We start from the raw sequence: 144,179 nt of genomic DNA, 5'->3' as shown, positions 1-144,179 counted from the left end.
ATCTTTTCTTTAAGGCTAAGTAAGCTTGATCATTTTAATTTCACCTCATTCCGTTTTGATTGATTTCTTGTTATTTATATGTTGTATTCATATACACTATTTTTAGTTCAACTTATTTGACTTTATAACAGTTCATATAAGTTCCCATGCTTCCTGGTATTCATCATATTCATTGTTTCTTATGGAAGATTAATATTCTGTAATATGCATGTACTGTAGTTTTTCTCATCCATTAGCAGTCATCTATATTTTCAATTCTTTGCTATTTTAAAAATATTATCATAAATATTTTAGCCTATTTTTTGTTTATTCTTCCAAACCATTGAAAATATCTATATGGCTCACAGGTAGATCTCTAGGTCAAAGGGTATGGATACTTTACTACTTTTCAGTGTAGTTCCAAGTTGCTTTCCAGAATGAATAGTTCAATTCACAGCTTTACTAACTATATTATTGTGTTGCCTTTCACATATCAAAAACATTTAAAATATCTTTTTTTTAAATTACCTAGATCCTCTTTCTTGTTTCTAAATTTTGGGCAATTGTATTAGTAGTAAGCTCATGGAAGAAGTTTGACTCTGGAGAGCAGAAGTATATTTGTGCTACTCCATTTTTTTGGTGACAGTATTCAAAATACTTTACTTTTTCCCTGAAATAGACTTGAGAATGTGTTTTTCTAGGCTATTTCTGAATATATTTTAAACTTCTGCTTTCTTGTGCACAGTTCAAATATAATAGATATGCATATTCAAATATTGTTTGGTTGTTATTGTTGGTCACAAATATGTACCTAAATGTATTCTTCTACATGATATTTTTTGGTGGCCCCATTTTGGCCCTGTGAACTCAAGGTTCCCCTTGTATTTCTGACTTTGGTCACTCAAACTTTCAGCTATAAAAGAAGATAAAAATTGAAATACATAAAATGGATAACAAAGATGTCAGGAACAAATGTTGTTTTGTATTTCTTTAGGACTCTATATCCACCGAATTACATTTGTACTAGTTGACTTTTGCTTGCATTATCTACCACTGAAGGCTTCTTATAATTTTTGGGAATTTGAGGAGTCACATAATTCTGTATGCATGAGTACTGTGTGAAAAACAAGTTATCCTGTATGAAAGGGTGACATTTAACTGTTTACAGGAAATGATCCATGTGGATAATTTATACTGTGCTATATTCACCTTCCTTCACAAAATCAATCTCCAGCTACATAATTTTTCCTAACATAAGCATATGTTGTTTAAATTTATATACTTAACACCCCATTCCTCATTCTTATTCTCCCCTTATCCTAACATTCTTTTTCCTATTCTAAATATACATACAAATCATGTAAAACATTTCCTATCTTCATAAAAATAGATAATCATGCTCATTCATACACTTGTCATACTTGGTAGATCCATCAATATACCTATTTTCCCTAAAGAGAAAGCAAGATGAAGGTCAGGTTTCATATCTAATACTGAACTTCTCGCTTTCAATTACTGATAAAATATTGGATAATGTTTACTTAATTCGAATCTATTTTCACAAAATTGTTCTTTGAAATGTGTTTCGCTTTTAGGCATGAGCTTTGTAATGAGGGCATGAATGCTGGCAGAAGTCACAACCTTTTGCCGTTTATCTTTCTTTCAACTTTTCTAATGCCTTCCTGACACATCAGAAAAGACATAGCAAAAGAGTTTCTGGGCTATTCCTGAGGAGCTAAGAGATGCAAGAGCCACGAAACCACAAGGCTGCCAGGTGCTAGATCCAAGAGGACATAAGTAAGAGAAATCTAATCACTGAAGCTCAAACCCTGTCTTGCCTCAAAGCATGAGTTTTCAAAGGCTTTACCCTAGGAAGAGGTCACAAACCCATAGGTATGAGTCTATGGGCAATTGTACTCATTTGTGTATTATAAATACACAAATATATAAAAAATAATTTTATTGCTTGACTTTCCCCTCTTGTTTACTTTACTCTTCTGTCCCAATTCATTACTTTCCTCGTTGATTTATGATGCCCACCAAATAATGTGATGTCTATTTAATAATAGAGTAGATATTGGATGAGGGCTTGAACCATCATCCTTCAGTGAACTCAGTAATATGAGAGAATTCCAGAAAAAAAATGAGGACAATACAAAGTCAATCAACAAAAAAAAATCTTCCTCTGTGCTGAGTTTCTGATAACCAATGAGTTCTCAAGAAGTTTCTTATGCTAGGCAAAAAATTGTACTCCATGATCTTACATAAGACAAATAGCCTGAACAAGGGGAATTCAAACTGTGAAAAGGAACTACTTGAGATTTTCCCTTCTCCATCTCCCTCTGTACCAAAGGTACTTAACATGAGGTCCATAGATACCAATAGACTATATAAATAAATCTGTGAAGTTGGATGGGAAAAATAGATCTTTATTTCAGCATAATTGTTTTCTTTTGTTATCTTATATATTTTATTTGAATCCATCTCTCTGAGAATGCCAGACCATTCATTTGCCAGACTGTAAAGTCATCCATCATAACACGAAAAAGTTAACAACCCTCTTCAATTGTCAGCATCATCATGATCATCATTGTTATCATCATAGCTAACTTTATATAATATTTTAAGGTTTGCAAAGTGCTTTTGCAAATATCTCATTTTATCTTCACAACAACTCGGGGAAGTAAGTGCTATTAGTATTTCCATCTTCTGGATGAGGAAACTGAAGCAGAGTAAGGTTAATCAATTTTTGTTCAGAGTCATACAACTAATAAATGTCTTAAGCAATATGTGAACTCAGGTGTTTTTTTAATATTAATACTCCCTTTCTTTGGGGGTGATTCTAGCTGTTAACTCTCACAAAATCTCACAAAAAACACAATAAGAAAGTAGAGTTTCTACAACGTTTGGGAGCCCAGCAAACTGGTAAAGGAAACAGAGAAGCAACAACCAACTTAGAGACTGGCTGGCACAAATCCAAGGTTCTGACCAGAAGGGACATGGTGTGGGAGAGAAATACTGGCCACAGGGTCAAGGAACCTGGATTCAATCACCAGCTCTTTGACTTCATAATTGTGAGGTCCTAGACAAATCATTTTGTCTCTGTGGGATTCACATGTAAAATGAGGAAATCGGAGTAGATAATTTTGAAAGTTATTTACAGATCTAAAGTCTAGGATGCCTGGCTTGAATGAAGAAACACTTAACTAATGATTCTATCTTTTCCTTAAACATAGGTTTATTTAGGAAATTCATCTTATTACAATCCCATTTTTAATGATATGCATTGTTTCAAATAAGTTTTATTTTTAAAAGACTACAATAAACAGGGCCAGCTATAGTTCAGTAAATAGAGTATGGACCTTGAAGTCAGGAAGATCTGAGTTCAAATTCAGCCTCAGACACTTAATACTTACTAGCTGTGTGACCCTGGGTAAATTACTTAACCACAGTTCCTTTGCAAAAAATAGCAACAACAAAAGACAAAAAGACAACAAAAATAAATGTACATTATCTTACTAACAAATTAGTCCTCATGGAACTTCAATCAGAAGTTCCAAATAGAGACTTGAAAATGTTTTAATTCTTTTAATGAAGAAGGAATAATGAGACCAAGGTCTTTAGTTTTGGTGTTCAGGAGGTATTGGTCATCACAGTGATCAATAGATTTTAATATGAATAATAAAGAAAAGATAGTATATGGACTAGTAAGATGCTGGATTTACTCTTCCAACTTGTATATGCACTAGCAGATTGGATTCCCAGAGCTCATCTCTTCATCAGGCTTCTAGGAGTATCTTTGAAAGATTGTAAGACTGTTCCTTATGCTGTTGGCATATTCTATTTCCCAAAATGTCTATAGTCCAGAGTTATCAATCAATATCATCAGTACCAATAATTAGTACCTTCCTATCATCTAATATCAATTAGCTTTTGCAAAGGGGCATTTACTGAAAAATATAGCAAGAGTAAAAGTATAAAAATATTTTCCCCAAAACAAAAGGCACTCTCTGCCCTATACAAGACTGAATTCAAACTTTAAAATTTAAAATCACTCCTGAACAAGGAATCACTGATGGACACAGCCCCTCCTTTGCTCAAAGGACACAGTATCTCAGATTAATCAGTATATTTGCTGCTAGGCTGTATACACAGTTTGTTCCTTGGGGTAAACTGAGCTTTAATCTGAGTTGACTGTGGTGGCTCTGCCATGGTCTCTGCTATGAACTTCTGTCACAGGATTTCTAGTGGCTCCCTTGATCTTTTAAATCTCACAAGTTCTTTCCATCCCCAATATCCCTTTATGTAAGAGCAAAAAAAAAGATAGATATATGAGGAAGAGTAATCCCTGTAACAGTAATAGTTATATCAGTACTATGACTTAAACAAAGTACAGGATCATATAAGCATAATCTAATCAGATTATGAATGCTTAGAAGAAGTTGAGGGTAGTTTTGAGATCCCTTTGGAAGTGATCTAGATCAGATCAAATGCTCAGTATGACTTATGGTCTACTCATTTGAGAATATCCTGCACACTCACTAAAATAATTAGACTGTGTGTATCCAGATCTATCTGTATGTGTAATGCATTTATCATTATAAATAATGCCATGATAAGGAATAAGAAGGCTATTTTTTCCCTTGAAGCACAATATACTTTCTTGATTTACATATCCCTCTGAATTCTGTATAAAATTATAAGTGGTTATCATTTCCCAGTGAGGAAAGGAACAGGTCTCTTATTCTTTATCTCAACTTTTTTTGCATCCGTTCAGCTGATGCTACTTATAGATGGTTGTTCCCTTACTTGTAGCTGGCCATGCAGGAAAACTGTAATTCAAAGGGGGCAAGTTGAGGCTATAATTATCCTTTCCTGGTTTTCTTTTAAAAATCAATTAAAATTTCAGATATATTCACATGACTTAATTGGTTATTATTCTAGTATGTAAACTTGGTTAAAGTTGATAATGTGTCTTCATCTGCTCATGATGGAGTCATGAAAAAAGTTTTAACTGGTAGATAACCAGTTTCCTAATTAACAAGTTGCTCCAGCAATAGAAGCAATCCTTGATAGCTCAGGAACCTACTTTTCCATATGACCTTGTACTTTGGGAAGCTGTGTTGAACTCAGCTATAAAGTTAAGTAAGGATGTTCTACCATGTGGACTTACCACATGATACTGGAAAAACATCAACAGAATCTTATTCTTCATTTATCACCTTCCCACTAAATATACCATGCAGCTCATTCTACTGCTTGAGGTTTGGAGTTTTTTGGTCATTATATCCCCACTTTCATTACAGTACACTTTTACTTTCAAAGCATGACACAATCTCTAAATTCACTGATTATCTTTCAGTGATTGCATTTCAGCTGCCTGTTTCCTGCTTACTAAGATGGGAATAGAGAGAAAGTGGAAAGAACATTTATCTCATCAGCCAACTTATATCCAAATCCACAGTGTAGAATAGGTTATTTCTAGGAGGAATAATATAGTTATTTCCACTATAACATGCTATCTCTCAGTCATAAAGTGATTGGATCTCTTGGTTTTCATCCACTCTTCCAAAACTTAATGATGTCCAGACTTCCCCACCAAGATCACTCCTCTTTTTTCTTATTAAAAGACACCTTGTTTTCCAGAACTAAGACCTAAACAAGCAATTTGTGCCCTAAGATTGGCTACAACAATTCCTTTGTGCTCACCCTCTGGATGAACTCTGCTGCACCCAAAGTACAGAATTGGCTCAAACCAGCCCCAGGTGGATCCTGAGCTTGGAGGAGCACCTGCGGAAAACCACATTCCAGTCAAGAAGCCCCTCTATGAATAGACTTTTTGTCCCTAGGCAAACTTGCCACATTGTTGCCATTACAACTTACACTTTGATTCTTTGCCTTGCCACCCTCTATATGAATCCAGGCTTAGCCTGAACTGGATTTCCTCAGTCCGGGACCAAGCTCCAGTTCATGTATCCCCAATGGAATAAAACTTTTGCCTATAACCTCTGTGATCTCTTTGTTGTTTCATTTTATTTTTTCAGAGTTGACAATTGTTGTAATGCTTTTTGCTGCTCTCTGTGGGTTCTTTGGTAATTTACTTTTCAGAGCTAACAATGAACACTTACAATGCAAGCCACTGTTGATAAGCAAATATTTATTAAACCTTTACTATGTACCAGACACAATGCTAAGTGCTGAGGATACAAAGAAAGATAAAAACAGTATCCTTAAGGGAATACAACATGCTTGTATATAAACAAGATATACAAGTATAACTTGGAGGTAATCTTGGAGAGAAGTACCAGAATTAAGAAAGACTTAAAAGCTAAGAGTAGAAATTTAGCTAAGTTGGTAGTTACCAAATTTTCAAAGCACTATATCACTTTTTTTCAGAATCGACATCCATATACAGATTGATTCTCCCTTTTATCCTAGTGACTCTACTATCATTGATTTATAGTTAAATTTTTAAATTATCTTTATATCTCAAGAACACATCATTCATATTAAGAAATATTAAAATTATTTAAATGTTAAAAAGTTACAGATAAAAAATATTATACATAGCAATGCTTTCACATATTTATATTTTTACTTTTTAATATTGATGTAGTAGAAACACTAATAGTGGTAGAGATCCCAATATTTTTCAAGAAACCTGAAATCACCTGGCCTTAGGAATGATGTAGTCCAGTCCTCAGACTATCTCACCTTAACAATATAGCTATTGGGAATATGATACAATCTTGGAGAATGTATGTAAAAGAAAGAGAGTTGGGTCTGATATCTTTATTCCATCAAATTATCTTTCAAGGATATCTGAGATGCTTTCTCACACCTGGACTCAAACAAGGAGCACTTATTAATTTCATGAGAGAATAAAAGGAGGTTATTATTAGTCCCCATTATAAACTTCCAATCAGTCATATTGACCCAATCCCATGATGGCATTTACCCTGTTGTGTTTTTTGTTCTGTACTCCTCTACAAATGTATCTCCTTACTCTGTGCTTTTTGCTATTTCTTTCTTCCTTTTTTTTTTTTTTAAATTTAGCATGCTTTAATTTTAAGCATTACAATTATAATAAAACTCTGTTTCTTGACTTGGAGATTATCTAAGCCTTCAAATTATTTTGAAATAACTGCAACATCAGTTTAGAATTCTAATATTTTGGGGTCCCTCAAATCTCAACTCACTAAAGTCCAACTGACTAAGTCTGAATGCTAGTTTAATTTGGGCTGCTTTGTTCATACTAAAGTGCTAACATTTGGGATTTATTAACTTTATTTTCTAAGTATATAACTACATACCAAGTGAAAAATCCTGAAGTTAAACAATATTTCCTATTTCTTGAATGTATAAATGAGATGCTAATAAAAGCAATAGCTTCTTATCTTCTTTGGTATTGGACTCGAAATACATACCTATCTTTTATGGCATAGGGAGTAGCAAAACTTTTCAAATAATTTTTCTAGCACTTTCGAAACAAATGGATTTAAACCAAGGACTAAAGATAGAACCAGATAGACCAGATAGACCAACTCTGGCCCCATGAATCTTTCAGTCTCCAGATGCTGTGTTTAAGATAAATTTGTCTGTCCCAGGAAACAAAGTTTCAGCAGAATCCAAGAGATTGCTGAATGTAGAATTTTATAAAATGATTTTGGCCAACCATAGACCTAGCAAATTGAATAAGAACTACATAACATTGGCCATAAAAAGTACAGGCAGATTATTTTTGCCTGTTTCTGGTTGACCATGTGGGATCATTGGAGACTTACTTCCAGCCATACATGATGCAGTAACTTAGAGTGGGAGATGATGAAGAATCCCATAACTGTCTGGTATTCTGGAAGAGCTGATTATTCAGTGTTTGTACAAAAGTACCTATTTGAACTTCTGCCTTCCTTTTCTATTTCTACATAGGAGAATTGTTTTGAGCTCTGTGGAGAGAGATGTGGAGAAGGAACAATTACCATGAGCACATGGCCATCTTTGACTCTTTTATTTTACCTAATCTTAGAAAAATGAGTATCCCATGATAAATACTTTGTGAGTTTTTGTATGCTGAATGCCCTAGATTCCAGTGAGGAGCTGGCTGGTGTCCAACTTCTGCAACAGAGATGATAGTTGCTACTGACAAGATGATCAGCCCAACCCTGTCAAAATGTCTAATTAACAGTCTTGCAAACTGTTTTATTTCATGGTGGAGTTAAAATAGTGTCCTTTAAAAATATGTTTAGATAAATTGTACATGTTTAACCTATATTGGATTTCTTGCTGTTTCGGAGAGGAGGTAGGTGAGAAGGGAGAGAAAAAAAAATTTGAAACACAGTTTTGCAGGGGTGTTGAAAACTATCTTTGTATATATTTTGAAAAATAAAAAGTTATTATTATAAAACAATTAAAATGAGAAATATATAAAATAAAAATATAATCTTCCAGCTGATGGCAGTTGTAATTTAAGTTATTGAATTCTGCTTCAATCATTCTGTTATAATACATGTTACAATAAAGTTATGTTTACTACTTCTCCTCCTCTTCCTCTTTCCTCTTCTTCCCCCTCCTTCTCTTTCCTTTTTTCCTCCCCCATCTTCTTCCTCTCCACCTTTTCCCCCCTTCTTCTCCTCCTGTTCCTCCTCCTTCTTCTTCCTCTTCTTCTTCTTCTTCTTCCCTCATTCTTCTTCCTGTAAGTAGATATAAATTGCCTATCTTCTATCTGATTTATATTGTCATTAAGTATTTCTTGTACTCTTCTATTTTAGAGAAGAAAGTAGATATAATGCATAAGTAAAATCATCCCTGTGTGTTTTTCTCTTTTTGTTTTTAATGAGCCAAGAGTGTGAGGAGCTTAATTTCCCTAATTTCCCAGCATAGCACCGTGCCCACAAATTGCAATGGTTGCTAGTAGAACAGGGAAAACTTGAGGACTAAAGCATCTATGAGGTTAGCTGAGTGTTTTCTCTACACTAGAATTGTACTGTTATATTTAAATATCGTGAAAAGTGTCCAGATTCATGACATTTTGCCCACAATATACTATCAGTCTTAGGCATATTTAAAATGCATGTATATTTAGTGAATTATTTCAGTTTTCTTGTGAGACGATTCCTACCATGGTCTAAAAATACTTAAGCTTAGCACTTCTGTAACACCTTTTTTTTTCCTAAGGCCCTCAAAGAATTTGGGCAAGGATTTCATTTTAAAGCCTTTAAACATCTCTGAGAATAAATAGGTTTTTTGTCACTACCACTTGTTTTATATGTGGATAATTTTTTTTTTACTTCAAAAATGTAGTATTATATAAAATCAAGAAGTCAGATGTCCTGAACTAAACTCAAAAACAATTTCTGTATGCAGACAGTTATTTATCAAGATTGTAATCTATGCTTGGCCTTGCCAATGAGGTGATCACTTTTCAAAATTAAGCATATTTTATATTGTAGAGCCTTCCATTAAAACTCTGATGCTTCATTAGAAATTGTAATTGGCTCTGGATTCCTGGAGGTTATTCCAATAAGGAACAAGTTCTGGAAATAAATGAAAATTGGTGTCATGGATTTAGTGTTTAGAAGAATATGAGAAATCATGTAGTCTAAACCTCCACACCTTACAGATAAGGAAACAGGCCTGTTGATTTCCTCAAGATTGCACAAATAGTAAGTGATGGAAGGAGGATTTGAACCCAGACTCAGCCTACTTTCCAAAATCCATGCTGGTTCTATCAAAGGCTTCAAGGGCATGACTAGTGAATCTGTCTCACGAGGATCTCTGGATTGCCTGGGGATGATGCACTTTTTGAGAATAATCACTCACACAAAAGGTTTCATCTAATTAAATGTAGAGAAGTTATTACCTATTGATATAACTTAAATCTCTTACTCATATTGACAAAATCACAGAACAGTAAAGTACAAGCCATAGCTTTCTGCAGCTCTTTTCCTCCAGTCTTTTCTCTTTCAATTATAGACCCTGCTCTTGTTACTGGAAAAGTTTAAAAAAATCTTCTCATCTCCCAAAATGACTTCTTATTGCCAACTTCATTCAATACAAACAATATAACAAAAATAACTTGGGAGAGATGAAAATATAGAAATATAAACATTTACAAAATAAACAGCGAGGTACATTTTGAAGGGATGCACTAGTATTTAGGGGTATCAAGAAAGAGATTACATAAGAGATGGAGAATTAGCAGAGGCTTTGAAGTCTAATGGGGTGCTAGACACTGAGCCCAATCCCTTGTGATGATTCACAGGATATTTGCTGAGGCAATATGGGGAAGAGTCTTCTGAGCCTAGTACTGAAGAATCACAATTTTGGATAATGGGAATGCCTTGAAGAGACTTTGGAATGTACACAGACATTCTGAAATTCATTCTAGTTTGCTTACAAATGATGAATGGGGGTCTTTTTATTGGCTTTGTAGCTAAAACAGAATACATTTCAAAGGCATTAGGCTACCAAAGCTTTAGCCTTTCACTTAAGCTGACTTTTTCCAGCTGTCAGAGTGCCAGTGAAAGAATAAAGAGCACATCATGAGAGACAGTGACATTGAGTTTTCCCTCTACTAGAATATATGGCCCATGATTACAAACCTTCATTATTTACTTCAATGTTATGGCCCTCTCTCCTGTTAGTTCATCAGATTTTTACCTAATATGGGCTGTTTTAAAACACAGAGATGTAGAGAAAGATGAAATTCCTCTTTCTATTTTAGAGAGGTTTGAGGGGATCTAACAATCTGAGAATATGTTTTAATCTTTCAACTCATTGGCCATATGACCTGGAAATCTGTCCTATTATTTTTAAGTGAAAGAGATTGAAAGCAATGACCTTGTGAGTTTCCAATGGATAGGAGAACAAGATCATCCTGCTTCCTGCTCCATCCCTTTTAGTCCATTCTTGGGGGTGAATCTGTTTTGGGTTTTGCAGACAGCTACAATCTTTAGGACCCAGCTCAGTGCTAGCTAAGAGGAGACTCATCTGTTAGTGATGTCAAATTTGACCGTGAACTTGGTGAGACCAATGCTATGAAGTTAGAGAATGTGCTTGGGGCTCACATTCCCTGAAATAGCTTTTGCTATATCCACAAAGCAAATGCCTCTTAGTTAGGTGGACTGGGGTTCCAAAAGACTGGTGTATAACAGGTATACATCAGAATAGGGCTCAAGTCAATGGCAACCCTTGACATCCTTAGAAAATGATGTAGCCAGCTTGATTTTGGGATAGTGAGCCAAGAAAGTACTTACTGCAGAAGAAAACTAGGCATAGTAAGAGACAAAGCTGAGGATGGAGTGAACTCTAGATGTGCCGAATTTAGTTGGTACAAAGTCACACATAAAGGAGATGGAATGCTATTATGTGAGGAACAACAAGAAGATGAGTTTAACTGATCAAAGGATATATAAAGGAGATTAATGTATAAAATTGGAAAGGTAAAATGGGGCCATGGATTATTATATATGTTAATCTAATTTAATAAACACTTATCAAATACTTATTAATAACTAGCATTTATATAGTGCTTTACAGTTTGTAAAGAAATATACATATTTTACCTCATTTGATCCTTATAATTACATAATGAAGTATGTGCTATTATTATCCCTATTTTCCAAATGAGAGAACTGAGGCTGAATGAATTTAAGTGACTTGCTTAGGATCATAGCTTGATAGAATTTGAGAAGGTTTTGAATTCAGATCTTTCAGTTTTATCCACTGTACTACCTACTTGCTTGACTTATTAAGGTAAAACATTGCCTTTGTCATAAGAAGAGGTGACAACATAACTATGTTGGACAGAGCCATCCACATCCAGAGAGAGAATTCTGGAAACTGAATGTAGATCAAAGCATAGTATTATCATCTTTGTTGTTGTTTGTTTGCTTGTTTTTTTCCTTTCCTGTGTTTTTTTCCCTTTTGATTTGATTTTTCTTGTGTAGCATACTACACAAAAATATGGAAATATGTTTAGAAGAACTGCACATGTTTAATCTATATTAGATTGCTTGCTGTCAAGGGGAAGGGGAAGAGGAGAAAGAAAAGTTTGGAAAAATTTGAAGATTTTACAAAGGTGAATATTGAAAATTACCTTTGCATATATTTGGAAAAATAAAAAGCTATTAAAATCTTTTTTTAAAAAAAGAAGTGGAAAAAAGAAATCAGTCACTAACTTTAGGAGTTTGCATTCTACTAGTGATGAAGCTGGGTTGCAATTTCTGGATCAAAATAAACATGTGACAAATTCACAGTGGCTATTCTCTGGCAAAAGGTAGGTTTATTTTAGGGAAAGAGGTTTCACACAACATAAGTGGTAAAATAGGCACCAGGAATCACAAATATCAAATGGATATGGGAGAGCAATAGGATTATCATTATCAAGGAAAGAAGTCTAGAAGAATCCATTAAAGGAATATGCTATGAGGTTTAGGCATGCCATTGTCTGGCAAGTTAGATCCATAGAGGAGTTTAGCAGACTAACTTGAGTTAGCTAGAGTAAGGGAAAAGGCGCTGTTAAAGGTAAGGTACTAGAGGGAGGCAGAGTACCTCAGAGAGGGCTTAGTCTTGAAAAGAACTTAGCAAAGATCTTCATCATAAGCACATCTCTTATAGGGGAAATACAGCCTTGGGGAGGGAAGGGAGTAGGGGTCAGGGAAATCAGGAAAAAAAAAAAAAACAGGAACTAAGAAGGGAGGGATTAAGAAGGAGGGGAAGCTCCAGGTTGCTCACAAGGGGAATTCAAAGAGGAGTCAGATGGAATACCTGGCAGACCTAGTCTCAGACCTGTCTAAAAATATGCTAATCAATATCTCAAAAGGTTATTTAAAGTTGCACAGAGTTTAGGGGATAGACAATGGAGGCTGGTAAAGAGTTCCTTCTTCACAATCACTGTATACAAACAGAATTGCCTGGAAATGATTATATTTGATAATAGCTGGTTGGGCTTCTTCCTGGCAGGGGAAGAGAGTAAGTCCACATCACTAGGATATATTAGTCCTATAGCTCTTGAACTCAGAATAGTCCCAGAACAACAGATTGTTCATATGTGAAGCTCATCCCAACTCAGAAAAATGAACCCTCTCTAATCACTGTAAGGTGAGCCTTCAGTGTTCTCTCCCTATGGTGCAATTGTTTGTCTTTCATTTTCAAAGAGAACCAATGATATCACAGGGGGATGGCTTGACTTACTCATGAATTGGATTTAAGTGAGACAGAATTGCTCAAACTGGTCAGCTTCACCCTCTCTTGTAGAGTTATCAAAGCCTAGGAACATGACAAAAGTTAAAGCAACTGGTGATGGCCCAGGAGGAAGAGGATGACTGTGACATCTTGGATATCTGACCAAGTTCTGAGCACTTCCAAGCTTCAGCAATTGGAACACATTGTTTTCATCCACTCATTCTGTGATGGGGGGTGGGTGGGGTGAGAGGAGTCTTCATGTGCTTGGAGTAGATATCACACAGAATGCAATAGCAGTTTTAGAATTATGCTTGAAACTATTTCATCCATCTCCTTTTTCAGATATGCAAATAAGAAAGAAGATCCACTTTCATCATATTTAAAAGCTGCTGCTTTTAAGAGGTAGAGGGATCACGTTAGAACAATTCACTTGCACATTTTTAGATCATTTAATTCATCCTTTTCAATAGGTAATCCTCCCAACTTTTAAGGTTTTTCCAAATTCATCCAAAATGTAGCAAATTGTTAGGTTTTTGCACAACTTTGGGAGATTTTTATTTGTAACAAACTGTATTTCTAAGTTTTACTGTAATGCTGCCCTTGAGATTTCTTGTTCATTGTACAAAGCAATACTTGGCCCAGAATTTGCTTCAGTTACATGCAGATTCAAAAGCTGCCTTTGGGGACAGTAGTCGACTACATCAGAAGACAAGGCTCTGATCTAAAAATACGCTTACTACTGAGACCACAAAAATATTCTTACTACTGTGGGTCACCAGACCACAGTAAAAACTCCATCAGAAAAGAGAATGAACAAGTAGTCAAAGCAATCTGCTAATAAGGAAGCTGTGGTGAATTCCATTTTTTATTCTGCCAATTCTGTTTTCTTCTCCTTAAAAGTAAGGAATACTAATGCAAGGTACTGAACATGTTGGCATTTTTAAGGAGCAATTATATACTAAAATTTACAAGTACAAGTGTGAAATCTCTAAATAATAACTAACAGATGATACATAGCTAAGAATAAAAGCCTTTCCCTCTGCCTTGAAATCCCACATCTTGTTCTTTATTCTCACTCTGACCCTCCAAACCCTCCAGCCTGCAGTTCTTCACCAGCCATGAAATGACTACACCTTCCTTCCACCTTAACCCCTTGATGAACTAACTCAATTCTATAGTGTATTTTTCTTTTGGTTCCTTGATCCCTTATCTTTTTGTTTATCTGGCTGTCCATGACTCAGCCTTGGATTTCACCCACCATTCTCTGCCTTTGCTCCTACGCATGTGCTTTTAAAAAAATTGGAGGAAAAATTGAAATTGTATTGACTGGGTCGACTACAAATTTATATTACATGATCTCAACTTGTCTCTCAATGTGACATGGTGATTAATCCTTTCAATTCCCCCTAATTGTCTCACTATCCACTCACTACAATGCCTTTTCCAAACCTTTTTAAACCTCTTTAGTCCTCCTCTGACTCTACACACACACACACACACACACACACACACACTCTCCCAACTCTTTTAGCTAATCGTTGTAATGGAGAAACTGAGGCAAGATAGAGATTAGAGAGTTTTTAATAATCGTGATGATTAGGAGGGAGGGGTGATGTTGCAGGATTGAGCAGAACAATTAGGAACTGAGGCAGAACAATTCAGGGAAACTGAAGCGGGACATTTTAAGGAAACTGAGTCAGGATAATTAGGGAAACTAAGTCAGGACAATTAAAGGGAACTGGGGCACAACAATCATTACCTCCTATTTTGCTGGAAAAAAATTGAGGCCATTTGCCAAGAGCTCCAACTTCTCCTCTTCTCCTCTCTTATTACTAAAAAAACCTTCTGCCTCTCTCTCCTCTCACCATTACATCATATGAAGGAGTGACTTTTCTTGCCAAGGTCAACCCATCTTCATAAATCAAGTCATTTCATGCCATCTTGTCTTCTCTAGCAGTATGATCTCCCTTCTTTCTCTTGTCTTCCATTTTCCCCTAAGTTGCTTCCCTACTGCCTATATGTCCCCTTCTCTCCTCTGATAGATGGTCTCATCATCTCATGCTTTGGCTCTGGCAACAGCCTGGTGGTTGGTTTCTCTGCACTGTATCTTCCCACTCTGGTCCATCTTCCACTCAGCTGTCAAGTTGGTTTTCCTAAAACATAGGTCTGATTATGTTACTTCCACCTCCTCATTCAATAAACTTCAATGACTTCCTATCGCTTCCATAAGCAGATTTTTAAATCTTCTATTTGATATTCAAAGCTGTTTATAATCTGGTCCCCTTCTATCTCTTTAGTCTTAATGCAGTTTATTCCTCTCTATTTAACCCCCAGAATATATGTATTCTATGATGAAGTTACACTGACCTCCTTGCTGTTTCTCATACAATATACTCCATCTGACTACAGGCATTTTTACTGACTGTCGTCCATGACCAGAGTTCTCTCCCTCCTGGATTCCCTGACTTCCTTCGTGTCCCAGCTAAAACTCCACCTTGTACAAGAACCCTTCCCAAACTCCTTAATGCTAGTGCCTTCTTTATACTAATTATCTCCAATTTTTTCTGTATCTATCTTGTTTGTACATATTTATCCACATGTTGTCTCCCCCATTGAAATGTGAGTTTTTTGAGACCAAAAATATCTTTTGCTTTTCTTTGTATCTTCACTGCTTAGTACAATTCCTGACATATAATGGAAATTTAATAAATGCTTCTTGACTTACTTTTGACTGATAACACAACTGCTCCTTGGTGCAGAAAAGCTGAGGCACTTGGCCCCTTTTCTCTCTTAATGGCTCTAGATCTAGGCACTTATGAATTACATTCAGTCTTGGGGTTACTTGGCCCCTAATCAAGGGGTAAGACTTTTTTTCACACCCCACCTTATTATCCCCCTTGAGGCAGGAAAATTAACCACTAGGGAAATTATTTAAAACATGGGTTTTGGCTCAATGTCTAAGTCTCCTGAGAAGTTCTATCTACAATATAAATCAAGTGTGAAACAGTTATTTATTTCCTCTACACAAGACTCATAGGCACACATTGATAAATACTTTAGAAAGCAGCAGTAATAACTAATAACTATGGTTATACTTTCCCAGGAGAATGAAAGGTAAAATATTAAAATATAAAGCAGACCGTGGAACTGGTTTGCTTCATCATCTCAAAGTTTAAATAATCCAATACTGACATATGTCCCAGAAGTCACCGGATGAACTTAGTACATGTTCCATGAGATGCAAATCCCCCTTCAGAGATAAAGGTATAATTCTATGAGAAATAGTAGTTGGAATTTAGAGAAAGGGGAAATTAGTCTTTAAAGAATGAATAAAGAATAGTATAATTATTCATTTGAAAACAGATACTTCTTAAGATTTTTTCTTGCTTTTATTTAGTAAGAATTATACTTCTGCCAAGTTTTAAAGGCACAATTTAAGGACATGGAATGGTGGCTTTGTTCTCTCTCCTTTTCTCCAAATGTGATAGTTACTTTGGGGGCTTTTCAGGGAAAAGGGAAAGGAGCAACTTCTTGATGGTTCTTATGGATTTCAGCACTAAAGATTGAATGTTAGCATTAGATAAAGTATCATTTCCATTGATGGCTAGAAGAGGGTGTCAGTGCTCCAGAAGGAATGCTAGCACCCAGCATAACCCTTTTTTTAAAACCCAGAATATGTCCCATTTTTGATGGAGATAAGTGGTATTTCATTTTTCTAGTTCTTAGAAATTCTAGGTAAATTATTGATTAAATGGGATTGTTTGCATAGAATCAAAGATTTTTTCTATCTTAAGCTTACTATGGAGAAATCTCTTTTTTATACAGACTAGTATGCTATATGAAACTACCCTATGAATTGAAGGACCACTAGTTTTATTACCTTGGAGAAGTCATTTTACCTACATGGGCCTCAGTTTCCTTATCTGTAAAACAAGAGGGGTGATTTAATGACCTGAGTTCTCTGATTCTGTGATCCATTTGAGCTGAGATGAGCATTATTGTAATGTGCAGAAAGCTGGGAGAAATCTTCTTCATTTTAGAAATGTAAGACAAATTACTAAGAGATAATAAAGTAAGCAAGTTAGAAGATAATCAAAGTACCCTAAGAAGTTTTCTTTGTCTTATAAATAGCTTTTCCATTGCCAGGGGAAATATCCTTGATGAATGATCCTTGGTGGAACACAATAAAGCCTTGATTCTAAATAGAAATGCTGACCATCATGAGGAGAGGAGAATTTCAGGATCTCCATATTAGAGGAAAAGGCCTCTATTTACTAATATAACTACATATAGATGTCTTTACATAATTTTATTTTTCTAGTAAATAATGTTAATTTGCTTACATTCACAGTGGGACAATGGAACTTGAAGTTGCAAAAATCCTAATATATCCTTACATAAATTATGAAAAGAAGTATATGGAGATCAGATATTTTAGAGTATATTGTAAATTTCAGTTTAGTTGACCCTACCACAAATTGAGAGGTAGGCAGTTCAGAAGGAACTCTTAAAATGTAAAAGCATTAGGTTTTCTTCAAAGTTTAGGGAATCCAGAAGCTGACTGGATCTTTTGAAGCTACTGATAAAGAAAAAACTCCATTCTAGATAAATTTCCTTCAACTACATTTGTATCTATTACACGCTTAAAGATCCACAAGAAAAGGAATTCTAAATTATCTTTATTTCTATAATGTGAACAATTATAAGTTCTCTGCAATTAAAAAAAATACTCTTTGGAAGGAATAAAACTTTCTTACACAAGGAAATTTTGGAATATCATGTACTAGAAATAACCAGAGTTTCTATGATATGCTTTGGCACTGAAACATGCATGGAACTGAGCTATGTTTACCTGGACACTTCCAGGCACATACACGTAGGGAAGGATTTGTTCTTTGGGATCCTGAAACAATTTCCTTATTGGTCTCTTTACCTTGTGACAGTAGCAAGGAATCCTTGTATCAAAAGGAATTGACCACTGAGCCAGAAAGATTCACCCACTCAGTAGACTTTCAAGGAAGAAACAACTTATGATCTTGCTCTCCTCTTTCTTTCTTTGGATTGTGTAGCAGTTGCCAAGACTTGGAGAATAAAATAAAACCTGAAAGAAGACTTTGTGCTGATCTCAGACAAGAGTTTTTTCCATTCTCTAAAATATCTAGGAAAAACCATAAAGCTCTCAATAAATCCACAAGATACATAGTATATAAATATTTGCCAACAGTTTTTGTTTTTGAGGAAGAGATATCCAAGGACTGCTACTAGAACCAAACAAAGTTTGAGACCAGAGAGCACCTAACTGAGCAATCATCATTGGAGACTATATTTCCATCAGAGCAAAATCTGGCAGAAAGTACACATCCATCTGATTAATGTTTGATAGAGTCTTCATTTATGGGCAAGCAGCATCCTACAGATGGCAGTTTTTGTTTAGCATGGTCTCCATCAAATTCATGTCCAAATGTGGCATTGCTGCCAGATGAATCCTGTCTCGGCTACCACTGAGCTGGGTCCTAAAGATCACTCCATGGTGCATCAAAACTAGACTGGCGGCAAAATCTTGTATGAATATTTCCCAGACTCCTAGACCTCAGATGGCTGCTTTCCTCTTCTTTTGAATCTCTTAGCATTGTAGCCTCCAGATTAATCTCCTTCTTCAAGTACAATAACAAAATGCTGAGCCCATAAATAGAGCTTTGTCTTAAGAGCCACATGTTAGCCTTGGAAAGAGATGGCCCAAAGCCTGTCCTCTTCCAGCATTGTTCCTCCAAGGCACTTTATATTTCCTGTAAGGAAGATCCCCAGCCTGTTTTATATGGGATTGTATCAGTGGTTTTCTAAGCATGCTTCTAAGAGTTGGGTTCAGTGGATAATAATAATTATACATATATATTCCAATTTTATATGCATGTATACAATAAATATTTATATGTGTAAATATAAATATTTATATACATGCATGCATATTTCTCTAATATTCCATATATACATATGCATAAATGTGTATGTGTATAGCTATGGATATATGGATATATTTAATTTCCTTATGGCAGGTCCTATAAAATATAGGAATTGGTTTTTAATAGTGTCTATGAATTCTTCCAGAAGACTTCTGCTATATATCTCTCTAGATATAGATATAGATTATGATAACAGGTTTCGTTAGTTCTTTTGCTACAATTGCCACAAAGAACATCAGAGCTCTGCCTTCCTTGGAAGAATAGTCTATATCCACATTTCTCTGATAACATAGATTTATGTACATTCATATATATGCATATATATGTATGTACATTCATATATGTATATATATATGGGGGTATGTATACATACACAATACATATACACATCATAAGCAGTCTTCTGAGAGTATCTTAATTGGTCTACCACCTTTCACCCTCCGTCCTTCCATTCAGAAGAGAAACTATACTGTCTTCAAGGGTTTCCAGACAAATAGAATTTTTGATTCCCTTAAAAACTAATTCTTGTGTTTAATAAGTCCTACCATCAGGAAATTAAATTTAAGTCTTTCCTAAATCTCACAAGTAATAGCTTAATCCTATTTCCTCAGTGGGGATGATGATAGTCAATCCTCATTCTCTATATAACAACCCCTGCTGTACTTGTTGTCAGGGTTACCATTCCTTTGGCATTTACTTGACTTAGATTATTTTTCAGAAGGTTCATGTGTGTATGTCTCATATTCTTGATAATATTTTTAAGCTGCTTAAGGTCAAAGGCTCCTTTAATTTCCAAATGCAGCCTGTCTCAATGCTTTATATATGTACAAATTCTACATTTATTAAAACTCTTACTTATATTATCTCATTTGATTCTCACCACAACTCCGTGAGGTATGGACCAGTTTTACTTTTTCTAGAAAAAGAAACATGAACCTCAGAGAGATAAAGTATAATAAATCTCAAAGATGAGATTTGATTACAGGTCTTTCTGCTCTCCAGTCAGATAGTTGGTGCATTTTAACATGTTTGCTCTTTCATTTTGCTTCTCAATAAGTACTTATTAAATTAATTAATTTATATGCTTAACAATTCACAGAAGATAATTTATTGGGAAAAAATAAATAGACATATTGAGCGTCACTTTCATAACTAAACAAGAAATCAGACCATAAGCAGTGATATCAGAGAAGGGGAAGGTGAAGAAGAAAGCAGAAAGAAGTGAAATGAAAACTAAAATTGAGCCTTTTTTTTCTTTTGACTTATTTTATCTCTGTGTATAAACTTCCTGGTGTTGATGATTTTTTTTTTTTGAATTTGCAATTTTTAGATGTTTTGAGAACATCTCTGAATTCAAGTAAGCCTACTTTCTCAGTCCTCTCTCTGCTGATTTGTTGGATTGGGTTTCCTAAACCTCTGTGCAGTGGTAACATGTTCATTTCATCTCCTGATCAGACATTTAATTACCCAGACTGCATGAGGATTGGATGATTCTATCTCCTTTCATTACTCTTTTTTGGAGTCTGGTTGCTTGGTAACCCTGATCCCTGTCATTCTCTCCTACTAATTTTACCTACTCTTTGTATTTTTAATAAAGATGTTTCCTGCCTTGCATTTAAATTTTTAAAAATTTATATTTTATCACGTATATACATTTCCTCCCAGAAACCCATTTAGAAATGGTTTCTTTTCTTTCTTCCCTACATAACATGCTTATATAAGAAGATGAATATTAGACTTTAGAGAAAATAAAAGGTCTAGCACACCTCTTACTTTCATAAAACTTACATGTGTTGGGGAGGTTTTTGTTTGTTTTTCTTTTCCAAATTACTAGTTCCATCTTTTCAAGTGAAGAACCTGTTTGAATTAAGCTCTGCATAGTGTGAGTAAATGCCTCCCCTAGATTACTGCTGTAATCACTTTGCTTTACAAATAATACAAAAGGGCCCAGATAGGTTACAGGATTTATTCAAGATCAAACAAATTTATAACAGAATGAGGGTTCAAATTTAATTCTTCTTTATGCCTTTTCTTAAGCTGCCAATCTACATAGCTTTCTATGTGTAAGTTATACAATGTATCATTTTAAAGTAGAGAGTATAATAAATGTTCAATATAGAACCATATCATATGTGCACAGTAAGGTTCAGGTACTGTGGTCAGTGGAGTAGAAGAATCCAGGTTAACTCACCCCTGTATAGTTCTGTCCCTATGTCTCCTTTCTGTCTGTGGCTTTTGGTTTTCCCAAGGTGAATAGATGGAGAGACAAACAGATATTCAGTCAGTCTGGTGTAAAACTTCTTAAATAGTATGTTGTGATCCTATATATGATTCTGTAACAAGATGGAGGTCAGGAAAATTTTAACAATAGTAGAAAGTATCAAATATTTGGCCAAGATTTAATTTTTTTATGTAAAAATACACAAGCATAAACAAGCATATCCGGCTCATTATTATATAAATTTATTTAATCTCTAATAAATGGTAAAATTGTATGCATATCAAAGAATTGTTTTAAATTGATAAATTTGAAAATTATTAAATTTAAATTACTAAATATAATTATGATGATCGTGTATTTTAAAATCAGCCAGAGTCAGGAATTCAGGTTAAGGGAAAATCTTCAATCTTTATTCTCAGTAGAGGTGAAGAAGGATCAGAGGTGAAGGGGAATAGGAGGTGAAGGGGGATTGCGATAGCAATGTGAGCAGCTGCTACAAGAAGCCAGCCAGCAGTCTCTCTTTTCACTTCCTTCTCCACCCCCCCTCCGCCTCCACCCACCAAAATCGTCATTTCCTATACAACACATCAGGACTTGCACAAAGAGTGGGCGGGGCCATTATTTCTCCAAGCTTATATATTAATAGAGTATGGTCCAATTACTATTTAGCCTCACGTGCTTGGGACCTCAGTGCATCAACTCAAGCCTCAGCCCATTACATATAACAAAAATAAATCTAACAAAATTCATCTGAAATGAAACTGAAAAGATTGCAAAGGAAATAATTTTTAAATGGAGGAAAGGGAGCTTGGCAGAACCAGATCTCAAACTTATACTACAAAGTAGTTATCATCAAAACAATTTTGGTTCTTGTTAAAAAAAAATAGAAGAAGTTTTTTTTTTTTTCTCTAGTCATTTTTGAAATAAAAATAAACATTTTCAGTAGTTGACAATAAGACTATAAAAAGATATTTCATTGATCATTCTGAACACATCTCTTACTACATTAAAAAAAGATATATTAATAGTGTTACCCAACAGGGTACTGGGCATAGTCAATCTCATTCCTCTTCTTAACTTCACCCTGTCCTCCCCAACTCCACATACACACAAATACAAACACATTGAAAACCTAATCTATCAATGTGGGTTAAAGAGTAGATTCACAAAAAAACAATACATTTTGAGGGGATATTTGTAATATATTGGGATATTACACATTTTAAGTACCTCCCTCTCAAGAAGAGTCTCAGACAGCACTCTTGAATGCACCTTGTATTGCAAAGATCCACCAGAGAAAAATGAGAATTTTTGTTTTATTTTAACACAATGGTTTAACAGTTAGATTTTCTAATATGTTTTCATTAAAAACCAGACCAGTTTCTTTGAGATAATTTTTGTATAGTTAAATGTACTGATTTATGCTGAATTACTCTATAAGTCGTATGTGAATATTGTCTTACTAGAATAATGTTTACCTAGGAGAATTATGGAAGCTCACATTAGAATTTTTTTAAATTTACTTTTGAGTAGATCTAGATTGCTTGTATTATTGTGGAATGAATTCAGACATCTTTTTGAATCTTTAGAAAGTGTAGGTCCATTGGATAAGATTTGCTTGGTGGCCACCAATGTGGGCTACGCATGATGTGGTACCATTACTGGCTAGGCTTGACCAGTGGGTCAAGTTTGTGACTGGAATGAAATGAGACTCTCATAGACCTAACAGTTAAGAAAAGGAAGTTCACTTATCCATATCATGGAAAAGATAAGAATTAGGCAGGTTTTAAATTTATTTAATGCTTCCTCAACAAACAATCCTGAAGATATAAGAAAGTAAGAAACTAGATTGGAATTCTGTCTGATTTTCCTACAATGGCAGTTGCTTGTTTGCTTTGATCTACTCTTCATATTATGCCTTTTCTGCTTGTTCCATGTTCATGGAATCACAAAGTAATTTCAGTTCTTTTCCTACTTTTCCCTACTTGTGGCTCCTGGAGTAGCATGGCTTGTCCAACATGGTATGAAGAAACAGCTTTCCTTTCCAAGCTCCAAATTTCCCAAAATTTTGGGTGAAAGTCTCTTTAGGACAAAAGATATGGAAGCTTATGGTTTTAAGGGAATATATTCCTGCACATATTTCCTAATTTACAAAAATCTCTATAAACTTTTTTTTAACCCTGCTCCTCCTGGGAGTCTTGGAATACAGAGTTGCGTTCAAATAGTGCTACAGCTTATTTATAATTATTTTCCTTTGGTTCATCTACAGTTTTTTTTTCCTTGTGATATCTCAGTGTTCCTTGATTTCCAGATATATGATTTTACCAGGAAAATATTGATTTTAAGCACAGTGCTTTATATTGTGTACTCATAATACAGGAGTCCATTGTATAATGTAAATAATTCTTAAACATATTTGCTGAATTTAATTGAAGTGATTGAACTTTGCCTTAATGGGTTTGAAATCATTGAAAGTATTTTCTGGTTTTCCAAATAAAAATGTCCTTTTGCTAGTCAATTCTGTATTCATCTACCTCACTTTTCTAAGATCTATCTCTTCTATAGATTTACTTATTTGTCTTCTATCTATGTGGTTATCATATATTTTTCTGTCATCTATCTTTCTATCTATCAATACGTCTGTCTTCTATGTAGCTAGTTAACCATCTATCTGACCATTTATCTATCCTCTGCCTTCTATCTATATTTATATTTATCTATCATCATGAGATTCCACAATCTCTGAAGAATTAAACTTGCAGGCCACCCAAGGGACAATGAAGAGGAACACTGACAAATTCTCAAGTGAACAGGCAAGAGTTGGCTGCAACACATAAAGTACTGGATAAAAATAATAATCAGTGGAACATATGATTGGAAAAGGGAAGTAGACCACTCATGCCTCAATTGAGTCAACATCAAAATATTTAAAGGAAAGCCTCCAGCATACTAGATAGATGCTCCTGCCCTCCCAGCAAAGGGATTTAGGAGAATATGTAGACAAATCTAAATGAGGAGGTATAAATATATTATTCACTATTGTGAAGAAAACTCATTTCAGGGAAATCACAGGTTCATTAAAGTATAGAAAACATAAAGTATACAGTAAAGTAAAATATAATATAGAGACATATGGATCAATTTAAGGGGCTACCCTATTGATAGAAGGCAGCTGTTGTTTGTCCTTGGTTCTCAAAGACCACCATGACATCAGAGAAGTGATTCTAAGATATGCAAGTGAATTGGATTAGAATAAAGATGTTCTGTGCAATATCGCCAGCCTCACTTTTTCCTCTAGAACCATCTGAATCAGATGTAGGTCAAGAAGACTGGAGATGGCTGGAACAACTGAACATCAATCCATTGACAGAAGTGCATAAACTCCCATTATCCTGACCCTAAGACTTTACCTTACTTGATCCCTAATGGTAGGTCTACAAGAGTATTCTTCATGGAATATAATTAATTGGTGACTGTGAGGAAATACAGCTCGCTGGACTTCCATTACTCCTGTATGTGCCATGTGTCATGAAGCTGGCTGTAGTGGGAGACGTCAGCATTTTTAAGGCAAGGTCTTTAATAGGTCTCAGTATAACTGGGGCAGCTGTCCAGTCAGTGATTAAGGCTGAGTAAGAAAGAACTGAGGGAAAACTGGGTGGTGCAGTGCATAGAATGTTAGACTTGGGGTCTGCAATTCTGGCCTCAGACATTTATTGAGTGTGTGATCCTGGCCAAGTCACTTAACCCTGTTTGCCTCAGTTTTCTATCTGTAAAATAATCTGGAGAAGGAAATGGCAAATCACTCCTGTACCTTTCCCAAGAAAATCTCGAATGAGGTCACAAATTCTCAAGTGAACAACAACAATCCATTGATAGAGGTGCATAAACTCTTATACTGGCATTAAGATTTTGACTTACTGTCCTTCAAGTATAGCTCATCCCTAATAGTAGGCCTACAAGGGTAATCTTCATGGAATATAATTATTTGGGGAAGTGAGAAAGTGCAACTAGCTGGGCTTCTGTTACTCCTGAATGTGCCTTGTGTCACTGAAGCTCTAGTCCACAGGTTCTTCTTTGCCAGCACAGATGGGGAATCATCCTTTAGTATTCTTCAGCCAGAATTTCAGAGTGGGTAAGAAAGTATGGAATTAAATAAGCTTCTTGTGCAGAACAGTATGTCTTCCAAGAAAATTACTAAAATTCTCTTCTGCCCAGAACCTCATTTGTATAATCTAAAGCTGCGCAGTGACTCTTTGTCTGGTACCTTGTATTTCAATCATTCTGTATATAACCATGGCACAATCATACTGCAACCAGCCAAAATTAGTCACATTATTCAGTAGACAAAGCAGAGGAAAAAGTAAGGGAGAGTTTTGGGGGCTTACTTGACAATCTAAAACACTCTGGTGTGCATCTGGATTTTTCTTTTTCCTTTTTTTTTCAGTTAAAAATGTTGATTTTTGTTAGACTGAATCGACAAATCAGAATAACAATAGGACACATTTGCATAAAAGCCTTCATCTCTGGAGCTTCATCTTTTATACAGGGTAGTCAGCGATGAGTATGATTATTCCTGTTTTAGAGATAAATTGCTAAAGATGTAGAGAATCAGATGACCTGACCCCAATCAGATAACAGGTTGTAGGGAAACCAACAATAAGACTTGAATTTGGAGTACCTAAGGACAACTAAGTGGATAGAGTGCTGAGCATGGCGTCAAGAAAACTCATCTTCCTGAGTTCAGATCTGGCCTCAGATATTTATTGTGTGATCCTAGGCAAGTCACCTAACCCTGTTTGTCTTAGTTTCCTTATCTTAAAATGAATTGTTGAAGGAAATGACAACCACTCTAATAACTTTGCCAAGAAAACCCCAAATTGGGTCATGAAGGGTCAAACGTGACTGAACAACAATAACAACTATCAGTGATTAAGGAAAGGCTTCATGCAAAAGATGATACTTGAGCTGAACTTTGAAGATATAAAAGAGTTGTTAAGAAATTTTCTTACAACCATGCAATAAAGTATAAAAAAGGAATATAAAGGACACACTAATAAGTTTTTCTTTAATAAAGTACCAAAAAAAAGCACTCAACCCAACAGTTGGAGAGTCATTTTAAAAGATTTTGAGACTGAATTGAGCAAAGAAATTGACTTTAGATATACACAGATGCAGAGAGTTTGTTGTTTAAGAGAGGAAGTGTCTCACTGAGTATTACTCCTGGCATCAGAGAAAATGGAAAAAGAAAAGAAAAGAAAAGAAAACTTCAGGTCTTATAGTTAGGTAGTTGTGAGTTTATATATATATATATATTTTTTTTTCACAGATAGTTTGTTCATTTCTGGCAAAGTGCATCCCATGTTTATGGTAAAATATGTTTGTAATTATTGGTTTTACTATGCCACTTTGTTAATGATTAGTTTGCCAACTTGTTGATTATTAGTGGGAACCATATTGATGGGGATTTGTGAGTTATTCTTTTAAGAATATATCCCCACAGGATTAGCTCTAAATGTTTTAGCCATCTTCAAGGAGCTCAAGAATGTTAATACAAGTTGAAGGAGTAGTATAGGAGGAAAATCGGCATTAATAAGAAATGGAGGTAAAAAGAAGTATTTTCCAGGCATGAAGGAGCAAGTACAAGGGCATAGTGATGAGAGATAAAACAGAAAAAAAAACACAACATTTAGAGGTGCATTGAAGAATACATGAAGAAGAGTAATGTCTAAAAAGGCAAGACAGGAGTGGGGCTACAATGGTAGAATTAGGAAAGAAGTTATCTTAATTCTTCCAATTTCCCTTCCAAACAAAACTATTAAATAATGTCAGAGACAATTCTGGGCAGCATAACTAACAAAATGATGGGGTGAAACAATTTTCCAGCCTATCACAACTTGAAAGGTCAGCAGAAAAGGTCTGTGTCACTCAGGTAAAAGGGAAATATGGATCAGTGCAGGTGGCATCTGGGCAGGCCATCAGCAGGTCATGCCCCAGCAAGCCCAGAGGAGCCCCTGACTTAGCCCCACCATGCCCCTGACACAGCAGACCACCAGCAGCAAAGCAGGTCAACAGTCAGAGCTCAAGTCTCAAGTAAAGCAAGTCAGTTGTTAGGCACCTAGTCCCTAAAACAAGATTATCACAGTGAACTCTGTACCATAGGAGCAGAGCCCAACTTTAAAAATCACTGAAGAGACTGGGAAAATGAGCAAAAACAAAATTCTAAAATAAATAAATAAATAAATGACCTAATCCATAGCAGGTTACTATAATGACAGGGAAGATAAAAACACAAACTCAGAAAAGGACAACAATATCAAAATGCTTATATATGAATTTCAAAGAAAATGTGAATTGGTCTCAGGTCCAAAAAGAACTCCCAGAAGATTCCAGAATGAATTTTAAAAATCAAAGGAGATAGATAGATGAAAAACTGAAGAGATGAGAGTGATAGAAGAGAATCATGAAAAAAAGTCAACAGACTCTTAAATAATCCCCCTCAAAATGGGAAAAGATGAAAAAAATTCACTAAAGAAATCAACTACTTAAAAAGTAAAATTGGGTAAACTTAAAAGGCGGTATAAAAACTAACTGAAGAAAATAATTGCTTAAAAATTAAATTTGGACAAGTAGAAGCTAATGACTCCACAAGACATCAAGAAACAACAAAACAAAGTTGAAAGGATGACAAAAAGACAGAAGACATAAAATATCTCACTAGAAAAACAACTGATTTGGAAAATAGACCTGGGGAAATAATTTAAGAATTACTGGCTAATTGTACACTATTTTAGAGTCCGATTCTTTTTGTACAGCAAAGTAACTGGTCATGCATACTTATTTTGTATTTAATTTATACTTTAACATATTTAACATGTATTGGTCAACCTGCCATCTAGGGGAAGGGTTAGGGGGAAGGAGGGAAAAAATTGGAACAAAAAGTTTGGCAATGGTCAATGCTGTAAAATTACCATGCATATAACTTATAAATAAAAAGCTATTAAGAATTACTGGGCTATCTGAAATCCATGATTAAAAAAGAATCTGGGTATCATATTTCAAGAAATTATCATGGAAAGATGACAGTTAAAAAGAAATTGATCTATCAAACACCTCCTGAAAAAGAGATCCCAAAATTAAAACTCCCAGAAAGATTATAGACAAATTCCAGATTTGGCTAGTCAAGGAGAAAATGCTACAAGCATCCAGAACAAAACAATTCAAATATTATGGAGCCATTATCAGGATATCAGAATTTAGCAGCTTTTATATTAAAGGATCAGAGAGCTTTGAATATGATACTCTAGAAGGCAAAGAAGGTAGGATTACAAGTATGGCTCACCTCTTATAACTGAACATAATTCTTCAGGAGGGAAAATGCTTATTCAACAAAAAAAATGATTTTCAAGCATTCCTGAGGAAAGGAACAAAGCTGAATAGAAAATTTAATTTTCAAATACAAGACTCAAACAAAAAAAAAAGCATAATCAAGAAAGGAAAACATAAGGGATTCAATAAGATTAAATTGTTAACATCCCTATAAAGGAAGAAAATACTTGTAACTCATAGGCAGAGGATGAAGATATAAATCAACTTTTATGGGATGATATAAAAAAATTAAGGTAATAGAAGATTTCATAGGAAGAAGAGGAAAGGGATAGTAGGATAAATAATCTCACATAAAGAAGTATGAAAGATATATTGCAGATTAACAGGAGATGAAATAGAATACTTAAATAGAAAAATAAATTGAATAAGCCATCAATGAACTTAAGAAACAAATTCCCATGACCAGATGAATTCACAAGTGAATTCCACCAAACATTTAAATAACAATTAATTCCAATACTATATGTGTGTATGGGTATGTGTATAGACACACCCATACACACACACACACACACATACACACACACACACACACACACACACACACCATTTGGAAAATTAAGCAAAAAAGGAGTCCTACCAAATTCCTTTTATATCACAAAAAACAGAGAAAGAAAATTATAGGCTGATACACTGATGAATGCTGATACAAAAAATTTAACTAAAACACTATTAAGGAGATTAAAGCAACATAGCACAAGAATCATACACTATAACCAAGTGGAATTTATACCAGGAATGTAGGACTGGTTCAATATTAGGGAAAGTCAGTATAATTGACCATGTCAATAACAAAACTAACAGAAATTATATGATTATCTCAATAAATGCAGAAAAGGTTTTTTGACAAAATACAATACCTATTCTTATTTAAAAAAAAAACAAAACACTAGAGAGAATGGGACAAGGGAGAGTTTTACCTAAAATGATAAGTGTGTGTGTGTGTGTGTGTGTGTGTGTATGTGTGTAATCTACAAGCATTGTCTATAATTAAAATAAGCTAGAAGCATTCTCAATAAGATCAGGCATAAAGTAAGGATGCTCATTATTACCATTACTATTCAACATTGTACTAGGAATGTTAACTAATGAAATAAGAGAAGAAAAAGAAATTGAAGGAATTAGAATAGACAATGAAGAAACAAAACTCTTTTCAGATCATATACTTGCATGCTTAGAGAATCCTAGAGAATCAACTAAAAACTAGTTGCCATACCAATCAAACCACCCAAAATTTTTTAGAAAGATGGAAAAATAAAAATTTTTTAAAAATTGAAAAATTTATTTGGAAAAACAAAAAATCAAGAATAGCAAGGAATTAATGGGGAAAATGTGAAGGAAGATAGGTTAGCTATATAAGAGCTTAAACTGTATTATAAAGTGATAATCATCAAAACTATTTGGTACTGGCAAAAATAAAGTGGTGGATCAGTGAGGTAGATTAAACACAAAAGACATAGTAGTAAATGATCATACTAATATAGGGTCTGATAAACCCAAAGACCCACACTATTGAAACAAGAACTCAGTATTTGATTAAAAATTGCAAGGAAAACTGAATGGCAAAAATTAGGTAAGATCGATGTCTTATAGTAGTTGCTAAGATAATGTTAAAATGGGCACATGATTTAGAAATAAAAGTTGACAGCATAAGTAAATTGGGGGAGTGTAAAATAGTTTATCTGTCAGATCCATGAATAAAGGAAAAATTGGTGACTAAGCAGGAAATAGAGAGAATTACTAGATGTAAAATGGATAATTTTGATTTTATTATACTTAACAGTTTTTGCATGAACAACATCAATGCAATTAAAATTAGATTAAAAGCAGAAAGCTGGGAAAGTTTTTATAGCAAGTTTCTGATAAAGACCTCATTTCTAAAAAATAGAGAACTTAATCAAATTTATAAGACTATGAGTCATTCTCCAATTGATAAATGATATAAAGAACATTAACAAGCAGTTTTCAGACAAGAAATAAAAACTAATTATAGTCATATGGAAAAGATGCTCTATTCATTATTGATTAGAGAAATGCAAATTAAAATAACTCTGGGTATTACTTCAGGTATGAGGTATCATTGGCAATTCACAAAATTATACATTTTACCTAGCACTGGTTCACTTTGCTTCATGTTATATTTGTTAAGAGAGCTCTGTATTCTCTTTGAGGATTCATTCCTTCTGGTTTGGGGATCCTTTAATAATTTATTTTCTTGTTCTCTGGACTTATAGTGAGGGTTTTCTTGAAGTACTTGTTGTTTCAGCCTTTTTAAAAATCTATCAGGGAAGCTAGATGGCTCAGTGGATAGAGCCTCAGCCCTGAAGACAGGAGGACCTGAGTTCAAATATATATATATATATATTCACTCTTTGTTTATGGGTACACCCCTAAAGTGATATGCTGTACCCCCGCTCTAGTTCCTTTTTGAGGATAAGACTGACTCTACAGACCCCTTTTCATTCATGTTTGGTGCCACTATATATGCTTAATATTTAGCCCAGTAACACCTTTGATTATACTTTTCTTCTACTGTTTGTGAGGAATCTTTTTCGCAGAGAGAAGGAGAATTTGCAGAGGAGTAGAATAATTATTAAGGACCCCTAAATATTCAGGCTTTGAATCTTTAAAGGTCCTTAACCTAGGGATGGGCTTCAGTTGGAAGGCAGTATGTTTAAGCTCTCCTCGTGCCCACTTACTGAGCAGAATTTGTGTCTGGCACTTATATGAGGGGGTGCTCTAGCAGACACTCTTCAGTGGGGAGTGAAGTGGAGGGAATTCCTCAAATGGCCCCAGATATGAGCATATGAGTTAATTTGTGTCCCTGTTGAAAGCCTAGTAGAAAAGGGGTAGTAAGTGACTAAGTATTAGTGTTCTTTGTGTGAATACATAAGTGAAACCCATATAACCTGAGAGAAGCACAATCCCAATTTCCATTCTCACAGACAAGTTGGGTTCCTAGAACTAGGTTACATCTCTTTTTTCAGATTCTGAGGATAGCCTTGAGAGGTCAGTGGTGATTTTCTAATACTTTCAGCTTAAATTCCTATTAGTGTGCTTCCCCCCCAAATTATCTGTTGAAATTCAATTTAGTCAGTTAGTCTTAAGTAGTTTTTAGGAAGAGATATTTATGATGGTGAAATGACAGTTGGTACCAAGCATATCCTCAGAAGTCTGTGACACACTTTCCCATCAGTACATACAGAATCCAGGCAAAAATGCGTTTAAATTAAGAGTGCATGCAACAAAGCAGTAATTCACAGCTACTGGTTGCTGAAAGTTATTTTCTCTCATTCATAGTATACTCAGGAAGTTCCCCATAAACATAATCAATCTTTACCCATCTTTCTTTGGCTGCAAATGTAGACACTATCTGAGAACTTCATTGGGTCATCAGCAGAAAGATGGGAACTAATGCTGGCCCCTGGGGATACAATATGATATTGTCTTTTTGCTGGGCTCACTCTAGAGCTGTGAGTACAGTTTGTCCTTGTCAGCTAAGGATATAGATACATCTTTGTCTTATCTGTGAATGTTATTTTGGTCTCTGATGGGAACAAAGGAAATTCAACATCCTCTGAAGTCTTTGAAACTCAAAGGTCTTCCTCCAGTCAAAATCTAAACTCATTATTTTTTCCTCTGCGTTCACCCACCATTGCTCGTGAGGATAAAACCACCCTTCCAGTTCCCCAGGTTCAAAACATAGTCACAATCTTTCACTACCCATATCCAATCTGTTGCCAAAGCCTGTCAGTGTTACCTTTTCAGCATTTCTGCCCCCCTTCTCTGAGACTGCTGTTACCCTCATCACCTTACACTTGTTCTATTGCAATATACTTATCACAAGGTGATAAGTCTCAAGTCTCTCCCCAATCTAGTCCATCCTTCATTTAACCACTAAAGTGATTTTCCTAAAGCACAGGTCTGACTACATTATCCTCCTAAAACAAATTCCAGCAGCTGAAATACAAAAACTCAAATACAATATCTCCTGTTTGGCATCTAAAGTCCTTCACAACCCAGCACCAATACACATACCCCTTACATTTTCAGTCTTCTGATATCTTACTTCCCTGCATGTATTCTTCAATCCAACAACATTGGCTTCCTTATTATTCCTCAAATGAGACACTACATCTCTTAACTCTGGACATTTTTTCTGGTTATCCTCCGTATCTGGCTTCCCTTCAAGTCCCAATTAAAATCCTGTCTTCTACAAAAAGCCTTTCTCAATGTCTCTGAATTTTAATGCCTTTCATCTTATTTTTTTTTGTATATAGCTTGTTTGTACATATTTGTTAGCTTATTGTTTTCTCTATTGTGAGCTCTTCAAGGGGAGGGATTGTCTTTTGCCTCTTTTTATATCCTCATCACTTAGAATCATGCCTGGTACATTATAGGTGATTGATGAATGTTTTTTGACTAACTGATTTAAAGGGAGTCAGGAAAAACCCCAGCTGAAGCTGAAATCAAGACCTCAGAATAAGTAATTCCTCCTTAGCAGTATGCTGGAAAGCAACATGTTCCAATTTCTGGAAAAGTTTCTTTCTTCTCAACTTACATAGTAATATTTATAAGCAATTCCTGGAGGCATGAACTATTAGAACAAAATTTCCTGCCTGGCATCATTTCACTTTACCTAATGGCTTTAAAAGGCTTTCATACTTAATCCAAGGCCTATGAATGAGGAATTGATTGATTGAAATATGTATACTTCTATTTAGGGTCTCAAGGCTATAAAATGGGGTGGAATGGTTTCATCCCCAACTTCACATATGGATTTTAATGTTGTTGAGTTGTAAGGGTTATATATCTGCTACACAATTTCTTTTTTTTTTCAATGTTAGAATTAGATAAAGGGATCTAGAAAAATAACTAATCTTTCATCTTTTAGTCATGGAAATTAAAATTTATCGTAACTTAGATAGGCTAGAAATTTCAGTCTTTCACTCAAAAAACATTTATTGTCTGTCCCTATACTATTAGAAACTGCCTTATTTGACCAAAATCTAACATTGATACAAAATTATAATAAAGAATAAAATGGGATGTAACAAGCAATTAAAACTCCAACGTGATCTCTTTAAACAAGCTGATGATACTGAAGGATGGAAAATGAGCAGCTGTCAAAAGATTCTAAACATCTAGCTGCCAAGGAAAAGGGGGAAGGTGTTGATATTGATAGGAAAATTGGGAAGGGGCAGATCCTGATATAATCTGGGACAGGTGGGCAAAGGGCAATAAGGAATTTCTTTTGTTGTATCTTTAGGTTCCCAATAGGATTTAGGGGGTGGAGAGAATGATTCCTCAGCTAGCCTTCTTGGGTTTCTGTAATACTTGGAAGTACAAAGGTATGTGGTTGTGCACATGTGCTTTATGTGTCCACATGGGACTGTCTAGATATGACTCTCAGGGAGGCATTAAAAACATATATCTAGAGTCTCTTTCACTCGCCTTCTCCAAGGAAAATCAATACCAATCAGGAGGGAAAACAGGAAATTTCCACTAAAAGCTGGTCACTTTTCTCAGACAAGGAGATACTGAACTAGAATTATATCTCTCTGTCCCACTAAATATTGTTAATACAGGGGAAACAATTTTTAGACTGAAACTGAGTTCTTGATCACTTTCCCTTAATGGGGAAAGCATGCCCCAATCTCTAAGAAAACTTGACCCTCTTCTTGCTAAATGCCAATTTCATAATGAAAAAACCATAGCAAATCCCAAATTAATCAAGAACAGAAATAAGAGAAAGTCCATTGATACAATTTACAGAGAAGTACAGAGTACAAAATATTACACTGGGTTTATTTTTTGTCAACTATTTTACAAAGCATTTAAGTAGGGGAAATATCACCTTAAAGGCTCTCCTCCTGCTTGGTGTTCATTGAGTATATGTTGAAACCATCTACATTTCCTTGAAAATCTCCAAAATAGACAACGTTGTTTGATCACCCTCTTAATTATAAATATAAATTGAGGTGCAAAAAAGGAAGCCTATATTTGTCAGATGTATTTAACAGTCTTAGGGAGGATGTCTAGAACAGACTAGAACAGACAAAAGAAATTGTGGTTCTCTACAGTTAAAATTCTATAGATAAGCATGTTATCTATGAATAATACTGTCCTTCCTTAGGTCTTTAGGTGCAAAGTCACCTATTGAGATCCTGGATTACTCAAAAGATTCATCTATTCAGACAGGAACTAAACAAGTAGATGAAGAATGCCACTTGTTCTGAGTAATTTGTAGTAGACAACCCATAAAATAATCTTTCAGCACAAATATCTTGGGGAGGGTCAGAACCAAGATGGTAGAGAGGAGATATGTCTTTGTCTAAGCTCTCCCAGAAGTTCCTTACATTAAAAACCAATCAAGCCTTTGAAATGGTTTTGGAGTGACAGAACCCACAAATATTTAGAGTATAACAAATTTCTAGCAGAAAATAATTTGAAAGACCTTCAGAAAAGGTCTGTTTCAATTGGGCACAGAAGGAGGCAGGCTGGGAGATGTGGGCCCCATGTGCACCAGAGGATCTAGTGGGAAGAAACTACAGCAGTGCTGGCTACTCTGGCCTAGTTGTAAGCCAATAGATCAGACATCCAACCCAAATATAAAAAGCAAAATGTGCACCCTTAAACCCCAGAATATCACTGGATCTGGCCACGCCCATCCAGCACTAGAAGTTAGTCAGCACTGGCCCAGTGCAGACATTGTTACCTGTAGAAGAAGCTTAGGCAATGTTCCATTTGCCTTAAAAACAGACCTCAATCTTTTTTTAAAAAATGAATAAAAAGATAAAAAGAACTCTGACCATAGATAGTTTTTCCCCCTGAAGCAATTGGGGTTAATTGACTTGCCCACGTTCACAGAAAGTGTTAAATATTTAAGACCAGATTTGAACACAGGTCTTCTTAACTTCAGGACTGGTGCTCTATCCATTGCCTAGATAGTTTTTATGGAGAAAGAGAACAGATTTCAAACCCTGAGGACAATAAAAGCAGATCAACTCCAGATGAAGCCAAAAAGGGTGACATAAATTGATTCCTATCTCACAAGGCTCTCTTGGAAGAATTCAAAGAGAATCTTAGAGAGTTAGAAGAAAAATGGGGAAAAGAAATGAGAACTTTGCAAGAGGGTTTGGAAAAGGAAATATAGAAATTACCTAAAGAGAACTCCTTACAAAATAGATTTAGTTAAATGGAAAAAGCTTATAACTCCTTACAAAATAGATTTGACAAAATGAAAAAAGAAAACAACAATTTGAAAAACAGAATTTGTGAAATGGAAAAAAAAATCCATTGAACAAAACAACTCATTTAAAAATTCAATTGGCCAAATACAATAGGAACTAAAAAAAAGGTAACCAAAGAAAATAATTCACTAAAAATTGGAACTGAACAAATGGAAATGAATGACTCAATGAGACATTAAGAATCAGTCAAAGAAAAGCAAAAAATGAAAAAATAGAAGAAAATGTAAAATAACTCATTGGAAAAACAACTAACAAGTGATAATATAAGGATTATTGAAGTTCTTAAAAACTATTATGAAAAAAAAGAGTCTAGATATTGTCTTTCAGGAATCCATCAAAGAAACCTATCCTGATGTCCTAGAACCAGAAGATAAAATAGCCATTGAAAGAATTCACCAATCACCTCCTGAAAGAGACCTCAAAATGAAAACTGCAAGGAATACTTTAGTTAAATTTCAGAATTATCAGATCAAGGAAAAAATTTGCGAGCAGCCAGAAAGAAACAATTCAAATATTGAGGAGCCACAATCAGGATTATCCAGAACCTAGCAGCTTCCACCTTAAAGGATCAAAAGGCCTGGAATTTGATATTCTGAAAGGCAAAGGAACTTGAATTGCAGCCAAGATCAACTATCCAGCAAAATTGATCATTATCTTTCAGAGAAGACAATGGACACTCAATGATACAGGTGAATTTCATCTATTTATGATGAAAAGAACAGAGCTGAACAAATACAAAATTCAAGAAAAGCATAAGAAGGTAAAAAGGAAAGAACTCTTGAGAACTATATTTCTGTTGTGAGTATACATAAAGAGTGCATGTATAATTTGATTTTACTGTTATATAAAAAAGAAAAGGTAGAGGTAGAAAGTGGATTGTACTGGAAAAAAAGAGGAAAATAAAGGTAAAATGAGGGAAATTACATCTCATAAAGTGGCAAAGAAGACCTATTAAAACTGAGAGAAAGAGGATGTGTGAATTTTACTCTCATCAAATTTGGCTCAAAGAGAGAATATCAAACATATCTCACCTTATAGGGAAGTGGAAGGGAAAAAGCAAAAGCAAAGGTTAGTAGAAGAGAAAACAGAAGTCGTAGTGAAAAAATATAAGAAAGGTGGGGCTGTAAATGCAGAGAGCTATTTGAGGGAGGTTGTGGTCAGAAGCAAAATACTAGAGAGGAGACAAAGGGGAAAAGGAAAAAGAAAAGCATAACTTGGGATAAATAAGATGTCAGGAAATACAGAGTTAGTTATTTTAACTGTGAATGTGAATGGGATGAACTATCCCATAAAATGGAAGCAGATAGAAAACTGGATTAAAATCCAAAATCCTACAATATATTGTTTACAAGAAATACATTTAAAGCAGAGCAATACATACAGAGTAAAGGTAAAAGGCTGGAGCAGAATCTATTATGCTTCAGGTAAAGTAAAAAAGTGGAGGTAGTGATCCTGATTTCAGATCAATCAAAAGCAAAAATAGATTTAATTAAAAGAGATAAGGAAGGAAACTATATCTTGCTAAAGGATATAATAGATAATGAAGTAATATAAATACTAAACATATGCATCAAATGGTACAGCATCCAAATTCCTAGAGGAAAAGTTGAGAGCTGCAAGAAGAAATACACAGTAAAACTATAATAGTGGGGAAATCTCAACCTTATTCGAGATAAATTGAACCACAGAATAAATAAAAAAGAAGTTAAAGAGGTAAACAGAATTTTAGAAAAATGAGGTGTGATAGATCTTGGGAGAAAATTGAATGGAGACAGAAAAGAATATATTTTTTCTCAGTAGTTCATGGAATCTATATAAAAAAATCATATATATAAGGGCAAGAAGACCTCAAAATCAAATGCAGAAAGGCAGAAACAGCAAATGTATTTTTTTCAGAAAAATTATATTCAATAAATAAAAGTCCAGGGGAAAACAGATGAAAAATTAATTGGAAACTAAATAATCTAATCCTAAAGGATGGCTGGGTGAAACAACAAATCATAGACACAATCAATAATCTCATCCAAGATAATAACAATAATGAGAAAGCATACCAAAATTTGTGGGACACAGCCAAAATGGTTATTAGGGGAAATTTTATATCTCTAGATGTTTATTTACATAAAGCAGAGAAAAGGAAGATCAGTGAATTGGAATTGAATCTAAAAAAGCTAGAAAAAGAACACATTTTAAAACCCCAATTAAATATCAAATTTGAAATTCTGAAAATAAAAAAAATTATAAAATTAAAAATAAGAAAACTTGAATTAATACAACTATGAGTTAATTTTATGAAAAAACTAACAAAATAGATAAACCTTTAGTTAATTTGATTAGAAAAAGGAAAGAAGAAAATCAAATTGTTCGTCTCAAAAATGAAAAAGAAGAACTTTCTACCAATTAAGAGGAAATTAGGGCAATAATTAGGAGTTTTTTTTACCCAGCTATATATCAATAAATTTGATAATCTAAGTGAAATGGAAGAATATCTACAAAAATATAAATTGCCCAGATTAACAGAAGGGGAAATAAATTACTTAAATAGTTCCATTTTAGAAAAAGAAATAGAACACACTATTAATCAAATCCATAAGAAAAAATCTCCAGGGCCAGATGGGTAGAATGTGAATTCTACCAAACATTTAAAGAACAATTAATTCCAATACTATATAAACCAGTTTAAAAAATAGAAAAAAGGACTCCTACCAAATTCCTTTTATGACACAGATATGGTACTGATACCTAAACCAGGTAAAATCAAAACAGAGAAAGAAAATTATAGACCAATTTTCCTAATGAATATTAATGCAAAATCTTAAATAAAATATTAGCCAAGAGATCACAGAAAATCATCCCAGGATAATATACCATGACCAAGAATGTGGGGCTGGTTCAATGTTAGGAAAACTATTAGGATAATTTACTATATCCACAACTAAACTAACAAAAATCATTTGATTATCTCAATAGATGCAGAAAAAGCATTTGATAAAATCCAATACTCATTCCTATTAAAAACATTAGAGAATATAGGAATAAATTTACTTTTCCTTAAAATTATCAGTAGCATCTATTTAAAAGAATCAGCAAGAATCTGGAGAGCAATTTGAAACTATGCCCAAAGGTTATGAAACTGTTCATATTCTTTGATCCAGCAATGTTTCTACTAGGCTTATATCCCAAAGAGATCTTGAAGCAGGGAAAAGGACCCACATGTGCAAAAATATTTGTGGCAGCCCTTTTTGCAGCAGCAAGAAACGAAACTGAGTGGATGTCCATTAGTTGGAGAATGGCTAAATAAGTTATGGTGAATGAATTTTATGGAATATTATTGTTTTATGAGAAACAATTAGCAGAATTATTTCAGAGAGTTCTAGAGAGATTTACACGAATTGATGCTAAATGAAATGAGCAGAATCAGTTGATCATTGTACATGACAACAATTCTGATGGATTCTGATCAATTCTGATAGATGAGGCTCTTTTCAACAATGAGATAAATCAGGTCAGTTCCAATGATCTTGTGATAATGAAAGCCATCTTCACCTAGATAGAGGACTGTGGGAATTAAGGGTAGATCACAACATAGCATTTTCACTTTTTATTGTTGTTTGCTTGAATTTTATTTTTCTTTTCATGTTTTTTTTTCTTTTTGATCTCATTTTTCTTGTGTAGCATGATAATTGTATAAATATGTAGGCCTATATTGGATTTCACATATATTTTTACCATGTTTAACATATATAAATAACTTGCCATCTGGGGAAGGGGTGGGGTAAAAGGAGGAAAATTGGAATACAAGGTTTTACAAGAGTCAATGTTGAAAAATTATTCTTGCATATTTTTTGAAAATAAAAAGCTTCAATAAAAAAACAAATATCTTGGAGAGATACTGTGCATAGCCAAAAATAAAATAAAATAAAAGCCAAGGAGAGGAGAAGAATTAAAGAGGAGGGACAGAGCAAGATAATAAACATTTTAGAAATTGTTCAGGACTTTAAACTCTAAAGATTTACTTTAAAACAAAGATTATAGGTTCAGAGGATTATAGACTTAGAGCTTTGAGGACCATCTAGTTCTATATTGCAGATAAAGAAATTGAGACCCATTACTAAGGCACATTTTAATTCCAGGTCCTCTGATTTTATATTCCAAAAGGTGATCTTTCCACTGTATCACTTTGTTATCTTTTTAATACACATATTTTTCTAATGATACTGTATGACAACCAAGTATAAAATATCTGAGTTTTACAAGAAGGAAGGTTGAAGGACACTAAAAGGCAATGGTAGTTATGGTAGTTATGATTAGGCTATAAGGTAAAAGTCACAGAAATCCCATTGAAAAATCAATAATCAGTTGATTTCTGAGGATCTAATGAAAAACCATTCTTAACCAGAATTGTTTCACAGGGAACAGGTTCGCCAACTGAAAATGGCACCAAACAGCCTTATCCTTTTGGCAGCCTGGATAATTCTGAGATCAGGTTTCCTTAACCAATTATCATATCCACCTTGAAATAAACATTGAAAAATAGCAACACCTCCTACCTGTCAAGACAGAACCAGGATTTCAGCTATGGCAATACCACATATACTCAAGTTACTGTTAGCTCTCACAACTGTTACATAATCTACCTATAACCAAAGGCTCCAGATTATTTTACAGGCTGATCTTGCTTGATGGGAGTGCCCCAAGATAATAAGATACAAAAATCATATTGATAAATGGAAAATCAAAAAATTGATTTTTCAACTAAAAATCAGATTCAACAAGGAAATTGTATTAGTGGCTATTATTTCAGTGTCTATTACGTTAAATTTGGTGTCTAATAAATTTTTCCTCTGAAAAGTGCTAAAAAGCATTATTTAAATAATAGAGACATCCTCTAATATATACATGTTAGCCTATATTTTTCTAAAAGAATAGGAGAATTTTGTCTGCTGTATCCTAAACCTTTCCCTTCATCACTCAGGATATTACCTATCCTTGAAACTCCCACAGGTCCAGCAATTCTATCTCATGGTCTTACAGAGCAGAACTCTATCCTATTCAGTCTACTCAGTAAGGTCAAAGAAAAGGCAGTATCTGCCACTGACTAGGACCAGAAATAAAAAGATAAGTTTTATAAATCTATACTTGGGCTTAATGAAGAAGACAACGTAGTCTGTTGGTTATGGAGTCAGGAGATTTGAGTTCTAGTCCTGTCTCTGCTTTAACTAACTGTGCAGTAGTCCTAGCAGTCATTTTTCTGTAGTTTAATTTCCTCTTCTGTAAAATGATGGTGGTCACTCTAAAGATCTATGATGTCCCTCTCAGATTTAAACAACATTTACTTCTTTTAGAAATTGTGGAGTTCACTCCTCATGAGTTTCTAGGGGTGGTAATAACACTTAAGGATAATTATACACAAACCTTTATTTCGATAATAAATATTAATATTAATATTAGCATTTCGCCTACAATACTGGTAAAAAATATCCTAGAGAAACCAGATTATTAGTATTCTTTGTCACTCTCTTTCTGTGTGTATATCTGTGTCTGTGTGTGTCTGTCTCTGTCTCTATTTCTCTCTCTCTCTTTTTTTCTCTTTGTTTCTCTCCCTCCCTTTGATTCCTTTTCCCTCATCCCCATTCTCATCTTTCCTTCTTTCAATCTCATGCTCCTTTCCAACTTTGCTCTTTGTTGCTTGCTGTTCCCTCATATAAAACATTCCTATGTCATTTTGTACAAGAAGATTCAAATAAAAGAAAAAAGTGAGAAAATACTGGCTTCAGCCGGTATTCAAACAATATCAGTTCTTTCTCTAGAGACAGATGCTATGCTTCATTATTAGTCTTTTGGGATTGTCTTGGATCATTGTATTGCAGAGAATAGTTGTCATTTATAATTCTTCATCATAGAATATTACTACTACTGTGTACAATGTTCTCCTACTTCTGTTCACTTTGCTGATGCAAAGTTCATGACTTTCTAGGTTTTTCTGAAAACATCCTCCTTTTCATTTTTTTATAGCACAATAATATTCCATTACAATCTTATACCACCATACATTTCCATGTAAAAAAGTATACAAAATTTATCCAGTCCCTTGAAATTAATTTTTGATGTTGACTCTTATATGTTAGGTTTTGTTGAGGCAAAGTCCTGAAAATTTGTAAGCTCAATGAATATCCATTTTCATTCAATATTATGGTTAGTTTGGCTGAATATAATATTTTTAGCTGTAGGCCTAATCCTTTGGATTGCCAATATATATTATTCCAGGACCTGCAGTCTTTATAGTAGTTGCTGATAAATTTTGTGCAATTCTATAATTAGAATTCTAATTGTAGTTCCAGCATATTTGAATTGTTTAGGGGTTTTTGTTATTTGTTTCTTGTAAAATTTTGTCTTTGATCTGGGGGTTTTGAAATTTGCCAATAACATTCCTACATGTTTTCCATGCAGGATCTCCACAAAGTGGTGATAGGTAGATTTTTTTTTCCTATTTATACTTTCCTCTCATGTTATCTTTAATTATTTCTTGTATTCTTTTGTCAAGGTTCTTTTTTTGGTCACAACTTAAAGGTGGTACAATTATTCATATATTTTCTTGATCTGTTCTCCAAATCTGTTTTCTTTTCTTATAAGATGTTTCACATGCTGTTGTATTTTTTCATTCTTTATATTTTGTTTTATTTTTTGGTCTCATAGCTTTACTGGCTTCCCTTTGCACAATTCTAATTTTCATAGAATAATTTTCTTCTTTAACACTCTGGATCTCTTTTTATAACTGGTTAATTTTTTTTCAGAGTTTTGTTTTTCTTGGAAGGTTTTTTAAAATTAAAATTAAAATTAAAAAATTCCCTCAATCTCTCTCATTTAATTTTTGAAATTTTTTTTGAGTTCTTTTATAAACTCTTTCTGGGCAGGTATTCATTTAACATTACTCTTTGGGATAGAAAAGGCTTTTTTTACTTTAATGTCCTCCTCTGAAGATGAATCCCAATCTTCCCTATTCTCATAGTAAGTTTCTATGGCTGGGTTCTTTCTTTGTTCATTTTTTAAAAATGAGAGCTATTAACTATTAGTGTACATATTAACTATTTAGTTCTGGAGTGGGACTGGGGAGATGGTGCCTCCAGCTTCACTTCAGCTCTCCCCTCTGACTTGAAACCTCAAACCAAAAGCTCCCCACTCCTGCAAGTGCCTGAAGTCTGCAGCATTCATGCCTCACTGCTTCTGCTTTCACTTGGCATGTTGGTTCCTTCTGGCCCCTGGTGACATCTTGCTCCTAATTAGCAAAGGTTCCCTCAGTCTTCCTGGACTCATACCCTAGACTGGCAGCAAACAAGCTGAGGTGAACAGTTGCTGAGGCTTTCCCCCAAACCAGTTAGCCCCAGGGTTCCTACTTGGAGTTTCCGTGGATCTAGCCAGGGATTGTTTATACTTTATACTGATTAAACTTCACTCTTGGGGTCTTTCTTTGGTCTTCTTGAGTTCTCCCAGGAGAACCCCCATTCTGCCACAAGTCATTTATTTTTCACTGGTTTATGTTCACCCTGAAATGCAATTTTATTCTGTTTGTGATGGAAATCTGGAGAACTTAGAAGTTTCTGACTTATTCTGCCATTTCCCCAGAATTTTTCTCTGCCTTAGGCATTTTCAAGACTAAATACAGTAACCCTGAACCCACAGACCATCCAGTTCATCTCAAGGATTTAAGGGCTGACTCTGGTCTCTCTTGATTCTATTGTCTAACTCTGCAGCTAAACTCCAAGGGCTTATTCTCTACTGGGGGAAGTGTCTCCTACTGGAAGTATATTCCACTACAAGGTACATTGCTGATGAGGGAGAGGGAAAAAGAAAAATCCTTTTTCCCTCCTGGATTCTCAAAGAATCAAATGGGGAAAAGATGAAAAACAATTTCCTCTCAAAAGCTGAGTTTTTCCCTCTTAATTGGTTCTCTTCTCTTTTTCTAGAAATAACTCTTGACTGAATGAATTATTCTTGTCTAGACTAGAGCTGGTGAACTTGCTTTTAAAGGGCCATTAGGGAGATGATTCATCCGTCAGCCAGCCAATGGTTAATCATCCTTTCATTTCTTCAAATTTGATTCACACTTACAGAAGGTATAAAGTATTATACATAGTGACCTTCTTTTACACTGCCCCATCAGACTGAAAAGGGTGAATTCTTTACAGTCTGGGTTTAGGTCACTCTGAGTGTGAGCCATTCAGGATTTCATGTACTTTACAATCTGTGAATTTCAGTCTAAAAGAAGCAAAATCTTAACACCTCATTGCCTTTGTGACTGTGTGGAATTAACTGAGTGAAGATCCTCTCCTGGCAATATAGCCTTAAACCAATTATGCCCTAATTATGACTTGAAACTTTACAATAACTAGTTGAGCTATAGCTAAAAAGCTGCAGGTGTTCCACCCCTCCTGTTTCCCACCATATCTTAATTAGCATTTAAGTACTTCTTTCAAAAGCAATATATTTTTTGGTTTCTGGAATAGATATCTATGTTTAGAGCCTAAACCTGGACTCCCCCAGACAATGGAATAAAAGGTCAAGGAGAGGGCAGAATTCTGTTCTATTTAATATTGTGCTTTGCACTTCTTTACAAACACCTTGTCAGAATTGCCCTTTCTCAAAAGATCATAATTAATCCCTTTTTGCTTTTTACTTACTCTTAGAATCTCTGATTTTAATTTGGGTTCATTGTTCTACACAGTTACCTGTCCCTTACAGGTAACTGTTAGGACTCTTACAAGGTGCTAAGTCGGTTGTCCAATTTTAGCATCATGCTTAGCAGTTCTCTGGTTCACTAATGTATTTAGTACTCATGGGAGTTCTACAAGATTCACAAGTCCAGGAGATTCACAAGTCAGGATTAGATCGAGGAGATTCATAAGTCCGGAAGATTCACAAATCAGGAACCCACAATCCCACTTTTAGAGGAGGAGTCAACCTTTGAGTTCACACCTTTAAGAGATCATATATAAGGAGCTCCCACAAGCCAATTAGAGACTTTTGGGAGATTGAAAAGCCAGGATTTGGAAGAAGAGAGGCAGAAACTGGTAGAGCTAAAGGACTAGCAACAGGAACTCTTGGAATCAAGGAGAGAGATAAGCCTCTAAGAAAACTAACCGGAGGACTGCTTGCCATCTAGGGGATGGGGTGGAGGGAGGGAGGGGAAAAATCGGAACAGAAGCGAGTGCAAGGGATAATGTTGTAAAAAAATTACCCTGGCATGGATTCTGTCAATATAAAGTTATTATAAAATAAAATATAATATAATATCCAAAAAAAAAAAAAAACTAACCGGGCTATTTTGGAAGAGACAATAAAGGACTGGACTTTAACTCCTAGCTGCAAATGAGGTGATTATTACTCTGAACTGAAACTAAGGCTGCCTCCAGAAGCTCTCCAAGAAATCTGCTCCCAGAGAATGATTATATTTAAGAGAAGCAAACATTACAGGTAACAATTACATTCAGTAATTTTTTTAGATGAACTGGGGAGAGTCAATTGATCAGAAGTCCCCTAATTAGCTCCCATACCCACTACACTTTAATACCATGATCCATGCTTTCTCTAATGTGAAGTTCTCTCTAGTGCAGATTACTATCCAATTGAACCTTTTCGTTCTGCCTGTATCTCTCATTCACATTTTCTATAAATTCACAGAGGGTATATCGGATGTACTTGGGGCAGGGGGAAAGTTTCTTGTACCTTCCGTACATTGTTTGTACATCAATGGAGCATATAAAATGTCCATCAGTTATCTTCTCTTCTCACTTCATAATGCATATGCTTTATAGAATCTATCCAAACTTCTCTGGTTCTATATCTCCCTGATATTATTCTTTACATTTAACCATTACTGGAATATTAATGTTTTATAAGAAACAATCAGCAGAATGATTTCAGAGAAGTCTGGAGAGACTTACAGGAACTGATGCTAAGTGAAGTCAATAGAACCAAGAGAACATTGTACACAGCAACAAGAAGATTGTGCAATGATCAATTCTGATGGACATGACTCTTTTCAAGAGCAAGGAGATTCCGCCCAGCTTCAATGGTGTTGTGATAAAGAGAGCTATCTGCATCCAAAAAGGAGGATTGTGGGGACTGAGTGTAGATCACAACATTATATTTTCACTTTTTTATTGTTGTTTGCATTTTGTTTTCTTTCTCACTTTTTTCTTTTTTTGATCTATTTTCTTGTGCAACATGATAATTGTGGATGTATATACATATATATATAATATATATATATACATATACATATAAGAATTGTACATGTTTAATAGATATTGGATTGCTTGCTGTCTAGGGGAGGGATGGGGGGAACAGAGGGAAGAAAAATTTTGGAATACAATGTTTTATAAAAGTGAATGCTGAAAATTATTTATGCAATGTTTTGAAAAATAAAAAACTTTAACCAAAAAAAATCAACTATTATCTTCTGCATAATTCTCCATTAGGAATATGTTGTAGCCTATTTGCTCTTACCATATGCTTCTCTGTTGCCATTTGGATGATCATGAATTTTAATTTTTTGGAGATTGTGGCAGTCTATAACTCACAGCTAATATATCACTAGAAAATCGATATTGGGGAGGATTCTGGGAAGATGATGGGGTAGACTAGCAAATTTCAAGCTCTCCTGATTTCCCCTACAAATAGAAGAAATTTGTGCCTCAAGATGAATATAGACTGGTGAAAAACCAGATGCAACTGAACAAGAACTGAAGAAAGACCCTAGGGCCAGAATTATCCTGTCTGAAGTACAAATACCTCCTAAGAAACATCAAGTGGGGATCCCTAGGTCTAGTCGGATGTTCTGGAGCCTCAGCAGGGACTGCAGAGACTTTCACTTCCTGGACTATTTTCAAGTGGCAGGATCAGGAAAGTAGAGTTAACCTAGGCTGATTGAGAATGACAGGCCCAGTTGTGATGCTGAGACGTGGCCCTGGGTAAGAAGGAGCCAGCACTCAGTGAGTGCAGAGGCAAGAGGGCAGAGATGTTACTGGCTGTGGGCACTTGCAGGAGAGTGGAGTTCTTGATTGAGATTCCTGGTCACAGTATAGAGTTGAAGGGAAGGAAGCTTGAAGCATCCCTACCCCCAACCCCATGGGGTTGAAAATATCATAGGAACAGAGAACAGTGGGATTCATCTTCAGAGGAGGACACTTTAGTAAAAAAAAAAAAAAGTTTCTACCCAAAGAGTAAATATGAAATGGCTTCTTTTATTTTATGTTAATTTTCTTTTATTTCCTTTGTTGTTATCATGACTCCATCCTTCTGTTCCTCCCCATACAAAAAAGAAAAACAAAACCTTTAACAAATATGCATAATCAAATAAAACCAATTATCTTTTGACTGTATCTAAAATGTGTGTCTTTTTCTTTATCCTGAGTTCAGCACTTTTCTTTCTTTTTTTTTTAATTTTTATTTAATAATTACTTTATATTGACACTAGTTTCTGTTCTGATTTTTTTTCCCTCCCTCCCTCCACCCCCTCCCCTAGATGGCAAGCAGTCCTTTATATGTTGGATATGTTGCAGTATATCCTAGATACAATATATGTTTGCAGAACCGAACAGTTCTCTTGTTGCATAGGGAGAATTGGATTCAAAGGTATAAATAACCCGGGAAGAAAAACAAAAATGCAGATAGTTCACATTCGTTTCCCAGTGTTCTTTCTTTGGGTGTAGCTGCTTTTGTCCGTCATTTATCAATTGAAACTCAGGTCTCTTTGTCAAAGAAATCCACTTCCATCAAAATATGTCCTCATACAATATCGTTGTCGAAGTGTATAATGATCTCCTGGTTCTGCTCATTTCACTTAGCATCAGTTATGAAATGGCTTCTTTTCCAGAGAGAATTTATAGAATTCAAAAGGGAATTCAAAAATCAAATGAGAGATGTTGAGGAAAAACTAAGGAAAAAAATTAAAACTATCCAAGAAAAACAAGATTATTGAAAAATTAACCAATTAGAAAAGGAAGTACAGAACCTCAAAGATGAAAATAACTCTAGGAAAATTAGAATTAGGTAAGGGGAATCCAGTGAAGCTATGAGAGACCAAGAAATAACAAAATAGATTATAAAGAATGAGAGAATAGAACAACATATGAAACATTGCATAAGAAAAATGACAAATCTGGAGAAAAGATCAAGAAGAGAAAGTATATATAATACATGTGTATATATTTTTTCTTAATTATATATCTTTTCTTAACTATAGCCTTCTTGGGATTTGGGGAAGGAAAATGAAAGGAGGGAAAACAAAGTAAATAAGGTGTACAGCAGAGAACAAGAAAACAGTTTATATGGAAGTAAAGAAAAGATGGACACTCATGAATATAATTTCATGTATATATAATATGCTTTCTTAAACTGGTATTGGTTGTCATATATTTTGAATCTTGCCTTATGTTCTTCTGGACACATGATAATGTTCTCTTTAGTTTTGTATTGCTCTTCTGTTGTTCTTTTTACTTATTCTGTTTCTTCAAATAAAATAAATTTGGAAAATATATTGATATTAAAATATTTCAGAGAAATACAGATAATAACATAATCAATCAATAAACAACCAAGTACTATGTTCCCTGAATTGTGCTAAATGCTGAGGTTGCAAAGTCAAAGGTAAAATAATCCCAGATTCCTCCAGAAATTTACATTGAAACCAGGGAAACAATGTATATTTATGTAAGTATAAGAACAATAACTGGTGCTGGGTCCAGTGGACCTGAGGTACTGTGCCTCTCTGGAACCATTTAACTCTAAATAAGATTTAAAGCTCCGTTCAAATTTAGAGAATCATAATTTCCAAAGAGAGGCCTGAGTTTTTTTTTGTCTTTGTTTCTAGCTCTTTATCCTACTCCCCAGAGAACCAAAGAAAATTATTTAGAGTTTAGATTTAGCCCAAGTCTTGCTGTTATTCAATTCTATCTGACTTTTTGTAACCCCATTTGGAGTTTTCTTGGCCAAGGTCTGGAAGGGTTTGCCATTTCCTTTTCCAGATAATTTTACACAAGAGGAAATTGAGGCAAACAGGAATTAATTGACTTGCCCAGGATACACAACCAGAAAGTCTGAAGCCAGATTTGAACTCAGGAAGATGAATCTTTCTGACTCTAAATCTGACAATCTATTCTAGTTGTCCTCGGTTCCACAAAGGGAGAAATAGAAAAGTATTCGATAATCAATGTAGATCAGGTGGGCCATTTAGTTATTCTACACAAAAAAAGACTTAACATATACAAGATCCATAATTATGCATTGAGAGGAAAATGTGAACAAGCAACAGCAGCAACAATTAAACTCTTCTGAGAGATTGATACATTAAGACATGAAGCAATTATGTGACTGATAAACTAGTATCTTTTACTTTCTTTCCCATGGCATTCTGTATTGCATTCATTATAAACTGGTATCAGAAATAGATTAACATCAGGATAAAAGGACTCTTGCCCCTAGATGCTCCCAGACACTTCACCCTCTCTATATCTCTGTTTCATATACAAGTCATATTATAAATAACATTATTATTGGAGTGGGCTCTTGTGACAATGTTGCCCAACAATCCCATTTGTTCTCACCTCACTACAGATTGGAATTACAGTGAGGCTACACACCCTACACAAATGGTCTAGAGCATCCTTCTTTCTTCTGCTGTGAGGAAAAAGTGTGAAAAGAACTGGACTTAGAGATAGAAGATGTGATATTGAAGAATATCTCAGGTACTTGATCTTTCTGTTTGACTTTGGTCTGATCATTTCATCAGTTTTCTCATAAGTAAAATAAAGACATTGGACTAGATGATCTTTAAGGTCTCTTCCAATTCTAAAATTCTATGATCATAAATCATAGGCTGATTATTGACAAATCCAAATTGTCAACTCTAGGGAGACAATGACTTTGTCAAGCAAATTTTAGGATCTGACATCAGGGCTAAATTTATCTCCTCATAATTTCTACCTTTACTATAATTCTGCTCTCTGGGACCAATCAAAATAAGATTCCCTCAAATGCCCTTAGATATTAAAGACAGTTACCTTGCTCCACTAAATCCCTTCTTTTAAACATTCCCAGTTTTTTAGTACTCATATGTTATGATCTTGAGGCTCTTCACCATGCAAGATATGTTCTTCTGGGGACTCTCCAGATTTTTATGCAGTATCTCCTAATATTTATTGTCTAAATTTGGACAAAATACTCCAAATGAGATGTCCACTGCAGAATGCACCATGCTGCCTTGCAAATTCATTTTGTTTAAATTTGAAAGTATTGCATCAAAAAGACTACTCTTTTGCATGTTTAATGGGAACAGCATATGTAATTCAGACAATCAAGCAACCAAGGAGTATTTTATTAAGCACCTATTATGTGCCAAGCACTACGTTAGTGGACTTATAAAGTCCAAAGAATGAAACAATCTCTATTCATAAGGAGATGACACTCTAATGGGGGAAGAACAAGTACTAAATAAACAAACAAACAAGCAAACAAATGTAAATGTGGCAAATATTCTAGAAGTACTCTTTCAACTTCCCCCTCCCTCACTCCCAATAGCAAGTTTGGTCTCTAGAATACAATTGTTAACATCTATCTATCCTCATGTTTCTTGAGGTAGCCTAAAGAATTTTTTTTTTTGGGGGGGGAATAAGTTAGTTTTTTATTTACAAGATATATGCATGGGTAATTTTTCAGCATTGACAATTGCAAAACCTTTTGTTCCAATTTTCCCCCTCCTTTTCCCCATCCTCTTCCCCCAGATGTCAGGTTGACCAATACATGTTAAATATGTTAAAGTATAAGTTAAATACAATATATGTATACATATCCAAACAGTTATTTTGCTGTACAAAAAGGATCGGATTTTGAAATAGTGTACAATTAGCCTGTAAAGGAAATCAAAAATGCAGGTGGACAAAAATAGATGGATTGAGAATTCTATGTAGTGGTTCATAGCCTAAAGATTTTGAGAGTGGTTTTCTAATGCTGTAAGTTATGAGCCCCCATCATTGTGCTTCCCTTCATGATAATTGGCTAATATTATTTTGTCAACCAGATTTAATTAAGATGGCATAATAAAAACAGTTGGTATAAATACTGCTTTCTTTCTGGATTCCAATGTGCCAAAGTAGGTGACCCAATTTTCCACTAGTACATTCAGAGTTCAGTGTACGTTTATGTTTTGAAAGCCCATGTGACAAAAGGTTAACATATCTCCTGGTTGCTGCAAGTCCTTTTCTCCTATGGGTTTTCATGAAGTTGCCCTTAGAGATGGTATAATTTCTCTGTGATGTTCCCTATAGAGTCTTAAAGCTACCTTTTCTCAGGGTGTATAGTTTGTCCTCAGTTCCCAAAGCAGACACTGTTAGAGCACTTATAAAAAGTTTAAATTTTTGGCCCTCTGAAGACTTCATAAAGTCTTCCTCTGAATAAGGGAAGTAGAAAGGGAAAATGCTCTATTCCTCTCCACTTTCACACAATTCTTTTTAAGAGTTTTGCTGGGAACTGTTATCCCCTAGCCTAACCCTAGAATCTCCTAGGTTCTAAACTGGTCTACTAGTTTATACAAAATGCACAGGATAAACTTCAGGTAATCCCTAATTACTTCCTCTGCAATGACAATCCATTTCAAGCAAAGACCCAATGATTCTTATGTATTCTCAGACCTAATCTAATATCCTTGACTGATTAGTTGATTCCGTGAAGATATCTTGGTCTTTTTCATATCTGTGATTGATTGATTCAGTTTTCAAGTTTCTCAACTGATGAAATTATACAAACTAGAGTACTACTAACTAGAATACTAGTAAACTGCAAGAGTAGTTATAGTTACTTTAAGTGGGATGAGGAGGTTAACTCAATCAGTTTTACAGATTGTGGCTGTTGTTCAGTTGTTTCACTCATGTCTGACTCTTTGTGACCTCATCTGGGGTTTTCTTGGCAGAGATACTAGAGTAGTTTCCTTCTCCAACTCATTTTATAGATGAGGAGCTGAAGCAAACATAGTAAAGTGACTTGCTTGCACAACTAAGTGTCTGAGGTCAGATTTACCTCAGATAAGTCTTCCTAATTCCAGGCCTGGCACTCTATCCACTAAGCCATCTAGTTCCCACTCTTTATAGATATATGATGTCATTTGACCCCTACAACAGCTATATGAGATATACTACAGTTATGATGATCTCATTTTTTGAAATGAGAAAACTGAGAGACCCTAAGTAATTTCCACATGTGCCAGAACAGGAACTTGAACCTGAGATTTCATGACTTCAAGCCCATACATTGTTTATTGTATACCAAGCTATCTTCCTAGAATGAGTGATGGTTATTAATGGAGGCCCAGATTCCAAAGGAATTCTATCAACCCACCATGTTTAGTTGTCTCTGACCTACTTGAAGTTGCTATATTCAGAAGTGGTCTACTTGTCTTAAGACAGGGTACATTTGCCAAAAGGTCCAGTTCCTATTATCTACCTCAATATAAAACTGCCCTGGCCCTGACATTTATGACTCATTTAATGATGGGACTAATTTTCTTGGTAGAGCTCACTTCTGGAAAACAGTTATTCTTGTGACTTCATTTCTCTAAACTACCCAAAGGCTCCATGTATAACAATTAAAGTAGAACATATGAATTCATTTATCCTTCTTGAATGAATATGTGCACATAGGTTGTATATAGGATATTCTATAGATTTAATGTAATTTAAACTATTGTCTTAAAACTACACTTATTCATGAAATATTCTGCATTAGTTAGTAAATCTTGTTTTTAGATTAAATGAATCTGAAACCATATCCTTGAAATCTTAAACCTGACTAAAATACTCATGGGTATAGTCATAGCTTAGCTTTTTGTACATGAGCAGGAGGTCATAGATATTAAATTGGAACTTTAACAATCTCAAACAAAGGATATGCTTGAGGCAGCAAGATGACCTAGTCACTGGGCCACAAGTATGCTGTGTTGACAACCAAAAATTTGAAGTCTTGTTTATACTAGTGATTGAGCTCAAATATTCAAATTTGATAAGTATACTGTCCTTATATTTCATTAAAGCTAAAATTGTTGGGAGTTTTTCATTTCTCTTTAAATTTCTCTGCAGTATCCCAAGCCCACTATAAACTTCAATCTGTTCCTACAGAAGGAAATGAACTATCATGAGATTCATTTTCCTCAAATCTCTCCTTTTTTATTTTTATGGACATTGAAAGCTAGTAAGAGAGCTACATCTCTTCTCAGGTTCTTGGAATAGCCTGGAGATATTGAGAGTAGTTTTCTAATGGTGTAGTTAATGAGCCCCCACCAGTGTGCTTCCCTCTGTGAATTAAGTCTAATTGCAATAAACAATTAGATGAGAACAGTCTTAGCTGGGTGGTTAACGCTGAGAAACATATTTCTGCTGCAATGTCACATGCCCTTGAGAGATGTATCAGCAACTGAACATATCATAGAAGGCTAAAGGTAAGGTTGGTATAATTAGCATAATGAGACTAGGTGAATGCTACCCATTGCTTTTCAAGGGAAGTAAATGGACTTAATGTCCTTATATACTATCATCATCTTTATTGCTGAATACAGTGTTTAAAGGACCTAGCATTTGATATAACAAGACTTTCAATGCAATCATGCAATGCAAAGTTAGGCTCTAGTTACTAAAGATAATGATGATAATAATAGCAATGACAACAATTTAACAATGCACACACACATTCCCCCAAAGCAATAAAAAGAAACCAAGGCAATGTAGTACAATGGAAAATAAGTTTGATCTCTACTTAGAGGAATTATTTTTAAATGCTGGCTCTTCCATTTACTATCTGGGTCACCTTGGGCAAATTATTTAAATGCAGTGGGACTTAGATTTTTAACTATAAAGTTAGGCCAGAGAGATTTAATATCCCTTTCTAATTCTAAATCTATAATTCTCTGACTTTGGATATATCAACAATGATCAGCCCATGTATTTGCTTTCTCTTTACTATAAAATCTTTTTGAGAATGATTCACACCTTGTAAGAGGAGATTAGATGGTGCAGTGAATAGATTTCTGGGCTTGAAGTCCAGAAGATCTGAGTTCAAAATCTGCTTCAGACTGTTATGTGTTATGTGACTCTGGACAAATCACTTAACTTTTCTTGCTCTCAATTTTCTCATTTGTAAAATGTGGGTAATAATGGCATCTACTTCCCAAAGATACCATAAAACACAAATAAGATTAAATGATGAAAAAGCTGATTTTAGAAAGGCCTGGAAAGATTCATATGAACTGATGAATGAAAAAAGCAAAATAATTGTATAAATATGTATATATATATATATATATATATTGAATTTAACATATATTTTAACATATTTAACATATATTGAATCATCTGCCATCTAGGGGAGAGGAAAATTTGGAACACAAGGTTTTGCAAGGGAAAATGATGAAAAATTATCCATGCATATGTTTTGAAAATAAAAAGCTTTAACTAAAAAAAAAAAAAGTGTTTCCCAAGCATTCATTAGATGTATGGAAAAAGTGGAGATGATTTTAATCAATTGTTCCACTGAGAATTCACATCAAGCAAGATATAGAACATAATGACAAATGTTCCCCTAAGAAGTCATTTAAGATTCCTAACAAAAAATAAACTTCAATTAATGGTGAAATGTTCCAAATAATTTTTGTTATAGATAGCATTATAGTAATCATACCAACTCCAGGAACATCAACTTACTTAGTGAAATCTATAGCAATTGGCATAGCAATGGTAATATATCTGAAGTCCATGTTGGGAAGACAAAGTGGATGAAACAGCTATATTACCCAGACTATGATACACATAGACAAGCGACTCATTGAGTTATATTTGCAGACTTGCATATTGAGCTTTGTGATTTCTAATACTACTTTCAATTAAATCTGAAATTCTGTAGTTTTATGATTTTGCTTAAAGAAGTTTTCTGGGAGGAGGTGGTATACAAGATGGCTTGTGAAAATGGTAAGAATCCAATAAGCAAAATGGAAAAAGAAAAGAAGCAGGGAAAAGGAAAGCTCAATAAAGTCACAAATGCATATAATGGACAAGTTAAGGACAGTTAAGGAGGCCAGTCTGATAGAAGTTAGTGCTATAGCAAAGACAGTAGTAGTAGTACTACTATGTAAATTACAATGTAGGCAACTTTGAATACCAGTCCTAGGAGCCTTAAAACTATCCTCTTTGCCATCAGGAGCCATTGAAATTCTCTAGGTTGAGGCTATGACTGAATGGATGAGTATAAGTAGAGTTTGGAGTTAGACTATTTAGGAATTTCAGGCATGATAAGTGTGCATAGTGAACAACAGATGTTTAATAAGTACTTGTTGAAAACTGTGGTATATGAATATTATGGAATATTATTGTTCAGTAAGAAATGACCAACAGGATGAATACAGAGAGGCTTGGAGAGACTTACATGAACTGATGCTGAGTGAAATGAGCAGAACCAGGAGATCATTATATTCCTCAACAACGATACTGTATGATGATCAATTCTGATGGACATGGCCCTCTTTAACAATGAGATGAACCAAATCAGTTCCAATAGAGTAGTAATGAACTGAACCAGCTACATCCAGGGAAAGAACTCTGGGAGATGACTATGAACCACTACATAGAATTCCCAATCCCTCTATTTATGTCCGCCTGCATTTTTGATTTCCTTCACAGGCTAATTGTACACTATTTCAAAGTCCAATTCTTTTTTTGCACAGCAAAATAACTGTTTGGACATGTATACTTATTTTGTATTTAACTTATACTTTAACATATTTAATATGTATTGGTCATCCTGCCATCTAGGGGAGAGAGTGGGGGGAAGGAGGGGAAAAATTGGAACAAAAGGTTTGGCAATTGTCAATGCTGTAAAATTACCCATGCATATAATATATTTCCAAAAATCAATAGCATCTTTTATGGCAATAATAAAACTCAGAAGGAAGAAATAGAAAGAGAAATCCTGTTCAATATAATTGGAAAATCCATAAAATGTCTAACAATTAATTTACTAAGGCCACTTACACTAAGACTTAAGTCCCCTGAACATAACTATTCTTTCTCCCCTTATAATGAAATCCCTTTGAGATGGTACCAAAAATTGGGGGTGGTGGTGGTAATTTTTATTATGCTATACCTCAAAAGCCCCCATCAGTGTGCTTCCTGACATGGCTGTCAACTAGTTAGCCAGACTTAGCTAATTTTTTAAAGAGGTATTTATAAGATAATATGATAAACATCCCCTCCACAAAAGTCTGTGACACATTCTCCCACAAGTATATACAGAGTCCAGGAAAAGTGGGCTAAAATTTAAAGAACACTTGTAGTAGATAGTTAATTCACAGCAGAACTGGCTTCATGCTATATGGATATATCCACAGGGCATGACCAAATGTTCTTAACCAATCTGATTACTTTTCCAGCCAATGTCATCCCATTTATTCAATGACTTTTTGCATTTAACCTAAACTATTTGATCAATTGATTGAGACATTGATATATTGTTTAGTTTTAAGAGGAGTGGGATGATTTGGTTGATTTAAGCAATTTCTACCCTTACAAATAAGCAGTGAAGTGACCTAGTGGACAAAGTACTGGAAGATTACTCTTCCATGAGTTTAAATCTGACCTTACCTTAGACATTTAATCAGCTCTGTGACCTTGGGAAAGTCACTTAATCTTTTTTTGTCTCAGTTTCCTCATCTGTAAAATGAGCTAGAGAAGGCAACGGCAAACCACTCTAATGTCTTTGCCAAGAAAACCCCAAATGGGCTCACAAAGAGTCAGACACAATTAACAAATCACATCAAATTGATCAGATCTAGATTTCGGGGTTCTTCCCAGTCAGGGAACCAAATGATGAGGTTAGACTTAGGGAACCAAATGATGATATTAGGGTTCCTGGTGGTCAGGGAATTAAATGATAAGGTTAGTGGCAGATTCAGGGTTCAGGGAACCAGATTAAAAGGTTTGGTTCCCCTAAATCCCCTTTAGGATTGGCACAAGGTAGGGAGTTTGGGGAAAACCCCCTTCTGGTGGTACAGAGGTCCTTCATAAAGGAATTTGTGAACCTAAAGCTAGACTGATAAATGGATATTGGGAAGTCAGTGTTTGCTATGCATGAATAGAAAGGCTGAATTCCTTAGTGGTAAGGTCCCAACAGGAGAGTAAAGTATTGGAGAAGTCCTGGCAGAGAACTAAAATTTTTAGTAGAGAAATCCTGACAGAGAGATATAAAGTCTCTTTAGGGAAATAGGTGAGGGAGAAAAAGGGAGGGTATTCCAGTGAGCAGAGTTTGGTATGCCAGGAAAAGAGAGAGTTTTCTTGGCAGGGCATATTAGCTCCTCTGCAAGGAGTGAGTTCCAAATTGGCTCTTTTTATCTACAAGCTGGGTTTCAGCTTGAGCTGGAATTGAATAAAAAAAATCTTAGAATTGAATGGGTGTTTCTCCAATTCAATGAGGTTAGAATCTCTCAACTCTGGAATCAGCTAGCCCCACCTAGATAACAGAATGAAGCTGTTTGTCCTTAGGCAGGGTCTTTACAGAGTCAGGGTCTTACAGGCAGGGTCTTACAGAGAATCTGTCATTCAAGGAGTTTTCAGAGAGTTTCGGGGTCCCTTCGTCAAAATCACAACAATCCTCTTTAAAGATATAAAAAGTATCAAATAATTGAAGCAACATTCATAGCTAATAGTGGCATAACAATGTAATAAAATTACATTAATTTACAGATTTGGTGATATATCAAGTAATCTATGGAGTATTTTGGATATAGGACTTGAAACAAAATCTACTGCTGTGGCCAGCTATCTATTATATCATGATACTTTTCTGGCACTGACATATAATGAAAACAGAAAGAAAATAACAATGAAATAGGCTCTGACTTCAAGGAGCTTATATTCTATCAGGGGAGATAGTTATATATGTGTGAGTGTGAGTGTGTCTATGTGTATATGTGTATATGTGTGTACACTCAGACACACACAAAAATATATATGTAGTGTTCCTTTGGTTTCCCATTCACCATTTACACCAGAAGCAGGTCCACTCCAAAGTTCCATTCATTTGACTGCAATGCCAACTGAGCTATTCACAAACATAAAGTAATTTTGTAGAGGAAAAGGAACTAGCAAATAGGAAGAAAGGGCTTACATGAAAGGCAAGCTTTGAAGAAAACCAGGGATCTTAAGAAATAGAGTTGAACAATCAGTGCATTCTAGGCATAAGAGCCTGAGCAAAGGTATACTGACACCCATATAAAGAATAGAAAGAAGACCATTTTGGCTGGAATATAAAGTATATATACATAAGGCTACACAGGAATGTAGGAATCAGGATGGAAAGGATTTTAAAATGTTAAAAAAAAGTTTGTATTCAATTCTAGAGCTATCAGGGAACCCCTGGAATTAATTGAATAGGGAACTAAAGTAGGAGCATTGCTAAGTGGGCCCTTGCAATAGTCCAGTAGGAGAGTGATAAGAACCTAAAACAAAGTGGTGACTGTGTGAGTGGAGAGAAAAGGATAAATGCTAGAGATGTGCTAGAGATATAAGCAACAAAATATTTAAAAAAAAACAAGCAAACCTACAAAATGCCAGATAGTAGACTAAATGCTTTATAAATATTATATCAATTGATCTTCAGAACAACCTTAAAAGACAGGTGCCATTATTATGCTCATTTTGCAGAAAAGGAAACTGAGGAAGAAGTTAAATGCCTTGCCTTGGGACACACAGTCTATATAGTGTCTGAGGTCACATTTGAATTCAAGTCTTCTTGACTCCTGGGTTCCACAGTATCCCCTCTTGTCAACTAATTAGATATGTGAAATAAGAGAAGAGGGGCAAGAATGATTTCAAGCTTGATCAGAAGAAAGGCAGTGCCCTCCAAAGAAATAGGGAAAAGTTGAAGAGGTATGGAGGGAGAAATGATGAGTTCAATGTGAACTTGTTGAGTTTGAGATGTCTATGAGACATGCAGTTTTAAGTGTCCATTTGGCAGTGAGTGATGCAGGTTTGGTGGTCAAGAAAAAGACTATGGGCTGACTATAAAACTTGGCCAGCTAAATTGACATCAGAGGTGATTGTCTGACCCTGTTCAAGTCATCTAACCTTATCTTCCTCAGTTTCCTCATTTTGTAAAATGATCCAGAGAAAGAAATGGCAAACCACTCCAAGAAAACCCTATATGGGATCAAGAAGAGTGGGATCAGACTGAAAAATGACTAAACAACAACTTTTATAAACTCTTGAAAGAAGTCCAATGATTAAAACACAAAACCTGGGAATTATCTGCATAGAGATATTCATTAAGACCATCAAAGTTAAAAAGTTCATCAAGAAAGAGCTTAGAAGGAAAAGGGGAGAAGCCCTAGGTTGGAGGGAGTAAGATATTTCAGTGATGATTAATGAAAGGAAACTGAGAAAGATAAGTGAGAGGTTGGAAGATCCACAAAGAATAGTGTTAGAAAAACCCAGGAAGGAAGGATTATCTGGGAGGAGAGGATGGTCAACAATGTCAGGTGCTTGAGGAGATAAAAAGGATGAGGATGGAGCAAAAAACCCATCTGGCAGTTATTCTCCCCCTTGCTGCACTCTGCAGACTGCTAATGCTGACCCTAAGATTCTAAAGCAGATAAATTAGGCACATGAATGGAGATTTTAGCTGGCAGCCTAGTTTTCTGTAACTCCTAATTCCAGATATCCCTGTTTATGCCAGCACTGTTCTGTGGCAGCCTTTTTTTTTTTAATATTTAGCACAATAAAGCAAATCTTCAGTCTTAGAGAGCCCACTCCACTGCTTATGAGAATACTTTAGAGGCTCAATGCTTACTCATATGATGAATATCCTCTTAACCAGTGGAAGCTCTGCCTCCCCAAGGAACATCCCATTCATTCCCTGTGCTATTCCTGGGACAAGGAGGAACGGAGTGTTCTTTGCATTTTCTAAAGGGGATCTGGGGATCACTCTGATTCATCCCAACTTCTTTCTCATGTGTCTCATTTCTTGTACTGTGGAAAAGTTGGTATAAAGGTGATAGGCATGGGGTGGGAAAGAAATGCATTGGCTACTACCTTTTGAGACCCAAATAAATTTAGAAAACTGAGTACATGTGAATTAAGCCTTGCCTCCTCTCTTGGTGCCTTCTCACTCTCCTTTGGTAACCTTCTCTTATCTCCTCTGACATTCAATGTGTCCTTGAACTGTAAATGGCTACCCAAGGTCTATGACTATGTATCTTCCTCCTCAAGCTCTGGACCTTCTATCAAAACTTACCTGTTCTGAGTCCCATTCCTAGAAATCTGATAGATCCATTAGAATGCAATAATCACAAGTAGCTTAACAAATGCTTTTACAAATAACTGATAATGGATCATTGAGACAAGGTTGCTTAAGTGAACAGAAGGCTAGCCTTAGACTTAAGCTTTAAGTTTGAATAAAAAGTTGAAAAAAAATAAGTAAAAGATACTAGTAGCTATGTAATGCTGGAAAAATCACTGTACAACTTCACACTGTTGGAAACTAATACTGAAAATGATAGATGAATTAGTTGCAGATTTGTACTAATGGGGATTGTTTCCATGCTGGCAATTCTCCACAGCAATGAGATAACAGATTTGAAGAATTCACCTTTCTTTCCCTTGCCTCTTCTACAAAGAAAGAAAAAAAAATGACACTAAATTGGGATATACTACAAGTTACTTCACTCACTTCATTTGTTGGTGTTTCTAAAAGTATTTTCTATTAATAATACTTTCATTCAAAGAGAGGACCTTAAAAACATGTACTTCAGGTTCTGATACAGAGATTCATCTCTTGAGAAGCTTCTCAGGAGTGCCTATAACATGGGGCACGTGCCTAGACATTTATAATCTTTGTTGATAGAATGATTGCTTGTTGCTCTGTGATTGCATGAGGGATGGTGGTGGTTTGGTAAATGTTGATAGTACTCAAGGTAGTATCCACACAGAAAACTCTAGGGAGCTCCTTCCTGATACCTGAGGAATTGACAATAGGGAATTATTCATGAGAATTTCATACTTGTCCACTCTCTGATTAGTAAGAATTGCTGAAAGAGGTAGGAACCCTTCTAATCTATCACAGGAAATATTGCTATAAAGAAACTGGAATCATAATTATATCCAGAAATGTTACTTCATCTATAAATGAAGCTGAGGTCAGACTCCTTCTGGATAGATAGAGAAACATAAAATTGGCATTTTTCTCTTCATGAGAACCATGTCCTTCTATGAAAACAATACTGGGAGACTTGGATTGAACAGCCAGGAATGAGCCTGAGAAACTAAAAGACCCCTGAGCCAGAGGAGAATATAGCAAGAAGTTATTCCCAGGAGCCTTCTACGTGATGACACCATCTTAAAGATGGTGGAAATAGTCCTCAAACCCCCATTGCATTACTTTACCTACATCTACAAGTAGCATTGCCTCAGGCCATAGAGCAGGGGTTCTTAACTTTTTTTTTTTTTTGCGTGTCTTAGAAGCTTTTGTCAGGCTAGTGAAACTTATAAATCTCTTCTCCCAATACTATTTTGTCACCTACATTTGTAATGAAGGAAATGCTCAATTGTGGTTAGAGGTTAGTGAAAATTAAGATGTGCTATTATCCCTGTAGACCATCATGGAGGAGGTAGCTTTTGATCTAGGATTTGAAGGATGATAAGATTTTATCAGAACTGTGTTTTATAAAGTTTAAACTGACAGACATGTGTAAGGAGCATGTTGTGGGGTATATATGGACTGGAAGTTGGGGGAACAGGTTAGGAAGTTATTTCAGTAGTCCAGCTGATACATAATCAGGCAGTGACAGGCTGGAATAGGAGGAAGAGGAAGAAATTGATTTCATAAAGATTATAGAGGTACAAACTGACAGGATTTGTTGGGTCATGAAGTTGAAATCGGGAGGGAGGAAAGGGTAGTGATATTCCCCAATTTCACCATTCCTCTTAACCCTCATCAAATAACCTAAACTCTGAATTAGACTTCATGGTCTTAGGAACTTCAGTTGCTACATATCAATTCAAATCCATAGCCAGGATGGCTACTAGGAGTTCTTTCCCATGTAACACTTAAGTCACTTTAGAAATGCTTATACTCAGAGAAGAAACACTGTTCTGATATAGCTATGAGATATTTTTTATGTATGTGTCTTAACTCCCTATATAAACTCCTGGAGGACAATGGCCATAATCATTCATCTTTGTATCCTTAGCATCTAGTGTGGCTCTGAGTACAAAGTTCAGTAAATGTTATCTGATGATCATGAAGGTTCAACGGATGATAATTGGATGCCTGCCTCACACCTAACCCTCCACTAAGCATATGGAAGCTTACAAAGATGCATAAGGCATAGTCCTTGTCCTCCAAGAGCTTAGAGCTTATTCAAGGGAAAGAAAACATTGTAAATGAATTATAATATGAAGCAAAATGTGGTGTTTCTAGAGAAAAGCAAGCTTTAGTGTGAAGACAGAGGAAAGAAAACCAGAGAATCAGAGAATCTCAGAATCTGGCAAAACCATAAGAGACCCATCATTCTCATCCATATTAATGAAGACTCTCTTCTGCTAAAGCTCCCAACATTTGTTTGAAGACTTTTGGGAAGAAGTAACCCACTTACTCTCTGAAGTAGGAAGATAGAAGGAATAAGTATTTACACAACATTGTATATAGTATTGTGTGCCAGGCATTATGTTAACTCTTTACAAATATTCTCATTTGACCCTTAGAAGTAGATGCTCTTATTAATCCCATTTTACAATTGTAGAAACTGAGGCAGAGAAAAGTTAAGTGGTCTGTCCAAGATCAAACAGCTAGTAAATGTTCATATTTGAACTCAGTCTTCCTGTCCAAGGTTCTACCAACTGTACCGCCTAACTGCCTTATTAAAACAAGCATCTATCAAATGCTTATTAGGTGCCAGGCACTGTACTAAGCACTTTTAAATGACCCTCACAAAAATCTTGAAAGGTAGATGCTATTATTATCCCCATTTTATAGTTGAGAAAACAGGCAAACAACAGTTAAATGACTTGTCCAAAGTCATACACCTAAAGAGATTCAGAGGTTTCATCATTAATTCTCTAAGATTGAAATTAATGACTTGTATTGATCATTGTACTGAAGTTTTCAGTGTTACTTTCCTTTGCATTTTTTGTGGTGGTTGTGTAAATTGTCCTCCTTGTTTTGTTCATCACTCAGCATTCCCTGGAAGAGTACTACCTGGCACTGGATATGTGCTCCAAGAAAACAGCGTCACATCTCAATTAGTTCTATCACTTCATACAAGTTTTCCTAAATCTTTCTGAATTAGATTCAGTATTTCTTAGAGAATCATTATTCCATTGCATTTATATAGCACAGAAAAGATCTACTCTTTTCTAGACTCATTTTTAACTTTTTGTTCACTTTTATCCAGTTCACTCTGCTATATAACATGTCCTGTGATTTCAAATTTTCCAGTTAATGTCAGAACTCATGTGTCTTCTACCTCCTTGTTTTAGCTACAATCTAGATTTCTCTTTATGACTCCAAGTCCCTTGTAATCTTTTCCAATGGAGAATCACTCCTTATCCGTATAGTTCCTTATCCCCTCCAAAAAATAGGGAAATATTAAAAGGTAAAATATAATTTTATTTTAAATTTTACTATTTCAGTCTTCAGATGAGGAAACACATTATGCTTTTAAAAGCATTGAGACAAAATAGATATTTCATACAGAGAAGAATATATACACCAAAAATGATGAGTTCAAAGTTGATCAATTAAAATATTTCCTCTATCATCTTACTATTATTTTTATGAAACTCAGGTTAATACTACAAATATATCCAGGCAGAATGTATGCTATTCAAAAATAAAATACATGAAGGTTTAGCTAACAAATTAAGATAAAAAATAGAAAGAGCAATTAAAATTTACTTAAGAAAAAACTTCTTAGTATGGAATTGAAATAATAACAAAATTAAGAAAATATTGATATCAAAGTTCAAACTACAATATTATAACATATTATTGACATATTGAAAAATAAAAATAATAAATATAACACATGAAATAGGATTGACTATTTTGCTGCCTTGAATTATTTTTTTTATTATTCACCCTATTCATTACTTCTACTATATGAAATTCATAATCCATATACCTCTAAACTCAGGGTCCACATCAATCATTTTCAATTCCAAACTGTCATATCTAGTTCATATCTACATGTCCCCTAATATGGCCATCCCCAGTCATCCTGATCAAAATCTTGGTCTGAGCCCAGATGGTTCTGGAGGAGAAAGAGAGGCTGGTGACTTTGCACAATGCACCTTCACTTCAATTCAACTCACTTGCATAGCATAGCATCACCTCCTTGATGGCATGGTCCTCTTCGAGAATGAAGGACAAACAACAACCCTAAAATTCTGGAGAATCCTTAACTCTTGCATAAAACCCCAAATATAGTGTTTTCCATAGTGCCACTCTTGTTTGGGACTGGCAGACAAGCAACCTCCTTCCTATTGGAGTTGCATCATTTGAATAACTTATGGTAATAGGGAAGAGCAAAATATAGTCCTTCTGTTCCCCCACATTTTGACATTTATTCCTTATTTCCCCAGTAGCTACAGGGACCAAATGAGTAATCCTTCTCTCTCCAAGAAGGATGATGCTCAGAAACTTACCTAGAAACTTAATTTAGAAGGAAAATTTTCCAAGTGCTTAAACTTGGGTTTCTCACAGGAAAACCCCAAAAGCTAGCCTAAAGTATCTCTCTTTACTGGCTAGAAGACTAGTTTTACTGCTGAGGAAATCTGTTCTTCTTCAATTAGAAAGCAGGGGTTCAGAAATGACATTTGTCATGAACTCCCCTGGCTCTGTGTGTGATTAAATGTAGGTGCCATTTACTTTTGCCATAAAGTAACCATTCATGGCTCTTGGTGATGAAAAAGAAATGCCTGCTCTTTCCTTCTCTCTCCCTACCCTAAGCTCTGTATAAAGACAAAAATACAGTCCTATCACCTTGTCACCGGAAAAGTCAGATTATATTTATAGGTCAGCAGAAAGTGACCTCTCACAATAGAGTTCAGCCTGCCAATGGACCCAATCCAATTGAATCATCTTGGGAGCAGCCCCAAGATTAATTTGTAGCTGTTTTTTGTGCTCTTAATAGTGCGACAATAGGTATACACATACTGTAAGGAAAGAATTATCCAGTATTCTAAACAAAGTCTCATTTTCTAGAAAAGTGAAGGATCATCTCCCATTCATTAAATCATTTCTTATCAGCTTTTCTTATATGTGTATTTATCATAAGAACATAAGTTTAGATTTTGAGGGGACCTCAAAATTCAATTAGTCCAATCAATTAGTCCAATTAGTCCAAATATGAAAAAAGGGATTAAATCAATCCCATTACAATCACTACCTCCCTCTGATCTTGAAGAAGGCTCAAGGCTAGGCAGCTACCATTACTACTGCTACGATCCTCAAACTGCTCAATAGCCATAGTTACTGAAGATGTAAAAAAGACAATTCTGGAAAACTAAGTTCTCAGAATTGTCAAATGGCTCAACATTAGAAAAAAGACATGTTTTTATCAAGAGAAATGACATCAAGAGGGAAAAGGATCTATTTGTATAAAAATTTGTAAAGCAGCTCTTTTTGTGATGGCAATGAATTAGAAATCAAGACAATGCCTATGGATTAGGGATTGCTTGCACAAGTTGTGATATATGATTCAGATGGAATACTGCAGTACTATAAGAAATGATGAACAGAATAGTTTCAGAAAAAAACTAGGAAGACAAATTAACTTAGGCAAAGTGAAGTCAGCAGGATGAGGAGAACATTATATATAATAACAGCATTATTGTAAGAGGAACAAATGAAAGGTTGAGCTATTTTGATCAACACAATAATTCAAGACAAATCCAAAGGACCCAAGATGAAAAATACTATCCCATATCTAGAGAAATAACTGATAAACTATGAATGCAATTGATGTATACTTTTAAATATTTGGGGGAGACTAGGCAATTGGGGTTAAGTGAATTGCCCAGGGTCACAGAATTACAGTTAAGTGTCTGAGGTCACATTTGAACCCAAGCCTTCCTGACTCCAAGATTAGTGCCCTAGCGATTGTGCCATCTAGCTGCCCTAATGTATACTTTAAAAATTTTTATTTCTTTTTTTTGGGGAAGGGTATATTTTCTTTTACAACATGGCTAAGAAAGAAATATGTTTTGTATGACTTTGTATGTATAAATAATATTAAATTGCTCTCTCAAATACAGGAGAGGAGAGAAATAGAGGAAGTGAATTTAGAATTCAAAATGATTGTTAATGACCAATATGTAAATATGTTTTACATGATTTCATATATATAATCTATACCAAATTGTTTACCTTCTTAGGGAAGAGAGAGATAAGGGAGGAAGGGAGAAAATTTGGAACTCAAATTTTTTAAATGAACATGAAAATATATCTTTACATGTAGTTGGAGAAAATACTATTAAATTATTTTTAAAGATTGTTAACAATTTTTGCATGTAATTAAAAATATATAATAAAATACATATTAAAATAATAATTTAAAAAAGATGAAATGACACTATCTGTCCTTGATGCTCCAGCCAAACTGTATGATCTGACATCTGGACTGTCCATTTTCATCATTTGTCCTGCTACTGAATTCTAAGAACCACCAGACCTTTCTATTTTCCCTTCAACTAAACCAAGTGAATGAATCATTATTGGAATGTAATATTCTTGAAAGCAGTACCTGCCTCTCTTCTATTTGTATCCTCAGAATTTAACACAGTGTTCCTTTTTATTGATTTATTCATTCACTTTTTAGACTGTACAACAGAAACCCAGATCAGTTAAGTGATTTGCCGAAGGTCAGATAAGTAATAAGTGACAGAAACAATACTGCCCATGGGGTTTTTTTGGCAGAGATACTGGAACAGTTTGACAGATTTTAACTCAGGTCTTCCTGACTCTAGGCAAGATGAACTTGAGTTCAAGTCTAGTCTCAGACAATAGCTGTATAACCCTGGGCAAGTGATTTAAACCTTTTTTGCCTCTGGAGAAAGAAATGGCAAATTACTCCACAATCTCTGCCAAAAAAACAAAAAACCCATGGATAGTATTATCATATTATAATCCACAGGGTCATGAAGAGCCAGACATGACTGAATGACTAAACAATATGATGAATGTTTGAGGGAAAATAAAGCAAATGAAATGAGGTTTGTGGAAGGCCTTGCATATAAGAATAATAAGTTGGACAAGGAATAACAAAATCTGAGATAATAAAACCACCAGGTGGTGATGGTGAGCAAGGCAGGCCAACCCGTCAATCACCCCTAAACTTAGGGCTTTGTTTGGGTTTGCCAGAGGAACTCATTTTTATTTCTCTTTGTATGAGTAGAGCTGCCCTAGCAACTCACATACCACACACACTCAGCATTGTCTTCCAGGAAAAAAGAAAAAATGACAACCTTCCTTTGTTCACGTATGTCTTGTGTTGTTCAGAGTCAACTAGGAGCATCTTCCCCTGGTCTGTTCTCCCTCTTTCCCTATGATCAACTTTTAAAACAAACTAATAAACTCTTATCTTTATTAGATGTGTGGCTCCAAACCCCTAGCTAGTTTGTACAAGCAAAATCCAAATTGCTTTACAAACCCTCGATAATTTAGATCATTTCCCTTTTGGGTTGTCCTTCTCTTCTTTCTAATCTACTGGTATACATTTAATTAAGTAAAGCTGGCACAGATTCAAGAGCTATCTGATTTTAATACAATTTCAAGTGCATAACAAGAAACTCAAAATGCCACATAATGAGATAACAATTCCAAATGTCAGTTACTTAGCCTGTAAGGAGGTGGAGTAAGGAGTAAGAATGGTGGGCAGGAGCGGATGAGGGGGAGCAGAACCAGTGATGTCTTCATTCTCTATTAGGATGAGTGAAAAATAAGAGTAGATGGAGTTGGTCTCCCAGGACTGTATCAGCAGGATCCCAAGATAGTTTCACCAAAAGACACTCCACATTTCATGTGCTGTGGTTCAATCATATCCAACTCTGTGACCCTTGAATCACAGCACACCAATACTGTCCATGAAATTTTCTTGGCAAAGATAGTGGGTGGTTTGCCAATTCCTTCCAGTGGATTAACAGGGTTAAGTGACTTGCCCAGGGTCTCCCAACTAGTGTCTGAGGTGAGATTGTAACTCAGAAAGATGGGTCTTCCTGACTACAGGTGAGGAACTCTATCCACTGTACCACCTAGCTGCCCATCTGGGAGGGGAACTAGTCTATATTTAGAATAATTACATTGACAGTGGTAAATAGGATGGATTAGAGCAGAATTAGACAAGTTGGGAAATTTTTGCAAAAGCCCTAGTGCCCTCTGACTGATAAACAAAGATTCCACTCTGAGTTAGAAGTATTGTAGTGGGAATAGAAAGGAAAGGATAAACATGAAGGAGGTGGAGGAGGTGGAGCTAATGGAATTTTCCAATTAATTGGATGAGTGGCTAGAAGAATGATGTTTCTATTATAATAGACATGTCAGAAATTTGGGGGTCGGGGTGGGAAAGAAGAGGAGTTGTTAAGTTTGTGATAACAAAACATACAGGTAAAGAGGATTTATGAATATTTAGAAATATAATTTGGGAACTTCTAAAAGACACCATTTCTCATGATTTGCATTCAGAAGTCTGAATAGATGGTGTGGTATGTGGAGCACTAGTCCTGAAATCAGGAAAATGAGTTCAAATCTGATCTCGGCCACTTACTAGCTGTGTGATCCAGTGCAAGCCATTTGACCTCTGTTTGCCTCAGTTTCCAAAACTGTAAAATCAGGATTATTATGGCACCTACCATCCAGGGTTATGGTGAGGACCAAATGAGATAGCAATTGCAAAGTACTTGGCACAGTGCCTGGCACATAATAAGTGCTGTGTAAATGTAAGCTATTATTATTGTTATTATTAATAGTGTGGTGTAATGTTATAATTAGAAAGCCTTGAAGTTAAGAAGATCTAAGATATGTGGTATATATTAAGTGTGTAATATAGGCAAGTCACCTCATCTTTCAAAGCCAACAATTCATTAAAACTATAAGTTACAACTATAAGTCAGATGTAAAGATCCCATTGTTAGGGTGCAGAAGTAAAGCAGATGCTAATATCATTTCCCCTGTTAAAATCTTATCACTTACTGATGAACCATTTGATAACTACCAAGCAAGGACTTTCTTTTCTGGATCTTCAGTAGATGTGGCTGTAACACCTGCAGGAGCAGTTGCTAGGCTGCAGCTCCACAGAGATGGCTCCCCAGGATGCTAGTGGAAGGTGTGGACTATTCCCAATGCTATTCCCAAGGCTCTCAGGTTTACAAGAAGAGACTGAAGAACGTATTGGATAGGGCTGGCAATGGACAAGTGGCAGATTTGCAAAGCCTTAGTTAAGTATGTGGGTCACACAACAAGGCATGGGCTATATCTTAGAGAAGATCGAGTCTCTTCTGACTTAACTACATCTACACAATACTCAACACCTAAGCCTGTTCCCCTAGAGTTTGGTAGTCATCTGTAATTTATTAAGAATTATTCTAATAGACCATTAAATGAAGGGATCCACAAACAAAAGGACAAGAAATGCCAAATTGTCTTAAAACCCACAAAGCCATTTGGCTATACAGCTTGAATACACTTTCCAAGATTTAGGCTACTGCCTCATACTTCTCCCAGCACAGATAGATATACAGATCCAAGCAAACCTTTTGTATAACATACAAATGCCAGCTTGGAGAGTTTATCAGGCATACCATCATCCAGCTCAAGTATAGGAGAAGAGCTGTCATCAGGTCACAAAATAACTAGCCCAATTCAGATTATGACCGGACTAAAATTAAGACATTAAAAGGGAACCTTGAAAAAGTCAGTTGGATCAGGTGACAACAGTAGAGGTTGCCCATATTTTATACGGGCATATGTAATTGCCTTGTATGTAATTGCATATTCATTTATACACATCAATAACTGCATATTCCTATTAATTTGCTTACAGACTCATGCTATAATAATAGCAGAGTAACATCTGCCTGTTCGCCATGCAGTGTTATTGATTATTTGTATATTACATATTTTTTCTTTTCATAGGCTTGTTAATCACTATGATAGCTAGTGATAGTCACTTGAGATAAATGACATTTGCCAGCAGTTTTCATTAATAATGAGACTCAATACATCATTCACAAGTGGATATTCTTATCAAAATTCTAATGGACTGACATATTTTGATCAAGACTATTTTGGATGTTTCATGTCAGGGGTGGGTAACATTGCATAGTAGCCAAGAATTTAACATATGCTTTACAGGCTAAGGAAGAATAAGATGGATATAGACGCTTTATCTCAAAGGTCTATGATCCAGTTATGGTGATATCAAAATAAGGTGTGAAAGCTATTTGTGAAACCTAGGAATCTGGTCTACAATCAAATGGAAATATAATTGAGATTAAGATCAAAAGGGAGACAATTAACTAGGAAAAAATCTTTTCAGTAAATTTCCTTGATATGGGTCTCATTTCCATGATATATAAAGAACAGATACAAATTTATAGAAAAAAAAGAGCCATTCCCCAATTGAGAAATGGTCTAAAGATATGAAGATAAAGTTCTCAAGGGAAGAAATCCAGGCATTCTATAACCATATGGAGGAAAACTGTTCTAAGTCTCTACTAATTAGAGATATGCAAATGAAAGTTTTTCTCAGATTCTATTTCACACCCATTGGAATGACAAAGATGACAAAATTGGAAAATGGTAAGTGTTGGAGGGTCTGTGGGAAAACAAGCGCACTGATATACTGTTGGTAGACTATGAATTATTATAATCATTCTAGGGATATTGGTATTTCCAACAATTAGATTATCAAGATCATATTACAACTTATAATATTATTCAATAGGCATACCATCATCTTCCTCAAGGATGAGAGCAGAGCTGTCATCAGGTCACAAAATAGCAAGCCCAATTCAGATGACCACACTAAATTAAGATATTAAAGGGCAATCTGAAGAAGCTTAGGTAGCTGTTTTCTTAAATAATTTTTTCTTTTATTGTTAACTATTATTGTTATTGCTTATGTATCTGTTCCCTCCTTTTGATCTAAAAGAAAAAACAGTAACCATTGAATCTTTTTTTTTTTGGTATGATTAATGATGGCAGGGGGCTGTCCTTAGATGGGCAGGAGGCTCAACTTTACTTAGACATGGTTAAGGTATGAAGGGAGGGAAGAGCAGACAATAACTCCATTTGAAAATTCCAAATGCAATAAAGTATATTGACGTAATATTTTTAAATAAAAGAGACTATAATCAAAGATCATTATACATATATGTGCATGTATACTCTATCTCCTTATATATACATGTATAATTAATGTATTGTGTGTGTGTTTGTGTATATGTGTTTATGTCCCTAAAATGAGCTAGAGATAAATCCTAGAGGAAAAAGTGATCTATGTTTTGGAAGAAGGTGATTGTCTAACCATAGATACCTATCACTTGCCATATGTAGAATCTCAATCTGGCACTCATAGGATCCCAGAACTGGGATCCTGTGGTAGAAAGGAGCTCTCAAAACAATGACCAGTAGCAATCTTTAATAAATGAAGGCGAAAATAGTCTCTTTGCATATCTTACAAATGAGAGCCTCCCTGTATATTCTTCATATTTTTATCCCCTAACACAGTGCCCTTCATATAGTGTTAACCAATATTTGAATGAAAGATGAAATTAATCCATTTTTAACTTTTTTTGAAATCAAAGCAAACTATTGGTTCTAGCCTAGGTGATTGATAAGATAATGTTGCTGATGACAGAAATAGGAAGAGTTGTAACCACCAAGGAACAAATGAGATTTATCCAGAGCACTATTGTGCTCTACTTCCTCTTTATTGTGGCTCCTATCCCTGTACTTTTATTTCCTGATCCTCTGTTGTTTATCCTCCAGTTTCTTAACTAAATGTGGAGGTAGTGAAATTATGATTTATTAACAGCAAATGTTTGATTTGCATAACTGTTTTATATACTTGTCTATATGGGGTCATGTAAAAATTTCTCAGGTGAAAAGGGCTCACGAGTAGAAAAAAGTTTAAGAAACTATGGTCTATGCTATAAATGTTAAGCAACACCTATCATGATTCCAACACTCCCAAAGTATAGCCCAAACTGGATTAAAATATAATTGGGAAACATTTAGCAAAATAAAAATACCATAGAACATAAATAATGTAAATATGTGGCTTTCAGTGTCAACACAGTAGCAGGAATCCTTTTGTATGATTTAATAACTCATATTTCTATTTGAGTTTGACATTATGGATCTAGACAGACAGAACTCCAGGCTACCTCCCATCTCCACAGCTCTGTCACTGTGATAGTTGTCTTGTGGAGCCTGCATTTTACCAAAATCCCCATTGCAGCAAGGATTGTGCAACTCTTTCTTTTATCATGATTGCACCCTTAATTGGACTTTTTTTTTTTTGCATCAGCACCTACTAAGAGGGCAGCTAGGAAGTGCCATATTGCACAAAGTGCTAGTCCTGGAATCAGGAATACTCTTGATTCATCTTCCAGAGTTCAAATCTGGCCTCAAACACTTCCTCGCTTTTCGATTCTAGGCAAGTTACTTAACATTGATTGCCTCATCTCCTCATCTATAAAATGAGCTGGAGAAGAAAATGGCAAACCACTAGCTGAGTGACCCTGAGCTGTCTTGACCCTGTTTACCTCAGTTTCCTCATCTGAAAAATGAGCCAGAGAAGGAAATGGCAAACCCCTCCACTATCTTTGAGAAGAAAACTCCAAATGGGTCACAAAGAGTCAACCAGGATTGACAGCTAAGTCGCTCCTTTCTCCACTGAACTGTTTTTGCCTCAAGTTTTTGCGCTGGAAGTTGGGAAGTCAAAAAAAAATAGCTAGTTTGGGGGCAAATGAATATTAGTTTACTTTGTAAAATATTCTTTTGACATGAGAGTACAGATAGAAAGTTCAAGAAACAGAGATCAGTCTTGAACCCCATCACTGGTCTCCAGTATTTCCTGTCTAAAATGCTTGAAATGTTGTGGGTTTCTAACAAGAATTTCCATTTCTTTAATGAATGAATAACTATTTTCAAGGTTACAAAGAGAGATGTCACTGTAATATGGATCCACATTGGAGACATATATCTGGAAGAAGAAAAAAAGTATCCACAATAGTAGAGCTGGTAGACAAGGCAGGAAAGAGAATGAAAAAGAATAGAATGAGCAGAAGTAGGAAGAGTGATATTTATCATGAAGAAAATGAAATGAAGTGGAATGAATGAGAATATAACTCATTTTTCCCATGAGGTAAAACTAGGAATAATTATGAATTATTTTATTGACACAAACATGGGACATAGATGTAGCCCCAATTTCAAAAACTTCTACAGAAGCTATAAAAATTCTTATTGCTACTTTAAGACAAAAAAAGAAACTATGAAAATTTTACATATAATTGTTACTGCTTCTTCCTGTAGAGTCAGAAGGAGTATGGATTTATATCTTTGATCTATAACAATCTATGAGTTAAGTCATGGAGAAGACTAGAGGGAAAGAAAGTGAGGAGAAACTTCTTTCTTGTGTGAACTGTCTACTTTTATTAAATCATATTACAATGAGACTTTTATGAGTCTAAAGAAAGACTATTAAGAGTAATAAATTTATAGAAGGTGAAGATATTGTTTTCCTGTCATGGTTAGAGAGAAGTTGGAGAAGATAGAGAAAAAAATAAAGAGATGATCTTTCTTTCTGAAATTATGGTAAACTTCATCACAAAGAAGATTCTTACAAAAAGACTGTTATTCTGAATGAACTAAATGATGTGGGATTGTATTTTCAGAACTGATTTTTTTGGTGAACATTAGTGAGCATCTAAGGTCATTCTAGCTTTGATGATTCCCATATCCAAAACAATTATTTGTATCTTTGTTTTATTATTTATTTAATTGTTAAATTTGTATTCAATAATTTTCATATTTATTTAATCCTAGGAGTTAAGAGATTTAAAAGGCAAAGAGATATAACTGCAGTTGGAGAAGAAAGTTTTTCAGTCTATTAAAGAAATGCAATTTGATGAATTTGGGGAAAAGCTCTGAACTTGGTTGAAGAGATATATTTTAAAATATTATTAATTGATGAGACAATACCTAACCATACCCTTAGACTCCTCTAGAGTTCAGATTGATAAATTTAAATATAGAAACTAGTCAAGTACCAGGAAGAAAGGTGACCTACAAATGAGTTGAGTGAATAGATAACCTTTTTGTATTTCAGAGATCTTCATTTGAATCCTACTGGGTAAAAGCAATGACTTTTCACAGGTAAATTATAAGAGAAGCTGTAATTAAAAGAAAAAGTCAACATATCTTTGACTGATCGTGACCAAATCTGAATTGCTGAGAAAGAAACACAAGAAAAACAAGAAATATGGAGAGAAAAGACACAGAAATGAACATAAAGAGGAAGAATTTCAACGGTAAAGAAATAATTGCATGGTAGGAACCACTTAGCATAGAGTAATAAACCCAAAGAGCACCTTAGTAGATGATTTAGTTAGTCACTAAAGTGCTGGGCCTGGAGTCAAGAAGATTCATTTTTCCTGATTTCAAATCTGACTTCAAGACACTTGTTAGTTGTGTGACTCTGGACAAGTCACTTAATCCTGTTTATGTCAGTTTTTTCATTTGTAAAATGGTCTAGAGGAAGAAATGGCAAAATCACTCCAGTATTTTTTTGCCAAGAAAATCCGAAATGGAATCACAAAGAGTCAAATGTGACTGAAAAACAACTGAACAACAACAGGTCCAGAGACATATTAATGAGATTGAAAAATAACAAGTAGATAAACATCTCCAGTCCAAATCAGGACAGTAGGAAATATGCAGCTGCCTTTGTCATTATACCATGTTTCTACTCTCTTTTAAAATTCTATTCCATATATACTCCCTCTAAGAAAACTTCCCACACTAAATTCACCTGAATCTAGCAATTCTAGTTGAATTGACTATAATTAGTAATAATTAGTAAAATTTCTGTAATTCTTTTGTTTGACCCTTGAGCCAACCCCGATTTTCTCATGACATTTCTGTCCCATCATCTCCACCCCTCAATAAGAGACCACAGCTGTGTCTTCTTTACTTTTTACAAAAGTAAAAGCCCTTTACAAAGGGCCTAAAATATTGCTTTGCCTATAGTAGAAACAATAATCTCTGCTCTTGTCATGTGGCTTACATCCACATCATCTACTGAAACTGTATCCTGGAAGGTCAATAATAACAACCTAATTGTCAGACCCAATACCCTTTTCTCTGCCTTTATTCTTCTCAACCCTTCTGCAATCTTATATCTGACAATAAAGATTACTGTCATTGACATATCTGATGAATTTTTATCTACACCTACTTTCATTTATGCATGGAGTTTGGAGGTCAATTTTGAAAGTGCCACACAGTCATAGTAGCTTAATGGATAGTGCACTATTCATGAAGTGGAGAACCTGACTTTAAATCCTGTTTCTGATACTTGCTAGCTGTATGAGTGAGTATGGCTAAGTCATATTGCTGCTAAGCCTGAGCTTCCTTAGTCTGTCAAATGGATATAATGCTTACCTCACAAGATCGTTGCCAGGATCATTGAAGTAATTCATATGAAATTTTTTGCAAACTTTAAATTCTGACAAAAATAAATATTATTATTATTACTAGTAATAATAATAATATGTGACAAAACAAGAAAAATTGTGATGTTAAATAAAGGTACAAGGAAGATATGTCTTATAGAGAGGTGTGGTATAGATGCTATGACTCACATCCATATAATAAACCATTTCTCTAGGCAGGCTGGTCTGATGGATTTGGGATTAGAAGATCTTGATTCTAGTTTTGTTTCTATATCTTGTGTGAGCATAAATGCCACCTGAACCATAAATCTATTTTTAAAAAAACAGGAATTTTAACACTCACCTCAGAGGGTGATCAAAAAAAAGCAATTTCTAAATTGTAGAACTAATATACAAAAATATGAGTTATCATTGTGTTCAATGTACGGTAACATAATAGATTTTATGTCTTGATGTCATTTTCTCAAACTTAAAACCTAAGAACTAACTTCTAGACCATTAAGTGAAAGCATTGTGGGAAACAAAAAGCTTTTTTTTTTTAACTCCTTTTTCTTTTCTGGGCTTCTTGCCTTTAAAATGTCTATGACCTGGCAGGCCTAATTCATCTTTTGGCTCTGTCATTAGCCAAATCCCAGGGTTGAATTTTCCAACATTATGCCTCAATATTTCTTGTTGTAGCCTTAATCCTCATTTGCAGTGAAAAATTCAAAGCCCTTACTCGTACTCAGTCTCCAAGTTCTTACCTTTATTCTCCACTAAGTTGTATAAAGAGGGTTGGGGAACTCATGATGGAAAATGCTATCCACATCCAGAGAAAGAACTCAGGAGTCTGAATGCAACAGAAACATACTATTTTCAGTGTGTGTGTGTGTGTGTGTGTGTGTGTGAGAGAGAGAGAGAGAGAGAGAGAGAGAGAGAGAGAGAGACAGAGAGAGACAGAGAGAGAGAGAGAGAAAGAGAGAGAGGCACACACAGAGAGAGAGAGAGAGAGAGAGAAAGAGAGAGAGAGAGAGAGAGAGAGAGAGAGAGAGAGAGAGAGAGAGAGAGAGAGAGAGAGAGAGAGACTGACTTTTCCTTTTTGTTGTTTCCTGTTTCACATGACTAATGTGGATGGGGGGAGGCATAGAAAGCTTGTTGGGCTTGGAGTCAAAAGACCTCATAGAAATGAGTAGTTGTGTGATTTCAGGTAAGTCACTTAACTTCTCTGAGACTGTGCTACTTATACAATGGAAATGATAACACTTTCCTATTACATATCTCAAAAGGTTTTTGTGAACATAAAATGAAAATCGTGAAATAGTAAAGTGTTTTGTAGCTGTAAAGTGCTAATATGCTTGAATACTTCAAGGATCTGTGAGATTGTTAGTGTCGCTACTCTCCATCCATCTGGATATAAATCCCAAACTCTTTATTACTTATTGGATAATAATAATGACTAACATGTATATATTTCTGTTGTGATACGGGAGCCACCTGCCAGTGGCTGCTGGAGGTCTAACTCAGACCTGTGGAATGGATGTCTTCATGTGAAAGGAGGAAAAAGAGGAGGAAGAGGAGGAGGAGGAGAATAAAGAGGAGGAGGAGGAGGATTGATGATGATACAAGGAAACTGAGGGACAGTTGTAGTTCGATGACTTTTCTCTCCTTTTCCCTCTTGCCTCCAATTTATTTCATTCCGAATCTCCTTCAAGTGTTATCATTCACAGCTGTGGAGGCTTTCAGAGAACTGGCCTGCCCCTTCATTTAGGCATGGTCCTTAACATATTTCTTTAAGGTCTGAAAAATTATTTACAAATATTATGTTTTTTCATTCTCATAATAAAACTGGGAAGGAAATGCTCTTTTTATCCTCCTTTTATAGATGAGGACAGTGAGACTGAGAGATTAAATGGCTTGCCCTGAGATACACACTAAGATCTGAGATAGGGTTTGAACTCATATCTTCCTGAGTAGCTCAGTGTGACTCCTGATTCCAAGTACAGTGAGCTTCCAAGATGCCCCGATCTAAGTGGTTTTCTGGCACTATTGTGACTGAAAAATTTATTGCTTTGCAGTCACCCTAGTAAAGAATCTCTCTAAATTTAGCTGTCTCCTGGTATTGGGACAAAAGACATCCAATCCATCACTGCCCATAATTGAAGCCTTCAGATTCAGTTGGACTTGCCAGGGCCTGTGCTCTGTTGCCCTAGCCTTTAAGAACGTAGGTTCACCTCCAAGCTATGATGAGGCATTGAAATTTTAGTAGGGGAAAGTGTTTATAAATGTAGGCTGTTATTGCTATTACTATTAACAATTAACATAATGATGCTAATAATAATTCTAACATGACAGCTTCCTCCAAGGGAAAAAAAAGCCAGTTCCCACCTGCAGCCCTTCATTCTAGGGCTAGCCTGGCATCCATTTAGCTCTATGACCTTGAGCAATCAACAGATTATTTTTTGTGCCTACTATGTGCTTTGCTGCCGAACTCAGCTGTACCCCCATTACCTTTCTGCCCACAACCAAGTCTGTTCTTTAATCCTACACAGGATTGTTATGAGATCAAAGGGGACAATAAATATGAAAACCTTTGAAAACTGAAACTCCATATAAATGGTAGTGGGGTGGTAGTGGTGTTACATCCCTATCAGGGAACATCATATTTAATTTAAAACTTTCCCAAGAGACTAAGGATAGTCTGTGGAGATGGGATGCTCCCTAATACGGATGTAATCCTGGACAGTGTCTATGGAGGTGGGAAACCAAAACACTTTCAAAAGCAGAATCTCTGATAAGCAACATTAATAGTTAGTTCTAAAGTCAAGGACTCTGAGGAAACCTCTAGAGACACAGTTTATCCCACAAAGGGAAGAGGGGGCACACAGAGACGCCTAAATATAAATCAGTTTATTCTCACTTGGGAAGCCACTTCATAGAGATGTGTATATGCAAACTCGCACCCTAGCCACAAATCGGAATCCCTAAACTGGAAACTTCTCCTTTAAGAACACTGTACGGTCTTGCAAATAGCAAGGTGATGGATCTTGCTTCTCTTGCCCTCATCCCCACCCAACTACCTTTCTATGTATATATACATATACATATATATGGATGTATATACATACATACACGTATATATATGATTCACTGTGTGTACACGTAGACCTTGCGTTGCCATCTTCCCCTCCCCCCTTTTGTTTTTATTTTTATTTTTTCATCCTTCTCCTTCTCTGTTCCCTCCCCCCTTCTTCCTTCCCTCTTTTCCAGACCTTGCTTTGAAGGTTGGATTGAATGGAAGAGAGTTCGGCTTTCTTTGTCATTTTTCTTCTCTCTCAACGGTGTGTAAGCTCCTTCCGGGTCAACAATAATTATCATCCTTCTAATCACACCCGCGATCCCTAGCACCACAGCAATAAAGGCAGCGGAGGCCGACCACAGCCCCGCAGGTTGCTAGAGGGGTGGAGGAAAGGGGGAGGAGGAGGGGGATCCGGGGGCGGGGAGGGGAGAGTAGAAGAGGAGGGCGGAGGAGGACGAGGAGGAGGAGGAAGAGGAGGAGGGCGAGGAAAAAAGAGGAGCCAGTCTCTGGCCGCGGGAGAGAAGAATGGGAGTAAGGGGCAAAAGAGATCCAAGGAGTGTCACGGCTTCTGGAAAGACTGGGCGCTCCGAGATTCGCTTCTGGGGCTTCTGAATCCGGGAGGGCTTGGCAAGATCGCAGTGAGCTGGCGAGCCTGGGCACGATAACTGCAGAGACTGGGGCATGGAGAGGAACAGCTCGGGCGGAGCGAAGCTGAGTGCCAGCCACCGCCTGGCAGGGGATGGGCAGCAGCAGACCCTGAAGTCCTGTGCCCTGGGCAGCGCGGGCGGCGGCGGCGGTGGCGGCGCTGGTAGCGCCCCTCGGGGCCAAGTTGGGGCGGCGGCGGATCTCGGGGAGCTTCTCCAGAGAGCCCAGGATTTCAAGAACCAGGGAGCGCAGTGCTACAAGGACAAGAAATTCCGCGAAGCCATCGGCAAATACCACCGGGCGCTTCTGGAGCTCAAGGGATTGCTGCCTGCCCTGGAGGAGCGGGACAAGGACACCCAGGCACCTTCCACCGCCTACGGGGCCAAGCTGGGCCACCTAACCGAGGAGCAGAGCAAGACGGTGGAAGCCGTAGAGATCGACTGTTACAACAGTCTGGCAGGTAAAAGGCAGCTTTCCCCAGTGCTCTCCTAATCTCTCCTTCCCCTTTATTTACTCGAGGCCATCCGCCCCACTCTCTCCTACTTTCCAGTTAATCTTTTGATCATTAGCCTTTCTCTTCCACCCTCCGCGCCCCCCTTCTATCTATCCCGAGTGCTCCCACTTTTCCAGTTCATCTTTTGAGTAACCTTTATTGTCAATCGTGTGTACAGGTTTTGAAACCACCCCCTATGATATGACCACCTCTTTGGGGGACCAAGAATAGGGCTTGGGAGAGGAAGAAATATGACTATATTTATTTTTTAACATTTCCCGACACAGGACGAGGTCAGTTTTACTATTTTCTATCGTCCCTTCCCCCAAATAACTGGGACAGACCGAAAGGGAGACTCGGCACTGTTAATAAAGAGGACAGAAGTCCAAATGCACGAAGGAGATAAGGGTCTGGGTCTCTCATACAGCCTGCTGGGTTTACTTCAACCAAATGACTTTTGGGGGAAAGCAGAGGACCGGCGGATGCCATTTATGGATCTGTTGAATTTCCCAGGAATATTGATACTTTCCTTCATTGAACAAGTGCTGCAAGCCTGTCTCCTCCCTCACCAATGAAAATAACCCTAGAATTGAAAGCTGCTGAGTGAAATACCCTTCCATAAAGTTGTATTCCTCTCCTTTACAAGAGCAGGCTGCCACAATATCTGCACTGTAGTAGCCAAGTAGATTCCCCAGAGACCACTTTTGCTAAGCTCTTCCCTATTCTTTCTCCTCCTCTGTGCTGTCAGGTGAGGAGGGATATCTCACAAAAACTGGAGATCCGGTCTGGGCTTGCACCATGTGTTCCGTTTTCTCCCCTTAACCCCCAAATAGAAATCTTCTGCCTCCTGTTTTTGGAGCACAGGGTATCAGTTCTCTACACAAGATGCAACCACTATTACCAGGAGGTGGAGTGGGCCCCTAGGATGAGAGGTGATGGTGATGGTGATGGTGATGGTGATGGTGATGGTGATGGTGATGGTGATGGTGATGGTGATGGTGATAGTGATGAATTCCAGGGTTGGTTTTAAAGATTTGTGATCTATATCTAATTCTTCCTTCTGTCCCTCCTTTCATCCTCCTGCCCCCATTCTTTTTTTTTTAACTTAGGAAGAGAATTTAAAATTACTAGTGGAGGAAGAAGCTGGGTCTTTCTACAGACTGCCTGTTGGAAAGTGGAAGATAGTAGCTTTGAACTGAATTTGCCTATGGCTTCTCATACTCTCCTTTTTGGTACAATCCTGGAAGGATTGAGCAAACCTTTTTGGGTTAGAGGAAACCATTTTCCTTAACCCTTGAAGGGTTTCCAAAATTAGACATAAATGGTCTTGTGTATGTATTTGTATATACACTTATGGGTGTGGCTGTGTGGTTGTACTATGTTTGAGGATGGGGGAGTTTGGAAATGAAAGTAAACATTTTCCAGAACTATTCTGTCCTTCTCGAAGTGCAGAACTGTTTCTTTCCCCATGGTTCTGTCATAGCAGGCTGATCCCCTGCCTCCATGCAGTCTTAAGTAGCAATGCTAGCTAGATGAGTTAGATCCCTGAGAAAGGCTGTATGCTTATTAAGCAAAATTAAGAGGACCCATCTTCAAGGTGAGATGTCTAAACCCATCCAAAGATCTGGTTTGTTTCCCTTTATTTCTTATAACACCTTGGCACACATGCTCCCCAATTAATATTTAAAGGATGGGACTGAGGACGAACTGAGGGAGGAGAAAGCAATTTAAGGTGGGAAAAAACATTGGCTTGATAATGCAATGAATTCTCAATGGTAATTGAGTCTTCTCAAAAGTTTCAGTGTTGGTGACCAGCATCTAGGCCCCTCCTCTTCCCCTAGACTTTTGTCTTCGTCCCTGGGAGTCACTCTTACCCTCTTCCCTGTAGCTAGCTGTCTCTGTGTAACAGAACCAGAGGCATGTCCTTGGTCAGTTGTAGGCTTTCCATAAGGTGATGCAGAGGCCAGGGCCTGGCACTTTGATAAGCCACTCTATACCACTTTGGTATAGAGTTATGTAGCTAGGTCAGAAGATGAGAGAGAAGTAATGAGATACTGAGACCCTCATATTCTCTTAGCTCCTTCCCTCCTTCCTGAAATACTGCCTTGCACCCGTCATCCTCTGGATGCAATCTCACCTGTGCTCTGCAAGGCCTTGTGCTTCATGAATACCTCTGGGGGGTGTCTGCCACTGTTGCTAGGCAAATCAATGTCTCCTTTTAAAAAATTGAAATGGGGGTTATTTCTCAACATTGTCTATTTTCACATATGGAAGAAAATGGAAAGGAGGCAGAGCAGTGCTCTTAGACTCGGGAATCAAAACAGACTCCTTGGCTTAGAATGTCGAGGAGAAAAGGCAACTGTGGATAGCTGCATAAGAAATCACCTTGGTCACTTGGGTAGCATTCATACTGGGACTCTTCCCAGGGTGTTGACATGAATTAAGTCTGGGGAGACAGATGTAGGTAAAATTCACTTCCACTGCCTCAGGGGCTTTCCCTGGATGATAGGAGGATGATTTTTTTTTTTTTTTAAAACATTTTCACTAGATGGAAAGAGCTGGAAAGCATACAAATAAAGAGAAAGAAACATTATTCCAGGGATGGATTTGGCCACTTGTAAGACTTTACTCTCTCCCATTCACCCACAGAAAAAACTGAGAGCCCAAACAATGGCAGTCATATAGAAAGATTGTAGTCTGCCTCCAGCTGGGCTGCAGCTACTAGTAACCAGGCAGGTTCAAGGCATCAAAGTCTCTGAAGATTTCTTCTGATCTGCCCTCCCTTTGCCTGGGCTGCGTAAATCCAGAATGGGTGGAGCAATGCAGGGGCTGAGGAGGTAACCCAAACTGGGCCAGAAGTGCCATGGCAATCAGGATGTTGCTAAGGGGGAATCTCTGCTCCAAATAAGAGGTGCGGCATCCAGGAATTTGTGAAGCAGCCCAGGCTGATTGGAGCAGCTTCACTCAGCTCTGGGGACGCCTCACCAAAGAAATAGCAAGGAGGCACTGCCGAGATGCTAAATCAGGCCAGCCCTGAGTGAGTGAGTGTCTGCTGGGCTGGAGAACGTCAGGCCTTCACGCCACAGTGCACAGGTGAATTGCAAAGTGTAAATGGGTGACCTGCACTGAACTCATCCATTTTTGAAATGATGTTGTGATTTCCCTGGACTTGAAGTGCATTTCTTTTATAGTAATCCCTTCAGGGATAAAGGAGGGAATTTCAATGACTGCCCTGTAATGATAAGGAAGAAAATCTTGACAAAAAGCCTCAAGCCCTACACAGGTACCTCGAGGGATCTCTAGGCAATCAAGGCCCCAAAGGAAGTCCATTTCACTACAGATATCAGTGAGTTGTCTCTGACCTTGAGTGAGGCATCCTTTTTACTCTCAGTAGACCCACTGGGAGGCACTTTGATCCAGTAGAAAGTGCTGGTTTCTGAATAAAAGGACCTTGATTTGAACCATGCCTCTGTAGCCTGGTGACCTTGGACAAGTCACTTTACCCCTTTATATCAGTTTCTTCATTTGTAAATTTAGGGGAATTGATCTGTAAGATCCCTTATAGCTCCATTGCCATAAATATAGATGATCTTACAGGTAAATGGCCAATCCCTTATTCTTGGCCTGCTGCTGTTACAAAGATGGCTAGGATAAATTCAAGAGCTGGCACAAAACACATTGATTTTTTAAAATGTCTTCAAATGAGGTTTGAGAATCAAATGTCAAGAATATAGAAGGGTAGTCATGGGATTAGAGCATGGAACTAGGAGCCTAAAGCTTCTGTCCCCTGAGTCACTGTGTGACCTTGGAGAAATCTTATCACTTACCTTGCCTTTCCTAGGTGTCAAAATCAACTTTTCTCACTGTTGCCACCAATAGAACTGATGATGTTTCGAAGTTTCTGAGGAATGGTGTGAGAATTAACATTGGTCAGGCATTTGTAGAAAAAACACTTGATGAGAATAGGTTAGGTGTCAGAAAGAACTTTTTGACTATAAAGGTAATTAAAAGGGATATATTTCTAAAGAAGACTTCAAAATCTTCCTAAACAAATGGAATGGACATTTTATAGTTTACAGGCAAAGTAGCAGACTGCATGACTCATTCCCCCACTCCCCAGCCACTGGTATATCCAGGAAAGCTTTTATAACTGCAGAACCATCCCAGTGTGGACTACAAAAAACAGGCAACACAACGCCAGTGCAGGTGAGAGACCAAGAGACCAAATAAGCAAGAACAATAGGTTCTGTTTGCCATTCCTTCAGCAGATGGATGTTTCTAAATACCCATAATCTGTGTATTGACTAGGAGCTGGGGTGGGAGGCAGGGCTGTTACAAAGATAAATAAGAGAGGGTCTCTAATATGGGAATTGCAATCAAGCAGGAGAAAGAAAACATTCATACAGATCAGTGTAATACTAAATAGAATATAAGTGAATGAATGAGTAAAGTATAAAATTCAATGAAGTTAAATCAAAGAGATCATTTCTAGCTTAGGGGATCAGGAAAGGCTTCATTTAATTTTAAAAAAAGTGGTATTTGAGCTGGGCCATGAGGGATAAACTGGTGAATTGTTAGGTTGAGAAGGGGGTGGGAGACAGACAAATTAAGAGAAGGCATTCCAGTAGTTAGGAATAAGATGAGCTAGGCTTTAAGATAGAAAAATGTGTCTAGTGTTCAAAGGACAACAGATCGTCCAAATTGGCTGAAATATATGTGAAAGGAGAAATATATGTGAAAGGAGAGACTATCAGGGAGAATAGAATAAGAAAGATTGTGGGGGTCTTCAGATGTCAGGATGTTGGAAATATTCACACAACGGGAAAGGCTCTAGGTGGTCAGATTACACACACAGATTTGTGGTATTCCATCCCGGAGGTGCCTTATGGTGCCAAACAACCATGTTTAAAACCAAAAACTTCAATGAGTTATCCTGTCTCCAAATGCCCAGCTGTTAGCTTTGAGTAGGCCGACTTTCCATTTTCATCCAAATAGTTGATAGCATATAATCATAGCCACAGATAGCAATCCCAGCAGCTGCCAAGTCTTAAGGTATGAAGGATGATGACATCAGATTTTGAGATTTTTGAGCGGATTTCAATCAGAATTAGGTTACAGAGGAGAAGAACAAGCAAATTTTGAATTTAGGCTGTTATTATTTATTTAATCTCTCAGTTCACAAAATCCCAAAGATTCTATTAGCTGTTGAAAAATATGTTCTTTCACACATATGCACATTCCATATACTCACCTCCTACACACCCTCACCTCCAACCTTACCTCACTCCCACCCCTCAAAAAAACTACTTCTGACAAAATCCAAAAGGGATGATTCCCCAAGTTTCTTGAAGAAGAAACCAAAGTCCTTGTCTCTTGACAGTGTGCCTAGTACTGTGCTGTGTAAGGGGTAGATGTCAAATAAACGTTGAAAAAATTAATGTAGGGTTAGGGTTAGAGATGATGTGGCGATGTTGCCCTGAAGCAAAAAAATGAACCCAAAGTGGAACAGGGTCTGGAACAAATCTCTTCACCAGCCTTCTACTGAAAAGACTTAGGAAAGACTTGCAGATGACTTCATAATATAAGTATAATGGGTATCATATTTCTCACCTTCTCAATGTGAGGGAATTGGAATTGAAAGTAAACATTTTTTTTTAAATAAACAAGAACAACAAAAAAATAAAAACCCGCAGAAAGTATCCTAACTGAAGGGGACTCACTGGACACTTGACCTGTACTGAAGGGTAGAAGAGTTGAGACTGAAAAAAGAAAAAACAGAGCAAACCCTTTTGATCTTTTCAATAGGGCCCACTGAGAAAAGTCACCAGGGAACATTTTTCCATTCCATTTGTCAGTCAGCACACATTTATTAAGTAGTTACTATGTATGAGACACTGTACTAAACACTAGAGATACCAAGAGAAGCAAAAAACCAATCCCTGTCTTCAAGGAGCCTACTCTCTAGTGACGAAGACTATAGTGAGAAAGGCCATAGCTCAGTATTTGATCTGCTCTGGAAAAATCTTGTGTAGGCCCTTCATTATCAAAGCCTCAGAAGGCCTTTGCAAGGATTTCTCCTATACCTGTAATACTATGTCTTCTTTGCTGTCTCTTTGAATTTCTAGTCCCCTTCAAATATTAGTTCTTCTGCCACATTCTACTTGAGACCTTTTGGATTCCTCCCTTCCCCCTCCAACTCCTGTACTTACCCTTCCCTGAAATAACCTTATATTTACTTTATACAAGTTTCCCCTGATAAGAATACAATCTCCTTGAGGACAGTTTATTTTTATATTAGAATCCCAGTGCCTAGCCCAGTCTACAGTAAGTGCTTAATAAAGAACTGTTGATTACGGAACCCAAACTAAATTACCCTTTTCTTCTCAGAGATACCTGAGATCTGAGCAAAAGGAATGGCTTTTTGACTTGGCTAGGTGATCATGGATTTCAATCCAAAGTACCCATGATCACCAAGGCGCTGGCCAATGCAGTTGGTTATCGAAATCATTAGTTTATGTGATAGGATAGTCTGTTCTATTCCCTTTTCATAGGTATCTGTTGAGAAATAATCACAGGCAAAACCATCACCTAGGCAGTCCCTGAAGTTGTCTGGAAGTCATCAAAGGAAGAGGCCCATCTAGAGTTCTTAAGTGGGGTGTTTCTTGGGAAAGTAGGCTGAGTGAAACTGGGGAGAATCTTAAAATTCTGATACTGACTGGTCTCTGTGACAGTAAATATGGTAGTCTTGGGATGATAGGGCCTCACTGCTTATACCAATTTTGTATTCAGTAACTGTATGACCATGGGAATGTCACTTTATTTCTTTGATGACCTCTGAGTTCCTTCTAGGTGCCCTAAGACTCTAACTTCTATACTGGAAGCATATGCCCGTCACCCAAGATCTGCCAAATATGAAATTGTGGCAAACTGACCCTTTAGGTGGTGACAGAAAAAAAAAATTTGAGAGCAAGTTGGATGAATTAAGTTTGGCAATAGCCCTGTTTTAATCTACCAACGCCACACTGTCTCTTCTGACAAAACCCAGAAGGGATAATTCCCCAGGTTTATCCACCTTGGCCCCAGGGTCTGGGAACCACCTACTATAAGTCTTAGCACTGGGGAGCATCTGATGCTTTCCTCCTTTTCATCTGGGCGCCTCCCATCCATCTAGCTACAGGTTCTTTGACCAATAAATCTCTGTTCCTTACGTCAAAAGGGCGCAGAAGATCAGGGGAAAAGGAGAGGTGGCGGAACTTGAGAGGTCACAGCAAATTTTTTTGGCAGCCATAAAGTGATTTTTTTTTTTGGCGTATTAAAGCCTATGAAACTCAGAACATCAGCTCTCAAGTCCAAATCCTATCTTGGCAGAGGAAAATGGTTAAAAAATGATGAGGAAAGAAGAGATGGTAGCAGAAGAGGAAATACTGGAAAGGAAAGGAAAGACATAAGAAGAAAAAAGAAGGGAAAGAATATGTTTGCCTCCTCCAGCATATTTAGTGAAGGTACAGTTGGCTCAAGGGTATTATCAAAACTAGTCCTCAAGTGCTAAGAACCATCACATTTTGCAGAGAATATTTAAAAGTGGTACCTTTTTGTGGGTTAATGAGGGCCAAAACCAGAGAAAACCCAACAGGCTGCTTCCCCAGGGGTAGCTGGCTACTGAGCTGCCCAGATAGAGTCCCCACCCTGCCTCTAGGGGTGGGTGAAGCCATTTGGCTCTTGAACTGGTCTGTCTAGTACAGAGTCCTGTCATCAGGTGCTAAATATCTGCTTGGAAGAAAGTTAAATATCCTGTGATCAATTATGGAGCTCAGCAAACCGGATAGCTGGCTGAGGTGAGAACTGATACTTACATCACAGAGCATTGAGATGCAAGGGAATGAGGAAACATCAAAATAGGAAGGGGGCAAAGTGGATAGAATACCGGACCTGGAGTCAGAAAGTCTTAGGTCTGGCAAAGACTCAGAGGTCATTAGAGAAATAAAGTAGGCCTTATTAAAAAAAATGCATTTTACCCCATAGGAAGAGAGAGTTTAACTTGAGACATCTGGAGAGGGACATGATCAGGGAGGGTAAAGGAAAAAGAGGTAAATATGCATTGGGTTCACAGTTACCTGAGAGGGATAGTGATACAAGCCCAGATAAAATGCTCAACTTTGCCTGTGGGTGAGGTGATTGTGAGCAGAGATGTCAAACACACCCTTTTGAATATGGCCCAAAACACTCCCAAAGACTGTCCAAACTAGATTAAAATTGGGAAATGTTTAACAAAAGAAAAATATACAATAAAACTAGGTGGCGCAGTGGATAGAGTGTCTTGCTTGGAATCAAGAAGACTCTTCCTAAATTCCAGTATGATGTCAGACACTAACTGTTTGACCCTGGACAAGTCACCCACCCCTATTTGCCTCCATTTCCTCACCTGTAAAATGAACTGGAGAAGGAAATAGCAAACCCCAAATGGGATCATAAAAAGCTGGGCATGACTGAAATGACTCAATAACAACAAAAACACAATTAATAAAATCAATGTGCAGCCTTTCACATGATTTGCTTAGGGGCCCTTTACTCAATTTAACTTTGGTACCACCAATATTGAGGACAGAACAGGAAGAAGGGAAGAGTCAAAGATCATGCCCTCTGGATCTCCCTGGTTCAGGATGGCTACAGTTGGGTATCACACCACACCCAGTGTGAGTACAGCGTGGGAGGATTCGTTCCCACAAAACAGGAATGTGAACCTGTACTTTGGAGATAAGGAAAAAGGTTAGGTGTTTTACAGGATTGAGAGAGACATTGCTCAGGCTTGCCTGATTGGTTTCCCATCTATGATGTCACAGGCAGGCAGACAGGTAAGCATCAGTTAATTAAGATGCTAGAAATTGCCGGCAAGGTTATTTTCCCCTAAGAAAGATTTCACAAAAGAGTAAACATACTGAAATAAGGACCATCTAGAGGGATCTAGGTGGAGAAGTTCATAGAGCTTTTAAGGTTTGGAGTCAGGAAGACCTGAGCTGGAATTCTACTTCAGATTCTTATGATCTTCAGCACATCACTAAATTTCTCTCAACCTTAGTTTCCTCTTCTGTAATAGGGGATAATAAAATTTACTTCTAAAGACTTTTGTAATGGTCGAATGAAATCATATATGTAAAGCTCTTTGCTGACCTGTTTTCTTCAATTTTCTGATCTATAAAATGACCTAGAGCAGAAAATGGCAAACCAATAGTTGTGTGACCCTGGCCAAGTCATTTAACCTTAATTATCTTAATTTTCTTATGTGTAAAATGAGTTGGAGATGGAGATGGCCAACCACTTCAGTATCTTTGCCAAGAAAATCCCAAAATGAGATAATAGAGTCAGACACAACTGAAATGGCTATACAAATGCTAGCTATTAATATTATTGTTATTATTGTCATCATTTTTAGGGAAGAGATAGCATGTTTAAAGAAATATTAAGCTTAAAAAAACTTTTTTGGCCTACCATAGAATTCAATATATTTATTATTTTTCCAAGTTTCTCTTCATTTGCAAACTTGAAATAAATGCTATCTATAACTTTACACAAGACATTGATTAAAAATGTTAAATATTCTAGGAGCCTAGGAGATATGATTATTCCTGAGATATTAGAACAAGCAGTGCAGTCCATTGTAAAATAAGAGGTAAATAATTTAGATTATTTACCTTTCATGTTCCCTTATAGGCCCTTTTCTGTTCTTGGTACTTAATTTCCTTTTCTTTTCTAGTAATGTCAAGTTCTGAATCTTTCTTGACCATTTGTTCTACCCAAGTGCCAGTCTATAACCTAGTTCCTCTGTATCCTTTTCCCAAGTAACAAGGGGTAGCAACTAGGCTTATACCCTGCTAATATAATATGTTATCCTTTGCAGAATTCCTGAGTTTACTGATAACATACTATAAAATGATGGCATTGGACTAGATAATTTTTATCATCCCTTTCAGTTCTAAATCTATGATCTCATGAATTCCTTAGGATTTTGAAAGTGCTGCAAATGGTATGAATTTAAAGCATTGAATAGACCATTTGGGGGTGGAGATTTTTGGTCAGGTGGGCAAGCCTCCTCTGTAATTAGATCATGTAATTTGTTGTTGGATGGAAGATAAAAAGAGGCAAATTTGGGCTTGCTGTAAGAAGAAGCTTCCTAACAATTAGAGCTCTTCAAAAGGGTAATCAGCTATAATCAGGACATAGTCTGTTGTTCCTCACTGAAAAGTCTTCTAGCAGACTTCTTTACTATCTGTATGAGAAATATAGATGGAATATATGGGTTAGGACCCTAAGCTTCAACCAACTCTGAGATTTCAGTAAGCATTGCTGAGGCCCATACTATAAGTATAGTACTATACTATATATTATTGGTATAGATGCTAATCATTGTATATCAGGGACCAAGGATACAAGAATGAAACAATCCCAGCTCCAAAGGAGCTTACATTCTATTAGGAGGAAATAATATGTAACTATATAGTAATATACAAATTTATACTATAGTAATATATAAAGTATATATAAGTAATAGACAAAAATGGAGTATATTAAATATATAGTAAAGACAAAATATAAACAAATTAATTTTCAGGACACAAGACTAATACAAAAAAAACAGTTTATCAGTAATAAATAGGGATTCTGAAGGGCACAACAGAGTTTAGTATAGTGCTTGACACATAGGAGACACTTAATAGATATTTGTTGGCTTAACTTAAGTCAGGAAGATTTTGTGATTCTCTTTTATTTAGTCATTTCAGAAAAAGTCAATTTCATAACCCTATTTGGAATTTTCTTGGCAAAAATAATGAAAAGCTTTGCCATGTTCTACTCCAGCTTATTTTCCAGATGAGAAAACTGAGGCAAACAGAGTTAGATTTGCCAAAGGTCTCAGAGTCTGAAGTCATATCTGAACTCAGTTCTTCTTGACTTCAGACTTAGCCCTCTATCCATTAAACCACCTTAGCTATGATTCTGTAAGGTAAGCGAATTCCTGGTCTTCCTAGAGGTCAACTTTGAGACCTGTGGTTGATATTTTTTGGAATGGAATTTGGAATGGAATGAAGTTGTCATCGTTGTCATATCTAGAAAAGAAGACAAGATTAGAACTTATAAAACTTTTCTCAGAAGGTTTGTCAGAATATATTGGACTCTCAGCTTTCCAGGATGAGTGAAGAAGGCAGGAGAGTGAAATTTTGGAGAGAGTAAACTAATCTTTTAGGATACCTTCTAGTTTTAAAATAGTAGAGTACAGAGAAGGTGAATGGAGGAATGTCTCAAGTTCAGACGAGTAGTTATGGGGACTAAATATTTTACATAGAAAATCAATCAGACTAGTAATGAATAAAATAATAAGATGATATTTTAACACAAAAAGGAATACTCAAGACTTATAGTGAAATATCCAATTGTTGGACCTTGGGAATGACATGAACCATGGAGTTTGCCCAATTCTGGGTATAATGTGGGAAGGATAGAGGGTCATCATGTTCTTTTAGAAAGGAGGCCATCCCCTGGTTTTGACATACTCAATTCTTGTATATTCTTTATCATTCCAAGAGGAGTGATGTTGATGAGAGTTGGTCAATGGATGGACACGTGGCATTTGTTCTCACAGTCACAGAACTTGAGGAAGCTAAAGGCCTTGATTTTATAGGAAAGAGGTTCTTATTCTAACATGTCTGGTTGGTTTTTCTTCTCTGAAGTCATAGGCAAGGAGACAATGGGAATTAGCTACATATATCACATAAGAATAGTCTGGAGTCAGGAACATATATATTTTCTCTTTTTAATAGCTTTTTATTTTTCCAAACACAAGCAAATATAATTTCCAACATTCACCCTAGGGAAACCTTGTGTTCCAAATTGTTCTTCCTTCCCTAACCAGCAAGCAATCCAATATAGGTTAAATATGTGCAGTTCTTATAAACATATTTCCTTATTTGTCATGCTGCACAAGAAAAATCAGATCAAAGTGGGAAAAAAAACCATAAGAAAGGAAACAAAGAACCAAGCAAACAAACAACAACAACAACAACAACTTTAATTTACTGTGCTTTAATTTACATTCAGTCTCCATAGATCTCTTTCTGGATGCAGATGGCTCTTTCCATCACAAGTCTATTAGAATTGCCTTGAATCACTTCATTGTTAAAAAGAGTCAAGTCCATCACAGTTGATCATCACATAATTATATTGTTGCTGTGTATGATGGTTTCTAGATCCTACTCACTTTCCTTCAACATCAGTTCATGTAAATCTTTCCAGGCTTTTCTGATTCAATTCTTATGAAAAATATTTTATTACCTTCATATACCATACCTTATTTGGCCATTCCTCAACTAATGGGCCTCCACTCAATTTCCAGCTCCTTTCCACTACAAAAAGGACTGCTGCAAACATTTTGCACATGTGGGTCCTTTTCCTTTTTTATGATCTCTTTGGGATACAGCCCCAAGAGTGACACTATTGGATCAAAGAGTATACACAGTTTTATAGACTTTGGGGCATAGTCAGGAACACAGCTTCATGAGTTCAAATCTGGCTTCAGAACATTGCCTGGGTGACCACGGGCAAATCATTTAATTCTGTCTGCCTCAGTTTCCTCATCTGTAAAATGAGCTGGAGAAAGGAATGTTTTTTGGCCAAGGAAAACCCAAATAGGGCTCTAGAGTCAGACACAAATAAAAAAGTACTAAACAACAACAAATCAAATAGAAAATACAAAAAAATGTGGTAAGGAAATTTCTAGAAAACGAATTAAAAGAAAATTTGTACAAATGAACTTAAAAGTCTCAGATGGGTTTTTGGACTGTCATACATTATCCTTGTCATGTATCATCCTTGAAAATGTCATCCTCTTGAACTTAAGATAGAGCAGTATTATTGTTACATTGTCTTTAATGAAACTCACCCACAATATAGCATCACTTGGAGAGGCAGAAGCTCAGGGAGAAAGAAATTCACTTTATTTTTAAGTTTTAATTTTATTTTTTTAAATAAATTCCACTGATGCCTTTTTTAGTTTTAAACATTTCTAAATATGTTCTCTCCCTTCTCCCTATTCCTTTTCCCCTCTTTGTAACAAAGAAAAACAAACCAACATAATGTTCATATCTGACAGAGTATGCAATTTTCTGCACCTGTAATCCCCCACCTCTCTTCCATAAAGAAACAGATGCATTTCCTCATCTCTTAGGGGATTTATTTTCTATTATTCTATTAATAACCATTAGTTTCAAGAGGGTAAAACTTTGTATTCAGTTTCTCTTGAGTCTCACTTGTGAATTCAACTCCACTGGTCTATTATATCACAATGCTTCTCCAGAGATCACTGTGATAATTACAAATGAAGTCAGAGAGGAAGATGTCTCTTGGGAGCTTTGTTCAAACAGTAGCAGGAGTAGAACAGCCACATCACTAAAGGCTCCCTGTTTTTGGAGTATTTTATTCCCCTTAACACAATATAAATTCCTTAAGGATAGAGACAGTTTTCCTTTGTCTTTATATCTTTGATTTTTAGCACAGTTCCTTTCTCATAGCAGCTGCTTAATAAATGCTGTTTTATTTTTTTAATGCTCTTTTGGGCCATAGGCTTGGGACAGCTAGGTAGCATAATCCAGAGAGTGCTAGACCTGGAGTCAGGAAGACTCATTTTCCTAAGTTAAGATATGGCCTCAGACATTTACTAGCTGAGCATCCTGAGTGAGCCATTTAACTGTTATTTGCCTCAATTTCCTCATCTGTAAAATGAGCTGGAAAAGAAATTGACAAATCACTTCATTATTTTTGCCAAGAAAATCTCAAATGGATTCATGAAAAGTCAGACTTGACTGAAATGACTGAGTAACAATAATTGACAAACTGAATTTCAGCATTATACCAAGGATAATGTTATTATGAACTGATGATAATATTAATAGCTATTTTCTAAGATACAAATTATCAGAAGCCACCATTGTCAGGGAATATAAAATCTTGGAACTAAAAGGGATTTTCAACCTCTGCCTCATATAGGAATCATTTCTCTGGCATCCCTGAAAGGGGACCATTTACTCTCTGTTCAAACTCTTTCCCTAAGAGGGAACTCACAAGAAAATTTGCTCATTCCTTTTCTGGGCAACTCTGATTTTTACAGAGTTCTTCCTTGAAATGAGATGAAATCTGACTCCCTCTATATCCCCTTCAGTAGACCTTGTTCTTCCCTCTAGGACCATATAGAATAAAGCTAATCCCTCTTCCAGATGTAGCTCTTTGAAAATGGCTCTCACATGCCAATTAAATCATCTCATTTTTAGGCTCAACAGCCATTGCTCCTCTGACTGTTCTTCAAATCACATGATTTCCATATTGTCCTTCAACCTAATCTCCTTTTTCTGGATGTATTCCATTTTATCAATATCCTTCTTAAGAGTGTAGTGCCCAGAACAGATGTGGTCTGACCAATGTGGAGAACATTAGAATTGTGGTTGTCTCTTACCTCCTTACTCTGAATCCTGTTGTTGTTGTTGTTGTTGTTTTTTTTCACTCATGTCTGACTTCATGACTCCATTTGGGATTTTTTTGGCAAAGATATTAGAGTAATCAGCCATGTCTTTTTCCAGCTCATTTTACAGATGAGGAAGCTGAGGCAGATAAGGTTGAGAGACTTGGCTAAGAAGTGTCTAAGCCCAGATTTGAACTTGGGAAGATGAGTCTTCTTGATTCCAAGCCCAATCCTCTGTACATTGCACCATCTTAAAACCCTGTGCTCTAAACATTTTTTCTATCAATGTAGCATAAGTTAACATATACTTTTTGTTGTAGTTATGTGTCACTTTCTCAGGTTGTTGACATAAAAACAAAAACTTTTCACACAAGCATTTTCACTTAGCCATATCTTCTCTTTAGCCATATCTCCTCTATCTGGTATTTGTACAATTAATTGAGGATTTTTTTAGCCTAAATATAAGAACTTATGTTTATTCCTTTTAACTTCATCTTGTTGTTTTCAGCCTTTGGTCCCTGAACTCTGTAGTCTATTGCATTACCTGTACCTATATCTTACTTGGTATTGCCTTTCTTGTTGGCTCTCAGTCTGAACTCCACCCTTCTATAGAGTTCAGGAGCTTAGATTTCAAAGGGCAAAGCCCACTGTAAAGTAGAGACTTAAATTAAGGAGGCAGAAAATTTCCTAAAGTATTCAAATGAGAGGCTATCATTCTTAAGAAAACTTCCAGCCAGAGACTGATGGATCTCTTGAATTCAGGAATTCTGAGCTGCAATGAGCTATGTTGATCAGATAGCTCTATTAAGGGACCACCAGGTTGCTTAAGGAAGAGGCAAATTGTCCTAAACAAAATAGATCAGAGTTCCCATGCCAATCAGTTAGTGGGTACAGGCTAGTGATTAGCTTTTGTATTTCCAGCCTGCTATGAGATAGGAGATCTAGTATTTAAAAAATAAATAAAATCCTTTGTTTTTAAGGACATCAGCTATCTAGAATAGGCAATTTAACTCATTAGCACTAGGAAATATCAAAGGAGTGGTCCACGGGATTCAGATAAAGGTGTTTTCCCCCAACATTTAGCTATTGATCAAATAGGCCTTAAGAACAACAGACTTCAAAGGTCTTAGAAATCCTTCCATTGTAACTATATAATTATATAACACTTTGGATTAAAGGTAGATCTCAAAACAATTCTGTCTAGCTTAGCCTATCTTGTGAGACATGCTCTTTTCATTATCAGGAATCACAGATGAATTGGGGTTCAAAAATGAGAAAATAATCTGCCTATGGTCTTATAGCAAGTCTGGCAAAGCTGGATATATGGAGAAACTAATGGTGTGGACTTTTACCTCATTTCTTAACTTAGCCCTCATGCTATTTCTTTTTGATCTGGCTCATTTTATTTTTTATAAAGTTTTTAAAAAAATTTTCAAAACACATGCATAGTCTTCAGCATCCACCCTTGTAAGACCTTGTATTCCAAATTTTTTTCTCCTCCCTTTCTCTCCCCTTCCTAGACAGCAAGTAATCCAATATATGCTAAACACATGCAGTTTTTCTATACTTATTTCCACAATTATTCACCACAAGAAAAATCGGATCAAAAGGGAAAAAAATGAGAAAGAAAACAAAATGCAAGCAAACAACAACAAAAAAAGTGACAATACTATGTTGTAATACACACTCAGTCCTCACAGTCCTTTCTCTAGATGCAAATGGCTGTCTCTATCACAAGATTATCGGATTTGGCCTGAATCTCCTCAATGTTGAAAAGAGCCCCGTCTATCAGAATCTCTCATTATATAAACTTCTTGTTGCTGTGAACAATGTTCTACTCATGATCTGCTCATTTTAATATTGACATCCATCTCACTTCAAACACAGGAGGTTTTCGTACATGACAAATTGAATTGAATTTTACCTCAATGCTGTTGAGCTACCTGTTCTGATGAATTTGTTATGGAGTTTTCATCATATGATTCCCCACATTCTGTATTTATTAGGCAACAAGTGATGATTCGAGGTCTATTTGGTACCAATGATAAACAGTTTCACTTTGTAAACAGTTAAATGTCCATATGAGAATTGAATTCATAACCTTGTTCTCAGTTAAATGCCATACTGTAAATGACTGACCCAACAGGTTGAGACAAGCTTGAAGTGCTGTTCGTAAGTAAATATGCAATATAATTCTCGGGACTCAAACAGTAAAAATCTGTAGTAGGTCATATAAATACCAGCTGTGATAGGGAGTAAGCAGAAAGGTCTTCTGGTTGTAAATGTCAAAGGTTCTCTGACTCAGAAGACAGGACTCTTCTCATTTTTCCACACTCTCCTGGTCACCACTCAACGGTTTGGATCATTAACATCTACAAAGGCCTTTCCTTGTAAGAGGACAAAAATCATGGAGCTGGACTTGGGAGTAAGTTCAGTGCAGCCCTTGAGGACCAGGAGAAGCCACTGTCTCTCCCTTGCCTCTTCACATCTTTCAAGTCATAGAATGTGAGTTGGTGAAATAGATAAGAGGGGAAAAGGAAGGAAGGAAACAAATATTTATTAAGTGTTTATTGTATGCTAGGAGCATCTAAGTGGATAAAGTTTTGGGCTGGAGTCAAGAACACTCATCTTCATAAGTTCAAATCTGGCCTCAGATACTTCCTAGCTGAGTGACCCTAACCCAGTCCCTTAGCCTCAGTTTTCTCATCTGTAAAATGGGCTGGAGAAGAAAATAGCAAAACACTCCAGTATCTTTACCAAGAAAACCCCAAGTGGGATCATAAATAGTCAATCAAGATTGAAAAACCACTCAAAACAACAATATTATATGCTAAGCTACTGTGCCTAGCTTGACACATATGAGTTCATTTGATATTTATTCACAATAACTCTCTGAGGTAGGTGCTATTGATATTTCAATATTTCAGTTGAGGATCTTGAGGCAAACAGGTTAAACGACTTGACCAAGATCGCACAGCTAGAACATGTCTGAGGCTGAATTTGAACTCAGTTCTTTCTGACTCCATTGTTCTCTCTACTGGGCACCAGGTTCCTCATCTGTAAAATGAAAGATTTGAGGAAATGGGAGAGGAATGGTGTATTCTAATGGAAAGAGTTTTGAATTGGGAGGGAGGAAATACTGGGGTTCAAGTCCTACCTTTGACACTAACTAGTTATCAAATAAATTGCTTTCCTTTTAGACAACTGCACAGACAGATTCCGTTCATCTGCTTTGGAGGCCTGATCAAAACTTGATTCTAGAGACCTAAGTGCTGAGCTCCTCTCATTTCCTGCATATTTTCCCTGTCCCCCATCCCTCAGTGCTTAGCCTTCCTTCCCATCCTTACACTAGGCTTCCAAAAGCCAAGGACTATGGGAATGTGAAATTTGCCAAATTGACAAGCCAGGGTCCACTCACAAATAAAAATTTAAGAGCAGCTAGGTCTCCTCTCTCATAGTCTATGACATGGCTTCATCAACTCCTTGACAGCCAGGACCAATGCATACAAGTGGTATCCTATTGTGCCATTGTGGTTTAGGAGAGTAGATAGACTTCATAGTAACAATAGTTGCCATTTTTGTTCCACTTTCCAGGTTACAAATACAATGATTATATACATTGTCTCATTCAGTGCTCCCAACAACCCTCTAGGGGATAGAAAGTTTAATATTCATTATCATCAGCATTTTACAGATGGAGAAAGTGAGGCTTGGAGGCAATAACTGACCTTGCCAAAGAATGAGTACATTTAAAAAGCCTCCTCAATGCTTCAGGAGACCCCCAAACACCTGAGAAATGCTACCAATGAAGAGGAAACTAAATACCTGTCTTTCAGAAGCTGCCCAGATGTGAGTGAGGAGAAAGACTTAGAGATGACCATTAGATTGAGCAATTAAAAAATCCTTTTAAGAGAACAATTGTAGTGAGTGATGAGGTCAGAAGTCTTGATTATAAAGTCTTGAGAAATGGATGATAAGAATATAAATGCAGCAAAAGTAGATTCTTATTCTAGGAATCTGCCAGTGAAAAAAGGAGGAAAGAGTGAATGGAAGTTTTTTGAGGATGGGGGAGAGGAAGTCCAACCTTGAGGACAGAAAACAGGTTTTGAACAGCCTGCTTAGAGTTTGAAAGAATTGATTAGGAAGGAATCAAAGTATCAACTGTGCAACTCCGAGGACCCAGTTGAGATTAGATAATATGAAGTAGGAGTGGATTTAGTTGTCATTGTTGTGGGCAACATTAGGCAGCATGGGAATATAAGTGAAGAAGGCAGATGGTCAGTGTGACTGGAAGATTAAGGACTGGAAGAGTATGAATGGCCATTAAAAAAAGGCCAAGAAATTTCAAGCAAGACAGAATTGAATAAGTTAGCTACTGGGAGGAAAGGAAGACCAAGGGGAGATAAATAGAGTAGGAGAACAGTGAACAATGAAGAGACCAGAAATTGTAGTGATGTTAAAACTTAGGAGTGAGGTAGAGAGAGAGCTAGAAGGGTAAAAGATAAGGAGAGGGAAGAATTTCAGAGCCCAAGATCCAGGTTTGGGGAGTGATGAGATTTAAAGTTGCAGTTTAAAAAGTCATGATAATTGAACAAGTCGCTAGATGGGGACACTTGTGCCCTTTGATGATTAAATGAAGGGAGAGATATGAAGAAGCAAGGGAGAGTTAGTAGCTATCTCAAGAATGTCTTATCTCCAAATAACAGAGATGAGAGATGGAGGCTGCAGAGAGCTCCGAACCACTAACTACTTAGTGATCTGGTCCCCAGGGGCTGCAGTGAACTGACTCACAGGGCTCCAGCTCCATGGTTTTTTGTCTCCTTAGAGGGCAGGACTGTAGACAGAGGAGCAAAGGGGCCTTTGAAGATGTTAATGGTCTGAACCTTTAGATAGTGACCAGGAGAGTAAAGAGTTCTGTTTCCAGAGTCAAAACTCCCGAGTTTATATTCAACCTTTGACATTTACTATCAGTGGAACATGAAATAAGCAACTCTGTCTATGCTTCCCCTTTCGGAAAGTGAGGGTGTTAGACAAGATGAGGAGTTCTTGATTTTTTTGTGTCTTGATCTATAGCAGTCTGGTGAAACTATGGAACTCATCTCAATATTATGCTTTATAATTTTAAAAATACATAGGATTACTAAGGAAACTAATTTTATTTAAAGTTTTATGTTTATATATATTAAATATAGCATATTTATGTACTAATATTTTATTTATGTGCATTTATATATGTATGTATACATACATACACATTCACACACATATATATTTAATTCCCAGACCCCACCCCAGGTTAAAAATAGCTGAGCTCTGTGGCCTCTGAGGTCCTTTATGGTCCTACATTCCTAATTCTCTTGTCTCACATTTTTGTGGTCAAATCTTATCCCATATTAGATTAGGAGTTTCTAAGGGCAAAGACTACGTCTTTTTGTATTTTCATATCCAGGGTGCCTGACACAGTGCCTTTGTGTATACATTTCTTCTAGAGGGCCCAGATTGTTTCATAATTGTATCCTTAGCACCTAGCCCAGTGCCTGGGAAAGAGTAAGCACTTAATAAATGCCTGTTGATTGATTGTGCTTCATAACATTAAATTACATTGAATTGGGAGATCAAGGGAAAATTGGAGGAGTAGGCTGACAGCCACAACTTAATAAAACAGTTTCCCTTTTATTTGATTAAACTTCTCTTGGTGTAGACCAACCAAATAAATACAGTAGTGAGCACTCAGGAAAACAGATTCTCTCTCTCTCTCTCTCTCTCTCTCTCTCTCTCTCTCTCTCTCTCTCTCTCTCTCTCTCTCTCTCTCTCTCTCTCTCTCTCTCTCTCTCTCTCTCTCTCTCTCACATACACACACACACACACACTGCCATGAGAAAGTAATCATCTAAAGCCAGGTGTCTTTTAAAATTTTTTATTGATATTGTTTGTTTTTAACATCAACAGAATTTCTCCTGGTATCTCTTTCCTCCTTCTCCCTTCCCAGAGTGTCATCTCACATAATAAATATTTTTAAGAAAAAGAAGAGAGGAAAAAATCAGCAGAATTATTCAATACAGTGAAAAACTCTGAAAATAAATGCAATGATCCACACCTGTGGTCCTTCTACTTCTGAAAATGAGTGGGCTGAGCGTATCTTCTCATCTCTTCTTTTATTGTTCCAAAATATCTGACTCTTCATGACTGCACTTGGGATTGTCTTGGCAAAGATACTGGATGTTTCCTTCTTTAACTCATTTTACAGATGAAGAAGCTGAGGCAAATCAGATTAAATGATTTGCCTCAGGGTCACTCAGCTAATAAGTATCAGAGGCTGGATTTGAATTTAAGTCATTCTCCCTAAAGACTTGCTCTACCCACTACACCACCTGGCAGGTGACAGGATAGTTTTGGGGCCAGTAAAAACAGTTTCTGTATCTGATATCTGTGAATTTAAATAGGGGGAAAAATCAAATCTTTATTTTCACTAACTATTAATTGAAATTTAACATTTCTTTCAGTTATTTAAAAATGTTATTTGCTTCAAACATCAGCTAGCCATGTGACCCTGAGCCAGTCACTTAGCCCTGATTGCCATCTGGGGGAAGAAACCATCATCCTGAGGAGTCCATAGGTTTTACCAGATGCTCTAAGGGGTCCCTACCATGCAGTGGATTATAAACCCTGGAACAGATTAGAATTTAGTTCTCTAGGGAGGCTTCTGGAAACAGGTTCTCTGAGCCCTTAAACACTAAAGCCAGATACATTCGTGGAAAGGCTCAAAGTAAAAGACATGAGTTTGTGCTTTTATAAACTGAATTCTAGTCATCTACAGGAGTCACCCTGTGATTTTATTTCATTCTAAGCAAAGTTGAACCTATCATTTGGAGCAGAAGGGAAAATCCTGCGCATGGTTCTTAAGGGAGAAAGGAGAAAACAATCAAGTATCAGTTGAGGGCCACACCTTAGCAAGACAGCTGCCACTACATCTGGCACATACTCATCCCTTTTGGGTTCTTTTCATATACCGAACTGCTGTATTTGGCAAGCAGGAAATCTTCTAGACCCCACAACAGTTCCTTCAAGGAAATTGAGGGACTGTGAGCATGTTTATCATCATAAAATTTAGAACAAGAGCTGAGAGTCAGAGGAACCAAATTCAAATTTGACTACCAGTTGACTCCACATTTCATTTTTCTGATTCAACTTCATGGAATAAAGTGCTCCAGTCCCCTGGGTACCCTGTGGTATTTCCCTCCTTTCCAGTTTCTTTTGTGTATTTTCTTCCCCCAGACTGTAAGCTTCTTGGGGGCAGAGATTGTTTCCTTCCCCCCTCTTATTTGTGTTCTCATGCTTATTTAGTACTTTGCCTACCTCATAGTAGATGTTTTTGGATTGAATTGAAAACTTTAGTTCTTCCACTTATCACCCGTGAGGTGTTGGGCAAGTTTTTCTTCATTCTTGGGCCTTAGTTTCTCCATTTGTAAGATAAGAGACCTAGACCCAGAAGATCTCCAGGGTACTTGGCTTAGCCTTAAATCTGTTTCATGGATCCTAAGAACCCCAAGCAATTTGGTGGTAGAACTTAAGGAGACAGATCCTAAATTCTATTTCAGACTTACTTAAAAGGGTCAGAAAAGAGCACCACTAAAAATTCTTTCTTCTGCGTTAAGGGCTCCTGCTAAGGAGAATGGAGCCAGAGCTGCTTATTTTCCCTCACACAAACTGACTTTTAGAGCTTTGAGTTCTGCTGGGTCAATAGAACTGGTGGGAGGTGAGGGAGGCAGAGGGGGAGGGGAAAGAGTGGAAAGGAGCCCAGGGGACTTCTGGCTGGCCTCAGGCACCATCCAGAAGGCTCTCAGTCTGACAGCTAAATTCTGATCAGAATCTGTAGCTGGTGATGTAAGGAGATGAAAGACAACAGCTGGATGGTGAGACTGCAGGAAACTGAGCAGGGCTACCAGCTAGAAAGTTCCCTCTCTCCTTCCCCCAACTGTTGACTCACAGGCTAAGTTTGATCTGGATTTGATTAGGATGAATTGGCCCAGATCCCTATTACTTCTTTCTACCTGCTGAACATTCAACATTCAATCATTTCTCTTCTGCCCCGCTGCTGCCTCTAATCCCCATAGAGATAAACCCCTTTTGAAAAGAGGGGGGAAAAAACAAAACCTAAATGGAAAAAAGCATCCACCTAGATAAGGGAACTGTTTAGATAGGTCTAAGCATTAACTCACTGTGTGACTCCCTCTCCCCCAAGTCATTTAATCTCTCTGTGTCTATCTCAGTTTCCTCATCTGTAAATTGGAATTAATGCCACCCATCTTGCCAAGCCTTTATTCTAGACTTGGAAACTGTTTCAGGCAAATAATATGAATTTATGTGGCTCCAATGAAAATAGTTTGTGCCAATGCTTGGATAAACAAAAGCAGAAGGATCTATCTAGAAGGTTCTTTGGAGTCAAATCTTTATATAAACAGGACAGTTCATTGGTGTAGAGATGTTTGAAAGCTAAGCAGTATGTCAACATTTGCCTGAGAAAGAAGAAACAGAGCAAGTGAATCTGACTGAAGACTTTTTCTTCAGTCACCATCATTTCCTCCTCTCTCCCCCATCCCTTCTCAGATACCCTATGTCCTATTGATTCTATATAATGTGGATTCACTATGGCACCTCAAAATCCATTCATTATCAGGTATTAAACAAGCCTGTTACATAGAATCACAGAATTGGAAGAGGCCTTGGCAGTCTAGTCCAGGGATTAGCAACCAGCAGGCCAGGCCAGCTGCCTATTTTTGTAAGGCTACTGAGAAAAGAATGACTTTTAAATTTGCTAATAAAGTTTTGTTGTACAATATTTTAAAATGTAAAAAAATATTCATAGCTCTCCGGCTTTACCAAAACAGGCAGCAGTCCCAGACTTTAGTTTGCTAGTCAAACCTATCTGAAGTAGGATCTTCTTTATACCATTTTTGAAGTAGTCTTCCAACTTCAACTTGAAGGCCTCCAACAATGAGTTTGATCCCCTCTTTTCTTCTATCCTCCCTCATTCTGTTATTGAAAAAAGTTGTATTTGTTAAACAGTTTGTCTCTTAATGAGCCAAAATCTGCTTTTAGAAATTGATAGAAAAATATAATCCTGGAAAAATTTTATTCAAATAAAATAATTTGAAATTCATGAAATAAAATAAGCATTTCCTTAATACAGTAGAATAATAGAAGATTGCATATGAAACTGCAAATCTATTATATACATCTTGTTATTCCTCTTAATATATAATAGATGTATTTATTATAAAAATTATGTACATTCTTTTTTTCCCTTACCTTCTCCACCCTCCACTCTAGAGATGGCAATCCTTGAAATATCTGAAGTTCATGTTCATGTTCTTACCCCCTACCTTAACCCAAAGCAGCTTCTCTTTGTTCCAGGTCAAACATCCTCCAGATGTTCTTTACATACCATATTATCAAATCCCTTTATAACATGTATGGTTCACTCTCGTTAATGTCTTTCTTATGTCTATATCTCACTTACTATTAGAAATTTACTTTGAATTGCTAGTAGCTTTTGGCTATGCCCTTTATGTACTGTACACAAAATCATAAGACTCCTTTGATCACTTACTCCAGCACTAGTGAGGATCACAGCAAACATAGACCATCTCAACATAATGAATAGGAAGGATGCTGCTGCATCAGAAAGTAATAATCACCAATACTATACTATTTAGTAAATGTCTTTGCTTTGAGCTGATCACATACCTATTGGAGGCAAATTCTCTGGTTAGGGATTCTTAAGTTATAGTTCATAGAATATTAGGAGAAGGTAGAGGGTGAGTCTGTGGGGAAGGGTGTCCTCCAGTGTCTTGTGCTAAAAAAAAAATTCATCTATCACTGGTCTAAAAATTAATAATCCTCCACCAGAGCTGATGGGACTGGAGCTCACACACAAATACTCCCAAATTCTCATATATTTTCACTTGTTTTCATGCTTTCAAAAGTCTGCCTAAACCAAAGACAATTATTGGGAGAAAAATTGAGCTTCCCCTTCTAGAGGGAAAGTCTGATCTCAACAGAGCTTCCAACAAAGGACTTGTGGTGGACTGGAAATCACCTTCTTATCTTCCTAGGTGAAATTTTCTTGGGGTCTTTGCAACATATTTGGGCATCTGACATTTTCCCCATGGAAAAGAGGATATCCAAGAGTATTCTCTCCTTCACTACCAAGATAAGCAGGCTAGCTTAAAAAGAAATCAAACAAACTCAGAAAAGTTCCCAAAAGGTGTGGGACTCACAGAAAGAGATTAAGCACTTGAAGTTGACTATGATTTCTAGGTCATCATAAAAATATTATCCTATGTGCAAAGTTGACTATTTATGATTTATAGGTCATCAGAAGAGCCTTATCCTATGTACAAAGTTGACTATTTATGATTTCTAGGCCATCAGGAAAACGCTATCCAATGTACATAAAGCATTCAGACAAGCTATCAAGATGCATACCAACAGTACAGATCTGCAAAGTAAAATTTTGAAATATTAACATGGATGATCCTTCGTAGTATTATAGAGATGTTCAATGTTCATATTGCTTCCCTCAATTTCCATATTTACAATGGAAATATTGGTATCAACAAACACCAGCACATAAATATCAAAAATAATTTCAAAGAAACCGCTCTAACTGGTGAAGGAAATTTATCAGAACATAGATCAGTGGTAGACTGAAAATATACACAATTTAATTTTTCTGCAGTGGAGGAATGTGAAGCCTCAAAGAATCCCCTCCAGAAGTACCTACTCTTGTCTCTCATATCTTATAAAGAGATGACTTCTTTATACTCCCCAAGATGACAGATTTGGAGCTGGAAGAAACTATCAAGGCCATTGAATCCATCTTTCCAGACGAGGAAAATGAGCAAGGTTAAGTGACTTGTATACAATAATACAGCTAGTGAAATCCGATAAAAATAATTTTGGATTACAATCCCTTTTTGCTGAGAAATTTGTATGTGACCCCAGATATATAGGTATATAAGTTAAAAATACAAAAGAAACATTGATTGATAATAAATCATAATTCTGTGATCCCATATGGAGTCATGACCCAAAATTTAAGAAGCTTTGCTTTATATCACCCAGATGCCTTTAACATCTTCTAAGAATGAGATTCTTCAAAAAATCATTATACACTGTAACAACAAGATTATATGATGATCAATTGTTGATGGACTTGGCTCTTTTCAACAATGAAAAGATTTAAGGCAATTCTAATAGACTTGTGATGGAGAGAGCCATCTGCATTCAGAGAGAGAACTATGGAGACTGAATGTAGATCAAAGCATAGAATTTTCATCTTTTTGTTGTTGTTTTTTCCTTTTTTGTGTTTTTCCCTTTTAATCTGATTTTTTTTGCACAGAATGATGAATATAAAATTATGTTAGAAGAATTGCAAATATTTAACCTATATTGCATTGCTTGCTGTCTTGGGGAGGGAAGAAGAGAGGAGAAAGAGAAAAAAATTTGGAACACAAGATTTTGCAAAGGTGAATGTTGAAAACTCTCTTTGCATGTATTTGGAAAAATAAAATATTATTAATTTTTTTAAAAAGCCAGGGTTCTTAACCATTTCATAATCTTTTCATAATCCATTGAAGTCTACTTTCTTAGAATAATATTTTAAATGCAAAAAAATATATAAAATACTAAAATTACTAAAGAAACAAATGATATTGAAAAAAGATACATTTTCCCTTATCCACATTCAATGACCCCTAAAATCTATTCACATATCCAAATTTTGGGGAGAACTCAATTGATCAGGTCCCAAACTGCAATAAAGTGAAACAACTCCTTCCCTGAAGGAGATTTAAACATTGATGCTATTTCCATTTGGTCACTCTGTTGCTAAAACACTAGTTCTAAGATTTTTGATCTTGCTTTTATCTCTCTAATAATGAATTTCTCCAATTCCTTGGAGGAAAAAAGAAAGGGATTGGGCTTGATGACCTCACAGAGGACTAGTCACTGAGTCAGGGAGGAAAGGACTCCACTGTCTCCTTATCAGACTCCTTGAAATGTCATCCCTTTGACTAGAAACAGGTTTGTGGTGTTGACTAACAGGCCACCCACAATGTTAACAGTTTGCTCCTGAAATTAAATTGATCCTCCTAGAAGCACTTCCTGGCAAAAATGGAGACATGAGAATAAAAAGAGAAATAAAAGAAAAGCATTAAGTTAACTTCTTGGCAAGTGTTTTACTTCTATTGACTTTCCTGCCTTCCCTTCCAGTGAACCTGACTAGCCAGTTCCTTGCATCCTTTCCCATTCTCTTCCACTTCCTAGTTTTCTTGCCCTCAGGTATTCAACTTCAGAGAGCTTAGTTTGTGGCTCCCAAACGTTGCATGGGAAGGTTTTCTTTCATCCAAAACTTGTCAGCTACAAACCACTCAATGAAAGATTTCTTCTTTCTGAATGAATACATTGCCACATTCCTGATGACTGGGAACGTATCTGAATTGGCAGGATTGAAGTCAGACCTTTCCAGGAGACATCAATTAACAAGTATTTATTCATTGTTGTTCAATCATGTGTGACTCCCTGTGACCAGGATTTTCTTGACAAAGACTGGACTGGTTTGCTGTAGGTCCACAAGATCTGGGATTGGTTTGCCATTTCCTTTTTCATCGAATTAAGGCAAACACAGGTTAAATGATGTACTCAAGGTCACATAAATATTAAGTGCCTTAAGGCTAAATTTGAACTCAAGTTTTCCTGACTTCAGGCTCAGACCTCTATTTACTGAGCCACTTATTTTAGTTATCTTAATAGCTGTGGGATACTGTGGGAATACAAGTTCAAAGAATAAAAAGGCGGGCTTTATTATCTGAGTAAGACAAGTATATTGATACATACATACATAGCTATACATATACATATATAGAGAGACACAAAAATACAGATATACATATACAAAATACACATATATAGCATAAATATAAAGTGAATAAATACAAATATATATACAAGATGGTTTGAAAGGAAGGGCATTAGCAATTGGGCGAGGGGTAATGGGAATCAGGCAAGGCTTCAAGGGGCTGGAAGTGGGTTTGGGGAGAATATTATGTCAGACTTTAAAGGAAGAGAAGGACTCTGAAGTTGAGGTGAGAAACAAGTGAAGTCCAGTTTTGGAGCAGGGCCAGTGCCAAAGCAAAAAGGGGAGCTGGGGAGTTCTATGTAAAAACAGAGAAAATGTCAATTTAATTGTGTCATAGTATACAAGGGAAAAGTAACACTTAAGGAGGATGGGAAAATAGGTTGGGTCTGGCTGCATAGTTCTTTAAAAGAACTTTTTTAGTATCTAGTGCAACAATTCGTTACTGTCTCAAAAGTCACAATTTCTCAGTGCAGGTCTGAAGCAAGGTCAGAGAGGGGAGTTGGCCCAGTTAACATATATGGGCCATAATTTCCTATATCAGCTTCTTATGTTCCCATCCATTTCTCAAAAACCAAGAATTATACCCTTTATTTTCTCAACTCCTAAAATCCCTAGCAGAGTGTTCTGCACCTTCCAGTATTTAATAATTGATTGAATGATTATTCCAGTGGAGGAAAGGCTATAGAGCTATCAGGGAGACACTTAGGTCAAAAATTGCTCATTTTCTACCATTTTTCAGTTGTTTTTCAGCTATGTCAGAGTTTTCATGACCCCATTTGGGGTTTTTTTGGCAAAGATTTCTCCAGTTCATTGTACAGATGAGGAAACTGAACAAATGTTCCTGAAGTCACACGCTAGTATGTCAGATTTGAACTCAAGAGGATGTCTTCCTGACACTAGACCTGGCCCTCTCTCTAGCTGCAGAGTTACTACCATTTGTCATTTATTTATCTCACACTATTTCTTTTTATGTAATCTGTGAACAATCAAATTAGACTGACTCCCATTGAATGCTAATAACAATCATTTCTGCTTTAGTCAGAAACCCTGAGGATCTTTCCTTTCCAGATTCATTTATTCATTTATTAATTTTTTTTCCGACTAGGTAAAAATGGAGATTCTTTATTCCACTTGGTACCTAGCCTTAATCACTGAATTAGTGTGACCTTGGTCAAACTGAGACCTGCTGAAGACCTTAGCTTAAAAAAGGCTGAGGTCTCCCATTATATCCAGAGCCATCTCTAGTCTTCTTGAACTACATCTTGCCACTAAACCCAGACGGGCTCTGGAGGAAAAAGTGAGGCAAGTGAACTTGCACAGTCCCCCTCATCTAAATCCAATTCTCTTGCATGTTATGGCATCACCTCCCTGATGTCATGGTCCCCTTGGAGAACGAAGGACAAACAACAGTCACCTTTCATCAAACTTATCCCATCTAGTCTGATGTCATTGTTAATACCATCCCTAGAATGTATCACCTCGCCCCGCCCCCCACAGCCTTCCATATCTATTGACTCCATTCAACAAATATTTGTTAAATGTTTATTATGGTACCATAGTAAGTGCTAGGGATATAAAGACAAAAATAAAACATTCCCTAGCCTTAAAGAGCTGTCATTCTATTAAGGAGAGTTCTGCTGACAGCTGAGTGATCCAATGCATAGGCTGATGCAGCTGGAATCAGGAAAACTTGAATTTATGTTCAGCCTTAGGGAACTTCTTAGGGCAGTTAGGTGGCATGATGGATAGAATGCTGGGTTTGGAGTTAGGAAGACTTGAGTTCAAATATAGCTTCAGACACTTACAAGTTGTGTGACCATGGCCAAGTCTCTTAACTATGTTTGCCTCAGTTTCTTCATTTGTAAAATGAGCTGGAGAAGGATATAGCAAACTGTTCCAATATCTCTGCTAAGAAAAACCACAAATAAGGTCATAAAGAGTTGGAAACAACTGAACAACAAAAAGAGACTTCTTGGAAGTGTAAGTTATGTTATGGGCAAGTCTCTTAAATTCTACTTCCTTCATTCTCCTCATCTATGAAATGGGGGTTATTATAGCATCCACTTCCAAAGATTGTTATGAGGATAAAATGAGAAAATGCATGTAAAATATCTTTCAAATCCTAAAGTACTACATAAATGCTAGCTATATCATCATCATTATCACTATTATTACTAGTACTATAAGGAATGTACAATATGGATATATATAAATGGAAATATATAAATGTAATATTAAAAAATTGATGGATTGTATCTGGTTCAACAATTTGTTGCTGTTTCAGAAATCACAGTTTCCCAGACCTTGTGGACCTATCTAGCAAGGTCAGGGAGTGAAGTGGTCAGCTAATATGAATGGGTCATAATTTCCTTTATTAGTCACTTATCTTCCCATATCTCAAGAACCAAGAACTATCTTTTATTTATTTTCTCTTTTCCCAAAGTACTTAGCACAGTAGTCTGTACACTCTAACAATTAAAGATAAAAGGGAAAGTTCCATGTATCTCATATGATACCTGAACTGAACTTTGAAGGAAAATGAGAGCGCTTGGTGGTGGAGAAAAGGAGAATATACATCCCAGACCTAGTGAATATAAACTTTTGGAAACAGAAGATTCAATAACAAGTTCTGAGAATGGCTAATAGAATATTTTGATAAGTATGCAGTATTAAAGAAAGAAAGTAGTATGATATAAATTTTGCAAAGGTGTATGAGAGTTAGATTGAGGAAGATCTTAAATACCAAGCTAAGAATTTTTATTTATATCCTATTGGTATTGAGGAACCACTCAAGTTTTTTAAGTAGGGAAGTGACATGGTTAGATTTGTGTCTTAGGAAGATTATTTTGGAAGTTGTATGGAGAATGGTTTGGAGAAAAGGGAAGTTAGAAGCAGGGAATCCTCTTAGACTAATTTTTTAGTCTAAGCAAGAGGTGATGGAAGCCTGACCTAGTTAGGAGCACTATGGTTGGAGTGAAGGGTATGATAAGGTAGATGTTTTAGAGTTCAAATTGGCAAGATTTGAGAAATGATCATATATGGGGGTGAGACAGAGGAATAACAAATAGCAAAATCAGCATTTAATTTGAAGAAAAACTAAAGTCAAGAATTACATTTTAATTAGAACAATTAGAAGAAAACTCTGTATACCTGGGAGGATGTTGGAGCCCTCAGAAGTAATAAGGAGATTTGAAAGAGGAGCATATTGGAGAGTGGGGATGATGATGGTGAATTCTTGTTTTAGATATGTAGAATTTGAGATTCTTTACTTCAAGGAGGATCCAATGCCTACTTGGTGATATATGGCTAGAGTTCAGAAAAAGATTAGAAATCAATGTGGAGATTTTGGAGTCGTCTAAGTAGAAATCATCTTTGAAATTAATGAAGAAAAAGCATTTATTAAGAGCTTACTGTGTGCCAAGCACCATGCTATACTGTAAATACAAATGCAGAAAACACACAAGTAAACCAAAAGATTCCCTTTCCTCAAAGACCTTGTACTTTAATGGGAGAGACAACACATATGGGACATTGGTGGCCCAGCAATGGGTAGTCAGGGAAGTCCCAAAGATGGTGAATGGAACAATTTGGTAGTCAATTAATACACTCTTTTCAGAAGCAATAAAAATGTTGACATAATAATGGTTTTCAGAACATGAGGTGGAAAAGTGGGATATGATGATGGAGCAGAAAATGGCAAACATCAAGAAGAGGCTGCATCTTCCAGATAATGCCAGAATGAGTAGTCTAGTTCCTCCCAGGAATGGTCTTTGGTGATCCATCTTTTAAAATGGAGTAACAGAAGCAAAAGAGGTAGCTAGAGAGAAAATCTAATCAGATCTCTCTGAGGAGGGAAAAAATAGGGTCCAGAATAGAGTTGTGGTTCATACCTGTACTAAGGTCATAGAAGATGGATAATAATATGCTACATCAAAAGAGGCTGAGAAAGAGTATTCAGTTTCATAGGAAAACCAGGAGAGAGCTTGTCATACAAGCCAAGGGAGGGACAAATGTCCATTGCGAGAAATGGTCCCTAGAATTAAAAGCTGCAGAAAGAGCAAGAGGAAAGAGGACTAAGGAAAAAGATGAGTGGCTTGGTGAATGTCTTTGTTGGCCCACTATATCTAAGCAAGCTGCCATCTATGACTCACTTTACTTCCTAGGCATCTTCCCCAATACCTCACTACCATGTGTGTGCCCTCTCATCCATCTCATTTGCCAGCTGAATCAGTTTCTAGGCTTTTAAAAATTCTTTCTTTGACATGGTGACTGCTTTATAATAGTTAAACTTTTAATAGAAATAATGATAAGCAAGGTCAATGACTGATTTGAATAGAACAGGCTGAAGCAGTTGCAATTATACAGTATTTTCTTTCATTTTTAGTTTTTCTTCTAATTAGATGCTGATTTTGCCATTTGTTCTAACTCATCAAGGATCCGAATGTCCATATTCTCACATGACTTCTATATCAGTAATCATTTAACGTCTTTTAATATGATCACTTTTTTTTTGTGCTTTTCATCAGTTCACCAAGTCTAGCACCTTTATAGGCATTTTAAATTTAGTTCTAATATGCAGGTGTACCTCTAATAAACTAGGTCTGTATATTTTTTTAAGTTCATTCTCCTCTTTACATGATCTGCTACTCCCTAGACCATTACTAAATTTAGGGTAAGAATATATGGCTTTACTTTACAGATAAGGAAACTGAGTCCGAGAAGTCCCAGAAAAGTTAAATAACTTGTTTAACTTCCACTTAACTTCCACCTCTGTTCCTGAATGTAATCACAATCTATAAATGTAAGACTTCTTAGTAGTCTAGTAGTCTATGAGATAGCTGCCTTTCATTTCTCCAATGTGAACCATATTTTCCAAATTACTTATCACCATTCTCTCCTGAACTCACTTTTGCATTGATGTTACCAGGTATTAACATATATATATATTGACTTGGTTTGAAGCAGTCTATCATGTTCTTTGTAGAATTTCCTTACTTCCTCATTCCTACAATGTAGTTTGGTAAATAAATTGTAGTCTTCTTCTTGCTAGTTTTTTTTAAAAATATATTTCATTTTCCCTCAATTACATGCTAAAACAATTTTTAACATGTGTTTTTATTCATGCTTTGAGTTTCATCACAAGCAATATAAGAAGCCAAATGAAATCATGAAATGGTGTATTTCGTTGGGTACATGATGAAACCAACACCACCAAACCTTTTGTTTCTCTAAGAAAATTCTGAACTATCCTTAAAATAAGCTGAAATTTTTTGTCTTCCTGTGTTGAATATTCATAACATTGAATATGTATGTTTTATATTTGTGATGTTGAGTCATGGTGTTAAATATTCATGTGATTCAGTTTTTCAAATAATTTCTCCATTTATTGGTCATTAAAGATCTCATGTTTAAAGTAGCAGCAGTTAATGTTATGATTTCATTGAGATAGTGGACTTCCAGATAAAGAAACTCCCTCTTTCCAATACAGTTTGGCACCTTTTCTATAATTTTTAATATCAGAGAATTGCCTAGATAACCAAGAAATTACACCATTTGACCAGGGTTACATAGTCAGTATGTGTCAGACATTCTTCCTAACTATGAGGTCGGTTCTTTATTTAACTTCTCTAAGTTAAAGTTTATAAAGAGACTAAAATCAGTGTTATTTGTAACATCCTCAGCTGCTTTTTCTACTATTCTAGCACTATTATTACAGAAGTGATACAGGATGGAGAACTATTTATTTTTCTTTGTCTCATGGGTTAATGTGACCAAAGAACTCAAAATCTCATGGCCAAGTTATGAATCTTTTCATGTTTGTGTTGTTCCTTGGCAGTATTAAGTCTTTTTCAAATAAATCAATTTAGATTTGATGTCTGGAAAATTTCCCCAATAATTAGAACTGTCTGAAAGTCAGGTGGACTGGTTCAGGAGATAGTGGATCTCCTCTCTTTGGAGGGCTTTAAGCAAAGCCTGGAAAAGCCACTTAGTGAATATAACATATGGAGAATTCCTTTGTGTGTGGGTTGGAGTAGACAACTGCTCAAATCTGTTCCAACTCTCCAGTTCTGTAATTCTCTGAAGGGGGCTCACGTTTTATTCTATTCCAGTTCATAACCTTCTCTCCTCTTCCCTTTCAATCTCTATAGCCTGTCTGCTCCAAGCTGAGCTGGTGAATTATGAGAGAGTCAAGGAATATTGTCTCAAAGTTCTGAAAAAAGAAGGGGAAAATTTTAAAGCCCTCTACCGGTCAGGAGTGGCTTTCTACCATCTGGGAGATTATGACAAGGCTCTCTACTACCTGAAAGAAGCAAGGTCCCGGCAACCAACAGGTAAGATAGTGTTTCTTATTAGCTAGCAGATTTTTCTGGACTCTTCTTAGTTACAGTGGCCTGTTTTCAGGACTAGATAATGAAATGATAACAATGGTTAGTTTGTGCCTTTGGAGCTTTGCAGTATGTATATTTATGAAGGATAGACAGATATATAGTGGACAGAGAAAGCAACTATTTAGCTCTTAAAGTATTCCATATCCACTGAATAGTCCCTACAACACAACAGACAATTCTCTAGCATCTAAGTATTCTATATCCTTTGCTATCATAGGTTTCTGAAAAGGAGAGATGATCCCCCATTATTAATTCAAATAATCTAGAAAAACTAGCTATAGCAATAAGACTAGAGAACAAAGTATAAACATCAGCAAAAAGGAGACAAAACTATCTCTGTTTGCAGATGACATGATAGTGTGCTTAGAAAATCCCATAGAATCAGTGAAGAAGCCTAATTGAGATGATTAGTAACTCCAGCAAGATGGTAGTACACAAAATAAACCCACGAAACAAAACATCTTCATTTCTATAACACAATAACAAAGTAGATAAGGCAAAGGACACAAAATGTCAGGAAAATAATCTATCAAGAAGCATACAAGATTCCTATACATACAAACTCAAAATACTTTTTATGGAAATAATGGGAGACTTAAATAATTGGGGAGAGATAATAGCTAGCATTTAGACTCACTGCTTATGAATGGGCTTTGTCAATGTAATTACAATGACAATTTGTTCAGCCATTTTCAGTGGTGTCTGATTCTTCATGACCCCATTTGGAGGCAAAGATACTGGAGTGGTTTGCCATTTCCTTTTCCAGATCATTCTGCAGGTGAGAAAACTGAGAAAACTAAGTCAGGAAGACCTGAGTTCAGAATGACAATACTAATTAAGCCATTAGTGCTATACCAATCAAGTTAGTGAGCTGATATTTATTTTTAGATCCAAAAAAAATTAGAATTCATTTAGAACAAAAGATCTAGAATGTCAATGGAAACAAAGAAGAAACAAAGGAAAGGAACATAGCATTACCCAACCTCCAATTATATTATAAAGCAGTAGTCACCAAAATTATTTGATAATGGTTTTTAACTAGATAAATAAATAATTGGAAATAGGTAAGCAAAAGACAGCAGCAATTTTTAAAATTATATTTGGTAAATCCAAGAATGTAAATTCCTAGGAAGATCTGTGTTTTTTTTTTTACTATAATTTCTGGGAAGGGGAGAGGAATAGAAAGTCATTTGACAGAAATTAAGTTTAGAACACAAGCTTGCACAAGCTTGCACATGCATATCATAGCATACCCAATATTGATACACATCCTGAATATAAAAGGTCATATAATAAAAAACAATCAGAAGAGAACAAGATAAATTACAGCAAGAGTAAAAACTCTTAGGCAAACAAGTAACAGAGGTGCTCGTGAAAAATAAAATGGATATGTTTTGAGAATATAAAACTAAAAAAATTTTGAATAAATAAAATCAGTGGATCTGGAACTAGAAAAGTAGTGGAGAAGTAAGAAAATTTTTAAACAAAAATAACCAATATGGGACTAACACATAAATGTCACAGAATATTATCCATAATACATCATACAAATATATAAAACTAGGGGCCATTTCCACATGGGTGAGAGGACAAAGGCTATAAATAGTTTTTAAAATGAGTTCCAAATTACAAATGAGAAAAATATGTGCAATAACTAATAGTCTTATTAATGCAAATTAAAACAACTCAGTTTTCATAATGCAAATTGGCAAAGAAGAAAAAAGATAAAAACAGTAAGGGCTGAGGGAAGATATAAAGATGTCAGCATACTGATTCACAGTTAATAGAGCTGTGGAATTTTTCTTGATTTCAGTTTGGAATTGTATAATAAAAGTGAACAAACTGCTCATCCAATTTAACCTAGCAATCTCCCTCCTAGACATATGCCTCAAGAAAATTAAAGGCAAAAGTTAAGATCCAGAATATACCAAAAGATGCATAGTTGCACTATAGTAGCAAAGAATTGGAAACAAAGTGGGCACCCACAATTTGGAGAATAACTGGAAAATAACTTGTAACGAATGTATGGATGTAACAGAATAACATTATGCAATAAGAAATTAGGACAAAGAATTAAGAGAAAAGTAAGAAATTTTGCATGACCTCATGCAAAGTAGTATATAAATAGACAACAATGTCTATTATAGCAAAAAAGAAGGTAGATTCTGAGTAATGGGAAAAAATCAAAGTGAAGGACCAGGAGAAGTGACAATAAAGCATATATCTCTCTTATAATAAGGATGTGGGGGAGGATATTTTATAAAATTGCCATACATGGTCTCCGATTCAGATGTTTTACTTTACTATTTTTCTTTATCACAAAGAAGAGTTCCTTCTGGAAGGACAGGTAAAATGCCTCTGATTTTAAAATGAAAGGCATCAATAAAACTTAAAAAAAAAAAGAATAAAGAAAGGTGGAACAGAGTGAAAATGGATGAGTTGTTATCAAAATTAGTTCTAAAAGATCTAGAAGAACAGAATTTGACCTAGTCAATATTTACATAGGATGAAAATCCCATCATACCAGTCCTGCTGCTCCTTCAAACCTGCTATGACTTAGTAAGCCACATGACAGGGGCAAGACTATGACTAAGAGGAACAATAATCAACATGTTTGGGTTGGGAGAGAGAGTCAGTGATCAGTAGCTGTGGTGAAGGAATCTAGGACAAAGGAACAAAAGGGAAAAGAAGTTAGATAAAATGTGTCCATTTTATAGTTACTACAACTGGATTCCCTAATTAATTGAATATGGACCTGCATAGTCAATAAAGTTGTCATAGTCCCTGCCTTCTCTGAATTTATATTTAAAGACAATTATACAGAACACTCCAAACAGACCCAGACCAACAGAGAAAATGTCAACATGACAAGCAGATAGGTCACAGGTGTGGGAGACAAGAAAAAAATCCAGCACAGTGCTGGCTCGTAGCTTTCCCCATCTTATTGATGAGGAGGGGCCCCTGAAAAAGAAGGCTGGGAAAATTAAAATATCCATATCAATTAGGATAATATTGGAAGCAAATTGTGTGACCAACAATTGGAAAATGGATAATCAATCAATTAATCAATAAGCAATTTGTACTAGATACAATACTAAGTATTGGCCTCAAGTAAACTACAATTTCATGGGGGAGACAACATGCACTCAGATATACACAGTATAAATAGGAAATGATGAAAAGAAGGAAGGCACTGGAATTAAGATGGTTAGGAAAGCTTCTTGTAGAAAGTGGGATTTTAGTTGGGCCTTAAAGGAAGCCAAAGAAGTGAGTAGTCAGAGAAAGAGAGAGCATGCCAGACATAGGGAGAGCTGAGAGATGGAGTGTCTTGTTCATGGAAAAGCCAGGAGGCCAGTGTTACCAAGTCAAAAATCTGTTATCAGTTAGTCGATTGGTTTTATCCAACTCTTCATGTTTCCATTTACGGTTTTTGTGGCAGAGATACTAAAGTGATACCTTTCCTTCTCCAGCTCCTTTTATAGATGAGGAAACTGGGGCAAATAAGGTTAAGTGATTTGCTCAGAATCACACAGCTAATAAGTGTCTGAGGACACATATGAACTCAGTCTTTCTGACTTCAAGACTTCCACTGCACTACCTAGCTGTTCTAGATCAAAGAGTAGATGTTGGGAAATAAGGTATAAGAATATTGGAAGAGTAGGAAGTAGCAAGGGTATGAAGGATTTTAATTTCAAACAGAACATTTTGTATTTGTTCCTGGAGGGATGTGGGTAAGAGTTGATACAATCAGACCGGCATTTTAGGAAAAATCACTTTAATGGCTGGATGGAAATGGATTAAAGGAGGGAAAAACTTGAGGCAGACTTACCCACCAGCAGGCTATTGCAGTGGTCTAACCATGAGATCATGGGGGTCTGCATGGAGTGGTGGCAGTGTCAGAGAAATGGTTGCATTAATATATTGAATAGAGGTTTTGGCAACAGTTTAGATATGAGTAGGGAGAGATAGTGAAGAATCCTGCATGCTTTAGGATCTGGGAGGATGCTGTTATTTTCTATAGTCATAGTAAAGTAGGAAGGGGGAAATGTTTAAGGGAGAAGACAGTGAATTTTATTTTTTGAGTTTACGTTGTCTAGCAGATAACTAGTTTAAAAATGCATAAAAAACAGTTGGAGATTCAAGATTGGAAATTAGCAGAAAGAGAGAGCAGGAACAGTAGACTTGAGAACAATCCACACAGAGATAATAATTAAATCCATGGGAGCTGATAGGATTGAGAAGTAAAGTAGCACATAGAGAGAAGCAAAAAAGGTCCATGATAGAACCCTGAGGGACACCAAAGTTAGAATCCATGATCTAGAAGAGGACAGAAGATAGGAGTGGTCAGAGAAGTTGGAGAAAAACTAGGAGTGAGTAATGTCTCAAAAACCCAGAAAGATAAGAGTATTGAGGAAGAGAAAAGAAGGAATGAGAAAAGACCACTGGGTTTGGCAACTAAGAGAGCATTAGTAACTTTAGAGGGAGCAGTTTTGGTGGAATGGTAAGTTCAGAAATCAGATTGTAAAGGGTTAATAAGAAGTAAGAGAAGAGAAAGTGGAGGTGCTTATTGTAGATGTGAAGAGTTTAGTTACAAAAAAAGGAGAAGAGATGAGTAAATTACTTACCTGGAATGGAAAGATCAAGTAAAGTTTTTTTCAGGATAAGGGAGACATAAGTACATTTGTAGACAGCAAGAAATGAGCCAGTAGAGTAGGAGAGATTAAAAATAAGTGATAGTCAGATAACAGAGGGGATAGTTTGTTGGTGAAGACAGGACAGAATGGGATTGCTTGAAAGAATAGAGGTTAAAGAGTACAATCTTTAGAAAGGATTAAGGCCAGTTTATCATATGAAACAAGGATGAAGGAAGAGATAGAGACAGAACGCACCTGAGTGATAGGAGATGAGAAATGGCAGAGAAAAGAGAGAGTTCAAAATAAATGGCTTTAATTTTTTTCCCCATATGTAAGACAAGGTTCTTATTGGAGGTGTTTTTTTGTGGAAGCAAAAAATTGAAAATTGAGTAGATTGAGAAATGGCTAAATAAATTATAGTATATGGATGTAATTGGATGTTATTGTTCTATAAGAAATGATGAATAGACTGATTTCAGAAAAGTCTGAAAAGATATGAACTGCTGCTGAGTGAAGCAAGCAGAATCAGGAGAACACAATAACAGCAAGATTATATGATGATCTGTGAAGACCAAGTTAGCACCCTGAATGCCTTAGAATCAGCCAGAGTCAGGATAAGCAAAAGTCCTTGGTCTCTATTGTTGGTCTTTAGGGGTAGAAGTGAAAGGTATGGACACAGGATCTTCACTACCTTCCTTCTCTTCCTCTACTGCCAAAGTGACTCTGGCTTGTCTTACTTCACCCCCTAATCCTTCCCACAATTCTCTGTATATACCAAAAGATTGAACCAACACAGAATAGTGGGAAGGGCCATTTTCCAAGCATATGCTAATAGAGTATTGTCCAATCGGTAATTAGCTTTAAGTGCTTTGTTGTCTGATCCCAGTGCATCAACTCAGAGTTTCAGCCCTTTACATCTCCCACTTTCTTTTGTTTTAGAACACAGGTGATCACGCCATCCCTGACTTCTCAGGGAGATAAACAAAAGGGAGGGGATCATATCCTCCCTGACTTCTCAGGAAAAGAGGTGAAAACACCAAAAAGGAGGTGATCATGCTCTCCCTGATTTCTCAGGAAGGGAGATGAAAAGCACCAAAGGGAAGTGGGGAGTCAAACTAGATATTGCTAGTGGGTTTCTGGGCTGAAGGGTCTTATAGAAACAGGTGTGCACAAACCCATCAATATGGGAGGTATTCAAGTCCAACAACAGTTGTATCATGTCTCAGAGAATCCAATGATTCCTGAGGGTTTTGAAATGCTACAACAATCTTTTCATGTCTCAGGGATTCCAATGATTCCTGAGGGTTTTGAAGTCCAACAATTTTTGATGTCCATGACTCAAATGCCATAACTGCCAGGCTCTTTCAGTGGTGGGCACAGTCAGCAATGGAACCACCCAATGTTTCTTGGTTCTTCTCCTTCGTTTCAAGGGTCTGCTCCATCTCTCTCCTATGGACAAGGCAAATACGGCTCGTTGGAATCCATCTGATTCTTTCTCCATCTGTAGAGATACAAGCAAACCCTCTCCCCCAAGTAGCTAACCTATCTGGTCCCTTCCATTCACCACTTTCTGGGTCTCTCTACATCACCTGGCGAATATCTAAAGATAGTGGAGCTGCTCACAGTGGACACTGCCCTCCAGTGAGTTATAAAACCTGTCTGCCGGAGCTAGTGCATCTTTGTCAAAAATCAAGAAGTTAATAGTATAAAGGGTTAGATTTAGAAGTTCTCTAGGGTTACCTGTGGCTCCCCCTTTCTTTTGTTTTTGGAGGAGCATTTTAATGTCTCTGTTTCTCCTTTCTACTATTGCCTGTCCTTGAGTATTAAAGGGTATACCAGTAGTGTGTAAAGTCTTATACTATGCACAAAAGTGTGCAAAATGTTTAGAAGTATATGCAGGACCATTGTCTGTTTTTATTGCTTGTGGCATAGCCATAATGGCAAATGCTTGTATAAGGAATTCAGTGACCACTCAGGCTGTCTCTTTTGCTGCTGGAATCGCAAAAGCGAATCCTAAAAAGGTGTCTACTACAACATGGATAAAAGATAGACGACCGAAAGATTTATAATGGGTCACATCCATTTGCCAAATTTCATTGGGTCTCAAACCATGAGGGTTTTTCCCTTGAGAGAATGTAGGAGGATGGAAAGGAAGACAAGCCGTACAGGCTTTTACTATGCTCCTAGCTTCCTCTCTTGTTATTCCAAATTGTAAACGTAAAGCTTGAGCAGCCTGATGATATTTATGAGATGCCTGGGCTTCTTGGAATAAAGGAGTATTGGCCAACATGGTTAGAAGGCTATCCGCCTCTGAATTACCATCAAAATTACCACTATGAGAGTGGACATGCAAGATAGAAATTTTACCTGGATGCTTTCTCACTTGCTCTTGAAGTTCCTTAAAGAGCTGATATATATTAGAGGCTACAAATTTTATTTGGGCTGTGGCAATTCTTTGTACCACACCTACTGAATAGGCTGAATCAGATATTATATTTATGTCTCCTGGGTAATAAGTAAGAGCTAGCATGATTGCATACAATTTATTCTGCTGAGTGGACTGAAAAGGAGTTCTGACTACTCTCTTTATAGTTAAGTCACGAGAGTATACAGCACAAATATTATGTTTGGATGCATCTATAAAGATAATTGGTCCTTTAAGAGGAACTTTCGAAACCTTTTCTTCAAGAATCCATTATGTAATAGTCTGGTTATCTTTAATGGAAACCCATGTGTAAAATTTGGAGCTGTGGCCAATAAAATTTGCCACTCTGGGATGGTCTCACAGCACACATTAATTTGTGCATTAGTATAAAAGGTGTATATCTTATCAGGTCTTGTCCCAGATAATTGTACTACACACTTAATGGCCTTTAATAAAATTCTAGCCACAAGCATTGGGTAAGGAGTAAGGCTTTGTCTTGGTTGTGCTGGGAGGTTCACCCACTCTATCACACTGTCTCCTTGATAAAGGACTGCTGTGGGTGACCCTTGTGTAGCAAAAACTGAAATTTCCAAGAGTTTTTGAGTGACTCTTTCAACCACATTGGATAAAGCCAGTTCAACTTCTGTCAAAGCCTTTTGAGCTTCTTTTGTAAGTTGGCGTGGTGAGTTTAAAGCACTGTCTCCCCTTAAAATGTCATATAATGGTTGCAATTGATAGGTAGTCAAGCCTAACACTGGACACATGCATTGGATATCTCCTATCAATTTCTGAAAGTCATTTAAGGTGTTTAGCTTCTCTGTTCTTAAGGAAAGTTTTTGTACTGTAAGCACCTTAGGGTATACTTCATATCCTAAATATTGAAAAGGAGTGTGTCTTTGAATTTTTTCTGGAGCTATGTACAATTTGTAGTATCTTAGTGTTTCTATGGTCTTTTGTAGACATGCTTCTAACATTTATTCCTCAGGTGCACATCCCAATATATCATCCATGTAATGTAATCCATCACTTTTGAAAATGCTTTCTTTACTGGAGTAAAAGCAGCAGCAACATACATTTGACACATAGTAAGGCTGTTTTTCATTCCCTGTGGCAAAACTATCCATTCATATCTTTTATAAGGCTCAGCTGAGTTAACGTTGGGCACTGAAAAGGCAAATCTTTTCATATCCTCCTTATCTAGAAGGATAGAATAGAAACAATCCTTAATGTCTATAACTCAAAGAGGCCATTCTCTAGGCAATTGAGTAGGAGATGGAAGTCCAGGCTAAAGAGTTCCCATAGTTTCCATCTGTTCATTTACCTTTCTTAAATCAGTCAACATCCTCCATTTTTCAGATTTCTTTCTTACAACAAATACTGGGGAATTCCAAGGACTTAGAGAAGATTGTAGGTGTCCTTGGTCAAATTGCTCTTTTACTATATTTAATAAGGCCTGAATTTTATCGCTACCTAGGGGCCACTGTTCTATCCACACTGGTGTATCAGTTTTCCATTGGATAGGAACAGGTGAAAGTGTAGGCAGGCCTTCAACAGTAGCTCTGCCTAAAAAACCGAAGTGCTCATTTGTAATACTAATTGTTGTAAAATATCTCTTCCCCACAGATTGATGGGGATTTTTTTCAACTATAAAAGGAGTAAAAACTCCTGTTTCACCTTCAAATATCTATCTCAAAGGGGTAGCACTAACTTCAGCTGCTATTGATCCCCCTATGCCAGATATGTAATTGTCTGCCTTAATTTTTAGCCAGTGACTGGGCCAGTTGGCACCTCTAATGACTGTATGATCTGCCCCAGTGTCTACCAATTCTTCTAATGGTAGGCCATTTATATAGATCATGAGCATAGGTCAATCAGCTGTCACAGCTGCTGTCCAGTATATTCCTGGATTTTGTTGCTTAGAGTCAGAATCTGGGCGACTATCACCAGATTGCTTATTAGGAGTCTGTATCAGTAAACCTGATGTTACTACTTCTCCTGGTTGATAAGTCACACATTGTCTACCTGTATTAGTGACTGGGATGTTATCTACACATTCCCCAGTTTCTCACATCAGTGTATGAATGAACCCTGTTTTGTAAGTACTCAGGAGGTGAAATGGTCAAGCCTACTGTGCCTGGAGGCAAGGGATCCATAGTCTGGAGAGGAACAGATTTCACCTCTCCAGGGGGTATCTCAGTTGTCCCAGCTGCATACAACTCTATTCTCCCCAATTGTAATCCCTTTCTCCCATCAGGTTGCTTCCTGGCTGATTGATTGTATAATCCCTTTCTCCCATTAAATTGCTTCCTGGCTAATTGGTCATGTCTGGGTACTGAACTTCTAGGCACTCTCTGGGTGTAGCATTGGCTGCCATCATGTCCCAAGTATTTTTTGCCTTGGGCCTCTCATCCCATTTCCCTGAATCAGTATATGTTCTGATGCCCAATGGAAGCTTCTGTTGCATTTTGGATATGGGGTATTGGGTCTTGTTCTCCCACCCTGTTTTCTCATTCTGTCTCTATACCAATATTGAGCTTTCAGATGCCCTACTTTTCCACATTGAAAGCATTGACAAGTCTCTCTGGAAGTCCTTTGCCAAAAGGGACCCTTTCTTCCTATGTTCAGATCTTGGGAAGTCTGCATCATAGCCTGGCTATAAAAGGTATTTGTGCCCACTCTGGCACAGTGTCTTATGATCTCCTCTAAAGGAGCATCCTTGTGCAGTCCTAGTATAATTTGTTTACAAACCTCATTAGCATTTTCTTTAGCAAGTTGCCTTATCATAATTTCTGTTACTGCATTTTCACCATTAGTTTGTATGACAGCTATCTGCAAATGTCACACAAAATCAGCAAAGGGTTCATTTGACCCTTGTGCAATTTTTGTGAAGGTCCCACCCTTGTCATCTTTATTATGGAGAGAAGCCCACGCTTTGATAGCAGCAGCAGCAATTTGCTCATATGCTGCTATGGAGTAATTAATCTGTACTGAACTATCTTCATAAGAACCTACACCTGTTAGTTGGTCATAGTTGACTGCAGGATTAACTCCACTATGACTATTTTGTTGGGCTTGTATCCTACAGAGCTCACTATATTCAGAAAGTCACAACAAGTTTTGTCCAGGTTCTAAAAATGTTCTTGCTATAGATTTCCAGTTCCTAGGATTTAAGACTTCATAGGCCAAATTCTGTAATAACATCTTAACATAAGCTGATATAGCCCCATAAAGAGTGCAAGCCTTTTTCAGGTCTTTGAGGATTTCTATATCAAAAGGAGCGTATCTTCTACTTTCTTGACTTAAAGAGTTAAATTGTTGAATCACAGGATACATTCCTATTTTCAAATCAGCTATCTCCTGCCCTTCTTCTGTGGCTTTAAGTAGTGCCTTTTGCAGTCTTGTAATAGGAGTGGGTGATTGCTGGTGGGGGAAGTGCTGGTGATATCACTGTCCCTCCCACTACTCCTATTCCCTCCATCCCAGAAGGTGAACTTGATGGGGATGTGTTGAGAACCAGTTCCAGTTTAGGCTGGGTTGAAGCTACCCTGTGAGAGCAAAAAATCACCATGCCCTTCACCAGCCCTTCAGGTTCACTTAACTCCTCATGCCTCTGGCTATATTGCCATTAATCTGTCCTTTGTCTTCCTCTTTTTCCTCACACTTCCTCATTTGGCTGTTCTTAAAACTTTTCTTTTTTCTATAATTTGCAGGATTCTTTAAGACCAATTGTATTATGTTGTATGTATAGAATGTTTCCTTGGAAATTGAACCAGAATCTTTATCATTGTAGTATTCACATAGTTGATCTCCTACTAGTTTCCAATTATCTGCCCCTATATCTTCTTCCTTTAAGAACCAAGGGGATGTTTGTTCTAATGTACCCAAGAGTCCAGCAATCTGCTCCCAAGTTACAATTCAGCCTTGTCCCTTGATCAACTTAAGTATGCTTTCTATAACGCCCCCTCAAGGTGGGGGTGGGGGTGGGGGTGGGGCCGGGGAGGAGGGAGAATCTTTTCCTAATATCTGCCCCATTTCAGCTAAAAAAGATTGCTAGTTTAGCCCTTAAGAAAGTAATTTCCCTGTTTGTCTATTAAAATATTCACCCTATTTCCTGGTCACCAGGGACTTCTTCAGTGAAATTAAGGTCCTTGGTCCACACATTGGGCACCAAATGTGAAGACTGAGTTAGCACCATGGATGCCTTAGAATCAGCCAGAGTCAGGAAAAGCAAAAGACCTTAGTCTCTATTGTTGGTTTTAGGGGTAGAAGTGAAAAGTATGGACACAGGATTTTCATGACCTTCCTTCTCCTCCTCTACTGCCAAAGTGACTCTGGCTTGTCTTACTCCACCCCTTAATTCCTCCCACAATTCTCTGTATACACCAAAAGATCGAACCAACACAGAATAGTGGGAAGAGCCATTTTCCAAGCATATGCTAATAGAGTCCAATCGGTAATCAGCCTTAAGTGCTCAGTTGTCAAACCCCAGTGCATCAACTCAGAGTTTCAGCCCTTTACAATGATCAACTAAAATACTTAGTTCTTCTGAGCAATACATTGATCCAAGACAATTCCAATGGACTTGGGATGAGATGTCATCCGCATCCAAAGACATAGAACTATGGAGACTGAATGCAAATCAAAGAATACTATTTTCATCTTTTTTCATGTTTGCTTTTTCTTTTTTGTGGTTTTTTTCCCTTTTGTTCTATTTTCTTTCACAACATGACTAATATGGAAATATGTTTAAAATGATTGAAAATGTATAACCTATATCAGATTTATTGCTGTCTTGATGGGGGAAGTAAGAGAGAGAGAAAGAAAAGAAAATTTGGAACTAAAAATTGTACAAAAATGAATGTTGAAAGCTATGTAATTGGAAAAACAAAATGCTATTTAAAAAATAAAATTAGCATCTAAAAGGAAAAAAGAGATGGGAGGTGGAGAGGGGAAGCCATTGGAGGTTTGAGGAAGAATTAAGAAGTTTGGAAGAGCCATTGTGGAAAATGGAATAGTGAATTGATAAGAAAGGTATAGTAGAATTGCTAGCAGCAATGAGGGCCCATTTGAAGTTGTATAACATAAATTTGTAAGTGAACCAAGCCAAAATGATTGTGTGATTTTTCTCCTCCTTTTTTCAGCAGCACAGGTGTAGACTCAGAGACAATAAATAATGGCAATGATCCAAGGCAGTGACGTGGCTGAGAATATTCAGCAATGAGATAAGGGAGCTAGAGATGCAAGAAGAGGGGCCTGTGAAAACTGAATTCGTTTACCAAGGAATAAAGATAGGGATAAGTGGAGAGGGTAGTTAGTACAGAGGAAATGGTCTAGGAGAGAGAATTGAGGATTCCAGTTATTGAAGCTTATAGAGTGAAGAAAGTATAGGGTTTGATAAGGAAAGTCAGAGGGAACGATGAAAAACCAATAGATTATGGTTGGATAAAGAAATTTCAGAATTCTTGAACATGGATGTGGCATGATGGAAACATCAAAGACCATTTTGGGTGTATGATGAAGTGGGGTGGAAGAGTAGTTCATAGGAGGTGAGCAGATTAAGGAACTGAATGGTTATAATATTTGATGGAGAATTAATCTGTATGTTGAAGACCACTAGTATGAAGGCAAACATTGGAGTAAAAAGAAAAAGTGCAAGCCAGTTATCAAACTTTTTGAGGAAGGAAGGGAAGTTAGGGAATTACCAGATCTGAAAACAGAAGCTATCAGGTTTTTGATTGGGTAGTAGACATGAATAAAATAAACCTCAAAAAAAGAGAGGTTACTGAGTGATGAAGGAGGTAGCAATAGAGATTACAAGCAAGGGGGGCTACAACTCTCGTCTTGACCAGTGAGCCAAAGGAGATGAGTAAAAATGAAACCAGTGTTGGAAAGGGTGGCCAGGGAATCTATGTCATTAGAAGAAAGACAACATTTAGTAAGTTAGTAGATAAAAGGAATGGAAGAAAAATATATTTAAGATGAAGATATTTTCATATGGAACAGGCATTTTATAGAGTACAGTGAAAGGGCTGGTGGAAGTTAAGATGAAGCTTTGGAATAGGAGAGTTGGGGGTAATGGTAATAAAGAATCTGGCGAAAAGGGGTGTGAAGTAGAGTTTGAATGATGATCCCCGGAGTCCCTGGGATCTGAAGGGTATGACCAGGTGTTAGCATGTGCATTATTGAGTGGAGAGCACCACTTTTCTACTAATAAAAAACTGTTGTGGCAAGAGATGAGAAACAAGGGAGATTCGCTCTTCTTTGTAATGCCCAGTTGGGAAATGAGCTGGCAGCAAGATGTCTTGTGTTGGTACAAATGAAAGTGGTTGTTTTGGGGCAGATGGAAGATGCCTGGCTTGGCCCCAAGGAGCCTTTCATCAGGGAGTATGCAGCAGCATTTAGTAGAAGGTGGAAATGTTAGGGCACTAGTGTACCTGTGGTCTGAGGTCCTCTCAACTAAAAAGGATAAATTATATAGTTTGTAAATGTAGCCCCTTCTCTGGTTACTCCTCAAACGTGTACTTACTCATAGATTGGTTATCCAGAGAATGACAATTTTCTCAAGTGCCAGTGGTAATCCTATTACTGTAACTTTTAAGCTCTCACTGGTGTGCTTCCCATTTATGATCAATCAAAAATAAATACCTTAATTAACTCTTAGCAAAGGCATCTACTCAGATAGTATAGCAAGAACAATAGTTATACATTATTCTCCCTCTCCAGATTATACTTTTCTACAAATTAAGTATATTATCCTCAGGGAAAGTTGACTTAAAGTGTTATTGAAGCATATATGTAGAATACACATAAGGGAAAGGCAGCTTACAACTTCTGGTACTGGAGGGGCTGGATATCTTTTTTCTTTGTAGAGTTCTCACACAGCTCCTCATGAATGGGGCATCTCTCTTGGGTGGGTTGTTCATCTGAGCTCTCAGGATTTCTTCCTATGTACAACTCAGTTTTTAATCACCAGGTCTGGGTTATGTTTTTCCCTTAGATGACCCTCTACCCTTTCTCAAATGTGAAAACTTGTATGGAGTAATGCAGAAGGGAAAAGCGGAATCAAAAGATCAATATATGTAATGCTTATAGTAATATGTTTAACATCATCTTGGTGTTATCAAGTAGATTGGGATGCTAAAGATAATGGGTATTCACTTCACTTACAGCATCCTGATCTCCTTGACAAAGCTCACCATATAAAGAAAATACATATAATATTATGACATTATTTATTATATTATATATAACATACATATGTAATATAATATAATACAACATGATACATAATAAATAAAGCGGCAACAAAATTTATGGTTGAATAAAACCATTCATGTTACTATCATACTATCAAAGTGAGATAGCCAGAATAGCACAGTGGATAGAGAGACAGTCATGGGATCAGGAAGACCTGGATGCAAATCTGGCTTCTGATTTAACCCATAGACTAAGAATGGGAGAGTCTTTAGAGTCTCTCTAGTCCAAACCCTTTCTTTTGCAGACAAGGAAACTGATACCCAGAGAGATGAAGTGACAAAGTATTACAAGTAGTGTCAAAGATAAGATTTGAACACAGGTGCTTTGACTTGAGCAATATTAGCTTGGCTATCAGGTAATAAATCACTTAGCTTCTTAGTATCTGATGCACCTCTTTAAGAACAAAAGTTGTGGAAAAGTTGACACCTGCCTTGATGGATGAAATTTGCATACTAATGAAAATCAAAGTCAAAAGACTTTTCAATTAATAAACTATATGCAAAATGTGTTTTGTAGTGCGGTCTGGTAAAAAGTTCAGGTGTGGCCAAACAGTGACTTTTCTTCCAAAGGAAAGGAAGCTAGAAATAAGTTAAAAGGGTAAAAATGTGATCAGTTTCCCGGAATCTCAAGGGCCTCAGTTGTCTTTTTGCCAGGCTCTGATTGCTTCTGTATGGTCTCATGCCATCCACTATTGATCATCCCAGTCTTCCTCATGCTCCAGGGATATATCATCAGAGTATAGCTGCAGTTCTGAGTGAGTACTTTTACAAAGAGCATGCAGGAATTCCTTGACACAGGCTCCCTCTGTTCTGAAAGGGATGCCTAGTGGAGCCATTGAATGTCAGAATTGGAGGAGACTGAGGAGATCTATAGTCCAACCCCCTCATTTCACAGAAGTGAACTCTGCAAACAGCTGCCAAAGAGAGATCAGGGGTCAGAGGCAAGGGCAGGCCAGCTGCATTGCTCGCCTCCTCCCTTCTCCAGCACAAAAAACAAAGGTCAGAAGACATAAGAACTTTATTTAACTCTATTTAGAATGAATTCTGTAGTTGAAAAAGGGGATCGCTGCAATCCTGGGAGACTGTCCTGTTGAAAAGGGTAGGAGTCATCTGGACAATTACATTTAGTAAGCATTTATTTGGTAATTGTTGTGTGCAAATAAATATTGTTAGATGCTAGGTTTCATACAAAAAGTTAAGATTTGAGCTTAGAGTAAAGAAAATCTGAATTCAAATGGGGCCTTTAGACACTTACTATCTGTGTGATATTGGGTAAGTCAATTGAGAAAAACAACTCTGTTTCCTTCCATTTCCCCAGCTGTAAATGAGGGTTATAATGGCATCTTCTCTCCAGAGTTGTTTTGAGGATAAAATTAAATAATATTTATAAAGCTTTAGCAGAGTGCCTGGCCCATAGTAAATACAAAGTAAATGCTGTCATCATCATTGTTGTTTTGTTGTTGTTATTATTGTTGTTATCCTTCTTATTGTTAGATGAGATATAGTCCTTGCTCTCATGGAATTTACATTCTGAATTTGGAGAAATAATAAAATAACAGCAGTAATAATATTTAGTATTTATAATGCTTTAAGATTTACAAACCATTTAACATATACCGTCTTATTCAATCATAAAGTACATGTGAAAAGTACAGTGGAGAATTGTGAGACAAAATATTATTAAGGCTGAAGAGAAAAATTTATCATTTCAGATGAAAAGTATCATGGCAAGATTTTGTGAAAAAAGTAGCATTTAAGTAAGACTTTAAGGGGATGAGTAAGAATTCAACAGGCAAGGGGAGAGAGGACAAAAGGAATAGAATGGGCAAAGAACATAGAATCAAGGAAATGCATTGTATTTTCAAGGGATAGAAGAGTAGCCCAATTTGGCTGGAGTATGTGGAGGGAAGTGATGATGAAGATGATGATGGTGGTGGTAATGATGGTAGTTAGCATTTATATAGCACTTTAAGATTTATAAAGCAATTTACTAATATTATCTCATTTGATTTTCACAAAAATTCTGGGAGGTAGATACTATTATTATTAATTTCATTTTATAGAAGAAGAAAGCAGAGGTGAAGTTGACTTAGCCAGAGTCACATAGCTACTCAGGTCTTTTTGATCTCAGGTCAAGATCTTTATCCACTGTATCATTTGGCTGCTTCTTTAATAAGATATGAGACTAGAAAATTAAGGTAGTATCAGATTGAGAAGACCCATAGATGCTAGGCAAAGAAGATTGGACTATACTTGTTAGATGATAGGGAGCTCCTAAAGATTTTTGAGTTTCAGTACTAGTGGCATTGAAAACCATGCTTATTCCATGTCCAGGTGGGGCGGAAATGCCCAGTTAGGGCAACATTCTCTATGGCTGCCAGTTAGCCGGACTCTCACTTCTGTTTCTCTTGACAATATGGTGTGAGTTTGTGAGGAGATCTGTGAATGTGTGCACCTAGACAAAATTAACTGTTGACTTTCATCTTTTTCACAGGAACCTCTCCATCCTCTTCATTCCTTCCATCTATGGGAAATCATCCCACCTTTGAATTGACTTACTTCATTTAGCATTAGTCATTTGACCTTGGCATAATGGACTGGGCTTCATGCAGAACAGACAGCCATACCTAGTTACTCTAAGTGATGTTTCCTGTCAGCAAAGAATCATTAAGAAAATAAACATTAAATAATAATCAGAGTATGCAATAGAAGTCATAATAAATACAGAAAACAACTACCAAGTACATAGCAAGCCCAAACACTATGCTTTCTCAGGTACTGGAAATCTCACTTAATTCCCTGCAGCCATTGCTTCAGAGGGCAAAGCTACATCCATTTGAATTTTATCTCACAAAATAAGAAGTGGGTCCTTTGGAAGTCCTCTAATCCTGGTATTCAAGAGAAGATAGTTTCTGATAGATTCTGAATATAGAGGACATCAAGATTTTAATATAGGCCAATGAGTATAATTTAGTATCTGATACGATTAGGAAATCAAGGAGACGTATGCTTCTACTAGCCATGACTGGCTGATCGTTGGCCAGGATCACCAACATTATTTAACTCTTTCAATAGCATTGTTTTGACAATGAGTGCATGAACCCCTCCTCTCAACTTCTCAGAAAACTTTTCTCTCACTCTCTCAATCCAAAGACCCCATGAGTCCTCATAGAAGAGATCAAGGTGTGTTGTGGAATGAGGAGGCTTTTCATGAATAAAATGGTGAGGGGAGAGGAATGTTGCAATATTTCATCTTAGAGGAATCAGCACATTATAAGACCACGTCTCTCATAAAAGGTTGTGCAGGACTGCATCCTGCATCCTATCTGGGGCGAAAAGGATTTTTGAGTCCCCCACCTCTTGGGAACCAGTACCCAGAATGTTAAAAGGTAGAACTAGACATGAGATAATAAGGCTTTAGAGGAGGTGATTTGAAGGTTGTAAAGGCAAGGACTTTATGTTTTAGGATACAGAGTGAATCTCAACAAACATCATCTCTCTCATTTGACACTGCCTCCTTAAAGAGCTGGTCAGCTGGTTTAAGAGTGAAAAGAGGGAAAATAGTGTAAGGTATATAAATGTAATAAAATAGAAATAAGCTAGGAGAAAGCTAAAATTTGATCATTTGGAAGGTCTAAATTCATTATGAACACAGAAGATAAAAAAGAATAGATTGACAAAATTCATACTCGAGAAGAAGGGAAAGGAAATAAGGACAAAAGAAAGGGAAATGTCTTAAAAGAGGATGCAGTAAAAGGATGCTGCTTAAATAAGAGATTGTAAATAAGTGAAAAGGAAAAGAGGAAAGATTTAATTTTCTACCTCACATTTAATTGGATAAATTAATTAATTGGGTAATTAATTAATTGGGTAAAACACAAAACATGATCAGTAAAAAATTTTTAAATAATCAATTTAAATAAATTCAAGGAACTCGTGTTACTGCAAATAGTGAAAGCTGGGGAAAAGCCTCAAGATAATGTAAGCAAAACTAGTCACGAAGTCAAGTACTGAATTTGAAAGAGAGATAAAACCAGTACACAAGAAATAATTGAAGAAAAACACAAGCCTAAATGTGAACTCTATTAAAATCAAAGTGGCAGAATGGATCAGAAAGCAAAATCAAGTGTTTCTGTATAAAAGAAGTTCACATCAAAATAAACAAAATAAACATATAGAATAAAATTAAGAGACTAGGACAAAAATTTTTTCATATCATGTGGTTTCAAAAAATAACCCAAGAGTTTTATAATCACATTAGAGACATAAGGATAAACATAGAAATAAAATTAATGTCAAATGCCAAGAGAAATAGAGAAACTACATTGTGTTTAAAAGAACCACACAAAATTAAATAATATTATTACTAATGCATGTGTGTCAAATGATATTACATTTAAATTCACAAAGGATGTTAAGTTAAAGTTTAAAGCAGCCATAGGCAATCACATAATAATTCTAAGAGATGTTAGTGTTTTTCCTTTAAGCTATAATAATCGAACAGAAAGATAAACAGAAAGGGGAAAAAAAGATTGTTAGAGAAGTTAGAATTGAAAAACTATGCCATCTTTTGGATGAGAGCATTAAAGAATGCTAGAAAAAGAGAAATTATTAAAAAGTGTAAAAGAAGCAGAAATGCTAAACATATCATAATGCAGAAAAATACAGGTTATCTTAGTGCAGTTTGAAGCATTAGTAGCATCATTATGTCTAGCTTTATAAAGTACTCTCTTGGTAATTTAATTGGTCTATTACTAAATTTGCAAATTAATTTAGGTAATACCATAAATGTTATCATATTATTGTAATATTTGTTATATTGATAGAAACTGAAGGCTAAAAAAGCCTAAAACTGTGCCAAGACTTGTAATAGACTCTAGCAATCAATGGAGAAAACAGATGTAGACAAAAATAGAGACTTATTAATGACATCATACATAATGATTAGGCAAAAGAACAAAACATAAAAAATTAATAACCATGAAAGAGAATGAAAGCAATTAGACAACATTCCAAAATCTCCAAGAGGCCACCCCAACAGACCTCAGAGGAAATAATTATTTCTCTGAAAATATACATTAAAAATAGAGAGAGAATTAATGAGCTGAGTGTGTAATTAAAACAAAACTAATGGAAAGAGAAGTCCCATTCAAAATAACTAAAAAAAATCACAAAATATCTTGGACTCAATCTAAAAGAACATAGAAATGAAGTCTTTAAAGAAATAATGAATGATATAAATAATTGGAGCTATATTAACTGTCCATGGTTGGGCTACACCAATACAATAAATTATCTAAATTAATTTGCAAAGTCAATGATAGATCAAGTAAACTATCAAGAGAATACTTTTAAAACTAGAAAAAATTAAAACAAATTAATTTGATAGAATCAGGGGTTGAGAAGCTCAAGTTGAGTAATTTTTTTAAGAGAGTGAAGAGTCAAAAGTATTGCCAGATTTCAAATTATATCATAAAGCAAAATTATTTGGTACTGGTTAAAAGTTATAAAAGCAGATCACTAAAACAGACCAAGAACAGAACAAGAATAAAAAAACAATCAAACCCAACAATTCTGTCTTCAATAAACCCAAGAACATTAACTGCTTTGGAGTAAACTCCCTATTTGGCAAATGTTTCTGAGGAAACTGGAAAGCATTTGGACACAAATTAGGTTTAGACCTGCCTTTATATCATTTACACACCATAAACTCAAAAAAGACACATGACCAGAATACTAAAGAATAGCATAGAAAATAATGAGATTCATTACATTTTATGACTATACCTGGGGATAATCATTTAAAATTTATATTGGCAGTTTCTGTTTTTTTATCACTTCCATTTCCCAATGTAATTTTCCCTCCTCTTCCTGGACATTAATCCTTTATAATAAAGAAAAGTGGGACAAAAAAATTAGTGTAGCTCAACAAATTGACATACCTACTAAATCTGACTTTGGAGAGAAAGAGAGAGAGACATATTCTGATTTTTCTTTTTGGGGCCAAACTTGGTCAATATGATTTCATCACAACATTAATTTTCTATTTATTGTCCTGATTATTCTTTCCATTTACATTATAGTCAATATTATGGGGAAAAATTCTAAACAAACAAAAAAGGATAAAGGAGAGCATAAAAGATAAAAGGAAATAAATAATTTCAATTATGTGGACCTGAAAAACTTTTCTACAAACAAAATCAATGCAGCTGGAATAGAAAGGGAAATAAATGAAAAAAAAACACTGTTGCATTTCTGACAGGTCTTACATATCCAAAATATAAAGGAAATTAATGTAAATATATGACTGTCATTCCCAAAGGGTAAGTAGACAAAGAATATGATCAAAGACTTTTCAAAAGATTTGTAAACTATGAAATTTGTTCCAAAACTCTAATGGTAAGTGAAATATGAGTCAAAGTAACTCTGAAGACATATATATGGAGCAACAGAGCACTTGTCCTGGAATCAAGAGTACCTGAGTTCATATCCTAGGGTGAGACCACAGCTAAGCCATGATGCTAAGGTCGAGAATATCAGAGGTTCAGTCAAAAGAGTCTGAAGGAGCAGTTGTTAGTACTTATAGTGCTAATTTATTTAGGATTTGTGTTTGACCAGACTCCTGTTGAAACCCCTGCTAACTCTCAAATTCTGTGATTCTGTGTGCGATACTTTGTTTCCAGTTCTTTGCTATTGCAAAAATTATTGCCATAAATATATGACTGTGTTTGTGTACTTGTCTGTATATGAATGTGTATGACAATACTATGCTGGGGGATACAAATTTGGCTATTGTATTGATTTATTTTATAAATCTTTTTTCCTCTTGTTCTTTGTTATAAAGGATGTTTTGGGAGGGAGAGGGGGAAATATATATAGGGAATTTGGGTGATGAAAAAACAAAAGATATCAATATAAATTTTAAACTATTGTCTCCCAGATGTAGTCAAAGTGTATTGAATCTCTTTAGGACCCACTGAAAGGGTCATAGGGACTTCATAGATTTATGGAACATACTTTGAGAACTGCTACATTAACTCATGAGCTAGACATTCAGAGGAAATAAGGGGTATATAGATATTTATCTATATACATGATTATATCTATATTATATCTATATCAATTACATTTATATCTATGGCTTAGTCATTTTTAATTATGTACAGTTTTTTATGACTATTTTGGGGTTTTCTTGGCAAAGAAACTGGAGTGTCTTACATTTCCTTCTCCAACTCATTTTACAAATCAGGAAAGAAACTGAGGGAAATGGGATTATGTGACTTGTCCAGAGTCACACAACTAGTCAGATTTGAACTCAGGAAAATGAGTCTTCCTGACTCCAACTCTATCCAGTCTATCTCCTAACTGCCTTCTCTCCCCCCCCCCCATTTGTATACATAAATACACACACATATATATGGACTGACATATTCACACCCTTCCTTGACATATAAGCCTAACAGTAGAATGTAATTTCAAATTGATTTCTAAAATACTTGCATCAATTAATTCACAGCTCTAATTCAAAGCTAATTCACAGCACAGAATTACATATTGTTTTGCATTATTTAAGTTTCATTTATATGTATCTTGTTTTCCAGCTAGACCATAATCTCTCTGAGGACAAGGGCCCTCTATGCTAGCTACTAACATAGTGCTGGATCTGTGTACTTATTCTGTCATACTGACTATAGTTGACAGTCTGCAAGTAAAGGGTGTCTGTGAATGTGTCCTAGTTCCTACCATTACCCAGTGGGATGTCTTGCCAGCTGTCTATAGGAAACTCTGCCCAGTGGTCTGGCATTGTAGGAATCTGTCCAGCCTGCTTCATGGAATTTGTCAGACCAGCCCTGGTTATAAGGATAAAATGATGGTAAAGATGAAAGCTCTGTGTCCCTTGCCTTCATTCCTTACCTTTCCTCCTTCTGTACCTTATGAACATATTGACCAGGGACTGAGACTCTCTGGGAGAGGGAGCCCCTCCACCCTCTCTCTGTCTGTCTCTGTCTGTCTCTGTCTGTCTGTCTCTCTCTCTCTCTCTCTCTCTCTCTCTCTCTCTCTCTCTCTCTCTCTCTCTCTCCCCCCTCCCCCTCAGGTCTATAGCCAAGTACATCAGGCCCCAGTTCAGAAAAAACCTTCTGGCTCTTTTCACAAAACATTAGCCAGATGGTCACAGACTAATCAGTGCAAAGTATTGGATCAGCTGAACTGGTTGGTTCTAGTCTGTCCACTTTGTATAAACCCGGTTTGTTTGGGCTTGGGAAAAAGCCAACAGTTTTCCCTTATCTGTATTAGTTCACATTTGTCTTTCTTTTTCCTACAGATACCAATGTGATACGGTATATCCAACTGACAGAGATGAAACTCAGCAGATGTTCCCAGAGAGAGAAAGAAGCCTTGTAACCAGGAAGCTTCCTTCAGAGATGGACCCATGGTGGACATTTCCCCTTTCTGGGTTTGGTCCCTTTCCTGCACCTCTCCTCCCATCTTCCTTCAGAAACCCCCTTAACTCTTTGTCTACTTCAGAGAGAGTACATATGTAGTACATACTACAGAGAGAGAGAGAGAGAGAGAGAGAGAGAGAGAGAGAGAGAGAGAAGCCATCTTGGAACCTGGCCAGTTGCCAGAAAATGGCCAAACCCTGCTCCCCTGATTCAAAGAAGCCTGAAGAGGTTTATTTCAGAGCAAAAAAGGCACAGTTGGTGGTTTCTACTGCCAAGATCATGCTTCGAAGGCAATTCATCTTAAAGACAATCTTGAGTCTGTAAGCTTGTCCCTTCTAATCGTCTCCCTGATGGACTAAGCCATCCCTGCCCAGTCCTAACAGATATATCTGGAAGATGGGTGCAGAAAGAGCTGGAGACTCCAACCCCCTCTTAGAGGGATGTAGATGTGTATACTGTTTTCCTCTCCCTCCCATACTCTTGTTCTTGGCTCCTATTGCATTCTGTGTGCCCCAAATCCCAAATCTCCTTTAGGGGTTCTAGGACTCTGTTACAAGCTCATCTGCCACTGAAGCCCCCACTCAAATGCATTATCAGTGAACTTATATCCCATTCTCACATAGCAATTCTGATGCCAGAAAGAGCCGATATGGGAAAGTTAAGGCAAGGGAAGGGTAGGCTCTTTAGTGGGAAGAGAACAGTGATGAAAAAGCTGAAAAAGCTTTTAATAAATCAGGGGATAAAACTATGAACTAATTAAGTGCAAATAAAAATAAATTAATGGGTTATAAGTTCTGTCATTTCTTTTTGGAATAGCAACCCCCAAACATTTTTCCTACCCCTTACCCACCCCATACATTGAATCAAGGATGTACTCATATAGCATCGAATGCCCTTCAAAGCAGCTGACCATTTGCTTAGTGCCCTGTGGAGTTGCTTATACTCTATACTGTGTGTCCTTTGCGGAGGTGTCTACCCCAAGCATGTGTACTCTCAATCCAATCCAACAAGCATTCATATAAAGCACCTACTATGTTCTAGGACTGTTTTAGGTGCTGGGGATACAAAGACAAAATAATAATAATAGTCCCTGCCTTCAAGGAGCTTGCATTCTTCCCTTCCTTAACCTAAGTGTAACCTAGTCAAGGGTGGGTAGAAAGACTTCAGTTGAGTGCTGAATTCACTTTTGCATAGCTAGAATCATTAGGAAGTTTTCTCTTATTTTGAGACAAAATCTATCTCCTTGCTACTTCTGCCCATGGAGCACTGATCCTGGGCCAAACAGAGCAAATTGAATCTGTCTTCCACATAATAATCCCTCAATATCCACCACTAAGTTTAGTCTTTTCTAGGCTTAATATCCTAAGTATCCTCATCATCCTGGTTGTCCTATAAGCATTTTACTTTTTGAACCCTGCTTTCCTTAAAACAGGGTATTCAGAGCTGGGCTCAATATTCCAGATGTGTTTTGAACAGGACTGAGCACAATGACATGCTTCCTTCTTACATCTGGACATCATGCCCTAAGGTGGTGGTAGTTTTTCCAACAGCCAAAGCACACTGCTGACTACTATGGCACTTGTAGTCTATTAAAAATTACCAAGTCTTTGTCACATGAATTGCTTTGTCAGTTTATTTTCCTCACCTTGTACTTGTACAGTTGGTTTTTCTGAACTCAATGTCAAGATTATTCCAAACCAATGAAATCATTTTGGATGTCATATCCTAGATCTCATGATCCTACCCAGCTCAAGGACAACCATTTCATAAAACTTGCTAATGACACTGATATTAGTTCTGTTTTCCCAAATCATCCTTATCATTAGCCAGTCTCTCAGTTCTCAAACATTTTGGTCTCAGGACATCTTTATCTTCTTAGAAATTATTGAAGACCCCAAAGAACTTTTCTTTCTATGGGTTCTAGCTATTGTTATTTACTGTATTAAAATAGTAATAATAGATAAAAGTTTAAAATATTTATTCATTAAAATAGTAATAAGCCCATTACACATTAACATAAATGACAAATTTTTATGAAAAATACTATTTTCCAAAACAAAAAAAAATTAATTGAGGAATGGCATTGTATTACATATTTTTGCAAATCTCTTTAATGTCTGACTGGAAAACTGCTATGTTTTCTTTCATATTGGCTTTTGCATTCAATCCATTGTGAAAGGTCATTTTGGTAGAAGTTTATGGAGGATATCTGGCCTCATATAGATATGTAGTTAGAAAAAGGAAGAGTATTTCAATAAGCAAATGACATCTTGGTATTGTGAAAAGTATTTTGATCTCAAGAACCCTTGAAAAGGTCATGGAACCCCATATGGGTCCATGGAACATACTTGAGAACTGTCACACTAAGCCATGATCAAGACATTGAGAGCAAATGAAGGCATGGAGATTAATTGTCATTTTTCTTCCTCCTTAGCTGAAGCTAACAGTAGTTCATGATTATATTGCACTTTACAGTTTATAAAGCACTTTCCTCACAAGGATTCTATAAGGTACATAGTACAAGGACTGTTATCTCCATTTTCTAAATGAGAAAACTGAGGATCATAGCTTACATATCTGCCAAGGTAAATCAATCAGTAAACATTTGCTAAGTGCTTATTTAAGATGTACCAGGCTGTTACGGATACAGAGACACCCATAAAATGCTTTCTGTTCTCAAATGCAAAGAAATTTTGGTAGAGGAGGTACTAACAATTGAGGGAATCTGGAAAGACCACTCGTAGGAGAAGATGGTATTTGGCCCTAGCTTTGAAGAAAGCCAGGATTCTAAGAGGGGAGGCTAGGTGGTGAAATGAAAAGAGTGCCACACCTGGAATCAGAAAGACTCATCTTCCTGAGTTCAAATCTGACCTCAGACACTAGCTGTGTGACCCTGGGGAAGTCACTTAATTCTGTTTGCCTTAGTTTTCTTATCTGTAAAATGAATCACACAAGGAAACGGCAAACCACTCTACTATTATTGCCAAGAAAGAAAAAAAAAGGGGGGGGGGTCATGACTGAAATGACTAAATAACAAGAAAACAAAGGATCTTAAGAGGTAGAGATGAGGGGGGGGGGTCACATAACTAATAAATGTCACAGCCAGCTTTTAACTTGGTTACTAAGCACTTAGCCAGGAAGTACTTAATGAATGGTTGTTGATTGATAGATCCAGTCTCTTTCCAACACATTCCACCGCTTCCTTTTCCTTCTCCCTATCCTGTTGGACAACCTCAACAACAACAAAAAAGATCCAGGTCAAAGCAAAATCCCAGTATACCAACCCTCTGCTAAAAGAGGGAGTGGTCTGCTGCCATTTTTTCATCTAACTCTCCATGTACAAAAGGGCAGAATTTTCCATGGTCTTTAAACAAATGCTTGGGTTGCTCTCTATACCTGACCCCTGGTTTTAAGACTACTATCTATTTTTGAAAAAAAAATCTACAAAAATCCATGTGATGTTCCCCATTGTCCCCTCCACTTCTCTATGACGAGTATTAGGACCCATGTCCAGCCATAGTCAGAGTGCATGTGAATCATCTGAAAGGAACTGAATCAGGTAGAAAGAGCTCCAGCTCATTTGCTGGTCACATTGAAGAATTATAAAATGTTAAACCCTAGAAGTGACTTCAAACATCACCTTAATCTAGCTCCTTCATTTTGTGAGGAAAACTCAGAGAGGGTGGATTTGTTTAAAGTCACAGCTAGCTCAGTACAAAATGTAATTAGAGCTCAATTCTCCTGACTTCTTTCTCCTGAAACTTCTTTTTTAATCACTAAATGCTCATTCAAAACTTGACTGGGTTATGTGGTACAGGAACACAATCTCCTTCTGAATGAGTGCCTGCCGATACAAAGAAGTATCCAGCATGATCCTAGTCTTTGTAGTATCATAGACTTAGAGTTGGAAAATATTTGGGTTAGTCGATCTAATCTAAAACTTTTATTTAAGAGATGAGGACATCAAGGTCCAAATAGTGTAAGAGATTTGTCTGATGGATTCACAGGCAGTGAATGGCAGAGATAGGGATCTAATTCACATGCTCTGATCCAGTACTCTTCTTAGGGTGTGGGGAGTGGTTATCAATAATTTGTCATTCTTACCACATAGTACTTAGGTAGCAGAAGGATTCAGGAGTAGTGAATCCCATGGGACAGTGAGACTACCAAGCTTTATAATATGATGCAGTGGCAAAGAATGCAGGAGTGGGAGATGAGAGAGCTGGATTTAAATCTCATTACAGCCCAAAGATCTAACTAAAGCAGAGAGCTGAAATTTACAGATTTCAAATAACAGAGGATGCTTCTTGTCCCCTTCTGTAAATTGTACCATCAGCGAGCTCTTTCTACCTCTAGTTACCCTAGGCACAAAAACTCCTAGAGAGATCTGAAACTCACTATCTATGTGACCATAGGTAAATCATTCTACTTCTCTAAACCTCAGTTTTTTCATTTGAAAAATGGGGATAATCATACCAAGAATACTTAAGAGGTTACTGTGAGGATAAACTGAGATAACATATATGTGAAGTGTTTTGCAAATCTTAAAAGCTTTACATAAATGCCAGCTGTTATTATTATTATTATCAACATTATTACTAATAATAATATCATTCTCAATTTTTTAAATTTGGTTCAGATAGAAAGGGTCCTGGAACAAGCCACTATCCTGCTACTGTATTTTTAAATCTAATGTTTTGTGAAATCTTGCACAAGTGGATAAAATAAATGTTCTTTGTAAGTGAATAAAGATATTAAAATGTAAGCTTATCTTCTGTGGGCTCACTGAAAGTATCTTTGAGACAATTCCAGCAGCAGAGAGGATGAAAGTAATGATATGTATTCCATTCCATCCCCACATGAATTTTTTCTCCTCTGCTGCATTTCTAAATTTTGAAAGCATGTTGTTTTATGTAGATTGAGATTATGACATTTATTTTTTAAATTGATCTTAAGTTTTTATAGATCACTGTTATGACATGTGACTGTGGGAAACAGTTTGGTCTATGAAAATGGTATGCTCCAATAGTTTATTGACTTAGATGGTCAAGATTTTGGTGGGGGGGGGAGGAATTGGGGAGTAGAGGGTCCTGAATTTGTAGTATGAGGATTTGTCATCTATCAAGCCACAAAAGACTGAGCAAGCTTCTGATGCATAATTCTAGTCACCAGGTCAAGCCTTGCTAAGTATTCAGTAGGTGCTACATTTTTACAGTCTATATAGTATGTGTGTCATAGTTCCTATGCCATTTCCTTGTATCATTTACACTAATCACTAAATCTGAGCTTCTGTAGAATAACCATTATGTAATTTCTGGTGGCAATGTTCTTTTTCTGAATTGCTGTCTTAAACTCCACCATCACCCCACCCCACCCCCAAATTTACATGACAGCCATTTGTTTAATGCTTCCTTAGTGCCATTATTGACCAAATTGAAACAAATGTCATCTATGAAGCCCTTTTTTATTCTATTTCAAATATCAGCTGTTTAATAGAGTCCATCTGATGATAAATCACTTTAAGTTACATTCAACAGATCCAAAAACATTTGCCTGTTATCAGCCTTTACTCAGCCAAGTGATGTCTGCTTGTTCCAAAAGTATTTCTGTAGGTTTTTGACCTGTAAATTATGTGCTCTAAAAATATCTATCAACAAAAGGCAGTATAAGTGTTACAATACTTTCATGTGGTTTGTTCAATAATTACCAAATCACTAATAAGTTTCTTTTGCAATCCTAGGACTTTTGGCATACATTTTTGCTCAGTCAATATGTTGTATTTTTATGTGCTTATAATTTTTTCATGATACTGTAAATGCTTTTTATAAAGTACTAAAATGTGTAATTCACTTATATTTGAGAGAGTCATTGGTGTTCTCATCTTCTGGTAATAGATATATGATGCTTTCTGTTAAGCTGGTAAAGTGCCTTGCTAATAATTCATGCTCTACTATGGAACATCTGAGCCAATAATTATGGATCTTATTGATGATAATGATGGATTACGATGACAATGATGATGTTTTCACCTTTATGTTCGATGAAGTACAGATAGAAACAGTCCTAGAACTAGTCATATTATATTATTACTATTGTGCTTTTATGTTCAGTGTTCAGCCTACTATTGTGCAAGTAGATAAAATGATCGATTTTTTTTGTAATTGAATTAAAGTGTTGAGATGCAAATTAATTTTTTTTGTAGACTCACTGAAAGCATCTTTGAGACAAGTCCAGTAGCAGGCAGAATAATGTGTAATGATTTCTCCTCTTTTTGTCTTCCTCCCTTTTCTCCTCTTTCTGTTCTATCTCTTCCCTTCTTTGTTAATCCCACCTTCCCAGCCACAAAAAACTTGTAATCCAAGTAGTAATTGTTCTTTGGGGGAGGGGGGAAGAGGGGAGGGAAGGGAGTGGGGAGGGGAAAAAGAGGACAGAGTTGGAGAGTGGAATACAGAAAAGAAGGACTGTTATATGGGCTTTTCAGTGCTCCCAATTCCATTTTAAGCTACTCTCTGTCACCAAAATAAGATAATAGTATGAAGCTTTTCATCATTTTGGTTGTGAGAGAAAGACAGCCACCTTAGAATCCCCAGAGATGCTGGCTCCTGGCCCAAAGTGAGTAGGAGAGGAGGGAAAGAGACTATAATCAAGTCAGAGAGATATTAATGATATTCTGTGCATGATATTACTTTTATATAAGACAATAGAAACCTCAAGAGACTTTGACACACATTTATATGATTTTCAAAACAACTTGTAAGGTAATAAAAGCAGGATTATTTAACCCACTTTATAGACAAGTTGTGAGAAGGCTGCAAGATAGAACCAATGAGTAACTTTGAAGAACAGGACTAAAATATGTCATCAAAGAAATATAGGATAAAAAAGAAAGATGTTCTAGTCATTTGGTGAGGAATAAAGTACAAGAATTGGACATTCCATATGCTCTATTTCACTTGAAATTTAAAAAAAACAAGAAAGGCTGTGAGCAGTTTAAGTGGATTAACTGTGGAGATTTTATAGGAGGACATGGATAAGAATAACCCAGGATGGACATATATGGATGGGTTTCAGCTTGTATGGAAATTGGACCAATTGCCCAAATTCTTGAGACAGCAGATCATTTGCATATTTAAATACTTATATATATACATATATATGTATGTATATATATATATATAAAAGACTTAGCCAAATGATGAAATTTAGAGTTACCTCTTACAAAGGAATGGAGTTGAAACAAGAGCTCAAGACCTCCCAAGCCCCTTACCTCACTGTCTCTCAGTTCCAAATTCTTGCTTGAAAAACTAAGTGATTTTGGTCAATAAAAGTCCACAAACCAAACTTTGGTGGCTCATTCTTTAGTTTCTGATAGCTTAGAAAGGGTGTAAATAGCAAATGTTTTTGGTTCTGTCCAGAAACTTTGAGGGTCTTCTCTCAGATTGATATTTTGTGATGGTAAATTAGGCCATTTTTTTGTCTCAATTTCTTCCCTCGCCCTTAGTCATTGAATGAGCACTGCCTCAAGTAAATTGAAGCCTAGGAAAGATTTTAATTTAGAAAAACCAAGATCATCCATTGCATCCCAACCATCACCAGTTATCTTAACTTTTGTCTTGCCATTGGACTTTGATGACTGGAAAAGAGAGTGAGGTAGTTCTGTCTCACTTA

The 144,179-nt window shown here is 36.4% G+C and overlaps 1 protein-coding gene across 1 annotated transcript; it reads left to right on the top strand.

Moving 5' to 3' along the window:
• The first annotated feature begins 79,255 nt into the window (after positions 1-79,255).
• TTC9 (tetratricopeptide repeat domain 9) lies at positions 79,256-142,701 on the top strand. Its single transcript, XM_051977683.1, has 3 exons — positions 79,256-79,908; positions 113,513-113,695; positions 136,391-142,701. The coding sequence occupies exons 1-3, from the start codon at positions 79,485-79,487 to the stop codon at positions 136,468-136,470; spliced, it is 687 nt and encodes a 228-aa protein (XP_051833643.1). The 5' UTR covers positions 79,256-79,484; the 3' UTR covers positions 136,471-142,701.
• The last annotated feature ends 1,478 nt before the right edge of the window (positions 142,702-144,179 follow it).

The sequence above is a fragment of the Antechinus flavipes genome, chromosome 2 (assembly GCF_016432865.1).
Source record: "Antechinus flavipes isolate AdamAnt ecotype Samford, QLD, Australia chromosome 2, AdamAnt_v2, whole genome shotgun sequence".
NCBI lineage: Eukaryota > Metazoa > Chordata > Mammalia > Dasyuromorphia > Dasyuridae > Antechinus > Antechinus flavipes.
Note: the sequence above shows the minus strand (reverse complement) of the source record. Positions and strands in the feature narration are given on the sequence as shown.

Bases quoted from the DNA above. Each gene is read 5' to 3' on its own strand.
- TTC9 (XM_051977683.1), top strand. From the start codon at position 79,485: ATGGAGAGGAACAGCTCGGGCGGAGCGAAGCTGAGTGCCAGCCACCGC. The intron at 79,909-113,512 runs GTAAAAGGCAGC...CAATCTCTATAG, and splicing joins CTGTTACAACAGTCTGGCAG to CCTGTCTGCTCCAAGCTGAG. The intron at 113,696-136,390 runs GTAAGATAGTGT...TTTTTCCTACAG, and splicing joins AAGGTCCCGGCAACCAACAG to ATACCAATGTGATACGGTAT.